Source organism: Megalobrama amblycephala, linkage group LG1 (genome assembly GCF_018812025.1).
Source record: "Megalobrama amblycephala isolate DHTTF-2021 linkage group LG1, ASM1881202v1, whole genome shotgun sequence".
Taxonomy (NCBI): domain Eukaryota; kingdom Metazoa; phylum Chordata; class Actinopteri; order Cypriniformes; family Xenocyprididae; genus Megalobrama; species Megalobrama amblycephala.
The window spans coordinates 17316114-17448763 of record NC_063044.1 but is presented as its reverse complement, the minus strand read 5'-3'; the positions used below and the strand labels follow the sequence as shown (position 1 = coordinate 17448763).

The 132650-nt window shown below is 39.5% G+C and overlaps 5 protein-coding genes across 11 annotated transcripts in view; 4 read left to right on the top strand and 1 right to left on the bottom strand.

The window, feature by feature from the left end:
* LOC125248459 (NACHT, LRR and PYD domains-containing protein 3-like) overlaps positions 1 to 7565 on the top strand; it is a 9379-nt gene extending 1814 nt beyond the window's left edge. The window contains exons 2-6 of the mRNA XM_048160749.1: positions 6 to 769; positions 1149 to 1322; positions 2307 to 2480; positions 2939 to 3112; positions 7375 to 7565. Of these exons, the coding sequence (XP_048016706.1) occupies positions 6 to 769; positions 1149 to 1322; positions 2307 to 2480; positions 2939 to 3112; positions 7375 to 7507 (1419 nt within the window). The 3' untranslated portion in view covers positions 7508 to 7565. The remainder of the gene's footprint in view (positions 1 to 5; positions 770 to 1148; positions 1323 to 2306; positions 2481 to 2938; positions 3113 to 7374) is intronic.
* A 45805-nt stretch (positions 7566 to 53370) lies between these two features.
* On the top strand, positions 53371 to 55929 carry LOC125264869. The gene has a single exon (XM_048184665.1). It carries the CDS (start codon positions 54309 to 54311, stop codon positions 54966 to 54968), a length of 660 nt encoding a protein of 219 aa, XP_048040622.1. The 5' UTR covers positions 53371 to 54308; the 3' UTR covers positions 54969 to 55929.
* A 13151-nt stretch (positions 55930 to 69080) lies between these two features.
* Positions 69081 to 69956, top strand: LOC125264831 (stonustoxin subunit alpha-like). The gene is made up of 2 exons (XM_048184620.1): positions 69081 to 69222; positions 69458 to 69956. The coding sequence occupies exons 1-2, from the start codon at positions 69189 to 69191 to the stop codon at positions 69685 to 69687; spliced, it is 264 nt and encodes an 87-aa protein (XP_048040577.1). The 5' UTR covers positions 69081 to 69188; the 3' UTR covers positions 69688 to 69956.
* A 5487-nt stretch (positions 69957 to 75443) lies between these two features.
* Positions 75444 to 77690, top strand: LOC125247788 (E3 SUMO-protein ligase ZBED1-like). Its single transcript, XM_048159607.1, has 2 exons — positions 75444 to 76724; positions 77029 to 77690. Exons 1-2 carry the CDS (start codon positions 75444 to 75446, stop codon positions 77449 to 77451), a joined length of 1704 nt encoding a protein of 567 aa, XP_048015564.1. The 3' UTR covers positions 77452 to 77690.
* A 9037-nt stretch (positions 77691 to 86727) lies between these two features.
* Positions 86728 to 128191, bottom strand: LOC125264612 (von Willebrand factor A domain-containing protein 5A-like). 7 transcript variants are annotated; one of them, XM_048184086.1, is made up of 23 exons: positions 128056 to 128191; positions 127012 to 127063; positions 126372 to 126522; positions 126271 to 126322; positions 117065 to 117287; positions 116217 to 116377; positions 115984 to 116098; positions 114607 to 114782; positions 106780 to 106868; positions 106545 to 106689; positions 106377 to 106456; positions 106168 to 106282; positions 105927 to 106085; positions 105588 to 105691; positions 104713 to 104930; positions 104207 to 104263; positions 101010 to 101081; positions 98627 to 98662; positions 90872 to 90922; positions 90690 to 90749; positions 87324 to 87463; positions 87122 to 87245; positions 86728 to 86985 (listed from the first exon to the last, which is right to left on the bottom strand). In XM_048184086.1, exons 2-23 carry the CDS (start codon positions 127052 to 127054, stop codon positions 86906 to 86908), a joined length of 2451 nt encoding a protein of 816 aa, XP_048040043.1. In that variant the 5' UTR covers positions 127055 to 127063; positions 128056 to 128191; the 3' UTR covers positions 86728 to 86905. The 7 variants fall into 7 exon arrangements, with proteins under 7 accessions (XP_048040043.1, XP_048040061.1, XP_048040052.1 ...); XM_048184104.1 differs by having other exon boundaries at positions 87324 to 87460; XM_048184095.1 differs by having other exon boundaries at positions 128006 to 128106.
* Between the last annotated feature and the right edge of the window lie 4459 nt (positions 128192 to 132650).

Sequence of the window (132650 nt, the reverse complement as noted above, 5' to 3'; positions counted from 1 at the left end):
ATGAGATTATTCTGAAGCTTGGGAAACTGGCCTTTCAACAGCTGGAGAAAGGAAATCTGATTTTCTACAAAGAAGATCTTGAGGAATGTGGACTAGATGCCAGTGAAGGGTCGGTGTTCTCTGGGTTATGCACTCAGATCTTTCAGGAGGAAAAAGCTGTTTCAGCAAGAAACGTTTACAGCTTCGTACATCTCAGCATCCAGGAATTCCTTGCTGCTCTCTATGTGTTTTTGATTAGCAAAGATGAGAAAGCAAAGCTACTTTTTCAATCCCTGAGAAAAAAACTGAGATGGAAACTGTCCGGAAAGACACAGTTTCAGCTTCATAAGGGTGCGATCAACAAGGCTTTACAAAGCAAGAACGGACACCTGGACCTTTTCCTCCGGTTCCTCCTGGGTCTCTCTCTGGAGTCCAATCAGAGTGACCTGAAGGAATTAGTGCCAGGACTGGAACTCAAAACAGAGAACATGAAAAGCACTGTTGACTATATCAAAAAGAAAATAGAGATGGAGAAATCTGTGGAGAGGACGATCAATCTCTTCCACTGTCTGAGTGAACTGAATGATGACTTTGTGGATGAAATCCAGAAAAACCTGAGCTCAGGAAATCTTTCAGAAAAGAATCTCTCCTCTGCTCAGTGGTCTGGTCTGGTGTTTGTGCTCCTAATGTCAGAAGAGATTCAAGAGAAGTTTGAACTGCAGAAATACAGAAGATCTGATGAAGCAGTGACAAGACTCCTGCCAGTGATCAAAAACACAAAAAAAGCACTGTAAGAGTCTTCTTTACATTCATTTATATGCACTTTTGGTCTTTTGTAGTTGGGACTTCTTTTTACATGGATGACTTGTTGGCCTAGACAGTTCAGAAAAAAAGAATAAATGTAAATGTAAATCAATGTGCGTGATAATATTAAATGACAAATTGTCTCCACCATCAGACAAGTTGAACCTGAGTTTTACCCTTTTTATTATTCTTAATTGTATCATAAATTAAAGAAACTGAAAATACAGGTTTGATGTTTTATGAAAATTGTTTTAGCTTTGCTTACATTGCTACAGTCAAAGGTTTTTCCAAGTTATCTATGCTCTAGATTATAAACACTACTTAAGAAGCATTGATATCACTGACTGTTGTTGTGCGCTACACAGGCTACAACACTGTAATCTCACTGCTCAGTGCTGTAAGAGTTTTTCATCAGTTTTACAATCCTCAAACTCCTTCCTGAGAGACCTGGACCTGAGTAACAATGACCTACAGGATTCAGGAGTGAGGCTTCTTTCTAATGGACTAAAAAGTCCAAACTGTCAGCTGGAGATACTGAGGTTTGAGTTTAAATGCTTTATTTATTTATTTATTTATTTATTTATTTATTTATCCATTAAGTTAATTATTTAAAGGTGTCATAGAATTGAAAATTAAATTTACCTTGGCATAGTTGAATTACAAGAGTTCAGTACATGGAAATGACATACAATGAGTCTCAAACTCCATTGTTTCCTCCTTCTTATGTAAATCTCATTTGTTTAAAAGACCTCCGAAGAACAGGCGAATCTCAACATAACACTGACTGTTACGCAACAGTCGGGATCATTAATATGTACGCCCCCAATATTTGCATATGCCAGCCCATGTTCAAGGCATTAGACATTCAAGGCATTAGACATTAGACGTCTGGATCTGTGCACAGCTGAATCATCAGACGTTATGCAGGTAAGCAAGCAAGGACAACGGCAAAAAATCGCAGATGGAGCAATAATAACTGACATGATCCATGATATCATGATATTTTTAGTGATATTTGTGAATTGTCTTTCTAAATGTTTCGTTACCATGTTGCTAATGTACTGTTAAATGTGGTTAACGTTACCATCGTTTCTTAGTGTATTCACTGAGATAATTTTTAAACACTTGCAGTCTGTATACTTCATAAACACAACTTTATTCTTTATAAATCTCTCCAACAGTGTGCAATGTTAGGTTTAGCCCGTTAGCCACGGAGCATAGCCTCAAACTCATTCAGAATCAAATGTAAACATCCAAATAAATACTATACTTACATGATCTGATGCATGCATGTAGCATGCATGACAAACACTTTGTAAATATCCATTTTGAGGGTTATATTAGCTGTGTGAACTTTGTTTATGCAATGTATTATAGAGTCGTGAGCTCGGGGGCAGGGAGTGCACCAAAATAGGCAGTTAAAAAAAAAATCTTGTTTTGTGAAAAAGCGTTCTAGGGCACCTTTAAAAACACACTGCTAAGACTGATTCTGTATGCAATTGCATTTTGTTTTTATTGTTCAGATTTTCCACCTGTAATCTCACTGCTCAGTGTTGTGAGAGTTTTTCATCAGTTCTACAATCCTCAAACTCCTTCCTGAGAGAGCTGGACCTGAGTAACAATGACCTACAGGATTCAGGAGTGAAGCTTCTTTCTGGTGGACTGAAGAGTCCAAACTGTCAGCTGGAGATACTGATGTAAGTGGTTTTAAAATAATTAACAAAATGCTATCACAATAAATGATTATCACTGAATGTGACATTTGTTCTCAATGTAATGGAAATAGTCAATGGAAACTGATCAGGCCCGATACCAAGCTCATATATTTGTACTCATACGTTCGTTGAATCATTCTTCAGATTCTTGACTTGTCACCTTCTGAATAAGTTCAACACAGTTGATTGATCGCCATAGAAAATCACTGGTTTGGTGGATGGAATCAAAAGTTGCTATTCTGAATGGCACACACTCCATTGCTGTACATGTTTAGAAAAGTGAATCAATACTTTGGTACATTTCCACTAACACTTTTGTTACTTTTATGACTGAATCTACAGAAAATAACAGCATACAAACTGCACAGGTCAGTGTGTGATAGTGACTGATCTGATTGTCAAACTAACATCATGTGGACTGTTGCTGTGTGTGTTTGTAGATTGTCTGGCTGTATGCTGACAGAGGAAGGCTGTCATTATGTATCTTCAGCTCTGAGTTCAAACCCCTCACACCTGAAAGAGCTGGATCTGAGCTACAATCACCCAGGAGATTCTGGAGTCAAGCTACTCACTGATACACTCAACCATCAAAACTACAGACTGGATAAACTCAAGTATGTTGAGCAGGAAGTGTTTGACTTTATTTCTTCCAAACATTTACAAAAGTTCTTACTGATAATAAACAGAGGTTTAGCTGCAGTTATACTACAGGGCTATTGAGTGCTTGATTCTGATTGACTGACAAACTTTCTAAGGTGTTCAATAGTTTCACAATTTATGTAGTATGCCTGAAAAAGGGACTGTAGTAAGTGATGTCCGATATCTAGCTTTCCTCAAGGGGTGTTGGTCAAAACACAGGATCCAATCAGCTTCATCCAAAGGAAGTTTATTTGTTCCTAACACAATGGTAACTTTCATCCAGGCTGTACACAACACAGCTGTACAAGGGCTTTACAGAATTAAAGGGTTAGTTCACCAAAAAATTAAAATTCAGTCATTAATTACTCACCCTCATGTCATTCTACACCCGTAAGAACTTCATTCATCTTCAGAACACAAATTAAGATATTTTTGATGAAATCCAATGGGTCCGTGAGGCCTGCATTTACAGCAAGTTAATTTACACTTTCAATGCCCAGAAAATTAGTAAAGACATATTTAAAGTCCATGTGACTACAGTGGTTCAATTTATGAAGTGACGAGAATACTTTCCATGTGCCAAAAAACAAAATGACGACTTTATTCAACAATTTGCTCATTGCATGAATTATCCAAACTTTCAAGCTTTGGCATGACAATATCACAATCGATGCAGTACACAGTCTCCTGTTCAGTAGTAGGCATCGCTTGGCACTGATGACATCTACACCACCAGCTCTCCATTGCTCTCTGTCTTTCAGAAGCTTGTGGCTGTGGTTGTGTTGCAGCCTCTTCCATCTCTTTTAGTTCGTTCTCTGTATATTCTTTTTCTAATAAGTAAGGTTGTGCAAAAAAAAAAAAATAATTCATCCTCTGTGTTGAAATCTGCAGACATAGTTATGAAATGTTTTATGTTGAGCATGTGTCTTCCTCTGTAAATACAGTCCTGCGTTTCTGGGTCTTAAGCCAGAATGCCAGCTCCTGCCTCATCGCCACACGCATGCGTCTTGGTGCTCTCGTGAACGTGTGTCAGAGACTGATACGGAACAGAAGAAATTGTTGAATAAAGTTGTTGTTTTGGGTTTTTTTGGAACACTGAAAATATTCTCGTCGCTTCATAACATTAAGGTTTAACCACTTTAGTCACATGAACTGTTTTAAATATAGTCTTTGCTACCTTTCTGGGCATTGAAAGTGTAAATTAAAGTTCACCCAAAAATGAAAATAATGTCATTTATTACTCACCCTCATGTCGTTCTACACCCATAAGAGTTCATCTTCAAGACACAAATTAAGATATTTTTGATAAAATCCGATGGCTCAGTGAGGCCTGCATAGCCAGCAAGACAACACTTAGAGAAAGCTACTAAAGACATATTTAAATCAGTCCATGTGACTACGGTGGTTCAACCTTAATATTATAAAGTGACGGGAATACTTTTTTTGCACCAAAAATAACAAAATAATGACTTTATTCAACAATATCTTGTGATGGGGGATTTCAAAACACTGCTTCATGAAGCTTTGAATCTTCACGAATCTTGTATTTCAAATCAAAGGTTTGGAAAGTTAAAGTCATGTGATTTTAGTAAACGAGGCTTTGTTACGTCATAAGTGTTTTGAAATTTCAATGGTTCACGTGACTTTGGCAGTTTGATTCACGCTCTGAACCTCTGATTCGAAACAAGATTTGTGAAGATTCGAAGCTACCTGATGAAAACAGGTGCACATGAGTACAGACTCAGTTTCTTAGTAATGAGGTAGTAATGTCACTGTTCTTTAAACAGTTAAGCTACCCTATTAGAGACGCTGATGCCAAACACACACACACTCACATACGAAACTACTCCGATCAGGCATAACATTATGACCACCTTCCTAATATTGTGCTGATTCCCCTTTTGCTGCCAAAACAGCCCTGACGTGTCGAGGCATGGACTCCACTAGACCCCACTAGTGTAACATAGTTCATTTATGTGGGAAGAAGGAGGCTGGAACCAGCAAACGTTCAACACACTTTAATACAAAATATAAAAATTCAAAACAAAAGTAAAATAGCGGCCGTCCCTCATGGATGACTGACGCACACTAACACAATAAAAATATAACATAAATCCAGGCCTGGTCCTCTCTCGTCCTTCTCTGTCGTCCCTTCTCCCTTTATGCTTCCGTGAGAGATATGAGACCGGTGCAGTGCGCAGGTGACACTCCTTAAGGCGGGCGTATATGGTGCGAATGGTGATGGTTGGAAGATCATATGTCCACACACACGTCACGAGTGAGTTTATCTGAGAATCGTACGGATGTGGTGATATACGACATGATTTTTCGACCTGCCAATTTCCGAAACAATCGCACAAAGTTCCTTGTGAGTGTGTGTTGGAGCATGCGAGCGGAGCGCGAGCTCAATACCCTTTTTGACATGCTGGATAGAAAATAGGCCTATGTGAAATAAGTTTTTTTTTCTCATTGACTATAGTTGTTTAAGCCATTTGTCACATTTAATTTCTTAAATACTGGAGAGAATAAACTATTATAATTACTATATATAGCACTCAAGCGCACACATAAGCTTGCCATAAAGAATCGGCAAAATAACTGATTATGAATGTGACAAAAAAAAAAAAAAAAACAGCAAGAATCAGAAACATTTTAATTGTTTAATAATCTAATGTTTTCTAAATCACTGTCGGCTGCAAAGATGAAGTTGACATTACTGACTCTCATCATCTTTGCGGTGGATGTGCCTAGAGAATGCACATTTCATTCGGATTACATCATCAGAGTAGCCCATTTCTTTTCTTTTTGAATTATTTAGTTTAAAAGAAGACATTTCAAGCTTTCTATAGATATATTTCTCAGCCTATATGCTGAGTTTCAGTTCATTTAGCCTATAAGACATGCTCCAGTTCATGTGCAAGTGATCGCGCCTGCGCCTCCATATCATGATTATATTGTCAGCTATATTTGCTTCTGATTTATTAAATCCAGATAATTGGTTGATGAAACATTGATTAAAATTAAGATACAATTTTTACAAAACGAAATTCACTTTAAAGAAAGGCTTTCTACAAAACAAAACTTAATGAAGTGGTCAAAATCATGTCTGACCCACTCCATGTCTCCAGATGTATTGCGCATCTTATGATGTATTTATCTTACTCATGCTGTTCACTTGTCTTAATCAAATAGATGAAAAAATAACATTGTAATAGGCATATTTAAACATAAATATGAAACTAAATATGTTTTCTTTAATGGCTACCAACACGTATAGTACAGTAGTACAGAGAAATTTCATGTCGTGATCAAGAGCGGATAATGAATCAGATCAAGCAGTCAGATCAAGCAGAATTTATTTTTTAACTGTAGCTCTTGGGCGATCCCAAGAGTGGCACACACTGCTTGACACATCATACCGCGCTCGCCCAAAGTTCAGCGAGTTTATCCTCCTTTTTCAATGGTCCAAATTCATCTTCATCTTTCTTATGTGGTTTTTCATAGCTCCTGATTGGTCAACTTCAGATAGATTGAAAAAACGGCTCGTTCAGCCACACACGTGTCGAATTCAAACCGATAGCTTCCAAATTTTTTTGACATGTTTAAAAATGATCGGGAGTCGGGAAGGGCTCGTAATTCCTCGCACATGATACGAGCCGTGACCATACGAGCATCAAAGATTTCCACACGATTGAAAAAAATCACCTGCGAGCTCGTACAACAGCAAAAATCACACCGTGTACGCCCGCCTTTAGCAAATTACACCACCGGCCTCACGCTGTTCCCTCACAGCTCTCGCTCCAGCCTGCTTGTCACATAACCCCATCATCATTTCATCTTTGCATACTAACTGTTAAATAAATCTTATTCAAACGTTCTCTTGCCTCCCGAGTCTTTCTGGTAGAACTGATTTCCTGCACCTGTGGACCGTGTATGAGTTTGAGATTAGAGGCCTTGTTGCCATAATTGGGCAGCGGGATTTATGCTGTGTTTTGTTTTGCTCCCGACTGATTTTCCTTCCAGAATTATGTTTATATTCTTTTTGTAATAAATCGACTATTAGAACGAGCTGTGTCCTTAACAGACCTGGTTGGTAATGTACTTAGCCTTACAATTGTCCAAAATTAAAATGGTTTTGTGTGTGTATGTGTGTGTGAGTGAGAGAGTGTGTGAGTGTGTCTGAGGGTGTGTGTGAGTTTGTTTACTGACTAACTGTATCACTGTGTGTGTTTTCTAGTGTGGATCATGGGGGAGAATTCAGGATAACAGCAGGACTACACAAATGTATGTCTACACACACACACACACACACACACACAAACACATATACACACAGTATCTGTCAAATCATGCTGTTTAATAATAAATAATAACTATAATACTTTTAGATCACCGTTATTAGAATTATAGCTAAGACAGTAAAATACTACTACTGTAAGTAAAAAATGAATATTTTATAAAGAATATATTATTTTACAACAGGACGTTACAATACTTCTGTCTTAATTTCTTCACTTAAGCTGTTACATTGGCAGAAACTTGCAGTTTCAGTTCAGTTTATAAATGCATCTTATTACAAATCAGGTGAAATACTGTAATCAACTGTCCACAAAAATGTTGGATATAGTGCGACTGTGAAAACTGAGTGTAACTGGTGCTCGCTGCGTTCCCAAATGCACATTAAACTCAAAGCACATGCAGAGATGGAGTTCACTGCATTCATTCACTGTGAACTGACACGTGGAAAACAAGCTGATGGAGTGAGCAAAGTGTGCTCTTCACTCTGAAACATGCAGCGCAACGGACCACAGACTTACTTAATTATCGTCTTTTGTGATTTTATAAGGGCACAAAGCCATATCATGCTTTTTATTTTAGTTTGTTTGAGAGATGCTTTGCCAAAGCAATGACACAAAACATAAAGATTTATCTTATTAAGAGACGTGTAAATTATCTTTGGTTCAAACTGTGTTTCTTTAAAATCTGTGTACATCTGGTCACTTCATGTGTTTTATCTGATGGGATAGATATCCGATCATGAAAAGACCTGGGCCCTTAAGAATAGTCTTAAGTTTTGACTTAAGTGTCAAAAATACTTAGTAAAGAGTAGAACTTTTATAAGTGCAACTTTTAGTAAAGTATAAGTGTAAGCCGTGCGGCTCGCTTATGCACAGCGTGATGTGCGGCCAGCGACACCGGGTATTAAAACTTGGTCTTCGATTGAGTGGCCCTTATAACACTCTCTTCCATTGAATCACATTTCAAAAGGGCAGAAAACATGAACATAAGGAATATAATATACAGAAAACATACTTGAATAAAAGAGACAAATAAGCAGCCTCAGATTGAGTGGCCCTTATAACACTCTATAAACAAATGATGCACCTCCATTACCATGTGCTGGTCTCACATAAAAGACAGAAATATACCTCAAAGAATATAAAATGACGAAAAGAATCCCAAGGATAGATAAAATAGTACTTTACACATACGTTTGGGTGGAAATACAGATATAAAAGATATAATTAAGATATAATTAAAATAAGGATTATTATAACAAATAATGAAATTAACAGGATGACAAAAGAAACCTACCTCTTCCATTGAATCACATATTATAACAATATTTAGTCGTATACTTTGTGTACCTGTTATATAAGACAGATTCTTAAGTGCTGACTTAAGTGTTGTGAACTAAAGACTACAATGATGTCAACTCAAAATGGCCAAGTAATTTATTCCTGTGATCAAAGCTGAATTTTCAGCATCATCACTCCAGTCTTCAGTGTCACATGATCCTTCAGAAATCATTCTGATATGATGATTTGATGCTCAAGAAACATTTATGATTATTATCAGTGTTTTATTTGTTGTTTTTTGAAAGAAATTAATACTTTTATTCAGCAAGGACGCATTAAATTGATCAAAAGTGACAGTATAGACCAGGGGTGGGGAACGTTGATCCTGGAGGGCCATTGTCCTGCAGAGTTTAGCTCCAACCCTAATTAAACACACCAGAAGCTAATCAAGATCTTCAGGATTACTAAACTTACAGGCAGGTGAGTGTTTTTTCCGGGGTTGGAGCTAAACTCCGCAGGACCATGGCCCTTCAGGTTCAACGTTCCCCACCCCTGGTATAGACATTTATAATGTTACAAAAGCTTTATATTTCAGAAAAATATAATATTTTTCTCAAGAAAACATTCTACTGCTACGGAAGCCCTGAACCGCATGGTGAAAAAAAAAAAAACTTGGTCGGGAGGGAAAAAAAACGAAAACTTATCTCGTTATTTCGACATATTAAATGGTTATTTCAAGATATTAAGTCGTTATTTCAACATAATAAGTCGCTATAACGACACAATATCCTGTTATTTCAAGATATTAAGTCGTTATCCATCAAGTATCATACGTATCAAGTATCATACATATCATATGTTGTCTATCAAGTATAATAAAGGACGCGCATCTGTCAATGTCTTCAGTGGCGCAACATTAACGTATTGGATCGCAATACTAGCTTTTACTGCGATCGCCACGGCAAAAAAGGCATTTATTTTCAATAAAAATGAAAACAATGTTCTAAAAGTGCAAATAATTTCGATTCTATTTCGATAATAGCCACTAGAGGGCAGAATAAGACAGCGAATCAATTAAAGAATGCAATAGTTATGTTCATCTACTGTTACAAGTTGGTGCTCCAAAATCCCAGAGGGTTATCATGGGAATTTGCGTTCATCCCAGGCTAACCTTTATTGAGGTTAAATTTATTAGCCCATAGTAAATAAAACAATTTACAGTGCAAATAGCTGTATATCAGGGGTGTCAAACTTTCGGCCTGATTTGAACTATAATAAAACACAGAGATGCACTAGTCCAGGGGCCAAAAATGTTTGTAAGCGTTTTTTTTTAAATTATTATTATTCCGGGCTTGCAAACAAACTGCTTTGTAATAATTTCCCCAAATTTCATCTGTGTATTTACGAAGTATGTAAACAGGACTTTAACACGCTGAATACGGACACAAAGAGGAGAACAGACGCGCCAGCGGAGGAAGTACTGTACCATGCACAAGCTCACTGTTCGTGAAAAATAGGGAGAATAATATAAATATTACAGTGGGATTGATATGAATGTATCTCCGAAGGAAACTGTATTCAGAAAAGATTTGATGGCTTTTCCTCTTATCTCCATATAAAGTAGTAGTATTGGCCTATATTTATCGAAAAGCGCTGCTGTGTGTGTGTGTGTGTGTGTGTGTGTGTGTGTGTGTGTGTGTATAGCGGTAACCATGGAAACGCTGTATCGCCGCTGTTCCATTTTCATTCAGTTCGTCTGCTGATTTTGTTTTGTTATGTAGCATAATTTCACAAAGCTAGTTTTTGCTGTTAATCTGCTGTTATCTAAAATTAAGAACAACAGCTCATGCTCATGTGCATAATATTTTTGTTGTGATTATGATAAAAATGCCTCTAATATCCAAATGCCAGTGTTTGCCTCTAATATCAAAGAGATATTTGTTTAAGGCCAGTTTGGCCTGTGAAAAAATAAACAACAAATAAATTTGCTTTAAAAAAATCTGCCACCAGTATCAGAATCAGACGATTTGCTTCTTATAAAAATTGAAATTGGCCATGAAAAATCAAAATAGGTGCTAATAAAAAATATTAAATAAAAAATCATTTTAAAAATCGAATGGTCTTTTCACGGTAAAAAAAAATAAAAATACAGTTTTCTTGCAAATTAATTTGTTGTTCATATGTTTAATATTAATGCAACTATCAGCGCACTAAGGTTATCATAAGAAGGTCATCCGGCCCACATATGGTTCATTTCTTTCCAGTCCGGCCCTCAAACTAAAATGAGTTTGACACCCTGGTGCAAATTCTTGGGAAAATGAGATCCAGGCAGTAGATAAAGTTGATGAAAAATTATTTATTCATTACAATTAAATTTAGCCTCACACACAAACTTTAATCGATAATGAAAACACTTAATAAAACCAAAAGGTAAAATAACAACCATAAAGAAGCAGTCAATAGTTAATAATACAATTTAGAGTATTGTAAAATCCAGAGTATTGTATCTAATAGATGAAGATCAAAAAGAATTAAAACATTAAGACATTTGCAGATAAGAGAGAAGAAGCAGAAGCCCAGGAGAGCAAAGGAGGGAAAAAGCCCCATTATCAACAACTCAGTCCATATTATACCATGAGCATACAGGGAGATTCCCAACCCACTCAAACTGATGTTTCTGTTAAAATGAAAAAGGTTCATTTCACCCATTACGTCGTCCACTGGTCCAGTGTCAAAAATAGTTGTTTTAACCCTTAGGGAATTTTGCAAATCTTGCACTATTAAATGTCAGCAAACACTGATTCTGAAAAAACATCACTTCTGCAGTACTTCAGGCGTCCAATGTCTAACCACAAACGTGTCAGCGTGACCTGTCACACCGGAACACTTGAAGAACAATTGAACATAACAAGCATACTCTTAAATAGAAAAGTGCAGGAGGTTAACAAAATCAAGAGCTGCTATGAGACTATTATCAGTCTGTAAGTTGTGATGACAAATCTAATTCTGAAGCATTCTCTGCAGTGATCACAGTAAAGGCAGTACCTGCATCCACACACACACACACACACGAGGAAGAGATGGAAGTGCCCCACTCGTATGGTCAGTTAGTCAGTTGAGCCTGTTTGGCAGTTTTAGTGTCTTTCTTCATCCAGTACGTTGGGTCTCTCAGTCTGTCATGAGGACCAGGTGGAACATGAGGTTGACTCTGAATGCAGCCGTCTTTCTCTCTCTGCATCATGGCAGGATCTGTTGTTTCTGCATTAACTCAGTCTTTTCGTCGTCAGCCCTCAGAAGTGTCAGCTTCCTCTTTCAGGGTTTAGCTGGAATCAGGGGTGAGCTGAAGCCCATCAAACGAGTGCCTGCGTTTCTCTGCAGCCTGGGTCTTTGAGTCTCTTTTCCCCACTGGCATGCACAGTCCATTCGCTCTTGTTTGTGTTGGGACATCTTCTTCTGCAAACTGAACACTCAGAAAATGGCATAAATCAAATTGACCCCACACAAATTGTTATCACAATCATAAATGAGCAATCTGCTCTGCTTTTACTTATTTTAAGAGTCTCATCCAATTGACAACAGCAGTTCTGTATTTTATTTTAATAAGCAAGTTCTTCTTTGCAGAAAATAGAGCAAGCAAGTTCTTCTTTGCAAAATGCAGAAAAGAGCAACTTAAACTATATTTCTAATTATCTGAAGATATAAATGATACTCACAAATACATCAAAATCAAACAAAACAAAATTAAACTTTACTTTCTTTACCTAAATCAATTTAATTTGAACTTAGTCACTCAATCTCGTTCTCATTCAACACAATGCAAAAGTTATTTCCATTAACACTTACTAAAAATCTCTACAATAGATACAATTTCAAGCTGTCCACCAGGGATTATGAATACATATTTCAGACATCTTCAGATCACTGATAACAGAATATATATTAAACCTATATTTTTGCTTCATTCAGTTAATATTGTACTATTTATTGCTTTCTCTTTTAGGTAGCTCCACATTATATATATATATATAGTATTTTTCTTTACACTTTAACCTATCTGAGACAATGCATAAAATAATAAAACACAAACTATTAAGCAGAATTATCTAAACATCATTGTACATATCGTATCACTAAAATTTTGAACACAATACTTTAAAGATAGCAGCACACTCGATCTAACACAGCTGGGACAGAACAGAGCAGGAACTCGAAACTAACTTCCCCTCATCAAAGTGACTTGGAGGAAATAGTGGCAAATAGCCATTAATTGAATTTATAAGCCTTTTTACAATCCAATCCAATCTGCTTTATAAGACGGACATCCGCATACAAAGATAATCACTGATGTGCTGCTCTGCTTTGACACCCACTCTGACAAGATCGAGTTAGGTAGGACATTTTAAATGTTATTTAGCATTTTAGGATTTAGTGCCTTGCAAGGACTTCAATACACACAAGAATAGGTCATGACCGAATATAACTTCATCTATTAGATAAAACACTCAAAATACTTGTGGTTGAAGACAATGGTAACAATTTTTTCCCTTTTCCTCTTCATACAATAAATTCTACAAATTTGCAAAATTTAAATTTCTACTTTCTGAATTTAGACAAATTTCAAATTTCTCTTTGTTTTAATTTTAGATATTGCTATATTATTTGCCAACGGATCTTAATGTTAAATGATGAAGCAAGGCCAGTCTGCTGCCAGTTACCGAAGATTGTAGAGCCCTTATCAGAAGTGTCCCTGCCGAAAAAGACACGAGTTGACCAAACAGACTTTCAATAACCCACCAACACAGTCTAACCCGAGGATTAGCCTAATGGGTAAACAAACGATGGGATATTGATATCAAACGGTGGTCACCCTCGTCACAGAGCGCTCCCTCATTATTCCCCCGTCCGATTGAAACAGAATATTAAATTGATAATTCAGTATGAACACCAGTCAGATAATATTCAAAAGTTCGTCGGGGTTCCGGATTTCGTGGTTGTTTTTTTGTCTGCAGCCAATCAAAACACCACATCCTCATTAGACAGACAGACACTTCCAGGCTCAACAATCCAGAAAACAGCAGACCTAATAAAACAGATGGTTTTACTCACCTATTTTAAGCCTCGCTGGTTTTGGACCATCGTCCTCCGGACCGAACCAGAATCGGAACCGGGTGGAAACACCAAAAACTGGTGCAAATTCTTGGGAAAATGAGATCCAGGCAGTAGATTTTGATGAAAAATTATTTATTCATTACAATTAAATTTAGCCTCACACGCAAACTTTATAATCATATAAAATAAGAATAACCATGAGGGTACAATAACAAGTGAATACTTGAAAAAATGATGATAATTAATATATATAAAGTATGAGTACATAAATATAGGAAATCAAAAGTGAAACTGATAAATCATAAGCCATAAACGATTAACATAAATATTAATAAAAAGGCATGAATATTAATATTGACCATTGGATGCATCAGATATAATGTATTTAATAGGGCTGGGCGATATATCGCATGCGATTGTCACGCGCATTTCGTCAGTAAAGCCGGTTCCCTGATTACCGCTAAATCGCCATCACCTGCTTTCAAATGGAGCAGCATTTAATGGACAGAGCCGTAGATCACTGACAAGCTACGCAATATCGCATTCATTATCGAAGGCGATTCATCTGCGGTATGAACGAGATATTGCGTAGCTTGTCAAATTTACACTCACAGCCCTGATGTGAAAAGCTGAATGTTTCGATTTGCACACACAGACAACAATCAAAACACTCGTGTTACGAAGCTGAAGCTGCAGATTAATAGTTACAAATGTGTAAAATGGCATTCATCAACATAATGACAGACACATGTCATTTACTTTTGCACTTCAGTTTCGCTGTACAACTTTGTCATGTATTTACTAGAAAAAACAAATACGACGACGGATTATCTTTGATTAATGAATATTTATTTGCTGATTAACTAAAAGAATACCAATAATAATTTGTGTACCATTCACATGAAGGACTCCTTATTCTGCGCGCCACAGAAAAGACGCGCCCTTTTTATATTGTGCTCTCACAGCCAATCACAAACAAGGTCAAAAGTCAACTCAAACAAGTTAACAGTATTATTCAATTATACCCTTTTAGGTTACAGCACAGCTTAGACAATAATGTTAATACACAACACTCCTCCCCTGAAATCTGGAACTCAGAAATGTTCAGGTCAGCTGAACAGAGGAAACATTTAAGGTTTTTTCTTTTCTTTCAAGAGTCTCTCTCTTAAAGGAACACTCCACTTTTTTGAAAATAGTCTCATTTTCCAACTCCCCTAGAGTTAAACAGTTGAGTTTTACCGTTTCCGAATCCATTCAGCCGATCTCCGGGTCTGGCGGTACCACTTTTAGCATAGCTTAGCATAGTCTGATTAGACTGTTAGCATCTCGCTCAAAAAATGACCAAAGAGTTTTGATATTTAAAACTTGACACTTCTGTAGTCACATTGTGTACTAAGACCGACAGAAAATGAAAAGTTGTGATTTTCTAGGCCGATATGGCTAGGATACTGTACTCTGATGCATGTAACTGCACTCTGATGTGCTTAAAGGATTAGTCCACTTTTAAATAAACTTTTGCTGATAATTTACTCACCCCCATGTCATCCAAGATGTCCATGTCCTTCTTTCTTCAGTTGAAAAGAAATGAAGGTTTTTGATGAAAACATTCTGGGCCCTATTTTAACGATCTAAACGCAAAGTGTAAAGCGCACGGCGCAGGTGCACTCAGGGCGTGTCCAAATCCACTTTTGCTATTTTAACGACGGAAAAACGGTCCGTGCGCCGGGGCGCATTTTTGAAATGGGTTGTCCCTATTCTCTTAATGAGTAATGGGCGTAACGTTCAATAAACCAATCAGAATGTCATCTCCCCTTCCCTTTAAGAGCGAGATGCGCTCGCGCCATGGCGGATTGCTATTTACATGGCGGAATTTGTTGGCGGAAAAGCTGAACGCTTTTCAAGCGAAGAAACCGATCTGCTCGTGCGCGAAGTTAAAGCGGGCCTGCAAATGTAGGCTTTCAAATAGCTCCACGCGATGAGTCAGTTATATATATGTGTGTGAATTGGCACGATTGATCAATTAATTAGCCAATTTCGTTCATCATTATAAGTAGTAATAGGCTGAATTGAAAATAGGTATCCTAATTCTAATACACGCAATGACTATTCATCATTACATTTTTATATTTATGTAGCCTACACAATAATATTCTTTTATACTGTAATCCTTTTGTTTTTGATATTTGGCATGTTTGTGTGATGCGCATCCCTGTGTGTAATAAGCAAAGTCAACGCGCACTGTGGACGCGCCCATCTGTCCTGACAAAAATTTTCTTTTAGGCTTTCAAATATTAAAACCCCAAGGATACGCACACCTTTCAAGCGTGAGTTTAAAATATTCTAACTGACCGCCAGAGTGAGTTTTTTTTTTTAAGGCGACCCTTATTTTAGAACGTTTGCCCTTATTGTTTCCATGGCGACGCGTGCGTGTCACGAGCGCTGAACGTAGCCACAATAACACTGTATGAGAGATGGATCGCTATTATTTTGTTTTTCCTTTTTATTTAAAATATTTAAAATTTAACAAACTTGCTTACATGTCTTCAACTATATGATATTCCGATTCTCAAATATGTGTAAGTGAGTGTGTTTTGTCGTTTAAAAACCTTTATAAATGATCTTTATCTTGATCTATAATGCGAGATGGGCGCCGCCATCTTAGTTTGCGCTGCAGTTCACAGAGTTCTGTCAGTCTGATTTACAGCAGGTGGATACATCAGTTTCTCCTGAAATATATGCAAGTAAGTGTCTGGTGAACTGGAAGAATAATAGAGTAAACTTTATAGTTACTTAGACCCATTATGTGTGTCTGATATGAATAAATGTCGGCAAATTATATTTGAATTCACTGTTTATTGATGCTTCCACTGACATCAGTGTGTATTTTATAAACTCCAAATGTATTGTTTAATGGTGCTTATGCGTATTTAAATGTCTGAAACCTTAAAAGAAACATTATGTGGCTGAAAACACTGCATAGCTGTGATGACAAGAGAGCGCGCGTCCGTCTCGCAGCCAGAGCGCGAAAGCACAGTTTGAATCTAGCAGTTATGTGACGTCGCTGAACATTCTAAATCCCATATGTGGAACCGTACGCCCAGGGGCACAGGAATAAACATCCCATATGTGGGAACGTACCTCTGAAAGGATTAAACAATAAACTGACACAAAAACATTTGAATACGTGTATACGATCCTCCTTCCGCACATTTGTAATGTAAACACTGACTCGATACTTCCGCTTACGTCAACTGTGACCTTTTCAACGTAATTGCGTATTAAGTGACGTCACGAACGCGCATCGGAGAAAAGAGCAAGGCCAGCATTTGTGCTTATAAAACTTAAACTTTTTTTATTTATTTTTTTTAAATGACCGATCGTTTCGCTAGATAAGACCCTTATTCATCGTCTGGTATCGTCTGGTATCGTTTAAAGCTCTTTGAAGCTGCACTGAAACTGCCATTTGGACCTTCAACCGTTTGGTGCCCATTGAAATGAATGATATGGAGAAAAATCCTAGAATGTTTACATCAAAAACCTTCATTTCTTTTCGACTGAAGAAAGAAAGACATGGACATCTTGGATGACATAGGGGTGAGTAAATTATCAGCAAAAGTTTATTTAAATGTGGAGTAATCCTTTAAAGGGGTACTTCACCCCTGGAAAGATGAATGTGTATTTAAAATTGGTCATTTATGTAGTAGAAATGTGAAATTATTTTTCAATTTGGAGCTTTCTAGACTGAGAAAAGGCAGAAAATGTATTTTTGACTAATGTGGATAAAAGACAACTCCTCCCAGAATGCACTTGTTTTGCTGCCCTTGCGAGGCCACGCCCAAACCACGCCTATCGGTTACAGGCGGCATTCAGGAAAATTCAAACAAATAAATCGTGAGTTAGTTCATACATTTACAGCGAAATGGTGCTAAATTGCTTTGTACCTGGATGTACACCCAAAACCAGGAAAGGACAAGTAAGTTTCCATCATTTTCCGATTAAAGATTTGGAGCGATGTAAACAGTGGCTGCGGGCCATCAAACACCCGAAGTTTGGAGATGACACCGTTATAGAAAACATAAAAAACCGCAGAATATGTAGTCTCCGTTTCAAGCACGAGGACTACGAACCAAATATCCTTGCAATGAAGAGAACCATTCTGAAGGACACCGCGATCGATATTCACTTTCCCAGATGACGAACAGCCTGGGCATCTGGTACTAAGCGTATTCACCTAGAGGTAAGACTCGCTGATACTAGACTGATAACACAGTAGCCTATATGTAGTGTTGTAGGTAGCAGTAAATCTGCAAACTTAGCAAAGTAACGTTAGATAGACAATTACATATAAGTTGCATATAAGTTGACTGTTATCCAAGTAAAGCCTCTGTTCTGTAAAACTGAGTTTATTTATCTATTTATGCTAACGTTACCACAAAAGCCTGTTGCTGTATTGGTTGAGATGACTGCAGAGACCGATAAATTTGCGAGATGAACCACTGATGTAGTGCAGACAAAATAAAGTTAATTACTGTAAGCTTAAAAATATAATTGACACCCACTTTTGATAAAATCTTTGATCTATGTCCGTGAGTAACCTCAAACGCGCATATGTATGGGCGTGGTGAAAAAATACGGAACTACCTGCTATTACTGGCTGTAGTTTTAAGCCTCTGGCCAAAAAAGCCACAAAAAAGGCTTTTTTACAGAATAAAAATGCATAAATCTCTCATCTCGGGCTGATATGAAGGGGGAAAACACGGTAATTCGAAAATACTAGTGGTATTCTACTAATACAAAGCTTAATGCTAAATCCTGAAGTAACCCTTTAATGCTTCTTGAATTTTTTATTTTGTTTTTGTTTTTTACGTTGTCTCTGAGCAGCTTTGTCCCGAAATGTCGATACTGATTTCAGAGAAACGATCCTCGCGTTTTTTCTAGTCAAGTGAAACTTCACTTTGCGTGTCAGAATGTTTGAACCCATCCACACCACTACTATATGGAAGTTCAAGTCCATTTACTAAACATTTTTAAGCCTGTAGCCTATACTACATCATCATATGTTCTGTCATATAAACAGTATTTACAGTAAAATAACAGCACAATTTACTTGCCTCAAACAACTCAGTATGCATTATTATTATTAGAGGCCTAATTATTGTTTTTGTTGATCCATTTCATCTATTGCCAAACTTTAATATGTGAATTATATTATTGAAATAAACACATTTAGCGTCGTCAGGCTTTTGTTTGTGCTTAATGGATAAAACAACGGAATAGGTTGTTTGCAATCACGTGGTTCTGGTGACGCGCGAAATACCGGTGGAGGGCAAGCAGTGAAAATTGGAATGGAAGAGATGGAGAAAAGTATTTTCTGTGCTGGTTTAGAAAGGTATAAACAGAAAATCACAACATATGTTGGACGTGATCTTTATGTTATGAAGATGAACTACTTTTCCACTGAATTGAAAGACTTTCCTGCCATCGAGAAGGTAGATAAAGAGAATGTAAGCTGCCGTCACGCCACGTTCAGTTCTAGTCTGGGTTTGTTTTCATCGCACTGCCTTTCTACTAGTGAAGTTAGGACAGTAGAAAAGGTGAAAATTGTATTACACCGTCCAGTTTTTCCTCTGAATGATGATTTGAGCTCCTGTTGCAATTCTCGATTCAGCATAAATTACCTACAATGGTGGCATTTTTCACAATCACGACAGAAAATCAAAAATGTAAAAACACAGTAAGGAAAGTAGGTTGAGACGGGAAGATTATTAGATCAAATCTAATAATGTCTCTGATTTAACCCACTCCCTATCACTCAATAAAATAATCACATTTTGAAAGTGTTGTCTTTGTTGTTGAATCGACTTCTGTCAGCTTGTTAAACATTTGTTTATTTGGACATTTTCTACCTGATGGCTGAAGCAGCGGCGCGTGACACTGTTTCCACGGTAACAGATCAACACTGTGAATGGAATTCTACAAAACTGAAGTGAAAACACCAAATTATCATTCAATGGGATAAAATATCTTCTCTTCCCTGCAAACGATACCATGAAGAATGTTAATATTTGAGTCAAAAACAAATAAGGTAAGCAGGTATCCATATTCATTTCAGCATCAGCAGACGCAAAACGCTATAAAAGGCGACAACTTTTAAAGTTAAAAAACGATATAAGTTATGTAAATTATGTAAACACCTTCTGGGTTCTCAATTTTAAGGATTTGAGCAACCATAAACGATGTAAAACATATGAATTTTGAGTTTTTGATAGGATTCCTATATAGAAAAATCACTCCCTGCCCTCCAGACTCATTCGCGCTGCTGCTGTGACGTCATGTGCAAACAACCTGTTGCGCACTGAAGTTTATGGGTGCCGTACATTTTACCTGCCACAAGATGGCGCCGTTTTCGACACTTTTGATGCTTTGAAACCATAAACCTTTCCCGAAACATTTAGAGAAAAGCTTCAAAGATTTAATAGGCTTCATTTCTCCATCCCTATAGTTTTAGGCCTTTTTGCAAATGTTTCAGTCGAATTTAGCTGTTTTAGAGAGCGTTTACTCATTTTGAGCCTGTTTTTAAACATGAACTATCTGTAACATCATGTTTCATGTGTGGAAAAAAACGACGAAACTAAACTAGCCTATCAGATTTCTTTTCACCCATATCCCCCACGCCCACCCATGGACGCACATACACATGTTTGACTTTACAACACACAAACGCACACCTTTATTTATTTTCATTGTCTCTTGCTCTCTTAATATGTCATGAGTGTATGCAGAGAGTAGTGTTGTCAAAAGTACCGGTACTTCGGTACCAAGTCGGTACTGAAATTTTGAAAATGTGACGATACCCGCATTTCTGTAGTACCGAGAATCCGGGGTATATTCGGTACCCACTGATAGGGCTGTGGCAGTATTTACATGAATATGACACGAGTGAAGCACAAAGCTTTGTTTACAGAAGAAATAATAGATTAGAAATTAAATGTGACATCGCAGCCATGGAAACATTTTGGTTCATGCCGAATGAGAGGTATAGGCGAGTCCATACATTTAAGCTTTATATTTTGCTTTGCCAATCGCGATCATGGTCACCTGATTATCAGAGAATTTAACAATATTCCATTAGTTATTCCACTGAACATGGAATCTCTGTTTCTTTTCTCAAATCTTCACTCACGCAGGGGATTATAACGTTTCTTTCGTTCGCATTTAGGCCATTATATTCGCATTCTTTACAGTGGTAAAGTAGAAAAAACACCGTAGGACAGAAACCTTTTTGCTTGCACATCAATTTCTATTTAACAGAGTTTGTGCTTGTTGTTAGACTTTATAAGGCGCGTCAAGTTTATTTGTATATCGCGTTTCACAAACCGGTGATTTTTACTTTCGTTTTCTCTGGCAGCGCTACATCAAACATAGCCTGAATGTCTTTCCCCTGCGGAGGATAAAACTCATTCTTCAGACCTTTTACAACAAGTGTCAGTTGCTCGTAACATCAGGAGGAAACATGAAGATATTATTAAAGAGAAATGGTCTCTTTCCTGCTCGTGTCCACATCCCTCTCAAAGCGCAAAGCGCCTATATCAAAGACTATAATAACGGGACTTTGGCTATAGCCTATGACGCGTCTTTGTGTGGAAATTTAAATATATAAATAAAAATTAACTCTCTTATTATTTAGGTTACCATAATTTACCGATATTTATTTCATAGTTTTATAGGATGTAGTGTGTTGTTTCACTGACGGAATCGCTAAAATAAACACGCACGGCTGTTACCTCTGTTTAAAAAAACAGCATATGCTGGTAAAATAGGTTTTGAAGCTGGTTTGAGCTGGTTTATGCTGGTCCAGGACCATCTTAAGACCAGCATGGACCAGCACATGACCAGCATAAACCAGCTCAAACCAGCTCAAACCAGCATACCAGCTTCAAAACCTACCTTACCAGCATATGTTTTTTTTTTTTTTTTCAACAGTACAAAATGGATATTTGAGCATTTATTTATTTTTTTCAAAATTTATTTCATTGAGGTAGCCTATATACACACATGCTCCAAGTCATATTTAATGTTTTTAAAATAGGCTATATAAAATAGTAAAATGGTTCCAGCAGATTTTGCTGTGGTACCGAAATTGGTACCGAGAACCGTAAAATTTTCATGGTATCGGTACCGACTACTGGAATTTTTGTACCGTGACAACACTAGCAGAGAGATTTTAAGAATTAATTTAAAAATTACGTAAAAAAAAAAAAAAAAAAAAAAAAAACGGCATTCATTTGCACCCTCTCAAGGTAGTGCGTACAGCCGTACGGCTGCAGGCGCCACTGTGCTGCCGTACCATGAGTGCAGCAGAGCAATGATATTAAACAGCACCTGTGACCCCCTGCTTGCACAGGGAGCGTGCCTTGCAACCGATCATACCTAGCTAGGTCTGGCTAACGTAGTGTTGTTTAGGGTGGCTATACTGCTTTCTGTGAGTGCTGTCTTAAACTGTGCAAGCAGATGTCTTTTGCTATTGATGATTTTCCAGCATTGAGACCGCTGGCCCTACTCATACTCATACTCGGGCTTGTTTTGATTCTCATTGATAGCATGGATCATTATTATAACTCATTGCAGCTGCATAACCTAAATCGTCCCTCCCGACTGGACTCTACATTTGATTGGTGTACTACCCTCAGAATTGCTTGTGCACGTTACATCCATCGGTCTGCAAAACATTGATGGATTTATGATTACAACTCTCCTTCATCAATACCTGCGATCTGGAAGCACAGATCTAAGCATTTCCATAGGAAACTTAAAGGGATAGTTCACACAAAACTGAAAATTACCCCATGATTTACTCACCCTCAAGCCATCCTAGGTGTATATGACATTATTCCCTCAGACGAACACAATCAGAGTTATATTAAATAACGTCCAGGCTAATCCATGCTTTATAATGGGAGTGGATGGTGGCCCAAATTTGAAGTCTAAATAATTGCACCCATCCATTATAAGAGAAGTCCACACAGCTCTGGGGGGTTAATAAAGGTCTTCTGAAGTGAAGCAATGCATTTGTGTATGAAAAATATCCATATTTATAACCTGTAATCTCCAGCTTCTGCTAACCGTTATACGCGAGAGAGAGTGGAGCTCCAGCTCATGACGTAAGACGCAGCGTGAGCTCCGGTGAGAATATGCTAGTCTCACGAGAACCACGTTGTGTACAGCAAAGGAAATCCACGTGAATTGTTTGAGCTATACTCTTCATTTTATTAGAGTTAAAACGCTGATTTCTTGTGAATATCGGATTGCTTCAACAAAGCTAAAGTCTTGAGATTACGTGCGCCGACATCAAAGGGAGATGCACCATTCCACAAATTCCCTGTAAAGGATCCGGAGCGATTGAAGCTGTAAATACACCCGTAGAAAAATGATCTAAACACGTGCTGTGCAGTCAACATTTCCGCTCCGATTACAAGGCAGAGAAGACACATGATGAGATCGGAAATCATCAGCCATCGTCCTTCAGGCCTCGGTCGACGGCTCCAGTTTATACGAGTCAAGGAGAACACTTCTTCAAGAACACTTTGGCTCAGCAAAGGCAGAAAGCTTCATATTGTGTCACACAGCAGCGCTCATCCTCTCACCGGCAGCATCAATAAGGGGCACACACTTTTATAATCTGAGAAACACACGTTCGCCAAAATAATAATGTCCCGTTACCGTGTTTATTATTAATGAAATAGACTTCTATAATGAAATAAAGCTCTATATTACCACAAAACACAAGATCCTAATTAGATCAAACTACACCAAAAACTAAACCCCTTTGCATTATGGCAGTTTACTTTGCAAACGCAAGGCACAAAAGCTTTTCAATTCCTCGAACAACACAATAATAAAAACGATACATACCAAATAGCAATAAAAACATGTGGGCCAGCCTACATCTGTATCATATTGATGTGTAAAGACTGTGAGTGTACTCACCATTAAAATAGCTGAAGACGGCGGGTCTCTGAGTGATATAGTCATTAATAAATGAGGTCTAATTATGGTTCAGGTTCAGTTTTGTGTAATAATGTGTTAAATATTAATTAATTAATGATCATAGGCGGAGGGTGAACCAACTAAAGAGATGTGATTCCCATTTAAAAACACATTTAAACAGATTTCCTCGAAATAGCTTTAACTCACTTGACACAGCTCAACCTACATATCCCAACATAAACACTGCTGATTAATTATTATTGCTTAATAAAGTGTTTACGTTCACAAGCCACCGTTAATTTCAACAGGTTACACATGCGGGACAAAAGACGTTCGCTTTATAATCACTAAAAATCTCACTCATCTTAGTTCATTGTGATCTCAAGAAGTTCTGTAACAATTAAATTAACTGCATAATTACATAATTGTTTGTAATAACGAGGGAATATTTGCCAGCGTCCACAGCTCAGAATCCACTCGCCGCTCAAAACGAGTTTCTGTTCAGTGCTAACTTAAACACCTCTGATTGGTCGTTGTGTTCCAGAAATCAACAGATTTGATCATGATTGGCCACACTGCTCAGCGCTGCAAGAACATGTTAAAGCCTTCTTCAGAGCGCAAACACAGATACGCACCGTTTGCCAAATCTGTTTCGCCAATACAATAATATGAACTGATCCTAGACCCTCTAAAAGCAGTCAGAAGCAGCAGCAGGTAGGCAGTGCTTTGAGTGAGAAATAGTCTAATTTCTGAAGATAATGTGTCATTTAAAGTCACCGTTGTAGAGATCGTGTTCCTGTGAGCTAAATGCTGCTGAAGACAGTTCGTTATGGAATATGCGAATGGCCAGATCCACAGAAATGAGCTTTTGCTCTCAATCGGAAGTTTGAATGACTGATTAGGAGGCACGTTGTGTCATCTGGGGGTCACTGGCCCCTAATGCCCCCTTGATGACGGGCCTGGGTCATGACCTCTTGAACCACCCAGTCTCCTCAGTGGGTCACGACCTCTCCGTCTCCTCGGTGGGTCACGAGCTCTCCGTCTCCTCGGTGGGTCACGAGCTCTCCGTCTCCTCGGTGGGTCACGACCTCTCCGTCTCCTCGGTGGGTCACGACCTCTCCGTCTCCTCGGTGGGTCACGACCTCTCCGTCTCCTCGGTGGGTCACGACCTCTCCGTCTCCTCGGTGGGTCACGAGCTCTCCGTCTCCTCGGTGGGTCACGACCTCTCCGTCTCCTCAGTGGGTCACGAGTTCTCCGTCTCCTCGGTGGGTCACGACCTCTCCGTCTCCTCGGTGGGTCACGAGCTCTCCGTCTCCTCGGTGGGTCACGAGCTCTCCGTCTCCTCGGTGGGTCACGACCTCTCCGTCTCCTCGGTGGGTCACGAGCTCTCCGTCTCCTCGGTGGGTCACGAGCTCTCCGTCTCCTCGGTGGGTCACGAGCTCTCCGTCTCCTCGGTGGGTCACGAGCTCTCCGTCTCCTCGGTGGGTCACGACCTCTCCGTCTCCTCGGTGGGTCACGAGCTCTCCGTCTCCTCAGTGGGTCACGACCTCTCCGTCTCCTCAGTGGGTCACGAGTTCTCCGTCTCCTCGGTGGGTCACGACCTCTCCGTCTCCTCGGTGGGTCATGACCACCCAGAATCTCCTAGCAACCACCCAGCAACTATTTTTTTAAATTAAATTACTATTTTTTTTATTCCATGCACCTTGTTGGATGTGAGAAGTTGCACCAGACTATTGCAATTAGTGAAGTTAATAAACGTAATTTCGGGAGGAGTACGCCCATCTAATCTTCCAATTAATACCAAGGTATAAAACCAGCATCTTACCTCTTCCTGTTGTTAGTTCTTTTTGCATTTGGCCCGCCCAAACCCGCATCATGACTGACTTCCAGGAAATCGAACTGTTTCCCTCCGACGACAAGCTTTCTAATGTGCTAGAAACTCCTGCACGTTTTTCACCAAACAGTTTGGATCCTCCTTCACATCATATTTCACCTGTTGATCGCACAGGTCACCGGTCTCACCGTGTGACGAGCAGGGCGGGCGAGAGCCGTGAGGGAACGGCGCGAGGCCGGTGACGCGAGTGATAACGAGCATCACCTGTGAGGCGTGCCGACCTCGAGTCTCTCACGGAGGCGCTCCGGAGGCATAAAAGGAGGAGTGACATCAGTGAAGGACGAGAGAGGACCAGGCCTGGACTTTATTTTATGTTTTGTTATGTTTGTGTGGCGGACGTCTGCCGGCATTACTTTCGTTTTGTTCTTTGTTTATTTTACATTAAAGTTTGTTTGAACGTTCGCCGGTTCCCGCCTCCTTCTTCCCATATCTACTAACCTCGTTACACACCGTTCCTCAAGCCAGCTCAACACACCTCGCTCAAGAAGACCTCTTTCTCCTCCTCCATCTAGATCATCACGGGGCTCGGCCGATCCTCGCCGTGATGCATCTCGTCCTTCATCATCATCATCATCCTCTTCAGCAGCAAGACCTTCCATCCCTCCTGCTGAGAAATGGTCTGTCAACGCACTCAGGCAAGCGTTATGCAACGCGGGTATCCATTTCTCCTGGAGGAATACAAAAGTGCAACTTCACGATCTGCTCGTGCGCTCGCACCAAAACTCTCCGCGTCCTCCCAGCAACACGCAAGTTACAAAGCAAACAGCGGCTCGATCCATACGGTTTGCCTCCAACCCGCCTCAGTTTCAGCCCGAAGCAGCGGCAGCCGCGGGCGCTGCGAGCGCCGCGAGCGCCACAGGCGCCGCTTCCTCGTCCGCCACTCATTCCAGCCGGCAGTCTATCGCGGCAGCTCGTAATAGTTCCGCGTCCTCTCCGACCGTTACCATTACCTTTCCTCCTCCCACAGGTGAGTCTCTTACTGCTTCCTCTGTCCACACTTCAAAAACGGCACCCCTTCCCCCCTACCCCACCTCTTCCATTTCTTTCTCCTCCACTACCAGAGCAGACCAAAGCGTGAGGCTGCCTCCGCAAACGGTCCTGCCCCCCCCTCCCATTCCTTTCTCATCCGCTATCGGAGCAGACCCAAGCGTGAGGCTGCCTCCGCAAACGGTCCTGCCCCCCCCTCCCATTCCTTTTTCATCCGCTATCGGAGCAGACCCAAGCGTGAGGCTGCCTCCGCAAACGGTCCTGCCCCCCCCTCCATTTCCTTTCTCATCCGCTGTCGGAGCCGATCCAAGCGTGCCTCCCCAAGCAATCTATTCTCCGGCCTTATTACATCCAGCTACTGCTTCGACTGTTCCTCGCCTCCCAACATATACACTCTCAACTGCATCTGCTCTTCCGGTTCCTTCCAACGCCGTTGCTATGGATCCACCACCCGTCTCCACCCATCTACGCTCCCAGATTTAGCAGGTGCGGACATTGATCTCTCTTCTCTCCTCCCCTCTGTATCAATAAGTGAACCCTATCGCACCCTTGACTGTGGTCCTATTACGTTCAATCTGAAAAATCCAAATTCCAAATCAAATCGTATACTTACCATGGCTGAATTTTGTATCGCTTTCGGAAGATATACAGAAATTATTTGTTCTGTCTTCCCCTCAAGGCGCAAAGAGCTTAATGATTTTTTAACCATCATAGCCGAACTGTCCCACTCCTTCGGCGGTACCCATTTCTTCACTTATTACAGGCTTTTTTTAGCCAAATGCGCAGCTCGAGTCACCCAGTGGAATCAATGTCCTTATTGGGGAGCTCTCGACCTTGAGCTGTACAATAAGGTTTTTCTGGGTTGCCGTAGCGTCTCTTGCGTTTTGTGTAATTCCGCCACGCATGAGCCGTCCTCGTGCCCCCTTTTCAATTCTGCCCCCCCAAGCAATCTGGGTAATATTCCAGGCAATTCTCAATTTGTAAATTCCACATCTTACGTACCACAGTCCAGGGGCGATTCCAAAAGCCGCAATTTCAGGTTTACTTCAGGCAGACAAGTATGTAATAATTTCAATCAGTTTGGCTGTACTAGACAACGCTGCAAATATTTACATGTGTGTAATTTCTGTGGCGGGGCCCATGCTCGCTCTGTATGCCCTGTCTATCGCTCCTCAGCAAACTCCAATAAAGAATTGAGAAAGTATCTGTCTTCTCCTATCATTGTCTCCTCTTTAGCGCACGAACTGGCGAATCACCCAGACCAAAGTTTCACACAGTATCTACTTACAGTTTTAAAGGAAGGTTTTAATCCTGGTTTGGAAAGCTTGCCTACAACTAGCCTTATTTGCAGAAACCTACAGTCTGCAATAGCTGAACCTGAAGCAGTTGACACCCTAATAGCCAAAGAGCTAGAGTCTGGATTTATGATTGGCCCCTTTGATTCCCCTCCTTTTGAATTGTTTCGGATTAGTCCCATCGGTGTAGCCACGAGGAAATTTTCAGGGAAAAAACGAATGATCATTGATCTCTCTGCTCCACACAACAGCACTCATCCAAGCATTAACAGCCTCATCCCGCTAGAAGAATTCTCCTTGTGCTACCATAACATAGACCAAGCCATTAACCTAATCAAAAATGCAGGTTACGGAGCCTTGCTAGCAAAAGTTGACATTACTTCAGCATTCAAAGTCATGCCCATTCATCCAGATTTTTGGCACCTTTTTGGCATTCGCTGGAAAGGAAAATTCTATTTTGCAGTGCGTTTAACTTTTGGCTGCAAAAGTAGTCCAAAACTTTTTGACATGCTGTCAGAAGCACTTTGCTGGATCCTGCAAAACAACCATGCAGTCCCTTACCTGGTGCATCTTCTGGATGACTTTCTCACCATTTCCCCAAGCTTCTTTCCTCCAGCTGCTCACCTTTCCACCGTTCAGGAAGTTTTTTCTAAATTGGGAGTTCCACTGTCCCCAGAGAAAACATCAGGCCCTACCACATCCCTAGAATTCCTTGGAATTAACCTTGACTCTGTTAAATTCCAAGCTTCCCTTCCCAAAGACAAAATAGAAAGGATAATTGCCATCTCCTCCAATCTGCTGGAAGCACCTCAGTGCAGCAAACGAGATTTGCTATCCCTGCTAGGCCACTTAACCCTCTGGAGTCTGAGGCTGATTTGGGGCCTGGAGAAGTTTTGACATGCCCTGACATTTGTGCTTTTTTCAGTTGTTCATAAACATATTAATGACACAAGTGTCATTACACTGTATTCAGCACAAACTAGGCTACCATAATATGTGAGGAACATGTGTGTACATGTTTGTGTTTTTGAAGGAATAACGTTTATGCGTGGTTACTGAAAAAACAAAAAACTTAAGTCACTGATATAAGGCCAATAAAAGTATATTAAATCTGTGTTCACAAGACTTTTGGGTATTGAAGGTTGTAGACTAGAGTTTTTGCTTCAAAATTATGTAAAAATTATGCTGACTACTCTTTCATTTATAACAATATACTGATTTAGTTTTTGTAAGACACTTTTTGCCAAGAAACACGGTATGCGAGGAGGCGTGAATCTCCATGAATAATGGCTCATTCTCACCTGTGAAGACAAAAGAATTGAATAGTAATGACCTGAAAAGACTTGCATATTAATGAGGCATTTCAGTCAGGTAGGCTGTGAAAAAAAACTTCTGTGATGTCTCAAGCTCATCATGGTATATGAAACATACAGAAAATTTTTATTACAATATAAAATAATGGTTTTATATTATACTTTAAAATATAATGTATTTCTGTGATGCAAAAAGTCTGAATATAGGCTTTTAGTTTAAAAGCATGCACATTTGGAGAAATACAGGATTCTCATATGTTTATGTCAATTTTCTATACAGAGGAGTTATTTTTTTTATTTAATATTCATTGTTATCTCTATGAGCGCTGGTGTTTGCAATTCATACTGCAGCCGGAGGGCGCTCTGTGCATTTTAGTCCACAAATTCACCTAAGAAGAAGACGATATTCCATGAATGGTGTTTACCAATTCATACTACAGCCGGAGGGCGCTAAAGAAACAAAAACTCACTTAAAACTTATCAATAGAAGAAAACAAACAGGAATTTACTGAATGTCTTCCAGAGATCGCTAACCATGGCTTTTTCATCCAGATAAACAATTTTCAAGGCAATAAATACACGATTGAGATGATGAATGCATGTTTTGACTGAATTTGCATTTGAATAGCGCTGGCTCCGTGGGTGTGGCCGCATTAGTGGGTAATGAGCTGAATCACGGACTTCTGACATGGCTCTCTTTTCATACAGATTACATAAACACAGAATGTTTGTTTTCGATTTGACTTGCACGATTTAAAACCTGACATTTCAACGTTTTGTTAGACATAAGTATGAATTTTTTGTGATTAGTATTCACTAAGTTACACTTCATTTTCTGAGAACTATTAGATTGGACTTCGTTCAGAGGGAGATGAGAGATCACGCATCATGTTAGTTTTCTTTATTTTACAAAAAGCACAACATTTTGTTTTTACTCTGAGTGTATACAAATAAAAGGAGATATTCTATAGTTCCAATTGATGTATTACTTATGTCTCTATGACAAAAAATGACAGAGTATTTTAAGTCTGTTTTGCTGCAATGTGAAAAAAAACCTGCAAAACGCGCCGGCGCGTTTTTAGACCTCAGAGTGTTAAACTACGCCATGCGTATAGTGCCTCAAGGATGCCCGTTCATCTCCCACTTGCTGTCTCTTGCATCTTCCATTCAGGAATTGGATAATACCATATCTCTAACCACATCTTGCCTCGCCGATCTGAATCTATGGATCGTGTTTCTAAAACAATGGAATGGCCTTACTTTCTTTTACGAGGACATTCAATCTCATTCTATTGATCGCCCTCTGTTTACAGACGCCGCTCCCTCGGTAGGCTTTGGAGGTTTTTACAAGAGTCATTGGTTCGCTTCAACCTGGCCTCCTGAGCTCTCCATGTCAAATCAACGTGCCACATCCTCAGCTCTTTTTGAGTTATATCCGATAGTCGTAGCTGCTTTTTTGTGGGGTCACGAATGGTCTTCTAAAAGCATAGAATTCCACTGTGATAATCTGGCCACTGTTCACTGCATTAACAAATGCCGTTCAAATTCCCCTGAAATCATGCCCCTCTTGAGACGCCTCACCTGGTTATCTGCCTGTAAACAGTTCATCTTCAAAGCCGTTCATATTCCAGGCCACCAAAACCAAATTGCTGACGCACTCTCTCGTTTTCTGTTTCAGAAATTCAGAGCATTAGCCCCGGAGGCGGACCCAGACCCAACCCCAGTTCCTCCCTATTTAGACTTGATATTCCTTTAACTCACCCACTCAAACATCTCCACACCTCATCTCTGGATTTAATATTCCACGCCATCTCACCCAGAACATTACAATTCTACTGGACAGCTTGGAGAGCTTTCAAACAATTCCATTCCTCCTACAACCAGCCTTTTCCCAATTTTTCCCTCCTTTCAGTGTCTTCATTCATTTCATATCTCAACCAGATTAAGTCCATCCAACCCAGTACCATCAAAGTTTATCTTAGCGGCATCCAATTTTTCTTTAAACTAATCTATGGCCATCCATGCCCTGCTATAACAAACCCTCAGATCACACTCCTTACCAACCCCACTCATCCCGATTCTAGGCAACCTCTAACCATTGATCTTTTAGCTAAATGCCTGACCTTCCTCCGTTCTGGTCATATGCCCCCCGATACAGCAAGAACTCTGGATGCTATGTTTACCCTGGCCTTTTTTGGATTCCTCAGAGTTTCTGAATTTACGACCAATTCTAAATTCAATCCAGCCATTCACCCAACCTTCTCTGATCTCCAAGTTTTAGACACAGACACCATCCGTTTCCTCCTCAAATGTAGCAAAACTGATCAATTAAAAAACGGCCATTTCATCCATATCTTCAATCTTCCGACACCCATCCAGCCATATCAGTCTCTTTCCTACTTCCTTGCACACAGGAAGGTTCAGATCTCCTCTCCACTCGACCCGCTTTTCATTGATGAAAACAACCTTCCAGTCACTAGGCATTGGTTCCATAAAAAGCTTAAACACATCCTCACCCACTCTGGTATCCAAGCTCACTTGTATTCATCTCACTCCTTCCGCATTGGAGCAGCCACCACCGCAGCCCAAAAAGGCATGCCAGATCATCAAATCAAACTACTGGGTCGGTGGTCCTCAGACGCCTTTCAGTCTTACATTCGCTCCGACCTCAGCCTCTTCAAACAAGCCCATCTAACTCTTGCTTCTCTTTAAGATAGCTGACCCATGAAACTAAATCCAACCTATGCCTGCCAAATCTTGCTTTATTTGATACTGCTGCTGCAATGCTCCACCTAATTTGATACTGCTGCTGCAGTGCTCCGCCCAATTTGATACTGCTGCTGCAGTGCTCCGCCCAATTTGATACTGCCGCTGCAGTGTTTCACACGATACTGCCGCTGCATTGCTCTACCCAATTTGATACTGCTGCTGCAGTGCTCCGCCCAATTTGATACTGCTGCTGCAGTGCTCCGCCCAATTTGATACTGCCGCTGCAGTGCTTCACACGATACTGCCGCTGCATTGCTCTACCCAATTTGATACTGCTGCTGCAGTGCTCCGCCCAATTTGATACTGCCGCTGCAGTGCTTCACACGATACTGCCGCTGCATTGCTCTACCCAATTTGATACTGCCGCTGCAGTGCTCTGCTTACATTTTATACTGCTGCTGCAGTGCTTCACATGATGCGGCTGCTGCAGTGCTCCACTTGATCCCATGTTGCCGCCACAGTGCCTCACCTAACTTAAAACTGCTGCAACAGTGACCTGCCTACCTCAATACTACCTCTGCAGTGCCGTCTTCCTTTCCTCCTCTTCTCCAATTTTGGGGGGTCTTCTGGATTATTGAAATAATTTCACATGCCGATTCCTTCAATAATTATGATCTGTTCAAATCCTATAATTCTTGCTTGCTGTCTAAATTCTGCACTCATGTTTTTGGGGGGCAATCGGAGCTCGAGTAGGATATTCTTTCCGAGCCCCTCTATAGCAGACAGCAAGCCAAACTTGTTTACCACTTACGCTAAGATTATATGGGCACACGAACTCGTGAAATAGTATTATATTTGTATATTAGTATTATATTAGTAATAGTATTATATAATTATATTACACTCTGTAACAATGAGAGAGACACTGCTGTTTACATTTAGTATGGTAAATAAGATATTTATATTATAGGTATAAAAATATTTTAGTAGGCCTAATGAAATTTGAAGTAAATGAGAAATAATGCAAAGGAAAGTAAATTTTCTGAAATGTTGCACTTTCTTGTGCTTGAATGTTAATATGGCCCTCCTATGAGGTGTCAATCACAGAAACGGCCCCCGCCAATTTGAGTTTGAGACCCCTGGGCTAAAGGCACGCCTTAAGAAAAAATGTGTTTTTCACTACTCTCAAAGTAGATGATTACAGGAAAAATATATATGTTTGTATTGGACATTGATGGAGCAGCAGATTTTGTGTGAAAATAAATCATAAAAGTGGTTAATATTTTGTTTAAAAATCTTACAAATGTATGAGGTGGTGAGGACACACATGGGGTAAAAGGCACACAGTGATCATACAGATACTTTAGCTAAAATAATGTTTTTAGTAATGTGAAAGTAAATACTTGTTCAAAAGAATCACTTTAGCAAAGTTTGTACTATTTTCTGTTTATTTTAAAAAACAGAATAATTCATTTGTGTTCAATAAATATACTGTTATTAAAATAGTGTTAATAATGTTAATATAAAAATATATTTTGAAAATACAGAAACAAACTTACTCTAAAAAGTAAAGCATTGAATGAGATCCCATAATATTAATATAGATTTATAGTAGTCAAGTCAAGTGTCCTTTATTTATATAGCGCTTTTTACAATGCAGATTGTGTCGAAGCAGATTAAATTAATGTAGTAACAATAAATTATATTGTATTATATGATTAATATAATAGTTTTTAAATATGACTGTTTCATTATAAATATGGGTATTATCTCTAAGATGGATATCCAATTTGATAAATGATATTCGCCATCTCACTCCATGTCACAACAAATGGAAAAGTCAGCAAACTATTCATTATCATGTTAATTATGGTGCCTTTTTACCCCAAATACATACTTTTACATATTCACCCGTTATTGAAAAACTGTTGGTTGAATTACCTTGAACAAAACTGAAAATCATAAAGAAGACCTTTGTCTGAAAATACAAACATTAATTTAATCGATTCTCATTTGCTACTTAAATCAACAACATTTTAAAAAACATCAAATATTAGATCAAACTACCTCAGAATCAACTTTGCGTTGCTGCCCAAGATCAAGTCAAGGACACATTTATACAGGCCTATCAGCGGTTACATCGCAGGGGACGAAGGAAGAGCTCAGAGAGCTGAACTCAAACTCGAAAAAAACTGAAACCGAAAATCTCGTAACTCTGGTAGCACACGATGACGTCAGATTTTGTGACGTTGCTCCGACTTTGCTTTTCAAACCGGAAGACAGAAATCGCACTGAAAAATAACTAATTTCAAATGATAAATGAAATTAATGAGTATCTTTAGTGTTTTCAATGATGCACAGCCTGTACATATCTGTTCACAGCTCAAAATGTGTTCTGGGGTTTCATGACCCTTTAAGCTCGCTATTATGTCGTAATGGAGCTAAATTTATCGATTTAATATGCAAGTTCATCAAACTAAGACATATAACTATCGTATAAACAGACACTGTGATGCCACATCTCTCATCTTACCTGTAAAAACACACAAACAGAGCAAGGAATGAGTTATTCGGGGGGCGCGGCAAGATGGCGGCCAGGGTGGATGGTTTCTTTTAAGTGCGGATGTCTTAGGGGTGTTTTTTCCAAATATTTGTAAAGGGAGAAATTCTTTTTCATACTTTATGGACTACTTGTATTTTATAATGGATTATTAACTAGACGATAGACTCTGGAATAGTTCCCCCTCAGTTGTATTGATCTCCTAGTCCTTTTACAAAATGAAACCGAGTCCGATCAACAGCTCTGGTGGTGCCATTAAACGAAAAGAGAAAGTTGCCTCTAAAATAACGAAATCTGTAGAGACACAAAAAGGTCAAGATGAAGGGACAAATAATGACATTGAGATGACAGATCACTCGTTCACTTTCGAGAAAGATCTTCAGCGTATGCCAGATATGGATGACACGCCAGAAAAACCTTGCGCCAAAAAAAGTGAAAGACGAACCGTCACTCCTTGAAATGCAAGAGAATATCGTAACTCTTTTGTCCAAAAAAATTAATGAGAGCTCGGGGCACCTGGAGAATCTGATTCGAGAAAATACGATCAGCATTGGAACCCTCAAAAAGTCAATTGACTTCGCGCTGAATGAAGTTAAAAGATGAAATGAAAGCTGTTAAAGAAATTACTAAATTACACGAGCAGAAAGTTGCTGAGCTTGAACGAAAAGTCAATGAAGCTGAAAGATATCGGCGGAGATGGAACTTGAGGTTACATGGTGTTCCCGAGAAAACGGATGAGGATCTTAAGCATCTGGTGATTGGAATCTGTGGTTCAGTTGCTTCAGAACTAAATGAAAGATGCAAGATCGATGTGGACATTGTTCATAGACTGGGTAGGAAAGAACACGGCAGAAGCCCAAGAACAACGATAGTTCAGTTCACGAACAGGTCTACTCGGGATCTACTCTGGAAAAGGGCGAAGAATTGTGAATTCCTTCAAGCGCAGCATTTACGGTAGGACCTGACCGTGCTGGATGTGGAAAGACGAAAACTCCTGTGGCCCATGGTGAAAGATGCCAGAGAGAAAGGTCGTAAAGCTTTTTTTGTGGGAAGTAGAGCCTTTGCTGATGGCGTCGAAATTTTCCCCACATAAAGGTTTGGTTCGGGTGATTTTTGACCATAAAATAGGCACAAATTAAAAGACAATGGACGAGGGGGGATGACGAAAAAATAAATACAAAATAATAATCTCCCATCTTAAATTGTTAATAAATAGGAATTATGCACCCATATATTAATTTTAACAGTATCCTTGGATGGGAAAATGTTTTTGTTAGGTACTGTATATGCCTCAAATATTAAAAAATATAATGTTGATTTGTTCTCTGATATTGAAAATGAGATTAATAAGGTAAGAGAAAGATTTCATGATATTGAAATTATTCTAGGTGGGGACTTTAATATTGTCCCAGATGCTAAAATAGATAGAATTCCTATCCCAATTAAACAATCTAATTCAGAGCTATCTAAATTTTGTGAAAACTTAGGGATAATTGACATACGGAGAAATAAACATCCACTTATTAAAGAGTACACATGGAGTAATAGAGATAAATCTAAACAGTCAATGTCATGATCACTAGTGAGAGTGCCCTTTCAGCCACTAGAGGGCACTCCATTCCGGACTCTCATTTCCACCCATTGCATTCACTACATTACCCATAACGCACTGCTGGACTCATTATCCCTTTATCACATCATTACAACCAGCTGTCATGTATTATGTAATCAGTGTCTGTCTATTTATACCCTGTCTGTTTCTGTTCACATCCTGGAGTTTTCAGTTCACATTCCCTGGTCTGTGTTTTTTTCCTGTTCCCGTGTTTTGTTCTTGTTTTTTGATGGACTGATTACCTGACTTTTGACCCATGCTTGTTTGTGGACTACGATTTTGGATTACCCTAATAAAAACACCTGCACTTGGATCTGTCTCTCGTCTTCGTGTGTGAGCCACCGTGACAGTCAAGAATAGACCTTTGGTTAATTTCTAATTCATTAGAACAAAATACTAACAAAGTATCCATTGAACCATCAATATTGTCTGATCACAAAATGATTTATCTTCTCATTAAATGGAATAACGAAACTTATTTTAAAGGCTCCAAGACTTATTGGAAACTCAATAATAGACTACTGAAAATAGATAGTTTTAAACATGGGATTAAAAAAATAATACAAACCTATTGGAATCAAGCTAAGCAAACAAATTTATATTGTAAAAATTGGGAGCTTATGAAGTTTCAGATTAGACTTAGTGCAATTAAAAAAGGCAAAGAAGTTGCAAAATTAAATAAATCAAAAGAAGAGAAAATTATTAAATCTATTTGTAACATTACTGACAGGAATTCTAATTTGTTAATAGATTTGCAGGCTGAGTTAGATAAATTATATCTAATAAAGGCAAAAGGAGCATTTATTAGATCACGAAGACGCTGGCTAGATGAAGGGTAAACTAATTCCCGATACTTTTATAATTTAGAGAAAAGGAATGGAGAGTATACATCTATTAGAAAGCTTAATATTAATGGCCATGAAACACAGGATCCTATTATTATTTCAAAATATATCTCACATTTTTATGGTAAATTATATTCTAGTAATGCATGTTCTATAGACAAAATAGATAACTTTTTAAAGCCCCTAAAATATAACAGAGATAATATAGATGAAGATTTCAAAGCCCTTTGTGATAAGGAAGTATCCAGTTTTAGAGATCAAAACAGCTATAAAAAAACTTAAATTAAACAAGTCCCCAGGTAATGACGGCTTAACTGCTGAATTTTTTAAAGTATTTCAGGATGATTTAGCTGAATTTTTGTTAATGGTCTTTAAAGAGTCTATTGATCAGGGTTTTTTGCCTCCCTCTATGACACAAGGTCTAATATCACTAATTCCAAAGCCTGATAAAGACCTATTATCACTAGATAATTGGCGACCAATCACCTTAATTAATAATGATAGCAAAATTATTGCTTCTATATTTGCTGAAAGGTTAAAATCAGGATTAGATTCTATTGTTGATGAGGTGCAGTCAGGTTTTATAAAAGGAAGACATATTTCCAATAATATTAGACTTGTATTAGATCTCATAGATTATAATGAAATTATCAATGAAAATAGTTTTATTCTGTTTGTCGATTTTTATAAGGCCTTTGATACAATCGACCATGACTTTATTTTTAAAACCCTTGAATTTTTTGGTTTTGGGGACAAATTTCAGAAAGTAATCAGAACCCTATATAACGTCTCGGTTACAAAGGTAACCCTCGTTCCCTGAAGGAGGGAACGGAGACGTACGTCGGACAGACCGACGAATAGGAATCTCGCCAGAGAGGCCAATCTACTTCGAGTGTAACTAAACGAGCCAATGCACATTGGCATGCAATCATCTGCATCAGCTGCTCGCCTAGCAGCCTGGGTATAAAATGAGCAGCAGGTGCGTTGCATCTTCAGGTTTTCGCTGAGGAGCCGAACTAAGCAGGCGGCAGCACAGCAGGACAACAACTGTGGCGACGGGACGTCCTCCTTCAGGGAACGAGGGTTACCTTTGTAACCGAGACGTTCCCATTCAGTCGGTCACGTTCGACGTACGTCGGACAGACCGACGAACAGGAATCCCTACCAAAGCGCCACAGGAGCTGCCCTCCTCCAGCGCTCTGTTGTAAGCCACCTGAACCCCCTTGCCTGCGGATGGTGGGACAGGGCTGACACACAGAGAGGGTCGATCACTGTTGTTTCCCAACCCATTCAGTGAGACTATTGGATAACGCTGGGAAAGCGTAACCTTTCGTTTGAAAGGAACGCTGCGGAAGCCACATCCTTCCCCGAAGGAGTTATGTGGAGAAGAACATATGGACTAACCCTGTAGGGCTGTGCTACATATGGAAGAACTGGGGTGACTCCAACTCGGTAGAGATGGGTTCTCCCAGAGGGAAAGACACGGGCTTCGTTTAGGAGCAGCCGTGGAGAAAGCCATATGGGATCCCCGTAGGGTCACACATATGGAACCCAGCCTAAATCCGGTTCTCAGGGATGCAACGGAGTATAGGCCTGGCGCCGGACGCTCCGCCACGTCGGCTGCCGAAGGGTAACCGGAGGACTCAACAGGGTCTGCCCGTAGGGACTCTCTGGAGCAAAGAAGCACACGCAGCGCAGCAAGCTGACACTAAGCCGGGGCCTCTCCGTGCCTCTGACCTGAGGCGAGAACACGGGAGGAGACCGGCTCGACACGAAGGCTATAGTATCTAGCGAACGTGTTAGGTGTCGCCCAGCCCGCAGCTCTACAAATGTCTGTCAGCGAGGCGCCACGAGCCAGCGCCCAGGAGGATGCTACACCTCTCGTGGAGTGAGCATGCAACCTGAGCGGGCAGGGCACGCCCTGAGCTTGGTAAGCCAGGGCGATGGCATCCACTATCCAGTGGGCCATCCTCTGCTTGGAGACAGCCTTTCCCTTCTGCTGGCCTCCATAACAGACAAAGAGCTGGTCTGAGGTCCTGAAGCTTCGAGTTCTGTCTATGTACAGTCACAAGGCGCGGACTGGACAGAGCAAAGCCAGGGCTGGGTCTGCCTCCTCCGAGGGCAGCGCTTGCAGGCTCACCACCTGGTCCCTGAAGGGAGTGGTAGGAACCTTGGGCACATAGCCAGGCCGGGGTCTCAGTACCACGTGGCTGTCACCCGGCCCGAACTCAAGGCACGATTCGTCGACCGAAAATGACTGCAGGTCCCCTACCCTCTTGATGGAGGCCAATGCAACCAGCAGCAAAGTCTTCATAGACAGAATCTTTAAGTCTGCCAAAGGGAGCAATCTGAAGTGCTCTTAGCACCAGAGCGAGGTCCCAAGAGGGTATGGAGGGGGGACGAGGAGGATTTAACCGCCCCCCTAAGGAACCTGACGACCAGGTCGTGCTGACCAACAGATTTGCCATCTATGTGGTCGTGGTAAGCGGAGATAGCAGCAGAATGGACTTTGAGGGTGGAGGAGGACAGCCTATGCTCCAACCCTTGCTGCAAGAAGGAAAGCACGACACCGATCGAGCATCTTCGGGGGTTTCTCGGCGAGAAGAGCACCACTCGACGAACAGGTTCCACTTCGAGGTGTAAGCACGTCTCGTAGACAGTGCACGAGCCGAAGTGATGGTGTTAAGTACCTCGGGGGGTAAGTCACCTAGAACCTCCGCGTCCCGTCCAGGGACAGGACCAGACATGGAGTTTCCAGAGGTCTGGACGCGGGTGCCAAAGAGTGCCCCGTCTCTGAGAAAGAAGGTCCTTCCTCAGAGGAATGGGCCAGGGAGGGGCTGTCGCGAGGAGTGAGAGTTCTGGGAACCAGGTCCGGTTGGGCCAGTAAGGCGCAACTAACAAGACCTGCTCCTCGTCCTCCCTGACTTTGCACAGTGTCTGTGCAAGAAGGCTCACTGGGGGAAACGCATATTTGCGCAGGCCCCGGGGCCAGCTGTGTGCCAGTGCGTCTGTCCTGAGTGTTCCCCCGGTCAGAGAGTAAAACAACTGGCAGTGGGAGGTTTCTGGTGAGGCAAACAGGTCTACCTGAGCCTCTCCGAACTCTCTCCAGATCAGCTGAACCACCTGGGGGTGGAGTCGCCATTCTCCTGGCAGCGCAGCTCGTGATAGATCGTCGGCCACACGGTTGAGCACACCGGGGACATGAATGGCGCGAAGCGACCTCAGAAGCTTCCGACTCCACAGGAGGAGATGGCGGGCGAGTTGCGACATGCGACGGGAGCGTAGACCACCTTGACGGTTGATGTACGCAACGGTCGCAGTGTTGTCCGTACGGACCAGTACATGCTTGCCCCGTAGCAGGCCTTTGAGGCGGCCCAGAGCAAGACGTACTGCCAGCAACTCGAGGCAGTTGATGTGCCAATGCAGATGGGGTCCCGTCCAAACCCCTGACACTGCATGCCCGTTGTATGTGGCACCCCAGCCGGTGGCAGAAGCATCGGGGAACACCACAGCATGCCGGGACACGTGTTCTAGGGGCACTCCTGCCCGGAGAAACAAGGGCTCCGACCACGGACTGAAGGTACGGCAGCACTCCTGAGTGATTGGCACCCGGAACGTGCCGCGTTGCCACGCCCATCTCGGGACTCGGCCGTGAAGCCAGTGCTGAAGCGGTCTCATATGAAGCAGACCGAGCGGTGTTACAGCCGCAGCAGCCACCATATGCCCCAGGAGCCTCTGAAAGAATTTCAGTGGGACCGCTGTCCTGCCATTGAACGTATTCAGGCAGTTCAACACCGACTGAGCACGTTCCTCTGTGAGGCGTGCTATCTGTTCGACCGAATCCAACTCCATACCGAGAAAAGAGATCCTCTGCACCGGGGCGAGTTTGCTCTTTTCCCAGTTGACCTGAAGCCCCAACTGGCTGAGGTGTCTGAGCACCAAATCCCTGTGTTCGCACAACTGATCCAGAGACTGTACTAGAATGAGCCAGTCGTCGAGATAGTTGAGAATGCGAACACCCTGTTCTCTCATGGGAACAAGGGCTCCCTCCACGACTTTCGTGAAGACGCGGGGAGACAGGGCCAGCCCGAAGGGTAGGACTCTGTACTGATATGCCTGACCTTCGAACGCGAACCGCAGGAAGGGCCTGTGCCGCAGAAGGATCGAGACATGAAAGTACGCGTCCTTCAGGTCGATCGCTGCAAACCAATCCCGGGGACGGATGCATTCGAAAATGCGTTTCTGCATGAGCATCTTGAACGGTAGCTTGTGAAGGCTCTGATTCAAGACCCGCAGATCCAGGATCGGTCGTAACCCGCCGCTTTTCTTGGGTACAATGAAGTAGGGACTGTAGAACCCTGGCCTCATATCGGCTGGAGGGACCGGCTCTATCGCATCCTTCGCCAGTAGGACTGCGATCTCCGCACGCAAGACAGGGGCATCGACATCTTTCACTACAGTGAAGTGGACACCCCTGAACCTGGGGGACGCCGGGCGAACTGAATCGCATAGCCGAGCCTGATGGTCCGAATGAGCCAGCGGGACGGACTGGTGAGCGCTAACCAGGCTCCCAGAGACCGTACCAGCGGGACCAGAGGGACCACAGCCGCACCCGCAGCGGGGCAGCGAGGTGGAATGCAGGGACGCGGCCCGGGAGGCTCTCTCTGCGAGGCGGCCCGGAGCGGCGTCACAGTGCGCTGTGCAACACTTACCTGCATCCACGGGTGGACAGAGGGAGCAGTCGAAACTTTGACTGCCTGCTGCTCGCTGCTGTCCGCTGGCGACAGAAGAAGGGGATGAGAGTGGTGAGGTTCTTGCCCTCCCACTGCTCTCCGAGCCCTCTTCGGACCCGGAGATAGAGGAAACTGCTCTTTTATTGAGAATTTGGGTACCGCTGGCTGTTGGGCCAGCGGCGGAACAAAAACAGAAGGAAACAAAGGATTCTCCACCAGGCCCTCCTCCGGGGGAAGGAGCGGTGCGGTCACCACCTCCTGTAGAGCAGTCCCATCCATCTCCGGGTCGCCCGTCCTAGGTCCGCTTGGACTTGGCCTTGCCACCCTTCTTCTTGGGGGTGGCGGGACGGGCTGGGCGCCCCGACACGAGCGGCTCCACGGCGCCGCTTAGCCGGAGGCTGCTGCTGCTGGGGCGCGGGAGCGGGGGCGGCCGCAGGGGGGCGCCCTCGGCGACGAGCAGTCTGAGGTGCTGCGGGCGGTGGTGGAGCAGCAGCTGACCGCCTCGGCAGGATGTGGCTGATGGCCTCAGACTGCTTCTGTACAGTCGAGAACTGTTGGGCAAAGTTCTCGACCGCGTCGCCGAAGAGGCCAGTCTGGGACACGGGGGAATTAAGAAACCTGACCTTGTCGGTATCCCTTATGTCCGCGAGACACAGCCAGAGATGGCGCTCCTGGACCACAAGTGTGGACATCGCACGACCCCCTGACCGCGCCGTAACCTTCGTCGCACGAAGCGTGAGGTCCGTCGCGGCACGAAGTTCCTGGAGAACTTGTGGGTCATGACCACCCTCGTGCAGATCCCTCAGTGCCTTGGCCTGATGGACCTGCAACAACGCCATAGCGTGTAGGGCAGAGGCAGCTTCCCCACAGGCCTGGTAAGCCTTGCCGGTAAGATCCGACGAGTGCTTACAGGCCCGGGAAGGGAGAGACGGCTCCCCCCGCCAGGTGGAGTTAGGGCACAGTTGCATAGCAACGGCCCGTTCCACAGGGGGTATGCGCGTATAACCCTTCACTGCCCCGCCGTCAAGGGTGGTGAGGGAGGAGGACCCACCGACACGGTTTCGGGCAGTAAAAGGTGCCGTCCACGTGCCAGTGAGCTCTTCATGCACCTCCGGGAAGAAAGGCACTGGGGTGGGGGGCTGAGAACCAGACCTTGCCACCCCGAGATACCAATCGTCCAACCTCGAGGGTTCGGGACACGGTGGAGGATTCCACACGAGCCCGACCCTGTTGGCGGCCCGGGAAAGCATAGCCATCATTTCCGGGTCTGAATCGGGCACAGTTGTCACTCCCGAGGGAGGCAGCTGCGCCGAATCGTCATCCCCAGAAGCGTCAGGCTCACCCTCCGATGCAGCGATCGACATCCGGTCGTCTTGGGGAGCTCCGAAGGATACGGATGGTACACACCTCTGGGGTGGTCCACGCGATACAGCGTTGGTGACCATCCCGAGGCGCCAGGCAACGACCGCATTCAGCAGCACACAAGTAGAACGACATCTTTAAAAAGACGCGAACTACTCGTGTAAGCTCTTTCAGGGACTAACTCTCTCAGTGCCGAAGCACGCAGGGGAAAGCCGCTGCAGCACAGACAGGGAATGTGCAGCCTGTCATGTGCACTCTCTTTGCAGGCGCTGCTCTTACCAGCTGTAAGAACAGCCTTTTAGCGCTCTTAAGCGCACCGTTTCACCAGCCGTGAAAACTGCCTTCACGCTGATACACAGCTTCTTTTTTTGCTCAAACAAAAAAGGCAAAAACGAAAGCAAAGAAGAAAAATCGGCCCCGCTGCTGTGCTGTTCCTCCTGCACCGGACGAGAAGAGCAGTCAGAGAGAGAGTCCGTTCTTCAAACACTCGCTCGTAGAAACCACCGTGTTTGCTCAGTAGTTCGGCTCCGAAGCGAAAAGCTGAAGATGCAACGCACCTGCTGCTCATTATATACCCGCGCTGCGAGGCGAGCAGCTGATGCAGATGATTGAATGCCAATGTGCATTGGCTCGTTTAGTTACACTCGAAGTAGATTGGCCTCTCTGGCGAGATTCCTATTCGTCGGTCTGTCCGACGTACGTCGAACGTGACCGACTGAATGGGAACAAGATTAATAGCTCTGTAAAATTGACATATGGAACTGCTCATAGATTTGAAATCAAAAGGGGGATTCGACAGGGCTGTCCTATTAGTCCATTACTTTTTTTGTTGGTTGCACAAATTATGGCCATTCATATTAAGAAAGATATTTTTCGTGGCATTAAAATAGAAGAGAACGAAATTAAATGCACAAAATTAGCAGATGACACTGATTATACTGAAGTTGAAACAGCAATTAAATGCCTGCAATTATTTTCATATGTATCTGGTCTTTCCCTGAATATTAATAAATGTGAGCTTATGGCTCTAGGTTCATGTAACTTTCCAGCAATATGCAATATTTCAGTTAAAGAAGTTGTCAAATATCTGGGCATTAAGATATCTAAAAATAAGGAAGTCAGGAATGAGTTCAATTTTACACCTATTATTCAATAATTTGAAAAGAAACTGAATTCTTGGCTGATGAGAGATATCTCTTTAACTGGCCGTGTATTACTGGTTAAAGCCGAGGGTTTATCTAGGTTGGTTTACGCTGCTCAAGTGCTAGATATAACCCCCTCATTAATTAAAATGATAGATACCAAACTTTTTAAATTTATTTGGAAGAACAAATCACACTATATTAAAAAAGAAAATATTTGTAGATCAAAAATTGATGGAGGATTGAATGTTTTGGATTTTAAGACTTCTAACACAATATTTAAAATAAAATGGCTCAAAAATTATTTAAAAAATAAGCAAAGTATGTGGTATACAGTACCGAACTTTATATTTAAAAAAGTAGGTGGTATTGAGTTTATATTGAAATGTGATTATGATATTAATAAAATACCCATTAAACTTGCAAATTTCCACAAACAAGCATTACTTTCATGGACTCTTATGTATAGTCATATTCTATATCAAACACTGTATACACCATAATTGAAATGAAAAAGAGAGAAAAAACAAAACATAAGTATCACAATACTAATGGTGTCAAAAATCAAGTAACATTATAATTTTTATTTTTAAAGTCTCCAGACCAGAGCAAAGCATGCTGGGAACTGCCCAGTTTCAGTTCGTTCAACACCAATAATGATGAAGTCAACTTCAGTTTGACGTGTTTAAGTGGATTTACACCATTAAATCAGGACAGAATGTGCAGTAATTGTGTGCTTTAACTCATTTTAATGAAGTTCATTTAACAAGCAGCAGAAATCATGTTTACAGTGTAGATTAAAAGATGATTCCTGATTGTGATGTGTTTTATCTCCATCAGATTCCCATCGGATCACTGCAGATCTGAACACAGTGAATAAAGACCTCCGTCTGTCTGAGAGGAACACAGTGATTACTGTCACTGACACACCACAGTCGTATCCTGATCATCCAGACAGATTTGATTATTTTCCTCAGGTGTTGTGTAGAGAGAGTGTGTGTGATCGACGCTGTTACTGGGAGATTGAGTGGAGTGGACGTGCTGTGTATATATCAGTGTCATATAAGAGCATCAGCAGGAAGGGACGGGGTGATGAGTGTGAGTTTGGATTTAATGATCAGTCCTGGAGTTTGAGCTGCTTTCCTGACAGTTACTCATTCAGTCACAATAAGATAGACACTGATCTCCCTGTAAAGCCCATCATCAGCAGAACAGTGAATGAGGAGAATCACTATAGAGTAGGAGTGTATGTGGATCAGAGTGCAGGAACTCTGTCCTTCTACAGCGTCTCTGGAGACACAATGATCCTCATCCACACAGTCCAGACCACATTCACTCAACCGCTCTATCCTGGGTTTAGTTTTTATTATCCTGGATCATCAGTGAAACTGTTGTAGAGTCTCTTCATGACATTAACACTGAAATATCAGGACACAATAAATGTGTGTTAATGACTCAGAGTCACATGATGAAGTAAATGTTGAAATATTGTAATAAATGTTGAACTCATGTATATTGTGTCATGTGGTGTCGTTATGAGGAGCAGGAGTGACACTTACAGATTTAGATCCACTAACCCACTGAAAAATAACATCAACAATCAATTCATCAATTTAATCATTCAAACACAAATGGACATTTTTACACGCATCAATAAATACACACATTTAAAACTGTTTATTTGATTCATGTTTTAAACGTACATTAATAAATCATTTTAAATCTCTTTTTAAAAGCTCTGGCCAATTGCTTTTCTTTATCCGTTTGTCAGTCCAGTTAAAAACGCCATTGGTCAGGAGGACACACGTGGAGCACCAATCAGCTTTCACCTCAGTGTGAAGAGCCAATCCTCTGTCACTGTGAATGTAACACGCGCTGTCATTGGACAGTGAGAACAGCTATTCATCAGAGCCGGTGTGATGAAATATTCGGTGTCTGAGCGCCACTGAACATGTTAGTGGACTGTCCTTGGATCACAGAACTGTTTTCTGTCACCTGATTGTGTTTCTGCGTCAAATGAATTTATGATTCTTCTTTATTAATAACTGTTTATGAATCTCAATAGTCTGTAGGTCACATTGAGTCGCATTGACAGATAATTTAGTAGCGTTTACAGACACTGCTGGTCTATCGTTAGGAAATGAGCCAACAGACATCGAGTTTGTTTGTTTTAGCTGTTTTGATTTTCTTTTAATTCGTTTGATAAGATAACTTGTATAAATGTATCTGTGGTGGCATAATAAAAGTTTCAGTTTTGATTATTGTGTCATTCCCTATTGCTTTCTCAGATCGCCTGCATAACTTTAACCAGACATTATTATTTTAAAACACATTGAGGGTAATAAGGTTTATGTTCCCTTTATGTTTTTGACTTGTATGAATTAATGTAAACCTTCTTTATCCTTTTCTGCAAAACACACAATGCTCTCTATATGAACAGAAACATGATGAGACAGTGATATTAGCTTCCCTGCAGCACTTTCACAAGGTTTTATTTTAATGCGCTTTCCACAACAATTAAAATGTTAAAACTGAATTACAAGTGGTTAAATTGATCAGCTACAAAACTAAAAGTTACTAATGCAGGTTTTATTTAAAAATATTTATATGGAGAAGACAATTGGCAAAAGTGTGAGGAATATTATTGTTATGTGGATAATCAGACATATATACTCACTGCTGTGATTGTTCTGTCATTTAATTGCTTGCTCAGTTGGAAAATGATTTTAAGGAGACTTTATTAAATCCTAAAGTGAAGTGTTATTTTTTTCATATTATAAGGAAACATTCTCAATCTTTTTTCACACAAAATGATGCATTTCATTGACAAAACATTATAATGTGGAAAAAACATGAAGGACTGTGAATCAGGATTCAGTTTAACACAGTGTTGATATGAAACTAAATTATCAAACCTGCAGTATATTCACAGTGAAATGTTTTAGTTCTTAAATTAGCTGGTAAAATAATAGACCATGTAGTAATTTGCATATCTGTAATATCAAAGATGAAAGTAAATAATGAGAGTAGTTTCATTTTGAATAAAAAAGAGCAACTGATTCTGTGTTGAAATTTATTCACAAACGAGGAGAAGTCATGACATATTTAATTAGCAAAAACACTTGTATTTAAACACACATTAACACACTTTACACAGGGTCTTGTGATCCCAGACAGATGAAAGTTTGGTCTGATCATGTGATCCCAGTGATTCCAGCCTTTGCTACTGACACATTCAACCTGAAATATATCATAAAATGACATTACAACAAACCTGTGTTATTAAAATTAATACACTGTCGTGTTCAAAACAAAGTGAAAAATAAGTGTCTGCTTTGTCTGGTGTACAGGGATATTTATTGGCAAAAGATTGAAAGAATATTGGCTACGGATATTTGGATAATAAATAAACTAAATTTAAAGTACATTAACATGTTTTCTTGCATGTGTCCATTTTTTGAAACACGACATAACACATTATAGCTTATATATAAAATCTTGTGCATCAATAACAGTTAGAATATAAGCTTGACTTCGTTTAACGCTGAAACATAGGCTAATTATCTTTAATGTAAGCCGAAAATCTCAGACACTGAATATTTCAGAACACCGGTGTTACAATATATTCGGTTTTTCTAAAATATTCTGTTCCACTGGGGTGGCGCTTACGCGAATATTCATGAGATCCTCCTCTTGTGGGCGTGTCCTTGAGAGAACGCGCAAGCGAATGGAACTGAAAAATATTAGTACACGCTCCTCAAATCGCATCGGTTTAATGGATTATTTCGAAAAGGTAATAAAATATTCCTTTGGAATATAAACCTTTGGAGCTTTGTTTTGATCACAGTCTTCATGCCAGCAGCTGCTTAAAGAATGTTATTTTTGTTTAAAATATTATAATTATGATAGGAAATTATAATTCACATACTCAAACAACCTTATGTATCTGATTTAAAACAATTTCAAAAGCAGTCAAATAAAATAATTCTGGTAATAATATAATTTATTTCTGTGAGGTAATACAGCACTAATGCACTGAAAAAATAGACAGCTACTTTACAAGATGATGTTATACTTGTTATTATCACCAATATCATAATATGGTTTTGTTTTGCTCTTGTGATGTTTTGAGATATATTTATAGAGTAATTACGTCTGTACTTGTTATAACATTTAATCTAATTCATATTTACATAGGCTACAAGTGGATTTGTTGTTTTAAAAAAACACCAAAAAAGAAAAGTCAATTTTCAGGATAATATTTTAAAGATAATTTTGTGCATTCCAAATAAGTTTTACAGGGTTTTAACAGTGTTTGTCATGTTTTTCAATTATTGCACATACAACTATAGGTCAGTTACAATAACTTAGGACACTAAAGTGAGCTTTCTACTGACTCAGAGAAACAGCAGAATAAAGATGCCCAGGGTCTCTGATCACCTGTGTGAACGTGCCTTAGTCCTGCTGCAGGAGACAAGAGGACTGCAGATGTGAACAGAGCAATAAACTGCAATGTCTGTAATGTAAGATGTCTGAGACAGTGTTACAGGGAGACAGAAGGACAGCTGATTGTCCTTCCAGTGCCAAACCACATGTAACCATAAGTCCCCCCAGACATGTTTGAGAATGTGAAATGCCTTGATGGAAGAGTGGAGTAACATCTCACAGCAAGAGCTGCAAATCCGCTGCTGTCCATGAGGATGAGATGCTCTAAAGCAGCTGGTGCCACACCAGACTTTCAGATGTTCATCAATCATCTGTGAAATTTGTTCAGTTTATATCTCAGTTGTTGAATCTTTTTGTTTGTACAAATATTTACATGTTAAGAAATTTGCTGGAAAAACAGCTGAAAGTGAAAAACTCAATGTGCACCAATATTGATTGAATAATAATCAAGAAATTAAGGTTGACATCGAATATTCACACCAGTCTATAGCTTATTTTTATTAGGACACAGACACATTTGTAGAGGTTTATTTCCAGTTGTCAACAGTATGCAGTAGCCTGTAGTCACAGAATGACAACGAAGGAAGCATGATCAAACTATTCAAAAACTTTCTAAATCCTCAAATAAAAAAAAAAAAAGCTAAACAAAAACACATCAGTGTAAAACAAGGTTATTGGCTCATGTTGCTCTGCTGTATCCTTACGTTAACTGTTCATCTGAATGCCTGTCCTCAATCAGGCAAAATAGCTCAGACGATTTATCATATATTACACAAACTATGCATTGTTTTGAACATGTGAACTGTTGACTAACATTAAATATTTTATTACCTTTTCGAAAAGTGGAGTAACATCTCACAGCAAGAGCTGCAAATCCGCTGCTGTCCATGAGGATGAGATGCTCTAAAGCAGCTGGTGCCACACCAGACTTTCAGATGTTCATCAATCATCTGTGAAATTTGTTCAGTTTATATCTCAGTTGTTGAATCTTTTTGTTTGTACAAATATTTACATGTTAAGAAATTTGCTGGAAAAACAGCTGAAAGTGAAAAACTCAATGTGCACCAATATTGATTGAATAATAATCAAGAAATTAAGGTTGACATCGAATATTCACACCAGTCTATAGCTTATTTTTATTAGGACACAGACACATTTGTAGAGGTTTATTTCCAGTTGTCAACAGTATGCAGTAGCCTGTAGTCACAGAATGACAACGAAGGAAGCATGATCAAACTATTCAAAAACTTTCTAAATCCTCAAATAAAAAAAAAAAAGCTAAACAAAAACACATCAGTGTAAAACAAGGTTATTGGCTCATGTTTGCTCTGCTGTATCCTTACGTTAACTGTTCATCTGAATGCCTGTCCTCAATCAGGCAAAATAGCTCAGACGATTTATCATATATTACACAAACTATGCATTGTTTTGAACATGTGAACTGTTGACTAACATTAAATATTTTATTACCTTTTCGAAATTTGAGGAGCGTGTGCTAATATTTTCAGTTCCATTCGCTTGCGCGTTGTCTCAAGGACACGCCCACAAGAGGAGGATCTCATGAATATTCGCGTAAGCCCCACCCAGTGGAACAGAATATTTCAGAAAAACCGAATATATTGTAACACCGGTGTTCTGAAATATTCAGTGTCTGAGATTGACGGTGACACTGGGCGGAGCTTATATGAATATTCACGAGTTTCCTGTTTTGTGTTGAAGCTAGAGGTGTGCGATACCGCTAGATTTGGTATCGATCCAATACCAAGTAAATACAGGGCCAGTATCGCCGATACCGATACCAATACCGATACTTTTTAATAAGGTGGATGCGTCTTCAACCTAAATCTAAATGAATTTTCATGACTTTTAATTTGTTTTTGTGATTTGCATTTTGGGTTATTAATCAGTACTACAAAAGCTTTTGTTCAGAAACAACTTTTGGTTACTTCTGTTTTATTTAAATAAACAAAGTTTATTTAAATAATAAAAATAATTAAGTCTGGTGCACATCTACGTGTAGTTTAAATATAGAAACTAGTATCCCTTTCACAGCTAACACAAAAAGGGTAATTATATTCAAATATCAAATATGACCTACATTATATTCAGTATATTTGTTTCAGTTCCAGTAAATGTATTCATTTAAATAACACGCTTCAATGGAATTAATGTATTACTTCTAGGTCTTAGTAGGGGGGTAGGAGAATTTTTCTCCTCCTCTCTCCGTTTCTGCAGCTCTGCATTTTCTGGTCCGTGATTTTTCATATGTTTGTACAAATTAGTTGTATTGCCACTGTATTTTAAAGACTTTCTACAAATGGTACAAGTCGCTGTTATCTCATTTTCAGCCTGAAAATACAGCCATACAACGCTCCTCTTTCTCTCTGCTGCCATTCTCCGCCTCTGACTGACTGCTGTTAGAAATGCGCGGCTGAGCGGCGCGCGCGCCTGACTGCTGGTGGTAGCGCTAGTGGTGAGTCACGTGACGGTACAACACAGGAGAGGGGGAGGAGAGCAGTGTCGAGCACGAGCAGCACTCTTGAGAGCTTGCTCTGCTCTGTGACAGCAGCAGCATTTTGACAAACACGGCCAGGTCGCAAAACGAGAGAAACTGAAACTTAAGTATCGATATTTTCACGTTGGTATCGATCAATACGATATCGATCAATAAAATGTTAAGGCCCCCGGTATACTTCAAACGAAGTTCTTTTTTGTTCTTCATTTAGGGGTAAAATAAAGTTCGAAATGCGTGACCAGCGATATACTGTAAACGAACATCTGACGCCGCCCACACTGCTGAGAGCGATGGTTAGATGAGTATGTAAATATGTGCCGTGCACTTTTTTCTCAGTAACAAAATAAACAAACAAAAATGAGAAAAAAAGTAAGCATTTATTATAGAAAAAACAGAAACTCATGAATATTCATGTATGCTCAGCAACAGTGTCACCGTAAATCTCTGACACAATATTTCATAACACACCGTTACATATGAGAGTTGAGACACTCTGGCTGAAAGAGTCTGAAACCGTCCACTTCTCTACTATATAGTAGGGGAAAAGCAGCAGGCGAGAGAATAAGTGTGTCAGAAACCTCAGGGATCATAAATGAGTAGTCGAGAAGTTCCAGATTCTGAAGTGTTCCTCGATGGACACTCTTCTATCCCAGGAGGCCACGGGAGAGGATACGTCATAATCGAACACGGAGGAGATTTCAAATGTGAATATTGAAAACTAAAAGCACGGTTCTTGTGTTAAATCACATTTGTTGAGCTACTGTAGAGTGAACTGTTGAAGTGTTGAAGGAGTAAAGACACTAGACAGTACAGTATAGAGATTTTACTGTAAAAACACGTTTTATTGTGTACAGATAACAGGAGAGCTTCAGTGAGCACACGTTCATCTCCAAAGTGGATTTCTGAACCATATCCATCATAAAGTCGATTACTAAATGTTTATTTAACATCTGACAGGAACATCTTCAGTAATTTCATGAGCACATCACAACCTGAAACAGACATCAGAGTGATGTGTGTGTGCTGTTATGAAGAATTCAACACTGATTACATTACATGAATGTACAGTAATGTGAATAAATCTACAGTAACTACACACAAGTTATTTATCTTATTTGTCCATTAGTACTGTTGGTAAATGAAGGAACATTTGTGTTGGATAAGAAGTGAGTTAACCCTCTGGTGGTCTTTGGGTCTTTTTTGACCCCAAATGACGTTTGCTTAAATAAAGAAAATGGCATGAAAAATTTGTACGGTGTTTAACACTACAAATAAATAAATAAACTGGAATGATATCTATTTTTATGTTAGTGTGAAAGGAGAAGTAACACTCGTGACTTGAAATATAAACGCTCAAAGAATGCATTTAATATTGAACCATCTATTAATATATCCTTAATCCCTTACTAAAGGAGTCCAGACATTAGAAAAATATCAGTCTATACAATCGTTTTATATTTTAGATGAGGGAAATATGCATGCGCTACGGACGTGACAAAAAAAGTCACTAAGTTTTGGGTGACAACATATTTTTTAAGAATTCTGTGAATTACACAGCGCAAACCAAACGTAATACTGCCCACCGAATGAAGAAGGGTTGGCTCTCCACAGACTAAACAAACAAAACAAATAAGCAAGTGTTAAAGTAACTAAGAAATGTTAACAGCAGCAGAAATGAACCAAAAAGATAAACTGCAAAGGTAAATGTTGGAGATACTCACAACAAACAAATCAAAATAATACAATACCAGCGTAGGATATTAAAGGGTGAGTTCATCCAAAAATGAATCTTCAGTCATTAATTACTCACCCTCGTGTTGTCCTGAACCCGTAAGACCTTTGTTTGTCCTCAGAACACAAATTAAGATATTTTTGATGAAATCTGAGGGTATCTGATCCACATGACACTGCATCTTTTGAGGTCCAGAAGGGTATTAAAATACATTGTTAAAACAGTCGACGTGACTACATTGCTTCAACCTTAGTAGTGATATGATGGACCTTGTGTCAATATGATTTATGGCTTTTTGATTTATGATATGACAGGTGTGAACTTTATTTGCCCTTCCGTTTCCGGACTGTGTTTATGACAGGATATGACCTTATGCCCTTCCGTTTCCGGACTTTGTTTATTGCAGGAAGTGTGACCATCTGTTTCTGGACTGTGTTTATGAGTGTCATATGTTTTTATGTTCAGGAAGTGGAATGGTGTTTATACAGGTGTGGTGGGCAATTTGAACGTTTGAACTTTGACGCTACGATATCCGCATTCCGGCACATGTCTATATAAATAATGCTTGGGTTTCTGCTGAAACAGAAAAATGCTGCAAAACATGTCTGGTTTGTACTCACCTAAAAACCGTGAGCCAGAATGGTGCAAAGAGATGATGGAAAGTCTGACTTTGGCTCCGAGAAAGGCGTACGGACATGTCCAATTGACAAAATTTCTCCATGACAATAAGGAGTATGCGAAAGGTGAATTTTTGATGAATAGTAACCGTGTATTCGGTTACATACTGCATAAAGCGGGTCGGGTCGTTACGCTCTACACATCTGAAAACAGAGATGAATTTATACCGGGGGAAGACCCATGCCTTGTATTACCGGATAAAGACTGGACTTTATTTTATACACGAGTCTGGAAAGATCTGAATGACTGTAGAGAAGAACCTTTGTACATCGCGGAGTGGGATGGGATAACTCCGAATGTCCGCTTCCGAGTGGTCGGTGATTATTCTAATAAGAAACAGGATGAGTGCGTCTACATATTCTGTTGCAAAGACAAGACAAAACTCGGCGACCGCTCAGGAGCTGTCTCGCATATTGAACATAATGATATGTATGAGATGCAATTTTTGTTCAAATGGTGTGATCTGGCTCAGCTGAGTTCCCTTTTCTCAATCATAAACAAAATGTTCAAATGGTGTGACATGCATGATGGGTACAACAGAATTAAAGCGCAGCTGTTCCACCCCGAGAGATGCGCACACAGCAGTACATATGCTCTGCCGTCCCCGCCCATTCACTACACCCATAAAGAGAGCGGTAAGGCTGGACCTCCCCTCAGAACATCTTTATAAGCCATGTCTCAAGACGTCACTTCAGAGCGGGGTCGCAACAGTAGTTGTGGAGTCTCTTTCAGCCGAACTCTTGACCCAACTGATGATAATGCTACTGATCATATGCTGACAGATGAACCTACACCATCTGATGACAATAAAGGATGGTTGGACAAATTCTGCACTGAACTTGGATATCGCAATCTGACTTTCCTAACTGGCCTGTGTGATAGTAGCCCTACATCTGCCAATAAGAATTTCGACACCACAGACGGATGCTTCTCTGCCATTGGATTCAGAATCATTAAAGTCACGATCGCAGTACTACTGCAACAACTCATCAGCGATAAGCAAAAGGATGAGTGCGAAGGCTGCGATACCCAGTTCCAAGCGGATCTCGTTGACATGTCGGCCTATTCCAAAGACAATGATAATAATAAATATCTGCTAACATGCATCGATGTATTTAGCAAGTATGCATGGGCACGTGTGTTAAAGAATAAGAGCGGGGTCGAAGGAACTAAAGCGTTTGAATCTATACTCCAAGATGGCCGAGTACCTCAGAAATTGCAGACGGACCAGGGGAAGGAATTTTTCAACAAACATTTTCAAGATGTGATGAAAAAGCATGACATTAATCATTTTGCAACGGCTACTGATTTGAAAGCCAGCGTCGTTGAATGATTTAATAGAACGCTAAAAAGTCGAATGTGGCGATTTTTAATGGCTACAAATTCCCGGCGTTACATAGACGTTTTACAAGATATTTTACAGGGCTACAACACCAGTTATCATCGTAGTATTAGAATGAGACCGGTGGACGTCAACAAAGAAAATGAGGGTCTGGTGTTTCAAAATCTGTACGGAGATATAAAGAAGAATGAAAAAGCAGTGTTTAAATATAAAGTCGGAGACGTTGTTCGGATTTCTAAAGTGAGAGGTCCATTCACCAAAGGATATGAACAGAACTACACAGAAGAATTTTTCACAATATCCTCATGTATTCCACGCCAGCCTCCTGTTTACAGACTGTCTGATTATGACGGTGAGGTCATCGACAGAGTTTTTTATGAAAAAGAGTTACAAAAAATAATCGTGAGCAAAAACAAAGCATTTAAGATAGAAAGATTTTAGGGGAGAAAAAACAGGGGAGATCTACACTTGTCTTAGTGAAATGGTTAGGTTGGCCACCGAAATTTAATAGTTATGTAGACAAAAAAAACTCTGGTGGACTTGCAATCGCCTTAAAACACATGAACGCATACAGGATTTGATCATTTGAGTAAACGTACCATGGGCGACGATGGATTCTACGTTACGCTGCCGTGCAACGCTTCTTTGTCGGTTTATCCGGAAAATCGTATCTCTAGTTACAGAACAAGGTTAGCGAGTCCTATCAACTTGAAAGGTAAATGGGAGGTCGTGCTCGTTGAAATTGAATATCCTAGAAGTTGGTACTCCTTTAATGATGAAGACGGGATTTTCACCCTACACACCGCCCCCGCACCGGTCACGAAACATACACAACATACCCCAGACCCATATCCATTTAAAGAATTATCAGGGTTTTATGTATCAAGAAAGGTACAAATAGACGGTGGGTACTACGCGAACGTTCGTGATGTGATCCGTGCGATAAGTAACACTCTCGTACCGACGGCTGTATTGAGTCATGATCCTTTAAAAAACAAGATGTATATGGTTGCGAGACCTAACGTTTCAGTATCCTTCTTTGGGAAACTCGCTGCTATTTTAGGAGTGAATCCGGGTGATGCTATCGGACGTTCGGCCTACCATAAAGATGCTGATTTTACAACGAGCCAAACTACATACACTCCTCATCAAGCCGATATCAACACGGGTTTCTATACTATGTACGTTTACACCAACATTATCCAATATCAATCGGTCGGTGATTCGTATGTCCCCCTTTTGAGATGCGTACATATAACGGGGGAGAACAATGATATCGTCAGTGTTAGATACGACAAACCACATTACGCATCGGTCAACAAGGAGCTCATCACAGATATTACCATCGAACTGAAGGACGACCAAAACCGCGAAATACAATTTTCTTACGGCAAAGTCATCATAAAACTACACTTTAAACCGTCGAAACAATCCATTTTTAAAAAAATGGCGTATTACAACCCCCGTGGGATGGATGCTACGGATTATGTTAACTATTACCAAAATCAGGCCGGCGGTGGTCTACCGGGATATTCAGGGGGTGGTGTCATGTACGGGGCGGGGTTAGGGGGGTTGTTTAGAGTTTTGTTTAGGATGGCTATACCGCTGTTTAAAATCGGCTGCTAAAAATATAGTATCCGACGTTGTTTCAAACACGTTGTCGAGAACGTATAACGATAACGCTAAATCTCAAGACGGGTCGGGTTTGATGGTCATGGCTCGTAAGAGAATGTCTAAACCACCGGGTATAAGGAGGCGTGGTCATTCGATAAAGAAGAAAACAAAGCGTGGTCCCAAGAAACATTCAGTCGTACGCAGAAAGCGTAAGAAGGCTGTAAAGCAAAACTTATCAGTTAAAAGAACCATATTCTAACATGGCATTACTCCACCGCATGTCAGGAGAGTGCATCAAGTCTGAGCTGGACTTATTTACGGTTCCTCTGACGCAGACAGTTATTGAGAAAAGCAGTTATTTAGAAGTGCCTCCTTTATCGGCTATATCGGACTCTTCACCTTTGGAGTTTTTTATAGCGGGGAATGGCGACGATTATGTCGACCTAAATAACACGCTGTTGTATCTATGTCTTAAAATCACGAAGCCTAACGGCGAAGATTTACCAGCTGATGCCAAGGTTGGCCTGATAAATTACCCGGGGGCTACTATATTTTCACAAGTCGATGTGAGCCTGGGCGATCGTTTGATATCTCAGAGTTCGAGCACGTATCCTTACCGATGTATCATCGAGAGTCTGATCAACTACTTGTTTTACAAAGACACAGCCGGCCATATGGATGCTACTGACCCCGGGGGACGCAATCAGGGGCTGGCAAAGAGAGCCGCCTACACAGCGGGCAGCAGAGTGGTGGAACTGTTGGCCCCCATTCACAGTGATATTTTCTTTCAAGAAAAATTGATGCTGAATAACGTCGACATTAAACTGAGAATGATCAGAGCCAAAGACGAATTCTGTCTGATGAGGGACGGCGATGTGGCGTACAAATTAAATATTATGTCAGCGAGCCTATTTGTCAAGAAAGTCTCTGTATCACCCCCTGTGAGACTGGGTCATGCCCAGGCTTTGCTATCGACTACAGCAAAGTACCCCATAGACCGTGTTTGTCTAAAAAATTTCTCCATACCAGCAGGGTCCCGTGTTTCGAATCAAGAAAATTAGTTTTTAGGAACGCTACCAAAATCTATCGTCCTGGCTATGGTCGATAACGATGCATTCACAGGTGCCTACAATAAAAACCCTTTCGCTTTCAAACATTACAATTTGGAGTTCCTAGCAGTCTACGTCGATGGACAGCAATTTCCTGCCAAACCGCTACAGCCGAATTTTGAATCTAGGGCCGCTGTACGAGAATTTTATCAACTGGCTATGGCCTCTGGAAGACATCTTAAAAACCAAGCACTCTGTATTGACAGGGATGACTTTCTGAATGGATACACACTTTACGCCTTCAACCTCACACCTGACGAAGAGTGCGGTCAGCACATATCGTTCATCAGGCTCGAGGCACGCTTCCGACAACCGCTGCCTCAGACTATTAATTTATTAATCTACGCAGTGTTCGATAGTATCATTGAACTCTCTAACCGCAGACAGGTGCTGGTCGATTACTATTGAAATGAACACAGTACAGCTCACCGGTATCATGGACAAAATATATCATGCGGCATTCATTTTCTTGGGGTACTCCTGAGCGATCAACTACCTGAAACACCATTAAGGAACTCACCATCCGCATCAATTATTAACACACACCCCGCGTTGCTACCAGGCGAACATTGGCTGGCTGTTTATTTACATGGTGACGGTACCGGCTATTTTTTCGACAGTTTTGGAAATCCCCCCAACAGCAACTGTTTTCCAGGAGCCATCAAAAACTTTCTGCTAACCAATGCGTCTGAAGTAGTATATTCATCCAGACGTGTGCAGGATTTCGCATCGGATACTTGTGGACAACACTGCGTGTTTTTTCTGTATCATATGATCAAAGGACGTAGCTATAACGATCTGTTTAAGCTGAATAGCGACGATTATATTAAAAATGATAAAATGGTAGCATACTTTGTGAAAAGATTAAAACCGAATGTGTGTAATGAAAAATTCTCATGTATTCAGTGTGCGCAAAAGTTTAATACTCATATGAATCATGTTTGAGTTTTCAATTTGAGTTTTCGATTATAAATAAAGACTGTTAAAACTGAAATCTTTTTATTGTGTTTTTATTTAAGCAGACAGAACATGAATCAAATATTAACAAACAAGACATTTTAAAATTCTAACCATTGACTTCGATTGATAGACGGTGATTTGAACACGGAATCTTCTGAAGTACCTGACATGCGTGCTTTTTTTCTTTTTGGTTTTTTAGAAAACGATTTATGTTCCGGTGTAGCAATATTAGAACTTTCATATTCCGGGGTGGCAGTATCGGGTCTCTTTAAAGAATTAATTGCCCGTCTAACATTATGATTCGGCACAGTAGAAAACGGAATGTTTAACTCGGCAAAGGCGTGTATAAACTCTGACCATCCTGGGGGTCTTCTGTCATCCCGGACCTTTTGCGGCACTGTGACATTTTTTATCAAATCAACCATGCGCAACCCGGGTACGACTTTTCCCCTGAACACAAACTCCCCCGACTCGTTCCATGCACTGAGTCCTTTAGCTTTAGACATTTTGTCTAATATGTACCGGCTGTTTTTCACACTTCTTGACGGCACATTCTTCAGAACTTCACTCACGACGTCATCCGCATCTCTGTCATCTTCAGGTATAGTTGGTGATCGTTCATCTTTGTGCGGTGGTTCAGAATTGGGTAGTGACAACGTTAAAACGTTACTCTCCCGTTCGCTTTGTTTAACGATCGTCAAAAAATGAGTCAGAATGCTCGCATAGAGCTTGGCTTTTTCGTGCTGATCCAAATCAGATCTGAGTAAGATTTTCCTTATGGAAGTATCCAGATCATTCTCTACAACCTGTTGAATATTTTCGCGAACACTGTCATTTTTCAGCTTTTCCAGCTGATGTTGCGGTACTAAATACATTTTCTCAGCATACTCCATCCTCAACCACGTCTAGATGATATCAAGCTGGAAATAAAGGGCACTGCAACGCTAAGGAGCGGTAAAAGAAATCCTCCAGTCTGATTGAAGACTCGCTTCTTGGCAGATAGACCGATTTTGTTATTGACGACAAATGTAATTTCCTTTTTTCTCCTTTTAAGTTTTTGGTACTGTCGCTGGTTTATAGGAATTGTACCATAGAGAATGTTAAGAGCCACTTCACACAATGTTAAAATGAGTTAATCGGATGCAGATTGTAAAATAAGCCGGCGTTGTTTAGGCGTAGCTTTATGTATCAGTTTTAACAGCGGTAGATGTTTACAAAGTCTGGCAGACATGGCGGTCGATCACGTTCTTCTTTTTTTTCGGGAGATAAACCACTTGGCAGTCTGAAAGCAAACCTGTTCTGAGACGGTATTGCTCAGGAGTTTTTGCTTTATAGTCTATCATTAAATATGAAAAGGCCTGCTAGTAGCATCTTGATAACACTCCATAAAGTATTTTACATTTCCAGGAAACATTTGACGTCCTAGCACCGCTACTTGATTGGCATCCCGAGGGTTTTTAAACAAAATCATATAATTTGTGTTTAAGCTAATGGTTCTACTGGTTTTGCCTTGAGCGAATAAATTTTGTACGATATAAATAGCGCTGAGATTACGATGATGTACAAATTGAGTGAAAACCTTTTCGACCTGTTTGTTCTCACCCGCTTTGTTCATTAGATCATCCAGAATCAAAAGATTTGTTTTGGTCACAGGTAATAAATCATCATCATTGAGACTCTCTGGTATTCCTTCCACAAATTTAATGGCAAACAATTTCAGTAATTCATCATACAAAGGTAATTCATCATACAAATTTTTTTAGAATCATTTTCATTCCATTTTCCAGCAGACTTTTTACAAAATAACTTTTACCTGAATTTGAAGGACCGCTGATTACAGCGGAAAATGGATGCTGAAGTCTGAAATCAAAATCAGAAGCATCCCGTGACCCTCTATGCATCATCGGATCAGTAGCCATAAGGGAGAGTGGTGAAATCAGACAAAAGCCGATGTTTATTATACACCACCTTAAACCTTTTAACGACTGATTTGTTGATTTGAGTGTGAGAGTCTTTTTATTCCTCACAATGTTTTCAGTGTGTGCCAGGATGCATTGCGTACTGTCACGTGCTGTCACATAGCTGTTAACCAGACCAATAAGACTCTCCAACCGAATAGCTTGGGAATTTTTAGCGTTGAGCGTTATGCCCTTTGCCTTCATGCATACTTTACCTTTGGCGGTGCGATACCCATAAGATTTTGGCCCGCTAGAGCAAAATTCTGTAATATAATCTCCGTCGTCTAACTCATTCGTCAGCTCCCCCAAATGATCCCCAAGAGGTGGGTCCCAGTCACTCTCCCTTGATACGCTGTCCGTGTCTGAGTATAACAAGCGGTCACCGAGTTTGTCCATGAGTTCGTACAACTCCAAGCGTGCGTGAGTCGTAGTAAACGCCCCAACAAACACATTAATGTCACGAGTCTCGCGAACCTCATCTTTTGCAGAGCGATGCTGGACAAGAGCAACGTCGTCCGAGACGAATGTGAAATATGACAGACTGTCGGTTTTACCAAAAACAATTCTGGTGAAATGTTCGGGGTCTTTCACAAGAGTAGTCTGAGGAAGATTCTCCCTCATAGAGAACCTCCCCCAAAGACTATTCAACAATAACTTGTTGATAGACCTTTGCACGGGGTTGTGGGCGATCTTTTCAGGGTCGAGGCGAATACCCTCTTTCTCATAATACTCGCGTATGTAAGCCAGTTTTTCAGCATCGGTGACGACGTTTGATGGGTAACCGGATTCCTGCTGTTTTAAATGTAAAAAAGTCTTTATGTAATCACGAAACAATGTATCTGACCTTTGAGTAAAATGCCAAACTTCGTCGATCTTGGCTACCACGTAACCCTTCTCTATGGTTTTAAAAGCTCGAGACTGACCCAGCAGCCCGTGAGCCCTCTCTTCTTCGTATGGCTACAGCTTGATGTGTGGTTTTGAACGTGAGCGCACGTACGACATAAAGGGAACATTAGTTTCCCGCCGCAACGGTAAGGGAGAACAGGGTGCGGTAATTTGCGGAGCGGATAAACGGTAGCTTTGATAAGACCGTAATAATTTTCGATCGGTTCAAAATCTTTGAAAATGATTTGGGGGTGCCCGATCGGATAGGTTTTCCTAGCCTGACAGAAAGGATATAAGCTTGTAAAATCTACGTAACTTATTTTCTCACCATCAACCGTTTTGTGATAGAGTTTATAAGCATTAGTACGTCCCCCAAACAAGGCGTCTCTCGGTTTCAGTCTCTCAGGGGCTGAATAGGTACTCATAAATTCCATCACAGAAGGGTCGGTCCGCTTCATCTTTTCCCATTCACACTCCCAAAGAACCTCAATTTGCAAGCCATATGCATTCCGCAGAATATCAACCTTGTCGTCAAACTGCCTCCTAAGAACCCCATAGGGCACTCCTGACATGGGGTGCGTCCGATAGGGGTCGAAGCGGCATTCGTGACCATGATGTAAACATCCGTTGTACTCTAGACCATACCTTAGGGATTAAAAAGAAAGAAATCTAAACTAATACACATGCTGTCTGCGCACATTCACAGAGAAGAGTGTGTGACTTATAGACCAGTCGCAAAAATGTTTTAACTAACAGGACTTAAACATGTGCAAATTATAAAGCTTTGTGAATCACATGCATTGTGAACCAGGAGGCATCTGGTACATACAGATCAGAGATCAAACACAAACACTATTCTTGACATTTGACAATTGTAATTTCAATGCTAAAATTGTATATTTTGTAGCCCTATATCCTATACTTGCATTTTCCTAATGCTTGTACTTAAAGCAAGAATACAATATTTTGTGACTGTTTGGACTCCATAATGCTCAAGTCTTAAATCTTTGTAATGTATAGTTTGTTAAAAACTCATTACTTTAACAGGACAAACTTGTGTTGATCGTTTTGTACGTTCAATAAGCATAATAATTAAAAGAAGGCAAAACCAAAAGTTTCAAAGCCTGAAGCTAGTGGTGTCAGAATGCCAGTCAAGCCTGAAGCAAGACATACCCTTAGCAATGAATTTTTCAGGCCAAGATGGCAGATGAAAATAACCTACTTATAGGCAATCAGCTAGCTTTAATTGCAGGGGTAATAATAAAACCAGCAGACAAACTTGCTTGAAGTTGCAATGCATACTTACTCCACAATGCATGGTAGCTGACATAAAGGATGAGGCTTATGAGAGCCAATACAGATCAGCTGAAAATATGCTTGATCGGCCTCAATACTGATCCTTCAGATTTGTTCAGGACATCCCTAGTTTGCCTATTTCCTTTTTTATTGCCAAATATGTGGCTTATTTTCTAATATTTTAATGCTCATTTAGGATCTGGAGAGCGTTTGAAGTCATTCTCACATTCTGGACTGGGTGGGATGTGCGGTCATCAGACCTGGAAGTTGAATTTGTTGACTGTGCTTTGCCACATGTTTTTTCACTCTAAAGCTATCTAAAAACTTGAAAACATATGAGGAATTTGAGCGTGACCTGATGGCAAGCATCACTTCATGCTACTCTGGTTTAGGCACTGCATGCCAAAACAATTTTGATGTTTTGAGAGTTTACAGATAACATTTCTTCTTGAGCCAATAGTTCTGATGGCTGAAGGCCATACTTAATACTTTATACTTCTTAAATACCATTGAATTATGGTCTTTGCTTATTTTATCAGTTTTATTTTGATAAACATGCCACAATATAACATCACGACTGCATGAAAACCGCTTTCACTGTTACAAAAATACATATATTTGTGAGCTTTACCGGATCTGAAGCTGACAGACTGAACACAAAACACATGTTTTGAATCGGGCCAATGGTGAAATAGTTGTGTCGTCATCAGAGCTCTTGCAGTTCCTCTGAAGAAGCTGCGCTGGCTTCGTTCTCCGGCTGCTCTCGCGGTAGTACACAGTGATGTGGTACACAAAAGTACACAAAATATCTAACTGGCATGCACTGCTTCAAGCCAGCCGCCACATTTTATATCATCTGGACTTGAGACATATCCAAAAGAACTGAAATATTTAATATAGTTTGGATTTTATGAGTTTTGTCTCCTAGAATACATTGCCCTATTAAGGTATAAAGAAAAGGGCAGATATTCCGAAAGGCAATTTTTCCATTGATAGTATTTTTTCTTACTATGGAAATCATTGGTGGCCCAAAGAAGCCTGGTTACAAGCCTTATGGTGTAGTTCCCAGTCGTTTACAGTGGAACAATTTTTATGTATTAAACACGTGTATAACATTAGCCGTTTAGGCGCTATGGCGCTAATCGCAAATAACGATCAACACAACACATCAGAAACTAGTTAACTTTAATTTTTTCTCAGTCCTACAATGTGATGCTTTTTTTTTTTTAAACTTGCATCTTTATTGGAGTTTTATAATAACAACAAAAAAAATAATTAAAAAAAAAAAATAATAATAATATATATATATATATATATATATATATATATATATATATATATATATATATATATATATATATATATATATATTCGATTTGAGCCAAAATCTAGTAATAGCCTTTCGGGCCGCAGATAACAAAATCTTGGATAAATAAAGATCCTCCTTCCGCACACTTTCTGTGATGTTTCCAAGAAACATAACTTTACAATCCTTTGGGATCATGTATCCCAGCACCTTCTGTAAAGTATTGTTAACAATAGTCCAAAATGGTTGAATTTTAGGACATGTCCAGAAGATGTGAGCGTGGTTTGCGTCCCTACTACCACAGTCCCTCCAACAGTCTTGAGGTATCCCAAGTTGTTTACTCTTCAAATAAGGAGTGATGAAAAACCTTATAAAACACTTCCAATTAAATTCTCTCCACTGTTGGGAGTTGGTGGAGGTCTGGAGTAGACGGCATGTTTGGTACCATTCCTCCTCTGTGAGGACAATCTTTAATTCAGACTCCCATTTTGTTTTAACATAGAGTGTAGTGTTTTTCAAGTTCTCCATCAGACTCCAATAGAGTTTAGACACAATCGTATTAGTCTTTTGTTGGTAAGCGCCACACATTATTTCAATAAGAGGATTTACCACGTCAGAAGAAATCCCCTTAATTTCTTTGCAGTAGTAATCTCTCAATTGTAAGTATCTGAATAGGTCATGGTTATTTAGATCAAAACGATCCTTTAGCTCCTGAAAACTCTTCATCTTGTTATTTTTAATAGCTATGCAGAAAGCTGTCAGGCCCCTATTCATCCAATCCTTAAAAGTCCTGTCATAAATACCCAGCTTAAATCTATTGTCCAGTGCGATCCATCTTAGTATTCTTTGATCATTTTTAAGTTTCAATTGCTTAATCAAAGAGAACCATATCTCAAGAGAAAATGTAACTATAGGATTCAGTGTCATCTAAGCCTTCCTCCCCCAACAGGGTTTGAACATTATGATCTGGTACAAAAGTCTCAATATCTTTCCATCGTGCAATATAAGAGTTATCACACCAAAGGCACAAAGGTCGTAGCTGTGCAGCTTGAAAGTTTGGCAAAGCCATTCCACCTTTCTCTTTCTCCTGGACAGTAATTAAAGTGAATAATTTGAGTTTTTGTGATATTTAGTTTATAACCCAGAGCAAACATGAAACTGTTCAATTACCTCCAAAAGTTTAGGGAGAGAGGTGTCCAAGTCCTGCAAGTATAGCATAACATCGTCAGCAAATAATCCTATTTTGTGCTCCTTTTGTCCCATAGTGATACCCTTTATTCCTTCCTCTTGTCTAATAGCCTGTGCCAGTGGTTCAATGTACAGAGCAAAGAGGACGGGGCTCAGACAGCAGCCTTGCCTCGTCCCTCTGCTCAAATAGAAACAATCTGTTAGAGACCCATTCACTTTGATTCTGGCAGTAGGCTGTTGATAAATTACCCTAATAATTTTTATTGAGTCTTGATTGAATCCAAATCTTTAAAGCGTCTGGTACAGGAATTCCCACCCCACCCTGTCAAATGCCTTTTCAGCATCCAAACTTATAAGAGCTGCACTTGATTTATCTCTGTTGATTTTTCCGAGTATGTGTAAAGTTCTTCTAATATTATCCTGTGTTTGTCTAGCTGGAATGAACCCACACTGATCCTCATCAATCAATTCTGTAACAAATGATTCCAGTCTTTTAGCAATAATTGAAGTATACAATTTCTAGTCCACGTTCAAAATGGAAATGGGTCTGTAATTAACACAATCATCTCTATCTTTCCCCTCCTTGGGAATCAAAGACACAATGGCCTCTTTCCAAGATGGTGGAATGCGGCCTTCCTTTATCGTCCAGTTAAAAGATCTTAATAAAATTGGGTTCAGATTGTCACGAAATTTTCTGTACCACTCCACGGTCTCATCTTGTGAATAAAGTTTTTGATAGTATTCTCTAAAAATCTTTTCAATCTCCTCAGGTTTAGTTTCAATTTTCTGTGATATTGGGTTTTTAATTTTGTGAATTGCAAGTAACTTTGCTGACTTGGGACCAAGTTCATAATAACTTTGCTTGATGTATCTTGCCTTTTTCTCTACTTCTTGATTAAGTAATTCTTCTATTTGTATTTTTACTTCCGTTATCTGGGACCCACTTTATATTAAGTGGCCTTAACTACTATGTACTTACATTTAAAATAATCATTTGATACAATGCACTTATTATGTACATACATGTTTTTACATTGTACTTATATTTTAAAAATACCTGCATGTAATTACATCTGTAATTAATTTCTGTAATTACATTTATAATTACACTGTTGACCCCTCACTTAACCCTTAGCCCTACCCTTAAACCTACCCATACCAGCAAAGCTTTCCCTAACCTTACCCGTATCCCACCTCAATAGCTGAAAATGTGTTTTGCAATTCAATATGAACCCAATAAGTACATTGTACTTATTTTTTGATGTAAGTACATAGTAGTTAAGGCCACTTAATATAAAGTGGGACCTTTCATACTTCTCTTTTCTAACTCTCTTGAGTTGTGCAGTTATAGCTATTAGTTTTCCCCGCAGCACAGCCTTCAACGCATCCCAGAGAATTAAAGGGTCAACTTCCCCATTATCATTTTCTCTAAGAAATGTATCAATTTCTTGCTTAATATCATTCACAATTTTCTCATTGTTGAGAATACCCACATTAAGCCGCCACACAGAGTTTTTGGGTGTGAAGTCTATTTGGATATTTAAGAAAATTACATTATGATCAGAAATATCAGCGACTCCACTTTTACAGTCCAACACTCTGTAACATGTTTCTTTTTGCATTAGAAAATAATCAATCCGTGTATGTACAGAGTGCGGGACAGAGTAATGGGTATAGTCTCTTTGTGTGGGGTGTAATAGCCTCCATACATCTACAAGTCCAGTTTCTTTAAGTGTAGTGTTTACAAATTTTCCAATTGCTTTTTTATTTCTGATTTGACTAGTTGTGTCCAGATTATAATTCAGTATTACATTGAGATCCCCACCACAAATACAAATTCCCTCAGATTCTAGAGAGATCACATCAAATAAGTCTTTAAAAAAAGTGTCTATCACTATTTGGAGGTGCATATATACAAACTAAAGTCAATTTGCTGCTTTCAGCTTTACCCTTCACTATAACATAGCGCCCCTCTTTGTCTTTTATTTCTTTATATATGTCAAATTTCAACGGCTTCGAGATGAGGATGGCTACACCTCTTTTGTGACTATGAACATAAGAACTGTGGCATATTTTCTCGTATCCAAATTTTTTAAGTTTCTCGTGCTCTTGTGGTGACAAATGGGTTTCCTGCAGAAAGATAACGTGCTTATTTTCTTTCTTTATTTTTGTCATTACCCTTGCTCTTTTGATTGCATTCCCGAGACCGTTTACATTCAGTGACATTATTTCAAGTTTTTGTATCATCAGATAATAATAAAATAAAATGTAGCTTTTCCTCCTCCCAAAGCCTCCTAAACAAAAAGCAACAAAAAAGAACTAATGAACACACAGAAGTATATTTAAAATGAACACAATGACTTCCAAAATGAGGTACTAGAAGTACACTCTGGGTTGTAATCCCAACATTAAGTGAGGGGGAAAAGCCTCGCACGAAGCGAGGGCCCCCTCCCAGAACTAGTGATAACGCAAAATGAGTTTCACTCATTCCAGCTCAAACTTGTCATCCTCAAAGTAGGGTAAATATATTCCTAATGCCTAAAATAACATCAACTTTGTAAACTACAACCGTAGATCTAATCAGCACGTTTTATGTGTGGGTTATTGGTCCCAAAATAAACAAGCCAAAAGCACCCGTAGGACATGCCGAAATTTAGTTAGGGCGGGGAACGCTGAAACTCCTGTAGTCCATCGCGTACGCGTTTGATAGCTCCCTTGTCTCTGTGGCGAGGGGCGGGTTGCCATGGTGATGCGCTCTCCAGCTGATCCAGCAGGACAGCTGTGTCGAGACCTCCGCGATCCTGGGGCCAAGGGAGCGATGAGCTCGTTGTATTTGCGGGTCAGTACCCTCGCTGATCAACTTCGAAGTAGGTTTTCAACGAAGGTCTTTGTGGAGTTGCCCTCTTCTCCTTCGCGGACCCTGTAAATTCTCAAATTATTCCTTCTCCCCCTTGATTCCAGGTCGTTAATCTTGTCCGACATCTTCTTTTGCTCCTTTAGTAATTGTTTGAGTGCGTCGTTGGCTGCCGTTGACCAAGTCTCAAGTCCTCCTATGCAATTCTGAGTTTCTTCGAGTTTTTCACTCTGTTCCTGCACCTCTAGCTTTGTCACTGTTAGTTGTTGGTTGATGTCATGTTTAAGAGTATTCATCTCTTGTTTCATGTCTGCTTTGAATGCATCCAGATCCGATTGCAGCTCGGTCCGTAGGCCACATATCTGTTTGCTAATACTTAGCATAGTTTCATGTAGGGTCTACGTTGATGCCTCGCCGTCACCATCTTCTATTTCGGCATTCGCATGTGCTTCGTCTTGTTCAAAATTTAGCTGTTCTTTATCTCCTTGCATTTTCCTAGGCCCTCTCTTGCCTCCCCCTGCCATATTTTCAGACAAAATATGTCTATTTCAAAAGCAATCAGTTTGAATTTCAGGGGAAAGTACAACCCAACTTTGAGGAGCTCAAAGACTAATCCGCCATACTAATCAGCCGTCAACCGGAGGTCCCAATGTGATGCTTTTGATGCGCTCGACCTGTTACACAGACATTTATGATCTTAGCAAATAATTATTTTAATTACAATTTTAAAAAATGTGTCTACATTCAATCTGCTCTCAAGTATAATTTTAAAATTATATTATTTCTGTAATAATAAAAGTTTGTATGTATAGTAAAAAGTAAAAGTATGCTAAAGTGCACTTGTTTTTCACCAGGATTGTAAGTGTCAAATAGTTTTTATCATTAAATAATGAATAAGATTCATCTGCTCTCAGAAATGAGTCTTTCTTTATCATCTAATGTCATATTGTACAACATCATATTAGAAATGAATGCATTTGATTTTGTCATTTCTCTTCACACTGTTCATGTCTGTTGATTTCCACAGTCACATTCACCAACATGAATCCCAAGACCAGGAACGACTTCCTACAGTGTAAGTCACTGAGAAAACAAGCAGAGAAACTCACTGAATGTGTTCATGTTCTTCCTGGAGAAGGAGAAAGAGATCATGATAGAAGAGTTTAATAATTGATCATGATAATGATGATTCAGGATATCTGGTCAGCTGACACACTGATGATACACTGAACATTAAGCCATGAAGAGTTAAGATACATTAAAAGATCAGATTGATCATTCCTGATTGTGATGTGTTTTATCTGCATCAGATTCCCATCGGATCACTCTGGATCTGAACACAGTGAATGAACGTCTCAGTCTGTCTGAGAGGAACACAGTGATTACTGTCACTCACACACCACAGTCGTATCCTGATCATCCGGACAGATTTGATTATGTGTCTCAGGTGTTGTGTAGAGAGAGTGTGAGTGATCGACGCTGTTACTGGGAGATTGAGTGGAGTGGATATGTGGATATATCAGTGTGCATTTGGATATAATGATCAGTCCTGGAGTTTGAACTGCTCTCCCTCCAGTTACTCATTCACACACAATAAGATAGAGACTGATCTCCCTGTAAAGCCCATCATCAGGAGAACAGTGAATGAGAAGAATTACTATAGATTAGGAGTGTATGTGGATCACAGTGCAGGAACTCTGTCCTTCTACAGCATCTCTAGAAACACAATGAGCCTCATCCACACAGTCCAGACCACATTCACTCAACCACTCTATCCTGGGATTAGGATTTGTTATGGATCAGTGAAACTGTGTTCCAAACGATGAGTGTTGAATGCGCTTTCCATCTGCGCATGTGCAGTAATAGCAACACCTGCTGAGCCAAAAGCGGTAATGCAGAGGCAACAAAACTGTCATTTTATCTTCAGTGAGCTGGAGCTGTGTAGATGTGAAATATCAGTTCTCTAATGTAGTCAACACGAATCATAATGTTTTAATTTTGATGCATATAATATATTTTTATACATATTACTCAGGAATATTATTTAAACGTTCCCTTTTTCAGGTATGCTACAGTATGTTCCTCGTGTTTAATTACACTCTTATATATATATATATATATATATATATATATATATATAAGCAGTAAGCCCTGTGAAGCTGTGGTTTACAGTGGGTTTAGATCAGCTAAGGGGGCTTTAGGCAAGACACGCTTCATTTAAATACAGTTGATTCAATGTGTTATTTGCAAAGTTTGCACCAATAAACATTTTGAGATCATGCAGTCCTGACAAATTTCATTTCAGGGAAAGTGGATTCATTATTTATATTTCTTCATTTAAAACATGATTCATTAACACATATTGTAAAACAATCATATTACAAAACATATTTAACAACCACAAAGAGCACATAGCCCGAGCTATGAGTGAAACATAAAAAACACTTTGTACTATTCGACGTCTACTTAAATATTTAAAACATTGTATGACATGATAAATTAACGAGTGCAAACTGTATGAAATGAAGCACGATAGCAAGTCAAGACAAATGTAGGACTGTATGTTTTTAAAAGAAGTTTCGTCTGCTCACCAAGATTGCATTTATTTAATTAAAAACACAGTAAAAACAGTAATATTGTGAAATATTATTACAATTCAAAATAACTGTTTTCTGTTTGAATATATTTTATAAAGTAATTTATTCCTGTGATCAAAGCTGAATTTTCAGCATCATTACTCCAGTCTTCAGTGTCACATGATCCTTCAGAAATCATTCTGATATGATGATTTGATGATCAAGAAACATTTATTGTGCACAGATGTACAAAATATTTGTGTACAATATTTTTTTTGTTCAGGATTCTTTGAATAGAAAGTTCAAACGAACAGCGTTTATTTGAAATATAATCTTTTGTAACATTTTAAATGTCTTCACTGTCACTTTTGATCGATTTAATGCATCCTTGCTGAAAAAAAATATTAATTTCTTTTCAAATAAAATATATTCAAACTCAGAAATCATTACAATTTGATTTGATGGTCAAGAAACATTTCTGATTATTATCAATGTTGAAAACAGTTGAAAAATAGAAAGTTCAACGAACAGCATTTATTTGAAATCATATTACATGTACTTATCAAATATATTACATTTATTAAAGCATTTATAGGTCAGGGGCGCAATCGCATTGGAGGTTTCTCCCTTGGGGGAAATTGTGTTCTTGGGTGGAGGGTAGGGGGGTGTTGTGGGTTGGAAATGAGCTCAAACCCCCCCGGCCCTCTGTGCATGCCACTATCCCACACACAAGAGCCGTGTACCTGTGCAGTGCAATAAAACAAGTCATCTTAATCAAAAAATAAATATGACATAAGTCTGTAACAAGCGGAGCATTATACTCATCTAATGATAATTATATCTAATGATGAGTGATGATACAGGTCATAACATACACCAAAAATCTTCTACTGATTAAAAAAAAAACTTTATAGATAATAATAACATTGACAAACAAATACTTAGACACACGCATGCGCTACCCCTGGGACCTGGAAGTTACTTCTCTTTTCATTTTAATCAGTTCAATCAATTATTTTAAATTTTAGTCATTTTAATTTAAATTTTTATTCATTTAATTTTAAATTTTAGTCATTTCAATTTAAATTTGTATTCATTTCAATTTAAATTTGGTTCATTTTGGTGAAGTCTTAGGCAGTCACCATGCAGGCATTAGCTCACAAGGGGCCACACAAAACAAATATAAGCAAAATTGCTTATCTTATTTGTATAGCGCCTTTGTTTTGTGAAGCCTCATGCCAGCACATCCACCGCAGTTCCACCTCAACCTCTTCCTGGCTCCTGGCTGGCTCGCCAATTATGTCGTGGCAGATTCGATGTCTCTTTGTCCCTTCAGATCTGGTCTCAAAGAAAAACTTGCAGAGTCGAAGTTTCAGGTCTCAGAAAAACTCACAGAGTCGAAGTTCCAGGTCTCAGAAGTATTTAACTTTATTGTCAAGCAACAAAGTTAGATGCCAGCTCCGCATCTGAGGCTCCCTTAGCCGGGGCTCAGTTTTATACCTTTTTCTTATCTCTTAAAAACACACCAAATTAATATCATTGGCTTTTTCTTATCTCTTGAAATACACCAAAGTAATATCATTGGCTGGTAATATTCACCCTAACAGTTATTTTCCATGATATCATCTACGGGGGCTCTTCTCCCACACCTCCTTCCCATGTACTCCCCGACCTTTCTGCCATAGTAATTGCAGGTGTTTCTTATGTAAGAGAATTTTCTTAGTAAGGGTGACCAGCTTCCAACTACTGTACATCTTTTGACTTCATTTCTCATGGGCCTTCTGCCAATTTGATGGTCAGCCCTTTTTCCATTGGCCAAATGAAACATTGTATCAAAACAGTCAACACTCCCCAGAGGCAAGAAGCCTTCATGTGACACCCTTAAATGATGGTCTTCTTCATTTTGCAGCCACCTGTTGTCTGGTGGAAAATTACCAACAAAATATGCTCAAGTAAACTTGTTTGACCCTTACAGTTACAAAGGCCAAGAGGGTCTCACAACACTTCTTTTATAGTAAGCAAACAAATTCTACAATTGTTTTCTGTTGGATGGATAAAATACTCCATCATATCCCCCCTCTGGGAATCTCTTAATTCCCACTTCCATTTCCCTTTTCCCAGAGTGCAACCTCACAAGTCAGCCCTCTCATCTTCTGTCTCAGGACCAATAGTGGTCCTCCTTTTCACTACCAAATGGCTGCCTCATGTGACTGCACTCCAGAAGAGGTCAGAGTCAAACATCACCACCCACAATTTTTACTAGGGAAGTGTAAAAGGCTCTGCCTCCCTAACTAAACACTCTGGGGGTCAACAAAATAAAAAACAATCAACAATTTGTGTTAAGGCATGTGCATGGAATGTCTTGTCACGTATATAGAATATATCAGTGATTAAACTCATTATGGATAATATAACATTATTTAAAGATATTAATTTTGGTCCACTGGTTCTCCCATGGTGTCTGAGGAAATCTCAGGCGCTTCCGGTGGCCTGGAGCTCTATCTGGGCTGCTCCACCGTTGCCAGAGGTACCCTGGTCCTGCCTAGGGCACTGTCTGGTGTTGGGGCTGACAGCGGGTTTTTAAACCACAAGTAAAGTCTGCCCAGGCTGCCAAGCACTGATGTGCTCGTTAATCCTTTCTTCTCGAGTTCCATTGGACATTTCAGTAGGTTAGTAAGTACACATTACAACTCCAAAGTAATGATGAGTAAATAAATGAGTATAGTAATAAATGATATTTAAGAAAACATTCTTGTCATTTCCCTTTAAATCTGGTTGCATTACCTCGTAACACGGATAATGACCGTCGTCCCCTCTCATTCAGGTAGTGTAATATAAGTATAATAACTTGAAAATAATAAAAGATAAAAATGAAAATAAAAACAGGAAGGGGGTTTTAGCCAAAATAATCACCCACAAAACACCCACTTACTCACTGCCTACTCTACCCAAGTTCTAAATTACTTACTTGGTTTTTCCCCCAAAGAAAAGACATGATGTGGCTAACTCCCTTTCTCACCAAAAATATTATCAAACTTTGTGATAAAAATAAAAAAGGCACCCCTTCCATCTCTTTATGTAGTTGGTCTTACAGAGATTCATCCAGTTCATCCAGCCCTGGACCAATTGGATACACTCCAGTGTTGGTGCATCCGATATCGACTCCAGTTCATCTTACAGATACATTGATTATCTGTTTGTCAGCTGCATTGGCCATTATTGATCTGAGAAAAGGCACAATACAACAGAACAACAAAACAAAAATAGCAACAGCCACTGCTATTATTATTCTAACTTTAGTAAATCATTTACCCCGTAATTCAAATATTTTGTCAAACTAGTTCCCAATATGCTTATCTCCTTCATTTTCAGTGATTTCTACCCTTATTATTCAGTTTCTTCATTGCCTCGTTGAATGATCCATCAGGAGCTGTATTATTTGGAACATAAGTACAACAGTTAGCTTCATATACTTCACAAATACCTCTTTTCTTCTGCGAACAACCAATTTAATGTTTATCTGTTTTGCCATGTCCTTTTGTTTATGGGTCCCCAACTGTTCTGAGTCTTCAGTGTGGTTAATGAGCTTCTGTTAATTACAATAAATGTTATTCATATTTTTTCATAAATTATACACACAAATATACTCAAATTCTGATTTGAATTCATCTGCATCCTTAAATTCATTTGGTATTCCCCTTAGTTTAACATTCAAATCCATGTACACACCTTTTCTGATTGTTTTTGGACACAAATGTTGCATTTGACTAAAAAATTTAAAAATCATCAAATCATCTGTCAGTGACTTTGATTTTCACTTCCCCCCTTGCGCAATGGTTAAAAATCATGCGCATCCTAAGAGTTGCTGGTGTAATCATTTGTCGTCCTATATCGTTATAGAGTATGCCTCCGAATTGACTCATCAATATTTATTTAATTTTTTATGCAATTTACCATCCTAAATATCAAGGTTCGAATACCACCAATACTAAATTAGTAGCAAAATTCTAATGACATGATCGGAGACCCGATGTCTGGGGAGACTCGCGGTGTGTTCCAAACGGGATATATCGCCCTCCGAAGGGCACTTTGGAGTGGAAACAATCATGGCCGCCATATTGAAGGGTCGTTCCAAACCGAAGTGCTCAAAACTGGCCACTTCAGAGGGCCCTTCTGAATGAAGGATTTACAACTGATGGACACTTCGGGACCCCATGATCCTTTGCACAGGGAAGTTGTTTGATGTCACAGAATGGGTACAGGAGGCTCAGAGTTTGATTTTACCTATGCATTCGTGTTGACTGGATGGGGCTGAGTCATGTGGCTACACAGGCGGTAGTATGTTTTTAAGGGGGAAGCATTAACAGGATTAAAAAAACAAAATAACCGACACGGGAAAATTATAGGGATGTAACGATGCACTCCGAGTCGGTTGAAAATCGATAATAATATGTGACGATTCGTGTCGGTTGAGATGTTAAACGAATCGCGATACACGTTTTAAACAGCAGGGGGTGCTGAAGCAGTAGCCTATATTTTGACCTCGCTTTGCAGGTGCGATAGCAGTGAGGATGCACCAACCTCATTCAAATCGGATGTGTGGCGGCATTTTGGCTTTCCGAAGATTAAAAATGAAAGCGGTGAGGTGGTAACGGACAAAACAAAAACTGTGTGCAGATACTGCAAGAAGATGTTAATATACACCAATAGCACAACAAACATGATGCAGCATACAAACCGTCACCACCGTGAGAAGCTCCTGTCACCGCCGGCTGCACGTAAAAACCTGTTAGTGGGCCAAACCACACTGACCGGCGGATTTGCAGCCCCACTCGCGGCGACGAGTGCGAGAGCCAAGGAGATCACAAGGTGTATCGGCGTTTTCATGGCAAAAGATATGAGGCCGTTTTCTGTCGTAGAAAATGAAGGATTTAGGCTACTCGTCAACAAATTGGAGCCCAAATACACCATCCCATCACGCCCCCACTTTAGCCAGACTGTCATGCCAGCGCTTTACAGGGAAACAAAATCTAAGGTAATTGAGACCCTCAGAAAAGCATATAGTGTATCAATTACAACCGACGGCTGGACCTCCAGGGCTACCCAGAGTTATCTTACGGTCACAGCCCATGTGATAACCAGTGAGTGGGAGATGGTTAATTTTGTTCTCCAAACTCGCCCATTGTTCGAAACACACACAGGAGCTAATATTGCTGAAGTTTTAAAATCAGCTGTGAGTAAATGGGGGCTTCAAAAGGCCAACCATGGAATTGCTGTGGTCACGGACAACGCGAGGAATATGGATGTTGCTGTCAGAGAGGCTGGGCTAGCCCCCCATGTCAGGTGTTTTGCCCACACTTTGAACTTAGCCAGCCAAGCGGGTTTGAGTGTGCCCCACGTGAGCTGTTTGTTGGGCAGAGTGAGGCGTATTGCTGCCTTTTTTCACCGAAGCTCCACAGCCACAGCTGCGCTCGCAGCCAAACAGATACTGCTGGAGCTTCCACCGCATAAGCTAATCATCGATGTCGCTACGCGCTGGAACAGCAGTCTGGATATGATCGAACGCTATCTCGAACAGCAAGCGGCTGTGACAGCAACTCTACTGAGCAACGACGTTCGACGAAATGTCCGTGACATCGACACTTTGGATGGCTCAGACATCCGTGATGCGGAGGACATAGTGAAGCTTCTAAAGCCACTCAAAACGGCCACCACTGTGCTGTGTGACGAAAAAAAACCCACTGTGTCTCTCATTGTGCCCTTAAAGCATATGATCGAGCATAACATGGCATCCAACGAAGAAGATTCCCCCACTGTGAGCAACATAAAGAGAGCTATACTGAACAACCTTTACAACAGATACACTTCAGAGTACAACCACCTGCTGGAGTGCACCGCATTAGACCCCAGATTCCGGGCTCTGCCTCATCTAGAGACAGACCAACGCGATGATGTATTCCACAGACTGAAGGAGAAAGCTGTACTGATGTTGCAGAACCAGGTAGCCTATTGTATTTATTTTACTCTTTTTCTAAATTGTATTTATTTTACTCTCTCTAAATTGTATTTATTTTACTCTTTCTCTAAATTGTATTTATTTTACTCTCTCTAAATTGATTTTTTTTAAAATAATTTGTTTATTATTATGGCATATTTTTCCAAATGTGTTTGTGTAAACTGAGTATTAATGATACAAATTATAACAAATGATATTAAAATCTTGCCTTTATAACAATGTGAAACCCCTGTCAATGTTGTACTTAGATTTTACTTAGTCTTTTTATTTCTGCTATTCCTCTGTGCAGGATGAGAGCAAAGAAGGTGCCAGTGGTCACCCCCCTGCAGCAGAGCAGCCTCTTGGCCAGACAGACAGAGCAGGAGCAGAGCTGAAACAACCTCCTTCCAAGAAAACAGCATTGGAAGATCTCCTTGGAGGGACTTTCGATGAACCAGTTGCACAGCACATCAGTCAGATTGATGCAGAAATGAATAAGTACAGAGCTGAAACATCCATTTCCCTCAATAGCTGTCCACTCAAGTGGTGGAAAGAGAATGCTAGGCTATACCCACTGCTATCCAGTATAGCAAAAGCATATCTCTCCACACCAGCCACCTCTGTCCCTAGTGAAAGGGTTTTTTCATCAGCAGGGGACATTGTGAATGTGCAGAGATCTCAGCTTTGCCCAGAAAATGTGGATATGCTGATATTTCTTAAAAAAAACATGTAAAAAAAAAAAAAAAAAAAAAGATTCTAAGCTAGGAAAGAGCACTGGCAAAGCCTGAGTTTGTTTATATGAAAAGATTTATTTTATTTGTATTATTTATTTTATTTGGGATTTGTTTTAATATTTCAATTTAGTTTTGTTATTTGATAAAGATATTTCAGTTTCAGAAAGAAATGTACAGCATTTTGTCTGAGTGAGAATGGAATAATAAAAGGAAACTTTTTCATTTATCTTTCTTAAATCTCATTTTGTACAAACAATCATGAGAAAATCGTATCGTGAAACCAGTATCGTGAATCGTATCGCATCGCGAGTTCAGTGAATCGTTACATGCTTAGAAAATTACGTCGGTTAGAGGTTCTGAATTCGATTATCGTCCAGCCCTACAACCCACTACAATATCTTACCCAGAGTAAAACCTTCTCCAGAGCAGGTTAGCAGTGTAGCTTAAGTTAGCATGGAGATGAACACTGCTGAAGACCAATCTACCTTCTTGAGCCCGAAAAACCAGAGTTTTAGTTTCAAATTAATATCAAATTTATCAGTGTTGCCACTGAAACCAGTTTGATGCAACGCGCCTGATGGAATAGCCTAGACAAGACCACCTGTTGAATGTCCACCATCAAATAACTGGACTCATAGATTAATTAACAATAAATAAAAACTATTAATTTTTATATAAATTAAAAAAACAACTCTGTTGTTTACAGATTTAAAAACTAAGAAAATACACTGGGAATTTGTAAATATTTCAATTGCAATTTATGTAGCATAATCACATAATTTACATATCATCAACTAAAATCTAATAAAGTGACATTTTTTAATTAGTCATGGAAGTTTTTTAACAGCAGATCTCAAATCTGTGCCATAATAAAGTAGTAATAAAGGACTTTATTTACATACTTGTATAAAAACTCAAACTTAATATATCGCTTTATTTTGTCTTATATATTACTGATTAAAATTATATACAGTAAAACCAAAAATTATTCAGAGTGGGTGCAGGACACTGTAGTTCATTTATGTAAGTGAGGAAAGCAAAATAAAGTGTGACATATTATACCCAAACATTCTTCATACAGTGGACTACCAGAAAAATTGATAAACAATTAGAACCAAAACTTATTCAGACACTTTGACCTGACCATGTTTTGCTTAAGTGTTATCTCACATAATTAAGATTAATGTTTTCTGACACAGTTTAACTCTAAAAATGGTAATAAAATATGACAAGATCTCAAACTATAGTGAATAAACTGAATTAATGAATGCATATTCAAGGTGTCTGAATACATTTCGGTTTGACTGTATACTATATAGGTATAACCATTCAAATAAACCTAAATTCATACATAATAAATTGAAAAACAATTTTCAATTTTTGTAGTGGTGTCTTTCTGCGGTAGAGAACATTTCTCCTCAAAACTCATTGGGAAATGCTGGGCCTGGTTCTTGTCGATCTGGTTCTTGTCTATGGCAAACAAAAGTACCTGTAAATGTTTGTCTCTCAGTCTGTTCCTGATATTGTGGCTCTTCATGACTGCAGCAGCAAATATAAAATACAGTGCTTATTATTATAATGCCCAAAGATAAGAGCATCCAAAAACCAATAATCTGGAAGGGAAAAAAAATCAGTACATTAAGATAATACAAAAACAATTGCTATGATAGTGGATATAATCTAATTCATTCAGCAGATGCTTTTATCCAAAGTGGAGTCATGTATTTACAGGGATAATCACAGTAAAGCAATACAGAGTAATATGTCAATATATGACTCACCTGCGATTTAGCAATAAAGCTCAGAGTCTCAGCTTGATGTTCAGTCTCATTTCCCCCCGAAACAGGTTTACACCATTTAATATCTAGCTGATCATCATAAACATACACTCCGTCCCAGTCTGTTTCATGACAGGCAAAATAATCACCGTCAAGGAAAACAAGCATGATCCACATAAACGGTGGAAGCAGGCAAAGCAAAATGGTTTTGATCATTTGAGATATAGAACACCGAGGTTCACGTTTCATTAGCTGTAAAATAATACACATTAAACAAAAACAAAAACAAAAGGTGCAATAAAGATGTGGTTTGTTATTACTTTGCATGGGCATGAAAAATTTTTATCAATCAAAGCTTCCAAAGGAATTAACAAAATGCTTAATGGAAGAGAGATGGAAAGAGACTTTTTGTCCAGCATGTTTATAAATGGTTCACACATTTCATTTATTGAAGGCATCTTCTGAGGTCTACACAGCGCTCAACAGCTAAATTTGATGATGTTTTGATTGCTTCTGTTTTAGGAAATGCTTGGAATCTGGATGATCAGATGCTCAGGAAATGCTCAAGGCTGGACAGGTCCCCTAAAATAAATGAATAATATTGTTTTCACATTGCAATTTTTTAATATATACAGTTTTAAAAAATTGCTTAGACACTAAAAGTGGAACTTGAGGCCAACTCAGTGAAACCAATGAATCATACCTAATCTTCAGACCAAGTCTGCAAAACTGCAAGGGGTGTAATGGTACATGTATTCATCCCAAACCATCATGGTACGGACATAATGATTCAGTGCATACAGTCAGACGACGAATACAGTCACAGGTGATACACGTTAAAGGGTTAGTTCACCCAAAAATGAAAATTCTGTCATTAATTACTCACCCTCATGCCGTTCCACACCCGTAAGACCTTCGTTAATCTTCAGAACACAAATTAAGATATTTTTGATGAAATCCGATGGCTCAGTGAGGCCTGCATAGCCAGCAATGACATTTCCTCTCTCAAGATCCTTTAATGTACTAAAAACACATTTAAATCAGTTCATGTGAGTACAGTGGTTCAATATTAATATTATAAAGCCACGAGAATATTTTTGGTGCGCCAAAAAAAACAAAATAATGACTTATTTAGTGATGGCCGATTTCAAAACACACTGCTTCAGGAAGCTTCGGAGCACAGTGAATCTGTGTATCAAATCTGCAGTTCGGAGCGCCAAAGTCACGTGTTTTCAGCCTTTTGGCGGGTTTGAACCGCGATCCGATTCATGATGTACAGAAGGCAGTCTTCCACTCATCCACCCCGTCTAATGCGAGGTTGTATGCACTCCGCAGGTCCAGATTGGAGAAGATGCGAGCTCCACATAGCTGTTCCAGGGCAGCGGAGACCAGAGGAAAGGGGTAACTGAACTTCACTGTCTGGGAGTTGAGTTGGTGATAATCTATGCATGGCCTCAAGCCTCCATCCTTCTTGGCCACAAAGAAGAAACTTGAAGCGGCAGGGGATGTAGACGGATAAACTGTTGTTTTTTTACTCCAGAGGGATAACAGTAATGCATTCTCCTCAAAGATAATGTATACATTAACATGATTAGAAAAAAAAGTGCCCCTGGAAATCAATTTAGGGGGTCAAATATTGGCCTTCAATGGGAAACTTATTTTTCCTGTAGGTGATAGTCCATAAAAACTATCCAAGCAAAGTTAAAAATTTGACATTTACTATGGAAACAATATAATTAATGCATCACACTTGTTTCTGTTTGGTATTGTACCTTGACTTGACCCTTATGCCTGGTTCAGACTACACAATTTTTTTTTGTCTGTTATGATAGTCACTGTGTCAGATTATGTGATTTTGACTCCAAAAATCTTGTCCTGTCCTGGACTTGAAACATGTCAGACTACACGTTGCTACGCGACCAATCGTCGCTTGTTGTCATGACGCGCGAGAGAAACAAGAGTGTAAACAATGACGGAAGCAGCGTGTTTTGTACTGGCTGTCTTGTTTAGAAAAGCGCAAAAAAAGAAAGACATGGACACGTTCCTGGCTTGCTCGAAGAGGACAGTATGGGCTGTCAATCATCCAAAGAGAACTTGAGGTAAAATATCATTCTTTTCATATAAAATATTTTGTTATTAGCCAGTAGTAAAAGCTTGCCATAAGTTACAGCTAATTTCAGTACTCACCGGGTTGCTGAAGGGCTTCCGCTATCGTTCGCCAGCATTTTTCTTTCTTTAATCTGTTGTGGTAGTCCCTTGATGAGACATCGTACAGGCAGGAGTACTGTTGCCACAGCTCCACAAACTTTTCCTCCTTTCGTAATTCCACCTAGCTGCACCATCATCTCTCTTGCGTTTCGCCATGTTTGAAAGTTGCGTAAAAAAAGCGTCTGTGCTCCGATTGGTCAGCGTCACCCATGTGATGGAACCCGTCGTGAAGGACCGCAAAACAATTCAACATGCTAGTCTTTCTGCCGTGACATCGTGAACTATCGCAGACGCGGTTTTCGGTTGTCGTATACTATGACACACTATACGAGATGAAACGATCAATTCTCGCGTCCCGACGTCCATTATCGTTTACGAATCCCTACGACACCTTACGTCAAACGGATCGTGTCAGATTCGGGCTAAAATCATGTAGTCTGAACCAGGCATTAGCAGCACTTGACTTGACCTGCTTGGATTGCGTGCACTGCGACTCAAGACTTGCTTCATACTTGCTGTTAGGGACTTCAGACTTAGGCCCCATCCACACGGAGACACGTTTCTGTGTATACGCACACATTTTGTATCAGATAGCCGTTTCGTCCACATGGATCCGGTGTTTTCGGAAGGTGAAAACGTTATGTCTTTTCGTTTTCATGTGTACAGCCTATCCGTTTATTTTGTGAAATGATGATGTCATCACCCCACGTGTCGCGCTAACAGCACAAAACGGCAACAACAACAAGAGCAGACTCTAGATGCTTGTATTCGTGCTGCAGAAGCTACTGAGCCAAAATAAAGTGTTATTTCTAAGCTTTACTTATAGTTTGTATACAGCGCACAAGGTTTATGCGCATGCTCCAAGTCTTATTCGCTGTTTTAAGTGTATCCCTGTGGCAGAATTACAGTGCCACATACTGGTCTGGCATGTATACTACATTGTTTTGAGTCGTTTCAGTGGTTTCGTGTGGACGCAGATATTTCTTGAGACGAGGAAAGAAAAAGATCAGTTTGGGTAAGCTCTGGTTTCATGTGGACGTAGCCTCAGACTTGAACACGTGTGACTTGCTCCCACCTCTGTTAAATACACATGGAATGATAATCATCAAAACACGGAAAAGGTGTGTTTAATTAGAAATTATGACAAAAAATGAATGAGAATTTAGGCAAATAGTGACAGGGAAACAAAACCAAACAGAGCATGACCGTGACAGTCTCGTACTTTGTTCCTCACTTTGAGTCTCTGCTGTTGATTTGCAGTATGACAACAGCTTACTGTAGCCATCATAAATAAATACCAACTAAGACAACTAGGGATGCACCGATACCATTTTTAATAATTAATTTGTTAATTATTTATTAATTTTCAAGTTGTTTACTTGAATGTTTATTAGTGAATTAATGGTTATATAGTAAATGTTTATATAATTACAGTGTTTTAAACAAGTGAATCCTATTAGAAGTTACATGTGTTGGCCGTGCTGGAGCATTTCCTGTAGCCTACATCAACCTGCTGAGTGAACAGCAAAATGCAGACGACTTCACGAGACTAATGATGAGCACAAATGAGAGAGAGAGAATTAACCCTCTGGAGTCTGAGGCTGATTTGGGGCCTGGAGAAGTTTTGACATGCCCTGACATTTGTGCTTTTTTCAGTTGTTCATAAACATATTAATGACACAAGTGTCATTACACTGTATTCAGCACAAACTAGGCTACCATAATATGTGAGGAACATGTATGTACATGTTTGTGTTTTTGAAGGAATAACGTTTATGCGTGGTTATTGAAAAAACTAAAAACTTAAGTCACTGAAATAAGGCCAAAAAATAATATTAAATCTGTGTTCACAAGACTTCTGGGTATTGGAGGTTGTAGACTAGAGTTTTTGCTTCAAAATTTTGTAAAAATTATCCTTCCTTCTCCATATAAAACAATAGAGAGATTTAAATTTTCTAAAACAAATTTGGTCAAGAAACACAGTATGCGTAGAGGCGTGAATCATCATGAATAATGGGTGATTCTCACCTGAGAAAACAAAAGAATCGCATAACGAGCTCTAATGAGCTGCATAAATAATGAGCTCTTTCAGACAGGTAGGCTGTGAAAAAAAAACCTGTGATCTCTGATGTCTCAAAGCTCATCATGGTGTAAATCAACATACAGAAAAACAGCAATACTGTGAAATATTTTTACAATTTAAAACAATGGTGTTCTATTATATTCTTTAAAATATAATGTATTTCTGTGATGCAAAGTGTCTGAACAATTATGTTACCTCTATGGCATTTCATATAGCCTTTTAGCTTAAAAGCATGCACATTTGGAGAGATATTGATGGATTCTCATATGTTTGTATTTTCTATACAGAGGAGTAATATTGATTCAGGATTTATTGTCATTACTATGAGTGCTGGATACTGTGTTTTCAATTCATACTTGCAACCGGAGGGCGCTCTGTAGACATTTAGTCCACAAATGCCTGCTAAAGAAGAATAGGCAATCCAGGAACTAACCGAACTAACAGAGGCCAGAGATCGCTAACTATGGCTATTCAAAACACTTTTCAAGACAATAAGTACACGATTGAGACAATGTATGCCTGTATTGACTGAATTTGCGTCTGAATAGCGCTGGCTCCGTGGCCGTGGCCGCATTAGCGGATAATGAGCTGAATCACAGACTTCTGACATGGCTCTCTTTTCATACAGATTACATAAACACAGAAGGTTTGTTTTCAATTTGACTTACACAATTTAAAACCTGACATTTCAACGTTTTTTTAGACATAAGTCAAATTTTTTTGTCATTAGTATTCACTAAGTTACAGTTCATTTTCTGAGAACTATCAGATTGGACTTCGTTCAGAGGGAGAGGAGAGATCACGCATCATGTTAGTTTTCTTTATTTTACAAAGAGCACAACATTTTGTTTTTACTCTGAGTGTACACAAATAAAAGAAGATATTCCACAGATTTAAATGGTGTATAACTCTTAATTGTATGTGCAACATTGACGGAGTATTTTGAGTCTCTTTCACACTGGTAAGAAAAAAACCGCGGTGGTATCGCCGGCAATACCTCAGACCACAGTGCTTTTATTTCTAACATGTGCTCATTCTTGGCTGTATTTAAAGTATTCATGCAAAGTTACATCATTATTGGGACAGGACATGACGGATTATCTTACGTGGCTATATTAGAGACAAGCTGCATAAACTAGCTACACTTCAGGCATTTATGTTTAACACATCTAATTTGTGCATTAATGGCTGTTATGTTAAATTAAGTTTACTAATTACAGCTAATTAAAGATGCGCTGAAATGACGATCCTGTGCGCAATTCTCAAAACACCCACAAGATGGTGGCATTTATCGGTAAATCCGATATTACAAAACCCATATCCGATTATGGTAAAATGCTTAAATATCTGGGAAAATATTGGTAAATCGATATGTCGCTTGAAACACTGTTATCATCCCTTACTTATATGTGGCTACAGGTAACAGACTTTTTACAAGAACCGCCACAGACTGCATTACCCTCTTTCTGTGATGCAGACAGTAAAGTTTACCCAAGCTCACAATATTCATGTTTAATCTGTAATGCATTAAATGCATTTCTAAATATCAGACAGATAATTATAACTAGTGAAGAAAGACTTTAATAGTTTGGTAAAGTCACACTGACACAGTCTGCTCACAACAACACACAGCGAAATAATGGATTCGTGATCACTCACAAATTATGATTATATATTTAGAATTGTATTTAGAGTGTAGCGTATGCACACGTATCAGGATAATCAATAAACTTTGGAGTTTTCAGAATGCTTTTAACCTGATGAACTGTGTTCGTTAATCACTAAGTCGGCTCCGACCAGTCTGCAAAGATGAGCCCATTTGACATCTTTGTGGCCTGGGCGAGGTAAGACAGTGGACCCAATTTCCTAGCTTTTGGAACATCAAAGGATCAACCCCGGTTGTGGGCAAGAAACTCAGCGCCAGAGACTGACCAGACAAATTCCACACACACACCCCACACACACACACAGACACACACACATATACAAACATGCCTAGAGATGGTATGTACAGTTATTCTCAAGATATGACTGTGCCAAAGTGTACCCGCTATATTTTAAGTGCATATATGCTTCCTAGTGTTTAGATTTTAGAGTTTAAATGACTGTAGCCATTCTAGTTTCATTCCTATTAATGTAATTTTGTCTGTAAACCATAACTTCTTCTACATGTTTCGTTTATATGTCAAGTCTAGATTCTTTTGAAAGCTGTTCATCTGATTTATTCCATAATGTATGTCACACTGCTGACAAATGCATTGTACTATTTTTAATAGTACTTCGAAGGAAAATGAACACTAATCCAACCTTGTAAATCATGCAAATGAGTTTGCAAGACAAAAACAAAGGGAAAGCTTTCCCGCCAACTTTGCACCCATGTTATTGGCTACCCCACCTCAAGGAGGTGTGTCGGCTTATCTGTCATAAAAGCAAAGACGCACAATTTCTTGGGTGTTCTCTCCCGATTGTCTCACGAGCATCTCGTGCACGTTTTTCCCGGACCTCTCCGGTGACCACGCGCTGCCACCGCGCTCAGCTTCGGGATCGCCATCTTCCAGCGAAACTCACTCTCGTCCTCAGTTCAAACCTTCCCGCTGAACGGAGGAAGCCAACGAACTGCACCAGCGCTAACCTGAAATTCGACACACGCAACCAATGCAAGTATACTGCCGTTTCTCAATCTTAGATGATGAAACTGATTTCCGTGCTGGCTTAGGACTGGTTGTGAGTTTGCTACTTGCCTTCTCTCTTTCCTTCTCTACTTCTATTCTTGTACAGAGGTGTGTATTTTCTTGTATATTTAGACGTATAACCTCTGTATTCGTAGTTTGCATATATTAAAACGTTATTCATGCTCGATTGTTCTGTTTGTTCTTTCAGCTGAAAACCCAAGTCACTTTAACGTTTTTCGATCGCTTTATGCTTTAGTTATTTTCATGGCCAGAAAATAACTCTGTTTATAATATTCTGTGAGGGACTTAGTTTGCTGGACAAACGAACAGTTTCTCTAGATAATTATTAAACCAGAACTAATCATATATGTAATTGATTATAATTCGTTGTAATTGATTCACAATATATGTTTAATTCCCCGTTGGGTTGATATATGAATCATAATTTATTCATAACCTTATGAATTATTATATTCATATTTCATCCATAAATTGATTAATAACTGTACGAACCGCTACATTCGTTACAAGAGTAATAACATGAATTTATGACAGACCCAATAGCTACCATATACTAAAAAAATCTCCCTACCGCAGATACAAATGTCAGTTTTATTCTTTAAAACATACTATATTTTATAGCAGAAAAACACAGATGTTTAAGATAAAGAATGAGTTATTTGATTTCTGACAGCACAAGATTCTTCAGTCTTCAGATTCCCAACATGCCTTCAGTCACCTGACCTCCCAACAGGATGTTCCCGTCACGCACACACTGAGACAGGCCCTCCGCTGAAACACACACAAACACCTCCAAACTCAATCGACAGTGTACAAGAACATGTACAGCACTGAATGTTTGTAAAGTACTTCAACTGCTGCTTTCTGTCAACATCATTGAAAGGAAAATGAATGAATGTTGTCTCACGTTTCTGAGAGCGGATCCATGACGCTGCCTTCATGGCCACAAACTGCCACTCAACCTGGTCACCTGATCTACATGCATATAACCAGATCAGAGCCAGAACGGTGGCCCACATTGACCCGTCCACCTGGAACACACAACTACATGTTAGACACACTGAACCAATCATGACGTACCTGAGGATATGACATCATATATGCCCCACCTGTGCTGGTCTGTGTTTGGTCACCTCACTCTCTGTCTTCCCAAACACGGCAGCAAGTGAGGCGTTCAGTTCCCAGCATCCCGAGGCCTTCTGAAGAGAGACCAGCTGGAGTAAAGGGTCCGTCTGGGGCTCAGGTTCTGCTGCAATACATACAGAGTTTAGGCAGAAATAAAGAAATTCAGGCAGCTTCTAAGGAACCCCCAAGCTTGATCTGCTGAATTTCAAACAATGCTGTAACTTCTCTCTTTCCCTTGGTAAACTGTATGCATGTATGTGTGTCAGTGTTAGAGTAGTTTAAGTGTTTAGTCTAGTTAATAAAGTCTTTTTCATGACACACGTAAAGTTGTCTGTGTTTCACGCTCATATACTGGAGTCCCTATTCATGCAGATCCTGACTACAGGCTCTGAGTAGTACTGTACAATAAGATTGTTATTTTCCCATAACCTGGAAATTAACATTTCTTAGAATTAATAAACAATTAACACTGTGTGTTCACTTGACAACAGGTTCATTGATTGTAATATTGATTTTATTATATTAATTTTATTAACTGATCCAAATATTTATAATTAACTAGATAAAAAAGTTTGTCGAGACAAACTTTAGTTGGCTTGAAAAAGCAGTCCAGAAAGTTTGAAGCAGTTTTAAAAGTTTTCAGTTTGAAAATTTCAGTTTTAGTTTAGTAATTTTGATAGAGAACTAGGGTGCTCTGTGTGGTTGCTAAGGTTTTGCTATGCGGTTGCTAGGGTTCTCTGAGTGGTTGCTAAGATGTTGCTATGTGGTTGCTAGGGTATTGCTATGCGGTTGCTAAGATGTTGCTATGTGGTTGCTAGGATACTCGGGGTGGTTGCTAGGGTATTGCTATGTGGTTGCTAGGGTGTTGCTATGCGGTTGCTAAGGTACTCAGGGTGTTTGCTAGGGTGTTGCTATGCAGTTGCTAAGGTACTCGGGGTGGTCAATAGAGTGTTGCTATGCGGTTGCTAGGGTACTCGGGGTGGTTGATGGGGTGTTGCTAGATTTAGTTTGATAGATAGATAGATAGATAGATAGATAGATAGATAGATGAGTTTATGAGTTTGAATGGATTAGAAACAGTACATAGAATGGCACTTGAGTCTAATTGAGTTTTTGAGTCTAATGGGCTTCCGTAGTTTAAATTTGAATTTTGACAGTTGGAGTTTGAACAGTCTTGGCTCATTTGAACATTCCGTCAATGAAAGTCAATGGGATTTTTCCAAGCTTTAACAGTCTTTTTTAGGAAAACCGTAAGTCGGATCAGTTAGAAAAGATATAGCACACTAAGTCAGAACAGTCTGAATGTCTGACCCGAGTTTGGAGTATGTAGAGTTAAAGCTCTAGGAGGAGTTAGAGTTGGAAATTTTAGTCTCAGAAGAAAATAGCATAACAGTAAGTTGGCTTTTTCAAGCCAACTTAATTATAACTAGTTAAATAAATAAATAAAAAATCTAACTCTATACACATCTTTATCCAGAGAGTTTTCTCAATAAAATGCCTAATTTGATGAAAACCAAATAAATGATGGGAAGGCAACCCAAACTTTACTTACAAGTGTTGAGCTTATAAGTGTTTCGTTATTTCCCGATTCGTAAAGTCTTTGTCTTGCATAAAACAAAGCAGATTCTGCTCTCTTGAGTTAACAGCTGGTCAAGTGCCAATCTAGTGACTATCAGCTCTCAATGCAGCATTTTACTAGGAGTTATTTTAAATTTCCTCTAATTTAGACTGCAAATACAACTGTCTCTCTAAAGCTGCATGTTGGCATTTCAGACAATGCAAAATTTCATGACTTTTCAAAAGTGAAGCATTCATTAGTGGCACTAAACCCAACATTACAGGAATAATATATGAATTATCCCTATTTGCACGGGATTAGTATTATCTGGGAACCTCTAGTCATTTGTAATAACATGTCTGTGATTTGTAAAGTATAGATAAAACGGTATCGGTATTTATCGATGGTATGTCTTAATCGATAATGATAGAAAAAAATTTCTATATAACTCTCGATATAATTTCACTTAAATGCATTAAAATGTAAACAGACATGAAGTTCTGTTGCATGAACAACTCTCAAGCTCGCTCCGTCCCAAACAGACGTGCTTCGAGTGACACGCAAACAAGTTGCTGTGGAGTTCAGTTGCGCAATCACTGAGATCGTCCTCACTGCAGAACAAAAGATAGATCCAACTCCTCCCACTTTACATAGCCCTAAACCTACCCAAGTCTGTGCCCTGGTCTAAACTTACCATCTCCACCCCCTGGTTCTAGATCCAACTCCTCCCACTTAACATATCCCTTAACCTACCTGACTCCGCACCCTGGATCTCGAGTGTTCTGCAGTGAGGGGCTACTGTAAAAAAGTACATGTCAGCTTGTCAGTGTGGCAGTTTCATGGTTTCCTTCCATCTTACAGTTGATCTACTTCAAAGTTCATCTTGAGAGAGCAGTTGTCATGTCGGTATAAACAGCTGCAATATTTCAACCACACAGTATCTTTATTTCTGTTACAAATATTCAAATTATCACAGATGTACTGAGATAAAAGTTTATAGTTCAGATATAAATTTATCGATTACATTGTTTCACCACCAGGTGGCGACAAGTGACTTAAAAAATGTATTTGAATCTTCATTCAGCAGTTTCTTTCAAATACATTTTTTTAAAGATATTATTTCAAATATATTTAATATTTAATACAATTATTATTTTTTATTTGTCAGAACTGTTATTTCATTTAGCTGTCATTCCGAATTGTGATCTCAGTTTGAAACAAACAAAAAAGTTTTCTCTATTTATCCAGAAGTGTGCAGCTTTAAGTTTCTTTAACACTTATTTAATCTTCATATAAAATATAATAAAGATTTGTTTACATTTTATTTGAATTTGTTTTAAAATGATTTGTTCTGTGCCTTAATTAGAATTGCATTGGTTAAATTCAAACATTTCTTTTTCTACTGAAATTTTTTCCAATAATTATCGAGACTGATCAATATGAAACATTATATTGTGATCATTTTTTAAGTTGTTTTCTGAATCTGAACTGGATGTGTTGATTTACCCAGATGTGACACAGAATCACATTCAACCATCATTCTGCAGTCTGGAGACATGCCAAAACCAACCCAAGAGTGACATTCAGAAAATGACGATTAGATTCATATAAAAAATAAAAAGAAGCTTAGTGAAGTATATCTTGTTTCACACAATATAGAGAATTAAATGCCATTTGAGGAGCTGTCTTTGCAAAACAATCATTCAAATAGTGACATTCGGATATGGAGAAAAAGACAATTAGATGTAAAAAAACATATTCAAAAAAGACCAATACAAGTTGAGTGAAGTACCTATTAGTGGTGTCCAAATACTACGCCCACCAGAATGAAACATCTTGGGAGCCGCACTTTCTAAGAATACAGAGAGAAACTGATATGAGTGTATATGCTAAAACAATCATTCAAACAGTTAAATTCAGATATTGAGAAAAATAAAGTTGAGTGAAGTGTTTGTGGGTTGCCTGTTGTATTACCCTCACGCAATACACAATGATCCATGGGACGCTCCATGGGAGCGTCCATTGCTGAGAATAGAGAGAAAAGCACATGTATAAGAATAACAGACACTAAAAACACATGAAACTAAATCAAAACCCACTCGCTCCAAAAACTGTAAAGTTGGTTGTGTGACCCTTCTTAATTTTTTTGTTATTGTTTTTGAATGATTACCTTTATGTATTGGTATTGAACAAACACCTGGCTGTCTTTGTGTCACATCACATCTTATTATATGAGCATTTACAGAAAATTCAAAGGGCCTCATCAATGCTTAATTTGTAAGTGAATAATAGATTACAATAGATTTGTTTCTGTGACACATTTTTTTCAGGGCTTTATTTAGATTTATGCGCAAATAACAGCATAAACATAAACTTTATCTATATATTTTTCTGTTTTGGTTGTCAGACAATATGAAATGGTGACTGAAACACGGCCCATTAAGATTACATACAGGGCTCGACATTAAGCCTCATCATGTGGACAAGAGTAAATCACTTGTCACTTGTACGAGTAAAACAGTAGCTTGTCCGGTTTGGGTTTTTTTGTGGTAGAAATATAAACTTGTTCTGAATCAATATCCTTTCAGAATATTGCAGCTTTAACATATGTAAATCATATATTTATGATTGATTACAACTGCATTAAATAATGTTATGGGATAGTTTTAAATACTTTTTGAAAATACAAATATGAAATGTTGGAAGGGAAATTACATTTTAAAAAAATAAACCACCAGTAGGTGGCGTCAAGTAACCGTCTTATTGAGTGGGTCATTGATTTATTCATTCAAATGGCTGATTCATTCAAGAATGAGGCAATTGTTTATGAATGGGTCATTGAATCTTTGACCCAACCGATTTGTTCAAAACGCTGAATCATTCAGTAATGAAAACAAGGCTGAGTGTTGTGCTTTGGTTCTGCTGTGATCTTTGTTTGAAACTATTTTTGCTGATAAAATAGTTCAAAAACATTAAATGTTCCTTCTAAAATGTAAGTGGCTTAATATTAACTACTTGTTAATTTAGCTGTTGAAATCAGTGTCACGTTTTTAATCGTGAGCCTATTTAGGAAAACAGCATTTTTGGTTTTGTGGTTTTGCTTACCAGTATAAAGTTATAAAAACTCCACATTTTGAATTTTCACCACAGTATGTTTCACTAAGTTTCTTTTTGTATGTGCTTCGCTCATGTTTCCATTTCTCCTTGAGATGGTGCACGAGCCTCAACAGCGCAACCTTGTTATCGTCAGTCCATAATACAGCCTATTATTATACACTATCGATCGCCACTAACACTAAATGTAATAAACTCAGTCATACTTGCATTTTGGTGATTCTCAAGTTGTTTTTTGTTGTTGTTGTTTTTTTTTTTTTGGTACTGACGTTTTAATCAGGTCCTTGTCTGGTCAGGAAAGTAATGTTCGAGCCCTGGCATGTTAATCGAGACTTTGTCTGACAAAATCACCATACACATAAGATGATGTGATTTTGCACCGGCCAGAGGCAATTACAAAACTGGTTCCGTGTGCGTATCACACCAATGTACATATTTTGCGACAGCAAATAAAAGTTATTAATTATTTAGGCTTTATTCAAAATAAACTGGTAGTATTCTTTTTCTTCAAAACGATCTAAAAAATTTAATGCCAGTAGAAATGAAATTTAATGCTTTTCAATGCCATTTAAGGCCTTAATTTTCGCAAAATCCATCCACTTTTTAACCCTCTGGAGTCTGAGGCTAATTTGGGGCCTGGAGAAGTTTTGACATGCCCTGACATTTGTGCATTTTTCAGTTGTTTATAAACATATTAATGGAAAAAGTGTCATGTGACACTGTATTCAGCACAAACTAGGCTACCATAATATGTGAGGAACATGTATGTACATGTTTGTGTTTTTGAAGGAATAACGTTTATGCGTGGTTATTGAAAAAACAAAAAATAATGGTATTTTATTACATACTTTAAAATATAATGTATTTCTGTGATGCAAAGTGTTTGAACAATTATGTTACCTATGGCATTTCATATAGGCTTTTAGCTTAAAAGCAAGCACATTTGGAGAAATACTGATGGATTCTCATATGTTTATGTCAATTTTCTATACAGAGGAGTAATATTTATTCAATATTTATTGTCATCACTATGAACGCTGGATACTGTTTTCAATTCATACTTGCAGCCAGAGGGCGCTCTGTGCACCTTTAGTCCACAAATTAATGTATAGAAGAACAGGAACCAGGAACTAACGGCATGTCTTCTAGAGGTCGCTAACCATGGCTTTAACATCCAGATAAACACTTTTCAAGATAATAAATAGACGATTGAGACGATGCATACAAGTATTGCCTCAGAATTTGTGTCTGAATAGCGCTGGCTCCTAGCCTGGGTGCCAGCCCGAACCCCCGCCCACAACATTTTTTGGACGGGAAGTTCGGTCTGGACTCGATCCATTGTGGAGTAATTATGCTCGGCTCCCAGAAGGCCGAGCCAATCAAATTGCCAGGGCGGGCTTTAATTGATGATGGACAGGCTATCTGCGGTTACGTAACCACCCACGTCATCAAAGAGCGCTTGGGTTGAATTGGTTTTCACCAACGATGACTGCAGCTGGAGAAGTAAGATGTTTAGATTCCGCTATCACGTGTGTAATAAAAGAAATCGACAGCGCGTTAATTTTAAAAGACGAACAAAGAACCGCAATCAAGGCATTTGTCGATGGGAAAGATGTGTTTGCCGTCCTTCCAACGGGATTCGGCAAAAGTTTAAGTACAAGTTCAACATACGTCACTTACTGCGTTGCTCTGATTGGTTGTAGGTCTATCCAATTGAGTGCAGAGTTGTTGTTTTTTTACTGGTTCGGTTAAGACACGCCCAATAATTCAAGTGCAGTGGAGCAGTATCAGACTCACATTCTGCCTAGAATATGAGTATGACGAAGTCAGGCTAGCTGGCTCCGTAATGAGCTGAATCACGGACTTCTGACATGGCTCTCTTTTTATACAGATTGCATAAACACAGAATGTTTGTTTTCGATTTGACTTACATGATTTAAAACCTGACATTTCAACGTTTCTTTAGACATATGTCTAATTTTTGTGTCATTAGTATTCACTAAGTTACAGTTCATTTTCTGAGAACTATCAGATTGGACTTCGTTCAGAGGGAGAAAAAATCCTGCAAAATGCGCCGGCGTGTTAGCCGACTCCAGAGAGTTAATGCCCCCCTGATACCCTGTGAATGGTGTTTATTGACAATCAGCAGGTTTAAACAAGAATGCAGGTAAGTAAACAGGATATTTAGATGTGTTGGATGATGATGAGTTACTGAAAGCAGTCTTAGTCTTACAGGTGATGATATCGTAGATGGATGGAAGATGGATGGAAGTTCTCACACCAACACAAGGAGTAGACACTGAAGAATGGAGACGGGCAAGTACCAGATGTAGGAGAGGATCGTAGGAAAAATCCATTACGTGCAAACGAGACAGGACACTGGAGTGAGGTGAGGTGTGTGCTTACACGCTGCTTGTGTGATGAGATGATGACGATCAGGTAAAGGTGATTGCTGAGTGTGAGCAGGTGAGCTGAAGGAGGGATGATGGGAAATGGAGTTATGATGGGAAATGGAGTTCAGGGAAGGTGAGACAGATGCCGACCATGATAGTACTCCCCCTCCCGGTAGGTATGTCCTTGTGCCTAAATAGAACAACCAGGGAGGGGGGCGCCCTGGAGACCTTACAGGCTGGTTAGAGTGGAGGTGCAGGAAGGTATGAGGCCTCCAGGGTGCAGCCGAGAGCTCAGGTGGCCAGGGTGGAACTGGATCATAATCAGATCGGAATCGCGGGCTGGAGCTATATCTGGACTCTGGTCGGGGACTGGAGCCATCACTGGACTCTGGTCGGGGACTGGAGCCATCACTAAACTCTGCTCAGGGGCTGGAGCCATCACTGGACTCTGGTCGGGTCTGGAGCCATGTCTGGACTCTGGTCGAGGGGTGCAGCCATCACTGGACTCTGGTCGGGGGCTGGAGCTATGTCTGGACTCTGGTCGGGGGCTGGAGCCATGTCTGGACTCTGGTCAGGGGCTGGAGCCATCACTGGACTCTGGTCGGGGGCTGGAGCCATCACTGGACTCTGGTCAGGGGCTGGAGCCATCACTGGACTCTGGTCGGGGACTGGAGCCATCACTGGACTCTGGTTGGGTCTGGAGCCATGTCTGGACTCTGGTCGGGGGCTGGAGCCATCACTGGACTCTGGTCGGGGGCTGGAGCCATCTCTGGACTCTGGTCGGGGGCTGGAGCCATCACTGGACTCTGGTCGGGGACTGGAGCCATCACTGGACTCTGGTTGGGTCTGGAGCCATGTCTGGACTCTGGTCGGGGGCTGGAGCCATCACTGGACTCTGGTCGGGGGCTGGAGCCATCTCTGGACTCTGGTCGGGGGCTGGAGCCATCACTGGACTCTGGTCGGGGGCTGGAGCCATCACTGGACTCTGGTCGGGGGCTGGAGCCATCACTGGACTCTGGTCGGGGGCTGGAGCCATGTCTGGACTCTGGTCGGGGGCTGGAGCCATGTCTGGACTCTGGTCGGGGGCTGGAGCCATCACTGGACTCTGGTCGGGTCTGGAGCCATGTCTGGACTCTGGTCGGGGCTGGAGCCATCACTGGACTCTGGTCGGGGACTGGAGCCATCTCTGGACTCTGGTCGGGGGCTGGAGCCATCACTGGACTCTGGTCGGGTCTGGAGCCATGTCTGGACTCTGGTCGGGGGCTGGAGCCGTCACTGGACTCTGGTCGGGGACTGGAGCCATGTCTGGACTCTGGTCGGGGGCTGGAGCCATCTCTGGACTCTGGTCGGGGGCTGTAGCCATCTCTGGACTCTGGTCGGGGGCTGGAGCCATCTCTGAAAGCCAACACTGGAGTGGATTCAGGGGCTGGAGAAGACTTTGGAGTAGACCAAGAGGCTTAAACCATCTTAGCTGAGGATACAGGAGTGGCAGCCATCTTGTAACGGGAGTTCTGAATGGTGGACATCCTAAGATGAGGATCTTGTGCGGTTGGAAAGCTCTCCAAACATATGTTGATCGCCTCTCTCCAGTCCAGCCCATCTTGATTGGGGAGTAATCCTGTACAATGCCTTGATGGTCGTGTCATCCAAGGAACTGTCTTGAACAAGACAACAGAATTCTCCGGTGAAGGTAAATAGATCGTTGCTGGATTGTCCCACTGCCGCGATTTGTCCCGCGAACTCCCACAAATCCATTGCAATGCAGCTCATCTTCCTTTTTAGTAGGTACAGTCTTCTGTTACGGACAGATACTCAGAGAACACAGGAGATAACGATGAATGGTGTTTATTGACAGACAACAGATTAAACTGTCAACAGGAGGATGAAAATCAGGTTCAAAATGGCCTTAATAATCTACACAAGCAAAGAATACAAAAGGAAGACAAGGAAACACAACACTAGCATTAACGATGGTGACCAGACACAAGGTGCGTTCCATTCGACCGTAAGTGGACTGCGAAGTGGACTTCACACGGTATTTCGCCATCTTAAGTGAGATTCCATTCCGAAGGGAGTGAACATGTTCCGTTCAAAGGGCACTGCGAACGGCATAGGGAAGAAGGGAACATCGATACATCACTTCACAGGAAGTAGAGAGGTAAAATTACCCAACTGTCATTGCGCACCACGTCACCATTCAGAACTACGATGAAGCAGAGCCGTTGAAAGAGTTTATATATGGTTTAACGGCTCTCTGGTTTTGAGTATTCATATTTTATACGAAAGAAAGTATGAATGGTTATGGCGACGAGTGTTACATTTGTATATTTTATTGTATGAATAGGCATGACAAAGTAAAAGTGTTGAAAAGCAGCTAAGGCTCTATCATTTATTTTATTTTATTTTATTTAATGTTACCTCAGGAGTGTTTATGCGGCTGCGCGTGGAAAAGAAAGCGCATGAGACCATGGATTAAGAATGCATTTATAAAGTTAACCAAATGAGAATTTATTTTCATATGGCATGACAGTTACAGCTTCAAATCTGTTAAGAGTCGATTTTAAATTCGAAAGTAAATTAAAATATCTCTTTTTATTTATTTATGTCATCAATCTCCGCGACACTGTCGACTTTCTTTGATGACTTTTGCAGGGCGTTCCAAATGAACGATTATTGTCAGCGAAGTCCACTTCAACTGATATACCGTGCTCAGGGAGTAGGGAGCAGTGAACACTGCGTAGGGACCCTGTCGAATGGAACGCAGCTAAAGAGTGACTGTGAAGGTTCAACTTTAAGCAAACACAAACGAGATAATAAACACAGCTGAAACACAGAACTCATAATGACAGTAACCAAGGAGACAAACGAGTGGCGGGAAACTGAACAAAGGAACACGTGACTGAAAACAACAAACTGTAAGTCCATGAAAATGAAACTAACTGAACAGAACTGAACAATGCCGTTTCAGTTTCGCTTTAAATAAATACATTTTGGCTGAATTTTTGTATGTCGTTTATAACGATTGCCACCATAGACTAATTTGTGTTTTATTTTATTCATGGCTACTTATTTTCATTTTTTTGTTCTGTCCTAAATACTGTTAAATTTAAAGAATTTGATGTGGAGTGAGGAGAGATTAGACTAGGTGTTTATAATGTTTGTAAATGTTATCGTTTTATTTACCTGTATTTAATATTAACATAAGTTATTGTAAATGTTTGCAATTACGAGGTTAACGGGTGTTTTTGGAGTAAGATCATTTTTTCTCTCTTGAGATAAATAAGGCCCAATATTTGAGTTCAGGACGGTCGTTGCTGTTTGGGACCAAACCTGATCACTCAAGTAGAGGTTGACCAATTAATTGGCCGGCCGATATATCGGGCTGATTTTTGGCATTTTTTAATCGCCATCGGCCAATTGTGCTGCAAATTAGACAGATTAATCGGCATAAAGGACCAGTTATACTTCATTTTCTGCGTTCCGCTGCATCTCGTGCACAGTCGAGCATGCGAGCCTTTCAAAATATACTCCTTTGGCAAAAAAAACCCCAGCATCATATATCGGCCATCGGCTGCCCTGATTTTTAAATATCGGCATCGGCCAGAGTAAAACCCATATCGGTCGACGTCTACACTCAAGTACACCAAAACATGTAAAAATAAATAAATAAATAAATAAAATCCTTGCATCACAATAAGTGTATTGTGATGGTCAAAACATTTAGTAACTAAACAGAATTTCATTAAGTTCATTAATTTCATTAATGTTACAATGTTTACATGGTACAATGACTGGTAAGCTACTTATTAGAGCTTGACACAAATTTCACAATTTCAATTCATAAGCTCACGATTTGATTCAGATCTTTATACATTTGGATAAATATTAGGTCCAAATCTCTCAACTAATGCTTTAAACATACAGGGCGCTGTATGTAGCAGCTGGTATTGTTATTAAAGCTTAAAATGAACAACTCAAATACAATGCGCATTTTTATAATAACGACATTATAATATTTTTAATGATATGAGTAAAAATATGTAATATTTATAATTTTTCTAGCTAACTAACATGCTGTGGTCATTAAATGGCTTTCTTGAGGTGAATATAATGTGACATATTGTTCTCCAGCTGTTTTATTGGCATCTTTCACTGGTTGATTTTTCAAAAAAAGAATGAAACAAGTTGAGTAATGTGTCTGTTGGCCGTGCATTTCTCTTACGCATTGCAGAGCAAGCCATCATGGGAACCGGCATTGCTAAGAATGGAGAGAAAAGCACATGTTTAAGAATAACAGATGCTAAAAACACATAAAACAAAATCAAAACCAACTTGCACAAAACCAAAGCACACACAGCTCAAAGCAATCTCAAGAGCTCCAAAAACTGTAAAGTTGATTACGTGACCAATATTTATGTAGTTTTTTTTGTTTTTTTTGTATTGCTATTGAAAAATCACCCTTTTTTGTACTTTTATTTTACTTTGTATAACCACAGTGGCATCTTTGTGTAACAGCACACAACATTTACAGAAAACTCAATATTTGAGTTCAGTTCCTTAGACTTATAATTGAAGGTCAAATGTGATCGGGATTGTTCAGGGTTCCACATTTAGGGTCCGTTTACAATGGGAAGGAGTGGAATCTAAGCCCTGATGTTTAGGTGGTTTATGTTAAAGCTGCAGTCTGGCATTTTTCCTCTTTGTCGCCATCTCCGTTTGAAACCTGCAATTGCAGTCATATGCAGAATAGTTATGGTTGCGTGCGTTGTGCACAGCTTGTCAGCGCGGATGAATCTAATGCTTGCTGTCAGTCACCGCACCGGTGTGGATACTAGGGCTGTAAAAGCTGGCAAAGACGTACCTGACCATACCTGGCACATCGGTCAGAGCTGAGCGTGTCTTTTCTTCAGCTGGAAACATTGTCAACAAAAAACACTCAGCACTTGCTGTAGATCAAGTTGACCGTCTGGTGTTTTTGACAAACAATATGTAGATGTGTAGTGAGTGGTTTGTTTCAGAATGGCAGTTTGCGATTTTGTTTTGATTGACTCACCTGGTTAAATAAAGGTTAATAATAATAATTTTGTTCTGACCAACTGAGAGAAAAAGCATTAGGCCTACAATAAATTGCGCTGCCAATGATGATTAAATCTAATGATCGCTTAGCTCTGATCACACCAAACCGTGCAAATTATTATTACTGTTATATTGTTCTCAAATTGTTAATGTTAACAACATCAGCACTGCGTGACTGTGTATTTAATGTGTATTAGCATTACCTGTAGATTTCAATTTCTGTATCCACTCTGCAGTGCAAAGTCTTTTGCTTTTTGACTACGAGTGAATCTCCAGTTCTCACTAATGATTGTCATTTGGATCTCTCTGGATTACAATCCGCCATCAAAATGATCATTTTAATTATTTGAAATGCTGTGGAAAGGTTATAAATGATCCGCTACCAGCAGCATCCTCACGTGATAAAACCGACTAGCCTGAACGGGACTCCTTCCTTTCTGTTTACGGACGTGACGTAATGACACACAGACGAACTGCTGCATGCTCAAATTTCCCGTGGAAATCCACTATGTCACTCTTATTATAAAATATTATTACAAGCTTACAGTTGTGAATCGAGCTAAGATAAGGAGATAGTTTTGAACACTGGCTGGTTATGTCCTTGTTCAAAAGTTGGATCATTTTTAACCAAAAAACGTTACAGACTGCAGCTTTAAATATAGTGCACATACAGAACATTTCAGGCTTCTGTTAATATTTCTATGTGTGCAATTTCTTTTAAATATCCCTGACTTAGGAACTGATTATCTCTGGACCAGAAAGAAAGCTGAAGTTTTCACAGGTATACAGCAAGTCCTCAATGAGATTCTGCTGCTCACAGAAATAGAGCTGCTAGAAATATGTGTACAAGCTTTATTCATGTGCTTGGAGAAATATACAGATGTAATAAAAGCATAACGAATAATAAACATTCAAAATATACTACAGAACTTACATCTGTGAAAATCCTATCTGCTCCCCCACCAGGGACATTCAACCCCAAAATGAGGGGTTTTTCATTTTATTTTTATTGAACAAACAAAATGTTGTGTGCTGTGACACAAAGACAGCCACTGTGGTTAAACCAGTGGAAAAGTTTTGCATTACCAATAAATAGAGGTCATCGCTCAAAAAAATAAGAAAATTAAAAATCCACTGGACCACTTGAGTTTGACTGACCCACATAAGAGGTTAAAGGATTAGTACACTTTTAAAATGAAAATTTGAATACGGAAGGCGGTCTGATGGAAGCTAGGTATTTTTAACTTGTTAAATATTGGATTATTTATTTTTTACACAAACGCATCGCTTCGCTTCAGAAGGTCTTTATTAACCCCCCCAGAGCCATGTGGAGCACAGGTTTATGATGGATGGATGTGGATGGAGACACTTGTCAGGATATTTATTAATATATCTCTGATTGTGTTCATCAGAAAGAAGAAAGTCATATACACCTAGGATTGCTTTAGGGTGAGTAAAGCTTGGGCTAATTTTCATTTGAAAGTGAACTAATCCCTTTAAGAAGAAAGAAGAGTGTGTATTATTCTTACCGTGCATTCTCATACCGCCACCGCCACTGCGACTGCGATTGCCTAAACCCGCTACAAACATTTGGGGCATTCCTAATAAAAGAATTTAATATCACATGTTGATGATGTGAGCACACTGATATTAAACTATCATGTGATAGGAAACTGATTATGAAATCTGACTTCTAAAGAGTCCTGATCCCGGAGACACATCTGTAAGTTTCTAGCAAAGTTACTTTAAGGCAAGCCTCCATGCAAAAAAGTGTTATAATGTCTAATGGATGTCAATGGAGGAGAGGCTTTACTTCGCTGAATAAACTGCTTTTGTGGGAAATAGTACGATTCAGTTCTCATTCATTTCTATGGTATATGCAAACAGTAATTGACTACTGCACAACTCTGAACGAAATTCTGGTCGGGGGCTGGAGCCATCACTGGACTCTGGTCGGGGACTGGAGCCATCTCTGGACTCCGGTCGGGGGTTGGAGCCATCTCTGGACTCTGGTTGGGGGCTGGAGCCATCTCTGAACTCCGGTTCGGGGGCTGAAGCCATCTTTGGACTCCAGTAGGGGGCTGGAGCCATCACTGGACTCCGGTCAGGGGTTGGAGCCATCACTGGACTCTGGTCGGGGGCTGGAGCCATCACTGGACTCTGGTCGGGGACTGGAGCCATCACTGGACTCTGGTCGGGGGCTGGAGCCATCTCTGGACTCCGGTCGGGGGTTGGAGCCATCTCTGGACTCTGGTTGGGGGCTGGAGCCATCTCTGGACTCCGGTCGGGGGCTGGAGCCATCACTGGACTCTGGTCGGGGGCTGGAGCCATCTCTGGACTCCGGTCGGGGGTTGGAGCCATCTCTGGACTCTGGTTGGGGGCTGGAGCCATCTCTGGACTCCGGTCGGGGGCTGGAGCCATCACTGGACTCCGGTCAGGGGTTGGAGCCATCTCTGGACTCCGGTTGGGGGCTGGAGCCATCTCTGAACTCCAGTTGGGGGCTGGAGCCATCACTGGACTCCGGTCAGGGGTTGGAGCCATCTCTGGACTCCGGTTGGGGGCTGGAGCCATCTCTGAACTCCGGTCAGGGTTGGAGCCATCTCTGGACTCCGGTTGGGGCTGGAGCCATCTCTGAACTCCAGTTGGGGGCTGGAGCCATCACTGGACTCCGGTCAGGGGTTGGAGCCATCTCTGGACTCCGTTTGGGGGCTGAAGCCATCTTTGGACTCCGGTTGGGGGCTGAAGCCATCTTTGGACTCCGGTTGGGGGCTGAAGCCATCTTTGGACTCCAGTAGGGGGCTGGAGCCATCACTGGACTCCGGTCAGGGGTTGGAGCCATCTCTGGACTCCGGTTGGGGGCTGGAGCCATCTCTGAACTCCAGTTGGGGGCTGGAGCCATCTCTGAACTCCGGTAGGGGGCTGGAGCCATCACTGGACTCCGGTTCGTGGGCTGAAGCCATCTTTGGACTCCGGTAGGGGGCTGAAGCCATCTTTGGACTCCGGTATTGGGCTGGAGCCATCACTGGACTCCGGTAGGGGGCTGGAGCCATCACTGGACTCCGGTCAGGGGTTGGAGCCATCTCTGGACTCCGGTTGGGGGCTGGAGCCATCTCTGAACTCCAGTTGGGGGCTGGAGCCATCTCTGAACTCCGGTTCGGGGGCTGAAGCCATCACTGGACTCCGGTCAGGGGTTGGAGCAATCTCTGGACTCCGGTTGGGGGCTGGAGCCATCTCTGAACTCCGGTTCGGGGGCTGAAGCCATCTTTGGACTCCGGTATTGGGCTGGAGCCATCACTGGACTCCGGTCGGGGGCTGGAGCCATCTCTTAATATTTTTAATGATGTGAGTAAAAATAAAATAAATATGTAATATAGTGCATACATTCAGCAAAATGTTCCTCTCTACAATTTTTCTAGCTAACTAACATGCTTTGGTCATTAAATGGCTTTCTTGAGGTGAATATAATGTGACATATTGTTCTCCAGCTGTTTTATTGGCTTCTTTCACTTGTTGATTTTTCAAAAAAGATTGAGTAAAGGGTGAAAAACCACCCTTTTTTTGTTTTTATTTTACTTTGTTTAACCACAGTGGCATCTTTGTGTCACAGCACACAACATTTACATAAAACTCAATATCTGAGTTCAGGACAGTCATTGCTCTTTGGGATAAAAACCGAGCTTCACATTTCAAGGTTCATGAACATATATAAACATTCTTGTTCCTTAGACTTATAATTGAAGGTCAAATATAATGATCAGGATTGTTCAGGGTTCCACATTTAGGGTCTGTTTACAACGGGAAGGACTGGAGTCTCAGCCCTGATGTTTAGGGGTTTATGTTAAATATAGTGCACATGCAGAACATTTCAGGCTTCTGTTAATATTTCTATCTGCGAGTGTGCAATTTCTTTTAAATATCCCTCACTTAGGAATTGATCTCTGGACCAGAAAGAAAGCTGAAGTTTTCACAGGTATACAGCAAGTCCTTAATGAGATTCTGCTGCTCACAGAAATAGAGCTGCTAGAAATATGGGTACAAGCTTTATTCATGTGCTTGGAGAAATATACAGATGTAATAAAAGCATAACGAATAATAAACATTCAAAATATACTACAGAATTTACATCTGTGAAAATCCTATCTGCTCCCCCACCAGAGACGGTCAACCCCAAAATGAGGGGTTTTTCATTTTATTTTTATTGAACAAACAAAATGTTGTGTGCTGTTACACAAAGACAGCCACTGTGGTTAAACCAGGGGAAAAGTTTTGCATTACCAATAAATAGAGGTCATTGCTCAAAAAAATAAGAAAATTAAAAATCCACTGGACCACTTGAGTTTGACTGACCCACATAAGAGGTTAAAGGATTAGTACACTTTTAAAATGAAAATTTGAATACGGAAGGCGGTCTGGTGGATGCTAGATATTTTAACTTGTTAAATATTGGATTATTTATTTTTTACACAAACGCATCGCTTCGCTTCAGAAGGTCTTTATTAACCCCCCAGAGCCATGTGGAGCACAGGTTTATGATGGATGGATGTGGATGGAGACACTTTATATTTATTATACAGGATATTTATTAATATATCTCTGATTGTGTTCATCAGAAAGAAGAAAGTCATTTACACCTAGGATGGCTTTAGGGTGAGTAAAGCTTGGGATAATTTTCATTTGAAAGTGAACTAATCCTTTAAGAAGAAAGAAGAGTGTGTATTATTCTTACTGCGCATTCTCGTATCGCCACTGCCACCACCACCCCCTACAGACATTTGGGCCATACCTAATAAAAGAATTTAATATCACATGTTGATGATGTGAGCACACTGATATTAAACTATCATGTGATAGGAAACTGATTATGAAATCTGACTTCTAAAGAGTCCTGATCCCGGAGACAATTTAGTTCCCACACACACATCTGGAAGTTTCTAGCAAAGCTACTTTAAGGCAAGCCTCCATGCAAAAAAGTGTAATAATTTCTAATGGATGTCAATGGAGGAGAGGCTTTACTTCGCTGAATAAACTGCTTTTGTGGGAAATAGTACGATTCAGTTTACGGCACTTCTCATTAATTTCTATGGTATATGGAAACAGTGATTGACTATTGCACAACTCTGAACGAAATTCAATAATATCAAGGCTGTAATGTGATTGGTTATCAAGGCACACATAATCCCCGGGATCTGGACTGTCCTGCTATAAACACACACACAGAAACTGTGAACTCACTCCGTACTGGCACTCTCCTCTGCAGCAGCGGCCCTGTGATGGTCCGTTTGCCGTCTTTATTGACGCCAATGAAGGCTGTATGAACGCTGCTCACTCCTGTCTGAACACTGAGCTCCACGATCCTGCTCCGGACGGCCTCCGCTTCTGCTCTCCCAGCCCGCATTTCCAGCTCCAGAGAACGGATCACAGACCGGGCCGCCAGCTGGTGAATCATCCGTCTGCAACAAACACACACCTGTCAAATATACAGCCTGGAGGCTAGTGAACGTGATGTCATATGGTGGCACTAACTAACATACTATGGTCATTAAATGGCTTTAATGAGGTAAATGTAACATTACGTGACATTTTACTCAAGCTGTTTTTAATTGACCTCTTTCCATGGGTGAACCACTTAATAAGCCTTTATCTGACCGAGATCTGCTGTGCTCTAAATCACTCACAAATCTTATGATAATTTGATAATCTCCATTTAGTTTCACACAATATGAATTGTTTTCATGCCTTTTGCACAACATTGCACCATTTCATGCTTTTCATCTTCAGAAAGATCTTTCTTCCTCCCCATATTGCATGAGAACTGTGACTTGTTTAATAATGTGGAACAACCTCTAAGTAGGGTTTCCATAGATCTGGCAAATTATTTTGTCTGAGATTGATACCAGTTATCTAAAAAGACATGGATAAATAAACAAACAAACATTTTCTTAGAAAAACTAAAATCTGAATGTTTATTGTACTGAAATCTTACTGATATATCACTTGCACAATAATTTGGAACGCAGTGTATTAAAGTTTAATGTTTTGACAGCGCATAAGAAGTCTTGGTAATAAAATGTTGTGTGCGTGTGTGTGTGTGTAAGTGTGTGCAATACCCTGTATCTTCGATTGGTTTAAGAGCAAACTGGAGCTGGTTAGTCACTGGTTGATCTTTCAGCTTGTATTTCAAAGTTACTGCTCCTTCTGCCGTTCCTGAACTCTATGACGAGGGAGAGAAACAGAAAGTAGCATGAGCATTTGATGATTTTACACAGCTCTTCAACTACTTTTTTACAAGGGCCAGTGTCGTGTCACATCTGGGTTAGGACAAGCTGTCAGGCAGCGCAGCAATTTTTCTTAATCACATATTTTACCCTTGTTAAAGAAGCCCTTGGTTTAAACTGTGGCTCTGGTCTCCAAAAGCCTTTTAAAGTGATCCATTAAAAAGCTTTGACCTGTCCTTTCAGCTGAGCGTAGATGAGCGCCCTCTGACCCTGGAACAGTGTATTGATGGGTGGGGACAGCATGTCCACCGTAACGCCCTCAGGAACAGACCAATCCACAGAGATACTATCCACGGCCGGTTGAACAGCAAACCTGAGCGACTGCATCACCTGACAGAGAAGGACAAGAAGAAAGAGTGGTACATAAAAACCCTGAAAATCTTGTTCTGATTCTGTCGACAGCAGATCTTACTTTGGGCTGCATGCGGTCAGTGCCTGTGATGAACTGAGCGTGACCAGAACCTTCTCTGGCCATTCCTGTGATGAGAGCCGTACTCGCACCCTCACCCATCCCGAAGGAGAAACACCTGAAGACACATGACCGACTGGCATGAACTACTAAACCTTGAGATAAGCGCAGTGATATCAGTAAATTAGGACAAGTGAGATGTGTACGCCCACCTGTGAGAGTTAACGTGACTTTTCACCAGGTCCAGCACTTCTTTAGTGTTCCCAACCTCTCCATCAGTGAAGATGAACAGCTGAGAGAGAATCAGTGTCAGGCTCAGAAAAACACCTCACCGATGTTACGAAGAAATAGTGGTGAATAATTAGTAAGTTTGGCTGTACCTGTCGGGGGTGATCAGGGTAACAGGGCTGACTGTAGATGTGGTTCAGAGGCTGAAGGATCTCAGTGCCGCCCATGTCTGCCTTCATGTTCTTTACTCTATTTAGAGCCTCTTCCATCGTGTCCTCGCTGTACACAACACTCTGACTGCAACGACACACACCACAGACTCTCACAAAACCAGCGCTAAAATACATGAGATCATTCCTGAAGAACAAATAACATCTGATTACTGACGGGAAGAAGGACTCAAAGCGAGAGCCGAATCCGTAGATGTTGAAGTAGCATCCCATAGGAAGACTCTTCAGAAGCAGCAGCAACGTGTCCTAGAGAGAAATGTACAGTGAGTACAGTAGAGAGACATGTACAGTGAGTACAGTAGAGATGCATGTGCAGTGAGTACAGTAAAGAGACATGTGCAGTGAGTACAGTAGAGACATGTACAGTGAGTACAGTAGAGACGCATGTGCAGTGAGTACAGTAGAGAGGCATGTACAGTGAGTACAGTAGAGAGACATGTGCAGTGAGTATAGTAGAGATGCATGTACAGTAGAGACATGTACAGTGAGTACAGTAGAGACGCATGTGCAGTGAGTACAGTAGAGAGACATGTACAGTGAGTACAGTAGAGACATGTACAGTGAGTACAGTAGAGACGCATGTACAGTGAGTACAGTAGAGAGACATGTGCAGTGAGTACAGTAGAGATGCACGTGCAGTGAGTACAGTAGAGAGGCATGTACAGTGAGTACAGTAGAGAGACGTGCATTGAGTATAGTAGAGATGCATGTACAGTAGAGACATGTACAGTGAGTACAGTAGAGATGCATGTGCAGTGAGTACAGTAGAGAGACATGTACAGTGAGTACAGTAGAGACATGTACAGTGAGTACAGTAGAGACGCATGTACAGTGAGTACAGTAGAGAGACATGTGCAGTGAGTACAGTAGAGATGCACGTGCAGTGAGTACAGTAGAGACATGTACAGTGAGTACAGTAGACGCATGTACAGTGAGTACAGTAGAGAGACATGTACAGTGAGTACAGTAGAGAGACATGTACAGTGAGTACAGTAGAGAGACATGTACAGTGAGTACAGTAGACATGTACAGTGAGTACAGTAGAGACATGTGCAGTGAGTACAGTAGAGACGCATGTACAGTGAGTACAGTAGAGATACATGTACAGTGAGTACAGTAGAGAGACATGTACAGTGAGTACAGTAGAGACATGTACAGTGAGTACAGTAGAGACATGTGCAGTGAGTACAGTAGAGGTGTGCAGTGAGGTGAGTACAGTAGAGAGACGTACAGTGAGTACAGTAGAGACGTGCAGTGAGGTGAGTACAGTAGAGAGACATGTACAGTGAGTACAGTAGAGATACATGTACAGTGAGTACAGTAGAGATGCACATAGTCAGTACAGTAGAGAGACGTGCAGTGAGTACAGTAGAGAGATATGTGCAGTGAGTACAGTAGAGACATGTGCAGTGAGTACAGTAGAGACACATGTACAGTGAGTACAGTAGACATGTGCAGTGAGTACAGTAGAGACGCATGTACAGTGAGTACAGTAGAGAGACATGTACAGTGAGTACAGTAGAGACATGTACAGTGAGTACAGTAGAGATGCACATACAGTCAGTACAGTAGAGAGACATGTACAGTGAGTACAGTAGAGAGACATGTACAGTGAGTACAGTAGAGAGACATGTACAGTGAGTACAGTAGACATGTACAGTGAGTACAGTAGAGACATGTGCAGTGAGTACAGTAGAGACGCATGTACAGTGAGTACAGTAGAGATACATGTACAGTGAGTACAGTAGAGAGACATGTACAGTGAGTACAGTAGAGACATGTACAGTGAGTACAGTAGAGACATGTGCAGTGAGTACAGTAGAGACATGCAGTGAGGTGAGTACAGTAGATAGACATGTACAGTGAGTACAGTAGAGACATGTGCAGTGAGTACAGTAGAGACGCATGTACAGTGAGTACAGTAGAGATACATGTACAGTGAGTACAGTAGAGATGCACATAGTCAGTACAGTAGAGAGATGTGCAGTGAGTACAGTAGAGAGATATGTACAGTGAGTACAGTAGAGATGCACGTACAGTGAGTACAGTAGAGAGACATGTACAGTGAGTACAGTAGAGAGACATGTACAGTGAGTACAGTAGCGACATGTGCAGTGAGCAGAGGTGTCAAGTAACGAAGTACAAATACTTCGTTACCTTACTTAAGTAGAAATTTCGGGTATCTATACTTTACTGGAGTAATTATTTTTCAGACGACTTTTTACTTCTACTCCTTACATTTTCACGCAATTATCTGTACTTTCTACTCCTTACATTTTAAAAATAGCCTCGTTACTCCTATTTCATTTCGGCTTGTTTTCATTCCGGCTTGGAAAAAAAAAAAACTATCCAGGTAAATCGCGCCATCTGGATAGAGTGAATTTGATTGTGGTTGGATGAGAATAAACATACAATTCTGACACCCTATTGGGTTGTACGCGATCCAGCGCACCTGCACGTCACAAATCACGTCAAATCACAAATCACATCACACTCCAGCAAGGACGACAGTGCTGGGGGTCGTTACTCGAAAGAGATTATTTCTTAAAAGTTATTATTTCTCTACTGCTGGCTCATTTAGGCTATCAAACGGGTGCTTTCTCTTCGTCCTCTGCAAATTAAGCTAGGTAGTTCGGTAGAGAGACGTATGAATAAAATTAGCGTATACACCGGTTTTTAAACTTTTTTTTAGCGCGACCCTTTTTATTTATGTGACCCATAGTCATATACAACCATGTAGCTAAACAAGCCAAAACGAATTAATATAAAACGAAACTGAAGGTAAACCTGCGTTGCTCTCATGGTGGTTACCTCTCTCTTTCGGTGAAGTGGAGCAGTGCTCTTGCTGAATGGCACGGATTGCACTACGGACTATTGTTCCTTTTATGTTTTTTTTTTTTTTAAACTGTATTTTATTTTTTATAACGAACAAGCTGCGATGTCACGTTTCCAGTGCTTTATGTGTGCGTGAGGCGCGGGCGCGATCAAACAGCTGTCTTTGCAGGGGACTTGCCTCATCGTCATGGCAACGGTTCGTGGCCAGGTCAGATTACGTCAGGCCCTGCGTTCCATTCGGAGGGGCTCATCCCTATGCCCTAATCCCTTCAAAGTGTTTACCCTCCAGAGTGAGAGCTTCGAAGGGATGAAGGGTGTAGAGGTCAAAAATACTCCTTTTTTGGAACGCACTTCTGCGTCATCTTAACGAGACAATCAAGGAGGATAGATTGCGCAAGTTGCGCCCTTTGTTTAACGTTAGTTTATTTTTTATTTTTTGGTTTATCGCACCATAATGTATATTGTGTCTATGTATTTGAAACATTTGAATGGACTGATAAAGGGAGCTGTAAAGTATTTTTGTTTAAGTACAATGTCGTTTTGACCATAATAATGTACTAAATCTAACTCGTATAAATATTACAGTAGTATAGAAAAATACTATAGGTAAAATCGAACTCCAAGCCTCCTGTACCCATTCTGTGAAGACAAACAACTTCACTGTGCAAAGGATCATGGGGGTCCGAAGTGTCCATCAGTTATACCCTTCGAAATCCTTCATTCCGAAGGGCCCTTTAACACTCTGAGGTCTAAAAACGCGCCGGCGCGTTTTGCAGTTTTTTTTTCACATTGCAGCAAAACAGACTTAAAATACTCCGTCATTTTTTGTCATAGAGACATAAGTAATATATCAATTGAAACTATAGAATGTCTTCTTTTTTTTGTGTACACTCACAATCAAAATAAAACTTTGTGCTTTTTAAAAATAAATAAAATATACAGGGTGTGCTGTCCTGCCGTCTCCGTCTCTGCAAACATCGTTCTAAAACGTCACTAAAAGTAACTAAAATAGATGGCTTATACATGCTACATGGACATGAGAGATATGTCTTTGGAAAGCTTTAAGTGTCTACTTTTAAACAAAACAAATAAATTCTAAAACAAATATTCTCCCTTTATGTAATCAGTATAAAAGTAAAGAGAGGTACTGTTTCTCCTGTCTGACCTAATTATCTTTAATGTGTGCCCGCCCACGCGCAGAGCGCTCTATTCATAAGATAATGTGCTGAGGCGATTTATGCAAACTGTAAACGCCCCTAACAGCGTCTTAAAAAGCATCAAGTTTCATCAGATTCATTCGCTTTCCTTCGCGTTTGGAAGATGGCACACTACACAGGTGAGCAGGCTCTTCAGATGGTCCTGGACAGTGAGGAAGTTCACTCTTTCCTCGGAAGAAGAACACGACTCTGACGATGAACCTCTGCATTTTGAAGAGCGACTTGATCCAGCTGAAGATACAGTTTCTGATGAGTAAGTGATTTAGTTTTACTTAAATTATTTGACGTGTTTTTTTTTTCTATATAAGCGTACATATATATTTGCCTTATATTTACATCTATCTATATAACTATATATATATAACGTTATCTCATAAAAACGCTTATAAATAGAATGCTTTTCTGTTGATATAGGGCCTACTTAAATTATTTATATAAGCGTACATCTATATTTGCCTTATATTTACATCTATCTATCTATCTATCTATATATATATATATATATATATATAACTTTATCTCATAAAAATGCTTATAAATAGAATGCTTTTCTGTTGATATACTTAAATTATTTGACATGTTTTTTTTTTTATATATAAGCGTACATCTATATTTGCCTTATATTTACATCTATCTATAAATATATATATAGCGTATCTAAGTACCGTATATGATAGGCGTGAATGTGCTAAAATATGCTTGGTTGTGAAATGCGCGAACATGTTGCTATTTGCTAAATGTGCTAACTGATATAGCAGACTGTAAACGTTTACACATTCGCACACTTTGTCCGGTAATGGCCAATTGACAGACATATACAGCATGCTTGTATACCTGTTACTTTCCTGTCAGTTATGCATAGCTAATGGTATGAGAGTATTATCTTATATGCTAATAATAACAATTTTTTTTTTTTAGGAATGTGGATCCATCACTCTCACATTCACCTGCAATTCCCACTAGGAGGGCACGCAGCAACACAGGCGGAAATGAGAAAGAGTAAGTACACTTTTACCCACTATATGGTAGGCCTATATTGAAATCTGTAAGATTTTTCATGTTTTTAAAATAAGTTTCGTCTGCTCACCAAGGCTGCATTTATTCAATTAAAAATACAGTAAAAACAGTAATATTGTGAAATATTATTACAATTTAAAATAACTGTTTTCTATTTGAATATATTTCACAAAGTCGTTTATTCTTGTGATGTCCAGCATCATTACTCCAGTCTTCAGTGTCGCATGATCCTTCAGAAATCATTCTAATATGATGATTTGCAGCTCAAGAAACATTTATTGTTTACAATTGTTCAGAAATGTTTCATAAGTAGCAAATCATCATATTTGATGATAATATTTGATGATAATATTCATAAGATTCATATTTGATGATAATATATTTGCAGAGCTCTGTGGTGTGTCGTCACAGAAAGCAGCTCCAAAACAGACCAAAAGTGACCATGTACCGGTTCCAGGAGCAGAGCTGACATCAGATGCAAGGAATAATGCCACCGCTGGTCATCGGAACTGCATGCTTTGCAAAGTACAGCTTGGTAAAAGGCAAGACACACCTTGGAAATGCCAGGCATGTGATGGCACACAGATGTGTGACTGTTCAGATTCTCTGTTCACCACCTCTCACTGACCATTGGGCTGCAAAGATTATCTATATGTGATCAAGCAGGTTATGTATAGGGTGTAAAAGTGGGCTTTTTTTTATAAACCTTACCTTTATTTGCCTGTACACAAAAAATGTGCCTTTGACCCTAGTTTATATGTGGATTATATTGTTAACTTTATTTTAAATAAAAAAGAAAAAAACAATATGTCTTGTCTTTGCATTTTCTTAGTTGACTCAGTCACATTCCTGACTGAATGGCTCATTATGCGGCTCATTAGGGGCAGGGTCTTAATCTCCCCAGGTGTAAATCACTTCATTATTCATGAAGAGTCACACCTCTTCGCATATGGCCTACCTCAACAAAAAGTGTCTTAGAAATTTAAAATCAATACAATGTTTTATGTGTCAGAGTAGGGAGGATCATTTCCACATCATTTTGAAGCAAAAACTCTACACTAAAATATACAATTCTCAAAAGTCTTGTGAAAAAACATTTAGTATGCATTTTGAGGTATTGTTTCAGTTACTTTTTTTTTTTGTTTTTTCAATAACCACGCATAAACATTATTCCTTTAAAAACACAAACATGTACATACATGTTCCTCACATATTATGGTAGCCTAGTTTGTGCTGAATACAGTGTAATGACACTTTTGTCATTAATATGTTTATAACCAACTGATAAAAGCACAAATGTCAGGGCATGTCAAAACTTCTCCAGGGCCCAAAATCAGCCTCAGACTCCAGAGGGTTAAAGTGGCCAGTTTTGAACACTTCGGTTTGGAATGACCCTTCAATATGGCGGCCATGATTGTTTTCACTCCGAAGTGCCCTTCGGAGGGCGATATATCCCATTTGGAATGCACCGAGAGTTTGTTGCCGTTTGTTGGATGCTCAGACGACCAAACAAACGCAGATTAAACATGTTCAGTCTGGTAAAAACAGACTCCAACCAACGGCAACACCTATCCAACAAGCTCCAACAAACGAATTTGTTGGCGTTTGTCGGTGCGGTGTGAACTGAAACAGCTGAAAACTTTGGCGGGTTGGCGGGTGTTAATGTCAAGCCCACATTTTTCTTGTCCGCTGCCCTCACAGATTCCTGCAGTTAAGCTTGGATGTACATTTACATTCCAATAAAGGTTATTGATGACATTTTGAGGAGGTGGAGTGCACAATAGACCCCTGTGACACGGCCTAAGCTTTTGTCCTTAATGGCATTTTTTTCCCTTACATTACTTTTACTTTTATACTTTAAGTAGTTTTGAAACCAGTACTTTTACACTTTTACTTGAGTAAAAAGCTTGAGTTGATACTTCAACTTCTACAGAAGTATTTTTAAACCCTAGTATCTATACTTCTACTTGAGTATTGAATGTGAATACTTTTGACACCAGTGGCAGTGAGTACAGTAGAGACATGTACAGTGAGTACAGTAGAGAGACATGTGCAGTGAGTACAGTAGAGAGACATGTACAGTGAGTACAGTAGAGACATGTACAGTGAGTACAGTAGAGAGACATGTGCAGTGAGTACAGTAGAGACATGTACAGTGAGTACAGTAGAGAGACATGTGCAGTGAGTACAGTAGAGAGACATGTGCAGTGAGTACAGTAGAGAGACATGTACAGTGAGTACAGTAGAGAGACATGTGCAGTGAGTACAGTAGAGACACATGTACAGTGAGTACAGTAGAGAGACATGTACAGTGAGTACAGTAGAGAGACATGTACAGTGAGTACAGTAGAGAGACATGTGCAGTGAGTACAGTAGAGAGACATGTACAGTGAGTACAGTAGAGAGACATGTGCAGTGAGTACAGTAGAGAGACATGTACAGTGAGTACAGTAGAGAGACATGTGCAGTGAGTACAGTAGAGACACATGTACAGTGAGTACAGTAGAGAGACATGTACAGTGAGTACAGTAGAGAGACATGTACAGTGAGTACAGTAGAGACATGTGCAGTGAGTACAGTAGAGAGACATGTGCAGTGAGTACAGTAGAGACACATGTACAGTGAGTACAGTAGAGAGACATGTGCAGTGAGTACAGTAGAGACATGTGCAGTGAGTACAGTAGAGAGACATGTGCAGTGAGTACAGTAGAGACACATGTACAGTGAGTACAGTAGAGAGACATGTACAGTGAGTACAGTAGAGAGACATGTACAGTGAGTACAGTAGAGACATGTGCAGTGAGGTGAGTACAGTAGAGATGCATATACAGTGGGTACAGTAAAGAGACGTGTGTACCGAGTACATTGACTCAATACATCTCAATAAATGTCAAATCTGAAATCCTAAATCTTACTCTTGCACTCTGGATGCGCATCTGTGGATCTTTCCCATGATGCATCATGCAGTCCATACTGCTGGATCTGTCAACCACAAAAATGAACTCGCCTCGAGATACCAATGATGACATCACGTCCACAGGGAACTCTGGGTACAAACTGATCATGAGCACCGGGTCGCCCATCAGAGACCCTGAAACAGAGACGGGGCAACATTTTGAGCAAAAAGCTGAGGAAAATCACAACTACATTTATATCAAATTCAGAATGATGATCAAACACAGATGGAGTAGATCAAGTCCATCAACACCCCCAAAGCTTCACAGTCCTACACCTTCATTCAGTAACATTAGGCAGTTTTGATTTATATGCTGTTTAATGTTGTTGGTCGCATTATTTTAAATATGCATATGATTATGTGTGCTATCTCTTGTTTCTGCTTCTTCCTGTTTTGATCAAGAGATTCTGTACACTTTCAGAAGATGTGTAATAGCACCCCCTACCGTACATCGGTGAAAACACAGAAAGGTGGAAATTTAAAGTTAAAGAATTAATTTTATGACTGACACTGACTAAATTCAGCACTCTTATGGGAACATATTTTGTAATAATATTTCATCTAAATCTGACTAATTTTTATATTGTTGATCATAAATTAACATCTCAAGAATACTTTGGTGGGGTTTCAAATCAGAATCGACCCTCTGTTATGAGACATGCATCACTTTCATACATGTCCACTGTAGAGGACACCAGGACTTATTATGTGTCCCTGAAATGCCTGATTAGCATGCAATAAGTGAATAGGGAAGAAATTATATCAATATTTCTATGAAATGAGATATTATGAAAATGTTGCTAAGTTCATACTCTAGCTACATCTTTCATTACATGTTGCCCAAAGAACACACTGACAATGAATAGATACATTGTAAATAATAGGAAACCCCATTTTTGGCCATGTTTACACACATATCGTGTAAAGTCAAACAGTATATCAAATATCTTTCAAACCAAAGTTGAGAATTTTTGTACAAAACAAAAAAGTTTCCTGGAGCTGTCGAAGTCCTGAAAACCCAGATTTACATTTCAACGCCTATTAAATGCAGGCGCTAGTATACAGTACAAACTAAATGCAAAATATAAACATTTACTAAACATCTTTATCCAACATTATTCTCATATCTGTTTTAGAGAGAATGTAAAAATGTAATATATAACATTGTTTTGGTTATAGAGTTTTGTTTTCATTTTCTTATTAACTGAGTCTTGGTTTTTTCTTCCACCATTTGTTTCTTATACTCTACAAAAATCTAATGAAAAAAAAATTGGGTCTCAGGAGGTAAAAGTATATTTACAGCATACTAAATTCATGTACAAACAGAAACCTCTACCTGGCTGAGCCGCGGCCGCTCCGGCCTCTACAACAGCAGTGGGCTGATGGGTATTCTCGTAGTACAGAAGCAGCTCAACGTCCTTATCGAACCGGTGACCAGCACTCAGATTCACCTGCACAAACCAATACAGGCTTTTGGAAATTGATGGTATTGCATAAAAAGTGTACACACTCTCTCTCTCTCACACACACACACACACACACACACACACATTCACACACTCACAGTACCGTGGCATGAGTGTGTTGTGCGTCGAGAAACACCAGAGGATCCAGAGGGCAGCTGGACTCCAGTCTGGAGATGCGGTCTGAAGATCTCACTTCGACACTCAGAGACAGTGTGTACGGAATAACACATGCTGAGAAAACTTCTGGAACACCAGCCGCTGAAGCTGAGAGAATCACACGGACAAACAGATAACCTAGTATCAATATAGAGCCAAACTGCCTAACCAGAACTGACCCGTGCATCCGGTTGGTTTAGGACACAGCCAATGCAACTGCTGAACAGTAAAGCACTGCAATGTTTTCATTGACAATAATCATAAATGTTTCTTGAACAGCAGATCAGCATATTAGAATGATTTCTGAAGGATCATGTGACACTGAAGACTGGAGTAATGATGCTGGAAATTCAGCTTTGATCACAGGAATAAATTACACTTTACTATATGTGAACCCGCAAGTGAAACCCCGGCTAAAGTCGCATAATCTAATTATAAGATTAAGAGCATCAAAGTAGTCTGACAAAAACAGGTAAATATTAATTTATAACAAGAGAAATGCTGAAATGATTTATTTTATTGACAATACGTTCTATTTATTTTGCACAAAAAATATTAGACATTGGCTTTCTAAACATCGTTTAATTTTGGCACAGAAAGACCTGCTGATTTTTGTATCACTTGTTTCAGAAAAGTCTTTTCTAAAGCTAGAAAGTGCAAACAGACCTTAATATCAATCCACATGAGAGACAATCAGGTCAGTGAAAATTGCGTCTTAAGCCAGTTTCCAATTTCTGTGTGGAATTGTGAATTGTGTTCATTAGTGTGTGTTTTCTGAAGTCATGTGATCTGCACCTGCGGGTGTGTATCTGGGGTTGAGTACGGCCGGCAGACAGAAGCGCAGGGCGTAGTCGGCCTGAACGCTGAGCTCCATCACATAGACGATGGAGATGACGGCATTCTCACCCGGAGACAAACACCCGACACTCAGTTTGAACACATCCGAACTCTCATCGCTCTCTTCCAGCAGAAACGCCTGCTGACCTGAACTCACAGCGTCATCATACTGATCCCGCGCCTGCAAAAGACAAACACTTCCATAACCACATACACTATTTACTTCAATTCCAACTGCATTGTAATAAAAAACTGAAAATAAAACTGAAAAACAAAATCTCCATAATATGCCAAAAAATTTAATAGTGAACTTACACATGGGTTACGTCTGGACCTCGCAGACTCTTCGTTAGACAATTAAAAGTTTTTACCCAGCAAGCCTTTATTTATAGTCACAGGTGATTACTCAAGGATCACATGACAACAACAAAAAAGTCATGGAACATACTAGTAAAAGATAGTAAAAGATACTAAAAGTGAATGTCAAATTTGTATCATGCAAAATTAATAATAATAAAAAAACAAAGAAAAAACCTAAAGAAACAGACAAATATCAAATCTTTATTTAATCCCCTAGGTGCTATAATCTAATGTATAAATCCAAAAGGACTCATGTTTCAAAAGTAAATTATTAATGTCACTTCCACACCGCAGATATCTGACTAATTCTACTATTACGTATTCTACTCTTACGTACGTAAGGTTGAGACCGAATGTCTGAAAGTAGCAAAGTGTTGAGCTACCGGACAGCGCAACGATGTTCAGAAATGCAGGTTCCTCTACCATTTACACAGCTACATTTACTCAAATTGTTAAGCTGATAATTTAATTTGTAAGGAAAAATCTGCATTAAATAGGACATTATTTCTGGGATGTTTCTGGAAAATGCTTCTTTAAAAAAAACACAATAGGGTCATTCCGTGTCAAATCAACCAGAGGTCCCCAGCTCAAATTTTTGATTTTGTTAATATTTTTTCTGTAGAAAGACTAACATAAAGTGTGATGAAAGCCAAAATATTAAATGTCACAGATGTATGTTTACCAAGAAATCCACTATTTTGTAGAGGGGGGTCAAAATGACCATGTTCGCCTGAGATTTGGAGCCAGTTTAGAGGGACTTTAAAAAATTACTTTAAAAGATGGCAGCATGATTATTTTATTTATTTATTATATTATATTATATTTTATTTTACACAGAGATTGGTAGATCTATTAGTAAAATCTATTGATTTTCACAATCTTCATTACATTATATGCCAACAGTGACAGTTCAAAAATGGAGAAAAAGCACTTCTTGTGTTTTTTCCTCAAGTTTGCATGCCTGTAACTTAAGAAGTATTAAAGGTATCTTAATATCCTTTTAGATTCTGGTTCTTAAATTTTCCTTTTGGTATCTTCATTTCAAAGGCTCTCGATGGTTTAATCCCAGAGATATGGAGATCTTAACCCTCTGGAGTCTGAGGCTGATTTGGGGCCCTGGAGAAGTTTTGACATGCCCTGACATTTGTGCTTTTTTCAGTTGTTCATAAACATATTCATAGAAAAAAGTGTCATTACACTGTATTCAGTACAAACTTGGCTAACATATTATGTGAACAACATGTATGTACATGTTTTTTTTGAAGGAATAACGTTTATGCGTGGTTATTGAAAAAACAAAAAACTTTAATTTAAATTTTGTAAGACACTTTTTGTCAAGTAACACAGTATATGTGAAGGCGTGAATCTTCATGAATAACGCTGTGATTCACACCTGAGAAGACAAAAGATCTGCATAATGACCTTTAATGACTTGCATAAATAATGAGCTCTTTCAGTCAGGTAGGCTGTAAAAAAAAACCTCTGTGATCATGTCTCAAGCTCATCATGGTGTATATCAAACATACAGAAAAAACAGCAATACTGTGAAGTATTATTACAATTTAAAATAATGGTATTCTATTATATTCTTTAAAATATAATGTATTTCTGTGATGCAAAGTGTCTGAACAATTATGTTACCTCTATGGCACTTCATATAGCCTTTTAGCTTAAAAGCATGCACATTTGGAGAAATATTGATGGATTCTCATATGTTTATGTCAATGTTCTATACAGAGGAGTAATATTTATTCAATATTTATTGTCATCACTATGAGTGCTGGATACTGTTTTCAATTCATACTTGCAGCCGGAGGGCGCTCTGTACACCTTTAGTCCACAAATTACTCTAAAGAAGAACAGGCCATGTGACATTCCAGGAACTAGCAGAGGCTTCCAGAGCTCGCTAACCATGGCTTTAACATACAGATAAACACTTTTGAAGACAATAAATACATGATTGAGACGATGTATACATGTATTGCCTCAGAATTTGCGTCTGAATAGCGCTCATTCTGTGGGCGTGGCCGAATTAGTGGATAATGAGCTGAATCACGGACTTCTGACATGGCTCTCTTTTTTTTTATACAGATTACATAAACACATAATGTTTGTTTTCGATTTGACTTACACAATTTAAAACCGGACATTTCAATGTTTCTTTAGACATAAGTCTAATTTTTTTGTGATTAGTATTCACTAAGTTACAGTTCATTTTCTGAGAACTATCAGATTGGACTTTGTTTAGAGGGAGACGAGAGATCACGCATCATGTTAGTTTTTCTTTATTTTACAAAAAGCACAACATTTTGTTTTTGCTCTGAGTGTACACAAATAAAAGAAGATATTCTATAGTTTCAATTGATATATTACTTATGTCTCTATGACAAAAAATGACGGAGTATTTTAAGTCTGTTTTGCTGCAATGTGAAAAAAATCCTGCAAAACAAAAGTTTAAAGTTGTCACGCCTGTTAAAGTATTCAAGATATCTTAATATCCTTCTAGATTCTCATTCTACATAAACGTTTCTTTTGAAATCTTTATTTTTAAGGCCCCGTAGATATTGGGACCCCCAATGTGACTCCATGTTCAAATTGTTGAATTTTACCTATTTTCAATGGTCACAAACCAAATGTAGGTAACTTTCTAAACAGACTGAAATATACAGGAAAAGCAAAAGGAAAGTTTTATTAAGAATGAGAATCTAGAAGGATATTAAGATATCTTGAATACTTTGCAGACATGCTCTTCAAACGCTCTCGCGGTGATGTCATACGCTGATCGATCGATGCATCTCCAACAAGCCTATTGTAAGTTTGGCATTGACAAAGTTTACGTGACCGAAACGTTTGCTCTCTTTTTAGTAAAGGTTTTGTTTTTGTCTCGCATTTGATGTTTTTGCTTCTTTGGTGGAGTGTGCGGACTCTTATTTTTGGATATTTTTGGATACGCACCTCAATAGGACTTGTTTGAAGGCACGGCGAGTTCCTGACTACTCTCCAAATAGATGTATGAAATAAGTTAATTAGGCATGTGACGGTATCAAATTTTCGTGTTGCGATTATTTGCTGAAGCTTTTATCACGGTATTATCACGATGTTGAAATAAGTTGCAAAAAAAGTGTTGTCACAGTATAACAGGTTTAAGAACTCTTTTTGTAATAACAAAAAAAACTCTGAATGTTTAAAGGTGTCGTAGAACGTCTTTTTAAAAGATGTAATATAAGTCTAAGGTGTCCCCTGAATGTGTCTGTGAAGTTTCAGCTCAAAATACCCAATAGATTTTTTTTAATTAATTTTTTTTAACTGCCTATTTTGGGGCATCATTAAATATGAGCCGATTTAGGCTGCGGCCCCTTTAAATGCTCACGCTCCCCGTGGATCTTTACAAAGTGTTCGTCATGCAGCATGTCTAATCGCGCAAGTACAGTGTTTATTTGGATGTTTACATGTGATTCTGAATGAGTTTGATATTGCTCCGTGGCTAAAGCTAACATTACACACTGTTGGAGAGATTTATAAAGAATGAAGTTGTGTTTATGAATTATACAGACTGCAAGTGTTTAAAAATAAAAATAGTGACGGCTCTTGTCTCCGTGAATACAGTAAAAAACAATGGTAACTTTAACCACATTTAACAGTACGTTAGCAACATGCTAACGAAACAATTAGAAAGACAATTTACAAATATCACAAAAAATATCATGTTATCATGGATCATGTCAGTTATTATTGCTCCATCTGCCATTTTTTGCTGTTGTCCTTGCTTGCTTACCTGCATAAAGTCTGATGATTCAGCTGTGCACAGATCCAGACGTTAATACTGGCTTGTCTAATGCCTTGAACATGGGCTGGCATATGCAAATATTGGGGGCGTACATATTAATGATCCCGACTGTTACGTAACAGTCGGTGTTATGTTGAGATTCGCCTGTTCTTCAGAGGTCTTTTAAACAAATGAGATTTATATAAGGAGGAAACAATGGAGTTTGAGACTCACTGTATGTCATTTCCATGTACTGAACTCTTTTTATTCAACTATGCCGAGGTAAATTCAATTTTCAATTCGATGGCACCTTTAAATACAATAATACAATACACAAAAAATATATAATTAAAATTTTCAAACAGATTACAGTGCAAAAGAATTAGGCTATAAAGAACAACAGGAAACACTTCACAATAAGGTCTCATTATTAAAGTAAATTAACTAAGATTGAGCAATAGCTACATTTGTTACAGAAAGTATTATTTTTTGTTAATATTAGTTAAGAAACACAACTGATCATAGTTAGTTTTATCTCAGTTCAATTAAATAAGTTATTTTGATTTTAGTAATGTTATTAAACAGTAACTAAGAAATTAATATTGAATAATTAATGCTTTATAAGTATTTTCATTGTCAGTTTGGTAATAATGAATTAACATGTTAATTAACATTAACATCAGTTTTACTGAACAATAACAAATAGATCAGAACATTTCTAATCATTAGGGCATGTTGTAGTCCAGGTTAAAATATAAAAATGTTTAAGTTTGAAAATAAACCTTTTAAGTCTTTAAGTATTTGGTGCTGTGATTAACAACATTGAGATTACAAAAAATGAATGGATGTTTGGAGCATTTTAACCAGAGGTGTAAAAAGTACTCAAAAATGTTACTCAAGTGAAAGTTTTACTCAATTAAAAGTATCTGGCCAGAATCATACTTAAGTAAAAAAGTACTACATTAAAATTGTACTTGAGTATTAAAAAAGTAAAAGTAACAGCAAGAATGAAAACTAGAGATTCTTGTTTAAGCTTTTAATCTCTAAAAACATGAAGTGAATGAACCACATACAAGGTTTTATCCTGCTTTAAAACTGTTTGTTTAATTGTATTTAATTATCAAACTATAAGACCACTACCTAATGCCAGTATGCAACATGCTACTCAAAGTTGCAAAACCTCGGATTTAACTTAAGCAGAAGCTGATTTTCAAAATTGCGAGTGTCAAGCCTAGCTCTTTTGGGGCTAAAAATCAATCCTGCAGTGCCTGAAACACTGGTGTCTAAAACACAGGCCAGATATCCATCCAACTCTTTGCTGGCTTCATGTGTTGTCGGTTTCAAAGAAGCGAAAAAATCTTCATCATCAGATGAACTGTTGGCCACGGGTGCTCTTGTTGGCCATGGATACTCTTGATCCTGTGGCTGATTTTGGACTGTGTTCGCAGCTGAATCACGTTCTTCCTCCATTTTCTTCCACTGATTGACTGTTATAATTTCTCTAATCTCCAGGTCAACAAAGAGTATAGAACCCAAGAGGCGACACTCCGATACTTTTTAGGCAACAGTCACTAGGTGGCGCTCTGTGGCCGCCATTATGGGGTGAAAATACTAACTGGACCATAGAATCCTTCACATCTTACACACCCAAAATCGGGGAATTTCACTGCCAAATCAGAAGCGCCAAAGAACATTTTTTCAAATGAAATCATCAGTAAATTGTATGATCCTAGAGTAAATGTTGTATTGTCTTATATATGTTTTATTTTACCAGTTGTGTAATCCAACCATTCAACCATCTGAGGTAACGTAGTTAGCCTACTTTATTGAGTATTTCTATTTTATGCTACTTTACACATTTATTAATAGTAAATTAATAATTAATACATTTAGGATCATCATGTTTGCAGCGAACAGTATATTTCAGACCTAGTGGAGTAAAAGTAATAATATCTATTTCTGAATTGAAATAGGCTATATTAGATGTTTTAATGGATCACGCTACAAACATAATGATCTTATAATACATGATGCATTGCTGTGTCCGTTATCCCATAATTCACACTTTTCTAGAGAGCAAAGGTTTTGTGAAAAAAGTTGAAGATTTAAACACAAAGTGTGTAATATAAACTGTAAAAAGGATTTGATGATCTCTAGTGATAGTATTTCATTCTGTGTTTTCATCATTCAGGTTGGATTTCAGCTTTAATGTATGTTTTTTTTTTATTTTTTTTTTTATACAAAGCAGCTGATATCGCCATAGAAACTAGTGGCCTGCCAAGTCACTTTCACACCAAAATGGCAGAAACGCTGGGTGCCGGTGTTGCAATGTAACCTTCTATTGAGTGTCGCTTCTTGTTAGTGTATATTCTTTAAGGGTCAAGGTGCTATGCATTGTGGTAATTGATGCGACATGACGTCACTTCCAAAGGACCAATGAACATGTCTGACCAATTTCATGGAATGTGAAAATGAATCTCATTGAATAAATAACATCTAAATTAAACTGGGCATCAGCACGATGGTAATAGCAAGGGAAAATAGAACGATCTCCAAAAAATAAGTACTTTTTGACTGTAAATAAAATTGTAAGGAGTAAAAAGTATTTTTTTTTTCTTAAAGAATGTAATCAAGTAAAAGTATTGATTTTTAATTGTACTCAAGTAAAGTAAAAATCCCCCAAAATAATACTTAAGTACAGTAATCAAGTAAAATTACTCAAGTACTTTACACCTCTGATTTTAACCCTCTGGAGTCTGAGGCTGATTTGGGGCTTGGAGAAGTTTTGACATGCCCTGACATTTGTGCTTTTTTCAGTTGTTCATAAACATATAAATGACAAAAGTGTCATTACACTGTATTCAACACAAACTAGGCTACCATAATATGTGAGGAACATGTATGTACATGTTTGTGTTTTTGAAGGAATAACGTTTATGCGTGGTTACTGAAAAAAAAAAAAAAAACTTAAGTCACTCAAATAAAGCCAAAAAAATATATTAAATCTGTGTTCACAAGACTTCTGGTTATTGGAGGTTGTAGACTAGAGTTTTTGCTTCAAAATTATGCTGCCTACTTGTTCATATAAAACAATAGAGAGATTTAAATTTTCTAAGACACTTTTTGTCAAGAAACACAGTATGCGTGGAGGCGTGAATCATCATGAATAATCCTGTAATTCACACCTGAGAAGACAAAAGATTCGCATAATGACCTGCATATTAATGAGGCCTTTCAGTCAGTTAGGCTGTGAAAAAACCCTCTGTGATCATGTCTCAAGCTCATCATGGTGTAAATCAAACATACAGAAAAACAGCAATACTGTGAAATATTATTACAATTTAAAATAATGGTATTCTATTATATTCTTTAAAATATAATGTATTTCTGTGATGCAAAGTGTCTGAACAATTATGTTACCTCTATGGCATTTCATATAGGCTTTTAGCTTAAAAGCATGCACATTTGGAGAAATATTGATGGATTCTCATATGTTTATGTCAATTTTCTATACAGAGGAGTAATATTTATTCAATATTTATTGTCATCACTGTGAGCGCTGGATACTGTTTTCAATTCATACTTGCAGCCAGAGGGCGCTCTGTGCACCTTTAGTCCACAAATTAATCTAAAGAAGAACAACCATGTGGCTCTCCAGGAACTAACAGGCTTCCAGATATCGCTATAATATCCAGATAAACACTTTTGAAGACAATAAATACATGATTGAGACGATGAATGCATGTATTGACTGAATTTGTGTCTGAATAGCGCTGGCTCCGTGGGCGTGGCCACATTAGCGGATAATGAGCTGAATCACAGACTTCTGACATGGCTCTCTTTTCATACAGATTACATAAACACAGAATGTTTGTTTAAAAAAAAACATCATCAAAGTAGTCCATGTGACATCAGTGGGTTAGTTAGAAGTTTTTGAAGCATCGAAAATACATTTTGGTCCAAAAATACCAAAAACTACAACTTTATTCAGCATTGTCTTCTCTTCTGGGTCTGTTATCCTCCGCTTCTTCTTCTTCTTTCCTGTTTTACGGCGGTTGACATCCAGCTTATTGGTGCATTACCGCCCCCTTCTGCTCCGGATAGTGACGCTGCTGACGGGGGTCATGCACACTTATGCACCATTTTAAAAAATATAGCAATACCAAAATACAAACAACGTAGAGTAGCTTGAATACAGCGTGCGTCTCCCTCAGACTGTAAACGAAGCTCGGGCGCACCAGATAACACGTCAGCAGCGTCACTGTCCGGAGCAGAAGGGGGCGGTAATGCACCAATAAGCTGGATGATTCACACTGATTCATAACGCTCCGAAGCTTCCTGAAGCAGTGTTTTGAAATCGGCCATCACTAAATAAGTCGTTATTTTGTTTTTTTGGCGCTCCAAAAATATTCTCGTGGCTTTATAATATTAATATTGAACCACTGTACTCACATGAACTGATTTAAATATGTTTTTAGTGCATTAATGGATCTTGAGAGAGGAAATGTCATTGCTCAGGCCTCACGGAGCCATCGGATTTCATCAAAAATATCTTCATTTGTGTTCTGAAGATGAACAAAGGTCTTACGGGTGTGGAACGGCATGAGGGTGAGTAATAAATGACATTATTTTCATTTTTGGGTGAACTAACACTTTAACACTTTAAGATATTGATGACTGTTAAAACGAGTCATCACAGCCTGTGAAAAGGGTCTATAAACAACAATAATTATAGTAAACATCTTATCACACTATAACTTTATTTATTTAGTTAAAAGAACAAGTAGCTACACAGACCAGAGGTGGGCCGGATCTGAGCCCACACTATGTTGCTGTCAGGGAAAGGACAAGCCATTTTATTTATTTATTTATTTATTTTCATGCACTGTAAATAATTATATCAAAAATTCATGGCAACGTGTTTTTAAAAGAAAGCTGAAATTGCTTAAATAACTTTAATAAGTGATATGAGATTCAGTTTTAACATAATTTAAGTTGAAATTACTTGTACAGCCATATTGAAAACAGCAAGACTCACACTCTCTTTGTCCTGCAGCTCCGCCACAATCTCCTGCTCTCCGATCTTGGCACTGAAGTGGCAGACGGCGGCATCGGCGGCAGCGGGAAGACGAACACGGCCTGAAGTGGCAGACGGCGGCATCGGCGGGCAGCGGGAAGACGAACACGGCCTCCAACGGACGCTTCTCCTCATTGACATAGTGCAGACTGGAGCTGACGGAGACCACGTGATCCTTGACCTGCAGCTGCACTGAGATGCTCTTCAGAGGAACTGAGAGAAACACACGGTCATCTCAACACACCAACATCATAAGACCTGCACTAACATCTCAACACTCTCTTCAGAAGATCTGCACAAACACACACACACACATCAGGAGAACTTAGAAACACACTGACATCAGAAGATCTGCACTAACATCTCAACACTCTTTTCAGAAGATCTGCACAAACACACACACACACACATCAGGAGAACTTAGAAACACACCGACATCATAAAACCTGCACTAACATCTCAACACTCTCTTCAGAAGATCTGCACAAACACACACACACACACACACACACACACACACACACACACACACACACACACACACACACACACATCAGGAGAACTTAGAAACACACTGACATCAGAAGATCTGCACTAACATCTCAACACTCTCTTCAGAAGATCTGCACCTACTGCTGTAATTTAACCACAATAAACCACAGTTAAAGCTGTACTGATCAGGAGGAAGAGGAGAGTTTATACCTGGCTGGTTTTTCTCAGACACGAGACCACAGCAGTTCACCATCCTGACACTCTGTGACAACAAATCAGCTTTACTGCACATTATATTTCATGTAAAGTGTGTCTTTTTCAACATAACCCCGATTTTATACAGGTGTGTAACAGTAATATACAGTAAACACACATGCTTAGAAGAATAATAGCAAGGCATTTCGATTGTTAAAGGTGGTGCTAATGGGAATTAAAATATAATTCATAAGTGATGCATCCAATGGTCAATATTCATATTCATGCATTTGTATTAATATTTATGTTAATATGGCTCATGATTTATCAGTTTGACTTTTGATTTCCTATATTTGTGTACTCATACTTTATATTAATATTGTTATTGTTATATATATATAGTTCCAGTGTGACAGGTCACGCTGACAGTTTGTGGTCAGATACTGGACGCCTGCCAAGTACTGCAGAAGAGATGTTCTTCAGAATCAGTTGCTCATTTGAATCTGATCAAAATATGCCTGCTGACATTTGCAAAATGCCCTAAGGGTTAAAACAACTATTTTTGACACTGGACCAGTGGACGCGTAATGGGTGAAATCATTTAACCTTTTTTATTTTAACAAAAACATCAGTTTGAGTGGATTGTGAATATGGTATAATATGGACTGAGTTGTTGATAATTGAGCTTTTTCCCTCCTTTGCTCTCCTGGGCTTCTGCTTCTTGTCTCTTATCTGCAAATGTTTTAATTCTTTTTGATCTTCATCTATTAGATACAATACTCTGGATTTTACAATACACTAAATTTATTATTAACTATTGACTGCTTCTTTATGATGGTTATTTGACCTTTTGGTTTTATATTTTCATTATCGATTAAGTTTGCGTGTGAGGCTAAATTTAATTGTAATGAATAAATAATTTTAAAAAGTTATCATCAGCAAGTTTTTGCATCAATAAGAAACTGAATGCGTGAAACTTAAGTGAAAGTAAACAGGAAACAATTCTTACTGCTTTTTCAGTGATCGACTCAGTAAATAAGATGAAAAACACTTTCTGACCTTGTCAAAATGTTGAAGAAAGAATCCGATGACTGAATTAGCGCAGCAGTTTTGAGTCAGATCTCTCTGTGTGTGTGTGTGTGTGTGTGTGTGTTACAATATATTCAGTTCCTGGAATATTTGCATTCACTTTGTGGGCGTGTCCTTAACGCGCAAAAGAGTGGAAGTGAAAATATTAGTGCACGCTCCTCAAATCGCAACTGTTTAATGGATTAGTTCAAAAAGGTAATAAAAGTTTAAATGCACAAACTGCAACTGTTCATATGTTCAAAACAACGCGTTGTAAATGGTCTGAGCTGTTTTGCCTGATTACAGGCATTCAGATAAATGTTAAGAACGCAGCAATAAGTTTAAATATTTAAAAATAATTGACAGGAAACCAAATAAAGATCACCATTGTCATATAGTTAAAAAGTACTCTTTTTTTTACTTTTGATAATTGTGTGATATTTCACAGGTGTTGTTTAATGTAAAGCACCCCTGAAAGAACAGGAGACAGGGTTAGTTAGTGTAAAAAGTACTCAAAAATGTTACTCAAGTGAATTTTACTCAATTAAAAGTAAAAGTATCTGGCCAGAATCATACTTCAGTAAAAGTAAAAATGTACCACATTAAAATTGTACTTGAGTATTAAAAAAGTAAAAGTAACAGCAAGAATGAAAACTAGAGATTCTTGTTTAAGCTTTTAATCTCTAAAAACATGAAGTGAATGAACCACATACAAGGTTTTATCCTGCTTCAGAACTGTTTGTGTTTAATTGTATTTAATTATCAAACTATAAGACTGCTACCTAATGCCAGTATGCTACTCAAAGTTGTAAAACCTCGGATTTAACTTGAGCAGAAGCTGATTTTCAAAATTGTGATCATCAAGCTTAGCTCTTTTGGGGCTGAAAAGCAATTCTGCAGTGCTGAAAAGCTACATTAGACAACACTGCAAAATCAAGCTGTTATATTCATGTATTTATTGTCAAACATTCCCAGTTTTTCTGATGCATGTCCTTAATTTAATATTAATATTAATCCTTAATATTCCCTTTTAAAGGGTTAGTTCACTCAAAAATGAAAATTCTGTCATTTATTACTCTCCCTCATGCCGTTCCACACCTGTAAGACCTTGGTTAATCTTCAGAACACAAATTAAGATATTTTAGTGGAAATCCGATGGCTCCGTGAGGCCTGCATAGGGAGCAATGACACTTCCTCTCTCAAGATCCATTAATGCACTAAAAACATATTTAAATCGGTTCATGTGAGTACAGTGGACATGTGCCAGATATTGAATTTTAAAGGGATTTTACAACAGGGTTACCATGAAGACCCGGACACTTTATTTTTTATCATCGTGGCAATCTTATCCTGCAGATATAATTACATTGTAAATATATTTGTAACAAGGACTCTGGTTGAATGGGATCCATGTGCAGTTTAATAAAACACAGCAAGTTCAAAGTACAGACAGGCATGGGTTAAATAATCAGGGCAACCACCACCAATATTAGAGCAGTAAACATGGTCATAACAGGCAGAGGATCTGGGCAGGCAGCAAAACAGCAATAGAAATAGGCCAGTCCAAGTCTGGAGAGTCTGTATGTATTTCCTACTGCACAAGAGGTGTGATCAACGAGCATTAGTCACGCAATTGGATAGTCCTTCAACCAATCAGATCAACGATCCGGGTGACGTACTTTAACTCCAGACAGGTTTAGTTTGCATTGGTTTGTAGCATTGATCAGCGGTTTGCAGAAGCAGCAATGGCATCGAGGTTGTGCAAAAAAACATGAAAGTGAGTGATATTTACACCCACTCGAGTGATTTGTTTGCTAAACTAAAGAAGTCATTCAGCATCGTCGAGAGGTTAAAAGCAATTGACCCTTCGCCGGGAGTTTGATTGACAAGCGATCTAACCAATCAGAACGCAGAATCTGCCGTTTTGTCCGACAAGCAGGCAGGAGTTAGAAGATTAACCTCAGTGGAGTTAAACTTAAAAAAAAAAAATTGTATATTGATGTCTTTCCGCGTTTGAAACAACATTCATTTTCATGTAATGACAAGCAACCATCGTAAAGGACTATTATAAATCACACAGTGTGAACCCGGCTTTAGTTTACTTAAGATAAATGTCTCTAAGCTCCAGATGTTAGAAAGCACAGATTATGTGTCATTTTATTTCACAGAAAGTTCAAAAGTTACAATATTGGATGTATTTATGGAATTTTTTTATAATCACCAGGACCAGTTTCTCAATACTTCAGTCACTTTTTTCCACATTCACATTCTACACTGCGTCATGACCTCTATGCTAGTACGTCACATCGTTGTGTGCTACACTGAGGAAGTTAATGCTTTTATATACCTTATGCTCCTTAATGTCATTTTCAACTCTTCCACATTTTGCCAACTTCTCTTATTTGAGCTTTTTGGATAACTGCTCTAAAGTTTTTCTTCAATATTGCCTATTGTATTGTGTGTGATGGTGCCTATAGCAGCATTCAAATTAAGTTTATCAATTAATATTAAAAGAATATGCCTTTTTTTTTTCACAGAATGTTAGTTTATCCTATTCCACTGTGGTCAAACAGGGGTGCGTTTCCCAAAAGCATCGTTAGCCAACTATGGTCGCAAGTTCCATTGAATTCTATTAGTAATGACGGAACTTGCGATGATGGTTGGCTTTGGGAAACGCACCTCAGATCGGGTTACTTCTGATTAACTGCAAGAGAGAGGAAACCTACAGAGGGATCAAAGAGGTAAACTTATTTTAAGTAACGAATCACAAAATCATACTGATGTGTTTTGGTGATTAAACCATGCTCTCATTACCTGTTACAACAATCTTGTATTTAACAATGAACTGTAAAAAGATAATGAGATGAGATTTTGTTAGAATGTTGAACTGTATTAGGCCTATAAGTGTGATCAAATGTAGTTTCGTGAAAAATGAAAAAGCATTCAACAGGAGGTAGCCTTTTGCAATTGCTTGTCAGACTGCTAAATTGCTCGTTAAGCGACAGCCAATCACAGGGCTATTTCCTCCCCCACTCATTTGCAGCCACCTAGATTTGCTTCGGCATATGGTTTGTTGCGGGATGTCGTCAAATAGAGATTACATTAATGCTATGAGTGAAAGATTCAATACAATAATTGAAAGAATTTGAAACACCCAGCAGCTTTCTGAGCAGACGTCTTCAAATAGTCTTGTTGAAAGGTATTTATTTCGATATTAAGTGTGGTTCATATCTGTAAAGTTTGCGTTGTTCGATTCTGCTCTTATTTAAATACAGAAACATGTTTCGAAACAGACCATGAGTGCAGGCTTCCATTTTTTTTCGGATTAGGATGCAACAACATAAGATGTAATTTAGTCAACATATAGTTAACTACTGCATGTTTCTCTTCCACTGACATTCCACATTTAACCCTTTGGTGCTCCTCATTTGGGAGTCACACTTGTGCTCTTTGTGAACGGACCCTAAAATCGAACTTTTCTTCTGCCCAGTATAACCGAATCAAATATTTTTTTGTTCAATAATATTTTGTTTTTTGAGAATATTTCATAATACTACTTAATATTTATGCAATAATTATGATCAAATTTTCCCATTAAAAAAAAAAAAAAAGTTCAAATATTTTTTCACTATTTTTAAATTAACATGGTATTTCAGGATAAAATAGAGTCTAGGCTTTTAAAATCTTTTTTTTTTTGGGGACATATTTACAACTTCAATAATACGGAAGAGGATTAGGGCCAAGCAATGATAAAAAAATAAAACCATCTCAAGATTAAAGTTGTTAAATTTCGAGAAAAAAGTCAAGATAAAATGTCTAGAAAAAACTCGTTAAATTTCGAGAAAAAAGTCGAGATAAAATGTTGAGAATAAAGTAATTAAATTATGAGAAAAAAGTCGTTAAATTACGAGATAAATTCGTAAAATAACGAATTTGTTCTCATAATTTAACAAGTTTTTTCTCGAAATTTAACAACTTTAATCTCGAGATGGTTTTATTTTTGTATTATTGCTTGGCCCTAATCCTCTTCCATACAAAAATGGAGAAAAACACAAGCAAAGAAAGCGAATAAATAGTGGGATACTTTCATTCAGTTTCCCCTATGAAAACCTCGAAACGAATTCGCAATATTTCAATGCAACAGTGCAAACATCCAGACAAGAATATCACAAAGCTGTAATATTTACACCTGAAAAGTACAACAGCATCGTTGCGGCCGAACGGAACAAGACTCCAGTTAAGCTGAAAAATGCAAGAAAGGCCATTGGTAAGTAAAATGTATTCCATAACTTTACAACAAGAAAAAGTGTTTTATACTTTTATAGATATGTGCTAATGTATATTATAATAACTTTTTCTATTTAAGCTATTAATTTATACCAAAATTATAAAAAATGTAATTGTTTCTCAATTTAACAACAATTAAATATTTTGCATAACTATTAATTAGGGGCCAAGCCCCGAAGGGGCTGTAGCCCCTATTGTAATTGTACGTTTTCCCTTTTATTATTATTATTCTTCCTCCCGAATGGGAGTCTATGGCAGCCCTATCAACGGAACATGAGAAAATGATGAAATTTGGCACA

Excerpts from the sequence above, each read along its gene's own strand:
- LOC125247788 (XM_048159607.1), top strand. The coding sequence starts at position 75,444 with ATGATGCAGCATACAAACCGTCACCACCGTGAGAAGCTCCTGTCACCG. Across the intron at positions 76,725-77,028 it reads TACTGATGTTGCAGAACCAG|GATGAGAGCAAAGAAGGTGC; the intron begins GTAGCCTATTGT and ends TCCTCTGTGCAG.
- LOC125264831 (XM_048184620.1), top strand. The coding sequence starts at position 69,189 with ATGAATCCCAAGACCAGGAACGACTTCCTACAGT. Across the intron at positions 69,223-69,457 it reads CAGGAACGACTTCCTACAGT|ATTCCCATCGGATCACTCTG; the intron begins GTAAGTCACTGA and ends TATCTGCATCAG.
- LOC125264612 (XM_048184086.1), bottom strand. The coding sequence starts at position 127,054 with ATGGTGAACTGCTGTGGTCTCGTGTCTGAGAAAAACCAGCCAG. Across the intron at positions 98,663-101,009 it reads TGGCGGTATGAGAATGCACG|CAATGCCGGTTCCCATGATG; the intron begins GTAAGAATAATA and ends CTCCATTCTTAG. Across the intron at positions 90,750-90,871 it reads TCATTGTGTATTGCGTGAGG|AAAGTGCGGCTCCCAAGATG; the intron begins GTAATACAACAG and ends CTGTATTCTTAG.
- LOC125264869 (XM_048184665.1), top strand. The coding sequence starts at position 54,309 with ATGTCTCAAGACGTCACTTCAGAGCGGGGTCGCAACAGTAGTTGTGGA.